We start from the raw sequence: 144,179 nt of genomic DNA, 5'->3' as shown, positions 1-144,179 counted from the left end.
AAGACTCTAATCTAAGACCTAACTTGTAGAAGCACAGGAATTTACCCATGTTTTCAATAGGGCTCCCAGCCTGGCATAGAATTTAGAGCATCCGATACGAACTCCTTATTTGTATAAAGTATTCTTTTTGTGTAGGTACATACAATCCCTGGGTTGATAATACCAGAAGCCCTGGAGCTGCACAATGTCTGGCTTGAAAGCCAGATGCATTGAAAGACAGATTCTGTGGGTCCTTATGTCTTGAAGCACAAAAGAACTCAGGAGGGAGTGGGCCCCAAACTGTACCTGCGCCCCAGGCAGCAGACTGCAGGTGCGTGCCTCTGGGGCCTTGCCTGCAGGAACTTGTTGGAAGTCAATGTAAATGAGAACTGCTTCCTCCGAGCAGAAAGGAACCTTCAGGAACCTGAAAAGCAGACGTGTATTTGAGGACAGCACTTGAGCCGGGTCAGACCACTGTCACTGGATGACACTTCAATCCAGGGACTGGGCCCCTCCACTTCCATTTTTAACTCGTGCGCCACAAGGAGGAGGAGAGAGAAAAACAGCTGCCTACACCTTTGTGTTAGTTTTTATCTTTTTTAGAAAGCCTTTAAAAATTTTAGAATTTAAATTTAAGGAAAAGGGTAGTTTAGCAGCAAACCTTAGATCTCTGCTGTTGATTCGTTTTTTTTTTGATATATACTTTACAGAGGCAAAGTCACTCTCTTTAGTATATAAAACCAAGTCTTAACAAATGTCTAGTCACATAACCACTATCACAGTCAAGGTACTACAGGACATTTCTGTACCCTCCCCCTTCGTCATCCCTCCTCCGCCAGCCCTTAGCAACCACTGATCTGTTTCCTACCCCTACAGTTTTGCTTCTTCCAAATGTTAAATAAGTACAATCGTACAGCATGTAGTCTTTTGAGTCTGGCTTCTCTCACTTAGCACATCATTCTCCTGAGGTTCACCATGTTGTTGTGGGCGTTCTTGCCCTTTTTATTTTTTAAGGGAAATGATGTATCAATATTTTGTTATGTATTTTTTATGGTGATAAGAACAGATAACGTGAGATCTACCATCTTCACAACTTTTTTTTTTTTTTTTATTTAGTCAACATTTAATTTTTTTTTTTTAATATTTATTTATTTTTGGCTGTGTTGGGTCTTCGTTTCTGTGCGAGGGCTTTCTCTAGTTGTGGCAAGCGGGGGCCACTCTTCATCGCGGTGCGCGGGCCTCTCACTATCGCGGCCTCTCTTGTTGCGGAGCACAGGTTCCAGTCGCGCAGGCTCAGTAGTTGTGGCTCACGGGTCCAGTTGCTCCGCGGCATGTAGGATCTTCCCAGACCAGGGCTCGAACCCGTGTCCCCTGCATTGGCAGGCAGATTCTCAACCACTGCGCCACCAGGGAAGCCCCACAATTTTTTAAGTGCCCAGTACAGTTCTGTTAACTGATCTCTGGAACTTACTCATCTCACATAACTAAAAATGTATGCCCCTTGCACAGTGATTCCCAATTTCTTCCTCCCCCCAGCCCTGGCCCCCCTATTCTAATACCTGTCTCTATAATTTTAAGTATCTCATGTAAGTGGAATCACGCAGTCTTTGTTTCTCTGTGACTGCTTATAGCTTCTAGGTTCATCCGCATTGTTGCATATGGCAGGGTAGCCTTCTTGTTTAAGGCTGAAGAATATTTTTTTGTGTATACATCACATTTCCTCTATTCATTCCTCTGGTGATGGACACAGGTTATCTCCACATCTTGGCTACTGTGAATATTGCTGCAGTGTACATGGCAGTGCAGATATCACTTCAAGATCCTAATTTCAATTTTTTCAGATAAGCACCCCAAAGTGGAAGAGAACATAGTAGTTGTATTTTCAATTTTTTGAGGAACCTGCATACTGTTTTCCATAGTGGCTACACCATTCACCTGCCCACCAACAGTGGACAAAGTTCCAATTTCTCCACATTCTCTGCAGTACTTATCTTCTTTTAAATAATAGTCATTCTAACAAGTGTGAAATGATATCTCGTTGTGGTTTTGATTTAGTGATTATGAGCATTTTTTTCCTCTGCATGTTGGGAATTTGTATGTCTTCTTTAGAGAAATGGCTATTCGAATCCTTTGCCCATTTTTTGTCGGTTTTTTTTTTTTTTTTTTGCTATTGAGTTGTAGAAATTCATTACATATTTTGGATATTAACCCTTTATCAGATATATGATTTACAAACATTTCCCCCCATTCATCCACGTTGTTGTATGTGTTACGGTTCCTTCTTTTTTATCACTGAGTAGTATTCCTTTGTATGGCTGCATCATAGTTTGTTCAACTCACTTCAAACTGAAAGACATTTGGGTTGTTTCTAGTTTGGGCTGATTATGAGTAAAGCAGCTATAAATATTTGAGTACTTTTTTTTGTGAGAACATAAATTTTCATTTCTTTTGGGTAAATACCCACCAAAAGAAATGAAGGAGCGGATTGCTGGGTCATTCAGTAAATGTCTATTTAACCTGTTGAGAAACTATACAGTTTACTTCCCAGTCAACACAGACTAAGGATATATTGCCTTTTCTTTAAGAGCAAAGAGTAGAAATTCTACGGCAAAAGTCCCCTTCACAGAAACAGTTCATGGAACAGTAGAGACAAATGAACTGTAATTTTTGTTTTGTCCAATCTCTGCATCTTTTCAGAACAAAGAAACTCTAGCCCAGAGAGATGGGGCAGATCCACGCACATGCGATGAGGAAGGACAGGGGTTGGATGGAGGCTGGACCTCCGTGCCCTGTTCCTGTTTGTCCTCTCCTTGCAGCCTGCTCTATGTAGAGTCTTCTGTGAATTAGAGCATGTGGAGGAACACCTATTCAAGGAAAAGATGCCCTATGCTTTAAGGAATAAATGGGGTGTAGGAGTGCAAGGATGCAGATAAATTATTTACATTCATCAAATTCATTGAGAAATGACTCAACTCTCCATTTCCTTTGGCCCAATTACGTATATACCTAAACTACTATATTTTAGTCCATCTCTCTTTTCTAAAGAACAGCTAATACAAGCATTAATACATTTATGTTTCTCTTATTTTTATGAAATCCCTACATATGAAAGTACGCAATTTATAGCAATCAAAACTCATTGTAGTTGCCCCTGACACAGTGCTGTCACCTTGTTCTTGATTGTGTTATGAGTCCATTCACTTGACTCAAGTTCCTCTGGTTAGCTAAAGTCACAGTTAGCGCAGAGAAATTTTCTAATAAACATCTGAGATCAGAGTACCATTGCTGACAGCAAAATTACAATTTGTAGTCTAAAGATTGCATTCAATTACGATCACTCAGAGAGAGAAAAAATAAGGGGAAAAAACCAAAACACAAAACCACATACACCAAGGAAAAGCAAGGTCTTCCAAAGTAATTCAAATATTAATCCAATAATCTATTTTTTTTAAAGATTCCAATTTTAATAACATTTTAAAGACAAATGTGTAATGACAAGAAAGAAAACATTCCATTTGTCAAGCATTCTTGTTAGCAAAAACTTCTTTATAAAACTTCCTTCAGTGATATCTCTTAAGAATGTTAATGCTGGCTAATACTTTGGAATTTTGTATCAATGATCAAAAAGTACTGATACTTTCCCATCATGCATGCAATAATATACCAATATTTCACAGCCTTATTAAAAAGACCTTCCCTGATGTCTAGACCTACGTATGGCAAATGTGGAGATCAGGCTATGTTCACTTATTTGCTGAGAGCTGTAATAAGATATTTTTACTCTAAATATGCGAGACAAAATTGCTTAGAATCTTAAGGTATCTTTGGTGCAGTGGCCCACAAACGTTCTCCAATACGTAGGGTGACATTAATAACTAACATTGGTACTAATTTTACCAGCACACTCCAGTGCAACTCCATTATCTTCCACCCTTCTCCCCAAACCCGGGGTTGGGAGTGGGGAAGATCTATACAGTTTCATTTGAAAGAAAATTTTACCAAGTGTATAGCAGCAATCAAGCAGCCATCACATATCATACATGTGCATTCTATCTGGATGCTTATTAGGACTGCCAGAACTAGACTTTAAAAATAAGAGAGTCCTGTTTTATTTAAAATGAGAGGATTACCGGATTTGACGGAGTCCCTGTCGATTCACTGCTACTGCTTCTTTCACAACATATCTCCCTTATTACACACAGAGCAAGGCTTTCATCAAAGGAAAGGGAAATATTATCAGATTTGTGGCGCTTTCTTTGTCGTTCACCAGGTAATTCATCTGAATTTTCTTCTGTCTCACTAACTGCTCTCCTTCTAGATGAGGTAGACGGTCTAGAAACCAAATCTGAAGATGAAGGTTTCTCTTCCTGTAGCTCTTGCACAAGGTCCTTTTGAACACTCCCACCTTCAAGGTGACACCTGTTTTCACTCACAGATGTGCCTGAATCTGATGGTTCCTGCTGATTGACTACCACCAAGTTTCTATAAATCATTGTATATATTTTCCTGTGCTCTTTCACAGAGAAGCTTGGCACTCCAAACAAATCCCCTAGAAGATCATTTGAACAATACACAATATGCTGTTGTTTCTCATCATATAATCGTTTAGTCATAATATACTGGCCAAGATAAAATATAACCTCTATCCCAGAAAGATCAGTACACTGTACTCATGTATCTCTACTGCAGAAGTTCTTAACCTGGGATCCATGGATGCCCAATAAGTCCTCTTTCATAGTATAGGTGTCCTTCTGTGCACCAACAGACTTCAACAACTTCAAAAGCAATGGCTTTGGTCTAACCAGGGTCTCTTGTTCCGAAGCTGGAATCTGTGAGGTGCTTACAGCACCATCAGTAGACACAGACATGTTGGTATTGCACATTTGCCTGGATCAGCAGAAAATGCTACAGCTCGGTGACCACAGGCTCTCTCTCTCTCAAACAGCCAGTGAATACAGCTGCTGCTCACTAATTGGGGTTTGCCGCGCCTGGAGTCGGCGGGGTGGGTGAGGGAGCCGTCCCTCGAGGCTTCCTAGTTCCCGTCACGGGGCGCGCGGAAGCCCGACGCCCTGGGCCTCGGCGACCATTCCACTCGCCGGGCCCAGGCCGCCGGGGCGCTCGAACGCACTAGATCCGGAGAAGAAGGAGGTTCCTAGCGGCGAAAGCGGCAGGACCTCGGTCAGAGGGGTAAGAGCTACCCCTCAGGCTAGGCGTCTTGCTCCATTTTCCTTCCAGTCACACCGGGCCGCACAGGCCCCCAAAGGTGCCGAGCTGGCCGAGGTGCGCCGGATGCGCGCCCCCTGCCGTCCGAGCCCAATAATAATCTATTTTTAATTACTCACATTACGGTCGTTTACAGGGTGATCATTTCAGAGTCTCAAATATCCAATCTTTTGGCCCAAAGCCGTGGGGGTAATTGTTTTATAATTGGGTAAGAATATATCATCTATGTCTGGTATACATTCAGCAAGGGTATTTGTAATCAATATGTAAAGCTGCATTTCTGGATGGGATTCAATCTGCCTGAAGACTTTTTACTAATATTGCTTATTTTGTCTAATACCTTCACAAAGTGTTTAAAATATTTTTATGCCTGAACAAGTACTTCTATTTTCTAGCTCTATAATCTGGTCATGTGGTTTTGAGGAAGAATCTAGGAAACAGTCAATGCAAATGTTGCTGTCAATGTCCTAGAAATTCCAAGGGTCAGAGGCTGTATAAAGGACTACTTGCTTTGCTGAATCAACTACGACCCTAACTCCAAGCTGAACCCAGCCCCCCTGATTCTGGTACCCACAGGGTTCTTGGCCTCCTTAATCAATAGAAATTGAGAAGAGGCCAGACAAGAAATTCAGGCAAGGCTTTATCGGGGCCCCTGCTGCAGCACCAGGGAGCGAGAACAAGTAACAGATTCCCTTGCTGGCTCACTCAGGTGGGGCGGAGCTGGTTCCTTGCACGTGGTGAGGGAGGGATGCGTCCAGGGCTCGGGCCAGAGGGCTGGCTTAGGCAGTCTGCCCACCCCTTTGGTTGTTGAGTGCAGGGGGCATGCGCAGTGCCCTGCTTTTGCTCCCAGCTCTTCAGAAGTGGCAGTTGGGCTTTTCTGGTCTTTTTGTATCTTGTTGTCCATAATTTGCCCCAGCTGCCCATGCACGCAGTTACTGTTAGTCCCTTATAGTTTCTTTGTATTTTGTTGCTCAAGGAGATGTTTGTCCAGGTGCAAGCACTGCAGCAAAGGGTCCCAGCCTGTCTCAATTCTACCTTCCTGCATTTCACCTTCATCCTTCCCACTGCTGGCACTCTGTTGGCCTCAGGTGTGTTCCAATTATTCTAGAACATTCTGCCCTAGCAGTCAGAACCCAAAGTTCAAAACCCCTCGGTTGCCCCTGATGCAGAAGAGACAGACTGGGACTTTCACGAAAGCCTTACTCAATAGTAAACAAGAAGAGAGAAGAATGAACCCAATGTCTGCCGAGAGTGGTTGATTTGCAATCCTCCCTTACCCCGCTTTCTTCCCGGGACAACCAGTTTTGTTTCATGTCACGTGGCTTCCTAAAGCTAAAGAGGTTCCACCTAGGTCATCTCTTCCCTTCTGTTCCCCTTTTCTCTCTTGAATCCAAAGACCTTTTCCTTTGTGTTTGCAATGTGAGAAACATACTTCTAACCAGACCCCAGAAACCAGACGCATCCCTTCTGTGCAGGTGAGACTCCGCCCCTTTTCCCTCTCACCCAAGTGGCCATGCTCTGGATGGTTCTCTTTCCAACAGTCCTGAGATGTGCCCTGGGGAAGCCCACGCAAGAGCACGCGGGAGTTCGGAGGACCAGACCCCAGTGGGCCCAGCCGGAGGCGGAGTCAGGTGCATCCATCCCAGAGCAGACCCGAAAGCAGTCAAGCGGTGCCCTTTCTCTCGACCTTTGCAGCGCAGAGTCACCTCCTCCGCGGGGCCGGCCTGCGGGGCGAAGACGCACAGGCGCCTCTCCAGCAGATGCCCCTCGTGGAAGCCGCTCGTGCACATGGCAGCGGGTTGTCAGCTTTTGTTTGTCGTTCAGCCCGCGCCAGCTGGCGTGCTTGCTCCTGCCGCTCGTTCCGGCCTCCGCGGCTCGTGATTCCCAGCTTACATGTTTACGCAAACAGAACACGTCACCCCAGGGAAGCGACCTCTCCATCCAGTGGTTCCCTGTTCTTAGGCACACATTCGGGAGATGTTTGAAGGGGTCCTGGGCCTGGATCTCCTGGGCTGGGACCTTGACGTGAAGCTGCCCAGGGTCAGTGCGCCCCCGTGGGCGCTGCAAGCCTCTCCCTCCACCCTCAGTCCCCACGTTCTCTTTGGTCCCTTCCTTTCTTGATTTATAAAGACATCCAAAGGCAGGCAAGGGTCTCACTCTGATGCCCTTAGAGGTTTCGCGGGGTGGCAGCGCCTGCCAGGACCCAGAGCTGGCAAAGCAAGGACACCATGTTCCCTGTCTCCAAAGTTTGTTCCATCACCAAGATTCAGGAGGAATCCGGGTCAGGGATGGTGTCGGACTGTCCTTATTGCCGGAATTCTGCTATAGGGCAGGGCTCTCTGCGGAGCTACATGGCCGTGCCCTTGGAAATGTTGTCAGCGATGCCAGGTGGCATAACTGAGAATATGCTACAACCACATGTTCTTTCTAAGCATTAGGCGGAGAGTAAGTGGTTCCAAACTCTGGCAGCTATAACATTTGATACCCGTTGCCTCGCATCTGATAATTCAAGCTTGATCACAACGCGTTACTTCCAACGGGAAATAATGGCGCGGAACTCTGAGCCGGGGAACCTTCTCCTCCATATGGCTCACGAGTTCCCTGGGATGTGTAATCCTACTGGGAGCGCCATCTGTGAGACTCCACACAGGCCCGGGCTGGGGGAAGCTCTTCCCTGCTAACTGAGCCGCGGATTTTCTTCTGCTGCAAATACACTCACACAAAAGGAAGACTGTCTTCTGCCCGTCTTCCCAGTCACTCACACGTGTCAGGGGGAGCTTATGTGGGATGTCTCTTTTCTGGGTAACGAGCCAGCCTTGCAAGCCCCAAAAAGGTGACCCGGAGAATTCCCTAACTCAGCAGGAACCCACACAAAGGATCGTCTCTGCAAGCGTGAGTGGTTTCAGGGAGAGAAAAATCATATCGACATCCCACTGAGGGGGAACCGGCCTTATCTCACCTACCGGAGTGTGAAGTCCCTAAGGCCACTGGGAGGGTCTTACTCATCTCTGGGGCCCCCCGGTGTCCAGCGCAGGGAATTAATTAGGATTCTGAGTCACAAGCATGAGATCAACAGAAGCAGAAGAAAACGTATTGAAACGGTGTCAGGCAGCTCCAGGAAACATAGGGGAGGCTGGGGATCAAGGTAGAGGGTACATTGTAAGAAACACTGCCCCAGGGAGCTGCCTGCAGGGTTGGTGAGAAACCACATCTGCTAACACCCAGCCCTCAAGCCGCTGCCTGCACCCAGGTCGCTGCCTTTGGCTGCAGTGGGTCTTTGTGCAGGTGGAAAATTCCCTCACATCCATGGTCCCTCTTGTGCCTCTGGCTTTGAGTGACTGTCGTATGCGAGCGAGTCTGGGGAACATGAGTAACATACCTGAGCCCCTGGTGTAAGGGAAGCTGGGAAAGTCAACACCAGAATTTTCTGCTCCTGAAGAAGAGATTCTCTTTGCATACTATCAAAATTTGTGAAACAGGGTTCAGATGCTGGACAGACAAAAGGAATCATAAATATCCACTACCTATAAGTAAATCTTATATTGCTATTTATATATACAAACTGAATAAACTAATTAATGAGAGAGTAGTTAGGAATGAATGTGCCGCTGTTTAGGCTAGTTTTTTCAAGGCTTCAATTCATTCACATTGTCTCTCCAGATGAAATTCTCTTCCTGGTTAACAATTTGAAGAGTTCTAGAAACACCGATAGACTTTCTAGTCTGCAAGACCCACACCAGGGCTATCACTCCTGACCTGTCAGAAACTGAACAACCTCAGACTTTCTGTGTCCCAGCATAAAGTCTTAGAATTATCATCCTACATGAACCAATAGTTGTCAGGCTGTATGTTCTTCTAGAACTGGTGCATGCTGTACTTTTAACAATATTTAGGGCTTTTCAGTGAGTGTGCTGGAATAATTATCCCAGGAACTAGCAGGTCCATAGAGATCCTAGATACAAGGAAGGAAAAGTTAATTCATTGTACACTTTCTAGTTCTCTGTGTGTGGGGTGTATGCGTGCGTGTGGTTGAATGTGTGTGTGTGTGTGAGTGTGTGTCTATGTGAGTCTCTATGTGTCTGTGAGTGTGTATACATGTGTATGTGAGTGTGTGTGGGTTTATATATGTGCCTGTGTGTGTCTGTGAGTGTATATACATGTGTATGTGAGTGTGTGTGGGTTTATATATGTGCCTGTGTGTGTCTGTGAGTGTATATACATGTGTATGTGAGTGTGTGTGGGTTTGTATATCTGCCTGTGTGTGTCTGTGTGTATACATGTGTATGTTAGTGTGTGTGGGTTTGTATATGTGTCTGTGTCTATGTGAGTCTCTATGTATGTGTGTGTCTGTGAGTGTGTATACATGTGTATGTGAGTTGTGTGTGAGTGTGTATGTGAGAAAGCAGATAACGTGTTTCTGATCTAGAACGAATAACAGTCCAACTGTACCAAGACAAGGCACGTGGAGTTTCTGTTGACTTGAATGTTCTTTCTCTGGATCCAAACTTACCAGATAATTGATACAATCATCCGCTCAGCTTTGACTGCATAGACCAACCCTATAGAAATGCTGACAGAAGCCTGCCTATGTCTTTCTTGCCAGAGCTGAACTGATAATACGTGCATAGTGTTTTTTCTAGTCAAGAAAGCTACACAATTTTAGAGAATTCCATTTTTAAAAACTTAAGAATTTTATAAATGTGTACTATGTGCTCAGAAACATTTTAGAGCCTAGGAAAATGATTAAGACCCAAAATCTACTTTAGAAAAACTCACTACCTAGCAGTGAATAAAAATAGGGAGTGACGGAAAGCTCTGTGCGTGAAGGCTGCTTCAAATACTATCTTCATGATGTCAGAAACCGAGTGGCAGCAGTTTTATAAGCGACCCCCAAAAATGCCCCTGGAATTTATTGTGGATTTTAAAATACAAAAATGTTTAAATAAACACATTAAATAAAGAGAAGGAAATAGACTAGCTACAATGCATAAAAGAAAGACAAAATAACCTAATGATAACAGGGAAGCAAACCAAAGGGTGTTTGTTCACTTTCTTTTCCACTCTCACTTTTACCTGCATTAAGTACCCAACAGCTACCTCATTTCATATAAAATGGTCATAGCAACTGGATGATAATAGCTTAGGTGATAACACTTTTTAGAGTTTGAAATGATTTCAGTTCATCCCTCCATCAGCGATATGAAAGAGAACACAAGAACTCATGTTCCTACTTTAAATGAAGGGTTTTCCAGTAATGTGATCAGCAATACATAATGAAGTGTAATAAAGCAATGGTGGAACTGAACTGGTCATATAATCTCAAATACCATTCTGATTTTGGGACAAGATCCCGTCCTGTGTGGGGTGGGGATCAGGGAGCAGTGGCGGAAAGAAACAAAAGGAAAACAATAAAGTTCAAGTGAGGAGGAGATCTGCAGGGCTCAGTCTATCCAAAAACATTGTATTGTTGTGTTTTAAAGAAATAGAGTAGAAAGTGTTGCAGTTTTCAGCAGCTGGTCTGACTGGTCAACAGAGGTTAGTTTCCAGACTCTTAATTGAATGTCAAGAATTCTTAAATTTGCCCAAGGCTGATCTGAGAAGGAGCTCAGAGCAAAGAGGAATCACAGGGATGTCCTTCTAAAAACAGTATCAGCCAGTCCTTTTCCAGTGGTAGGACGTCTTTTTTTTTTTTTTTTTTTCCCCTGTGCTATACAGTAGGTCCTTGTTGATTATCTACTTTATTTATAGTAGCATGTATATGTTAATCCCAACCTCCCAGTTTATCCCTCTCCTGCACCTTTCCCTTTGGTAACTATAAGCCTGCCTTCCAAGTCTGTGAGTCCGTCTCCACTTCATAAATAAGTTTATCTGTATCATTTTTTTAGATTCCAGGTATAAGCGACATCATATGATATTTATTTTTCTCTGTCTGACTTATTTCACTCAGTATGACAATCTCTAGGTCCATCCACATTGCTGCAGATGGCATTATTTCATTCTTTTTATGAGTAATGTTCCATTGTGTATATATATATATATATATATATATATATATATATATATATATACACATATATATATATACGTACCACATCTTCTTTATCTATTCATCTGTCAATGGACATCTAGGTTGCTTCCATGTCTTGGCTATTGTAAATAGTGCTGCAGTGAACACTGGAGTGCATGTATCTTTTTGAAGTATGGTTTTCTCTGGATATATGCCCAGGAGTGGAATTGCTGGATGATATGGTAGCTCTATTTTTAGTTTTTTAAGGAGGAAGTCTTTTCTGATTAAGGAATTAACATTTCTCTATTCAGAACATTATTTTATGCCTCTTCCTTCCCTTCTTCTCCTGGGTAATTCATATGCATTCTTCAAAATCCAAGTCAGACAGCCTTTTTCACAGAGAGTCTTCTCGGCCCCTGTAGACTAGGTAATAGTTCAGCTCCACCCATCACAGCCCTGGTCGCACGTGACTGTGTCTTCCTCGGACCTGGCTTTTATCTCTGAGTCTCACAGATCACATTCATGTGCATCTAACAACATAGTGTGGTAGTTAAGAAACTGGGTCTGGGGACTTCCTTGGTGGCCCAGTGGTAAAGAGTCCACCTTACAATTCAGGGGACGCAGGTTCGATCCCTGGTTGGGGAACTCAACACCCACATGCCACGGGGCAACTAAGCCCGCATGCCACAACTACTGAGCTTGCACACCTCAACTAGTGAGGCTGCATGCTGCAAACTACAGAGCCCACACACCCTGGAGCCTGTGTGCCACAACTAGAGGAGAGAAAACCCAAACGGCATAACTAGAGAGAAGCCCATGAGCCACAGTGAAGAGCCCGTGTGCCACAACTAAGACCTGATGCAGCCAAAAATAAATTAAATAAATAAATAATAGTAAAAAGAAACTGGGTCTGAAGATATTTACACTGAAGTTCTAATATGTGCTTGTACCACTTAACAGCATTGTGAACTTGGGAAAAATTAACATTTAAAGAAAAATTAAAATTAAAAAAATTATCTCTGAGTCTCCACTACCATGTACAGGGGACGTATCTGAAACATGTTTACTGAATGAATGAATGAATGAACAAATGAACAATGGGTGAAGGTAAAGGACAAGAGTACTGCACACCTGCCTTTTTCTTACCTTCAGAGACCAAGAGGACACAGGGGTATAGCAGGGAAGTGTGTGTTCAACCCTAGAAAAACCTAAGGTGGACGACATCTATCTCTGACTGAATACTGACAAATGCCAGGTACATCTCTACTGTATGTTTTCTCATTTTTCCCTATGAAATAAATACCCAGTGAGATAGATATGATTAGCCCTTTCTTACAGATGAAGAAACCAAAGCTAGTAAGGTCTACCTGAGTTCAGAGTCTTTTCCTGCTATAACGTAGCATCGCTCTAATGAACGGCTTGAATATCCATTCATTTCAAAATGAGGCATTGGGTCAATGCAAAGAGGATAGCTTTTTTACCTCAGTACTTTTGTCAAACCCTCTTAGAATTCAGACTAATCACGTTACTGAATTGACAGTCTAATACAGTGGGACTTTCTCCAAACATAAATCAGAAGCTCAAGAAAACAGGAGCTAAAGAATTAGACCAAACTGATGCTCCAATAAGACCAGAGAGCCTTGAGTATATCTTGTATAATAGCTTTTCCTCAATACCAGGAAATGTGTTAGGTCATGTTTACTTGTAATGTCAGTTCCTATTAAATCTGGATTTTTTAAAATTCCTTTGATTTTTGCTCCAGATATAATTTCTATCATTTAATTTATTGTAGAAAATAGCTCTGTGTAACAACCTAAATGGGAAAAGAATTTGAAAAATAGATACATATATATGTATAACTGAATCACTTTGCTGTACACCTGAAACTAACACAACATTGTTTATCAAATATACTCCAATATAAAATAAAAAGTTTAAAAAAAACTAAAAAAAGGAACTAGCTCTATGTTACACTTTACTAGGAAATTTTTCTCTCTTGAAATTGTTTTCAAATTCATCACCCCTGTCCTGAATGACGGTTAATTCTCTCCTTACACGCATATCTAGATGATTCAACGTAGTCATGCTTACAGATCGTGAAGTCAGACAGATTTGGGTTTTAATTCCTGTTCCACCACTTTAAATTATAGATTGGGGCAGAGAACTTAAACTCTCTAAGCCTCCATTGTTGTTCTTATTAAAAATGGGGATGAGAACACCTACTTTACAAGGTTATTATGAGGTTTAGGGAAATGCTGAACATAAATTGGCACCTACCACAATGCCTAGTACTAGAAAGGACTCAATATAAAGGTAAGTATTAACTCAGTCGCTTCCCATCCTGATTCATTTTTTGTGCAGCTGCCACATTTAAACTTCAGAACTCATAAAACTAATCACGTCATATCTTGGATCAGAAATACTGTTGGCTTCACACGAAATAAAGTTCAAAGACCTTAGTCTAAAATTTAACGCTCAATTCCTTTGACTACCCTTCATATATCCCACATCCTACTTAAAATGAACAAAGTATTAATTCCTGCACATAACTTAATTTTCTACATCTTTGTTCTTATTTCCTTGCTATTCAAACTATTCAAATTTGCATTTTTGGAAATCCAGTTTAAGAATAATTCTTATATTATATCCCCATGTATTCATGTTTTATCTCTCCTTAAGGGGACGAGCCATTTCTTCAAAGACAGAGGAGCATGAAAGATGCTTGAAATTTCACATGATTCACAGTCTTCCATCCCCAGACGGGAGTGAAGAATTGCTCCTTTAAGGAAGAGACACTAGATTCCTTTCCAGATCAACCCATGGGCATCGAACTTCTCTGCTCCTTGGGAAGATTCTGTTAGAAAGGAACTTCTGGACACCCACCATGATTACCATAAAAGGAAACTAAACTCTTAAACCTAAGTCTCTTAATTCGATGACACATTAAAATCATCTGGGAAGTTTTTCAAAATGCGTATGCTTGCCTTCCACAGACACATCAGGTCTGCATGTCTGGGGTTGGGACACTGGCCTGAACAAGCAGGGAATCTCCCTCTATAGATGATTCGAAGCTCCCTCCTCATCCTAGAGCCAAACGATTCTCCCATCATTTGCCAGATTGCATATTATAGCAACTTCCATCTAATTATTTAATTGACACCATATTCTCATATATATTTAGTCCCCATGCTGGACAAATATTAGACAAGTTTCTAGAACAAATAAGACTATCTCACTTTATTTCATCCTACTGTAAAGTCTCTCCCCAGGCTTTGAGTATCAGCGATTTTGGCTTCAGTTAAACTCTACAGATCTTTATAATCACTACGGTTTCTCAACATGCCAGAACATTTACAGCTTGTATGAATGATCCTGCATTTAAACTCATGGAAAGATGTGATATTAAGATTTCTCTACACAAAGCTTATGACTTCAGATTTGGCAAACTGGTAACTTTGCAAATCTCCATTTCTCTCCCATACGGCTTTATTTATCTTTTCTGACTAGTCCTATACATTATTCAAAGGATACATTTCAGTGAATGTATAGAATGCCTATATTGCTATGGGTGTATTGTTTGTCTTTAAAAAAGCTGCTTGGGGATGAGAACGCGTGCATTTAGAAGGAGGAGGGGGCGCTTATAACAATCTTTATCAATTCTTAAATATTTTCTTCCCCAGTTCACTGTGGTCCAAAGAGAGAGCATGCTCAGTGGTACTTTGAGACATTTTGTGCCACCTGGTGGAATTTCCCTGAAAGAGAATTATCAGGGGTCTGAATTACCACTCAGCTGGAACATCACCTGAGGCATTTTCTCAGTGCTTAATATTACTAGTCTAAGTATAGATTCCCTACTGTGTCAGGCAATTTAACTGCACTAGGCCCATAATAAAGATTTTTTTTAATGCGAAAATTAGTCTTTAGTGAAAGAGACCGATTTTGTTAGCTGCTGGGTAAATTCAGGTAACACATCACACTTTGGATCATTCTATTCTCCTCTGGTTAATACACGGAGATTATTGCCAACCTTCAAGCAGGCAGCACACAGATGTTAACGCTACTTTCCATTAGTTAGAGACAAAACTAATTGTAATTAACCTTTTTTCCTTACTCTCACCCCCAGGAAGTCAAAACTATCTGATAATGTCATATTTAGCAATTAGTGATGTAACTGTTTACTCAGGTAGAGATTTTTACCAAACATAAAAGGTATTCTAAAAACACATGTGCTGAAGTGATAACTGATCTGGGGAGCTGAAAGTCTCTTTCCTGAGATGCCCAAACTAGTGCCAGTGAAAGGCAGCTGGGGGTAGACACCACTTCCTCGCAGGAGGCTGTCCTGGAAGCCCTGGTCCAGGTAGCCATCCTGCTCCAATAAGACACTAGCTTTCATCCTTCCATTAACCCAGCCGCCGTATTCTATGATGCAGAGAGATTCAGTACCGACAGAATCCATGGTTCCAGCGCTAGTTTATTCATCCGGTTTCCTTTTATTCCATGAGATCTATGATGAAAAGAGAAAAATTTCTCTTCCAAGCCAAGGACACTCTTCATTTTGCCTGGGGCAAAAAGGTCAAATGAACAAAAGAAGGAGATAATGCATAAAAATCCCCAGACTTCCCAATTCAACAGCAACAGAGGAACAAACAAGAACCCATCTTCTTTGAAAGTAGAACTGGCTGAATAGGCAAAAGGCCATGTCTGGGGAAATATTTATATAGAATTCCAAGGAGCATCGATGTAAGCCCTGCGTCCTCAACCAGACGGTAAATTGGTGGGGATGGGGGCAAAGACTGAGTCTAACAACACTAATTCGAGTGCACTGATGGTATCACTGTCCTTCGTGTTCAGTGAGGATGCCTCTGCGATGCTTTTCTGTTGTTGGTATTGTTCAAGTTTGTCATGATTGGTTTGGTTTAATCCATGTCTGCATATTTGCTGCCAGGCATTCTTTCCACATTGACTCATGTAAAGACTTTTCCTTTGGCCCACAACTCTAGCCACTATGTGCACGGCTTATAACTTTTGACATTTCTATCTCTTAGATTCATGTTTGCTGGCTTCTCCTTCACTAAAAGACCCACCCAGCTCTGATTGCTCTGTGCCAGGCCGGTCCCAGCAGTGCCCAATCACACTGCTTCTGCTGGAAGCCATTCTTCACCAGCCCCAGGAGGAATTCCTTCACCCCACCCTGTTTGGAGATCTCCATTAAAGCTCATCACACAGCAGCTGCTTAGGCGTCCTTTTGTCGTCTAATATCTATTTTCCATGAATGTCCATGGCAGCAGCATTGCTTGAGTATTTGTAGATGGGCTGTACTCCATGGCTCGGTTTTATAGTCGTGGTGAAAAATAAAGGACAGGAACCGAGGATCCTAGCTCAGAATCACTGATCCAACTTAATCCGAAAAGTGAGATATGGTGGTATCACTGATAGGACTGAAAAATTAGGCTATTAGATCAAGAATGTGTAAACAATGGGTCTGGGGGAAAAAGCATGTGGAAGGTGCTATATAAAAATCTGTGTGATTGGAGGCTAGTCCATGAAGTTCTCTGAACATCAATATTCCTATCTGAAAAAAAAACAACAAAAAACAAAAAGCAAACAACAACAAAAAAGCCAAAACTAATTGTACCTACTTTGTAGAATCATTAGAAGAATTGGACACAAGTTATACAGATTCAGTAGTCCAACATCAGATAAGAAACAAAATCTCAAAGCAAATGTAATAGATATTGTTATTATTAAATAATTACCATTAATATTATAAAGCAAAGAAAATCACCACTTTCTTCAAAACCTAAAAATGGAAAGGATTGACTGGACTCGAATAAAAATGGAAAAGAATGAAAGAGTAGGAGCTATAATAGAAGTCAGAATAATAAATTAGTTGGTTCTTAGCCACTCCTAAAAATTGTTACCAAAAGGGATACATAATAGACTGAGTTTACTAAGCTAAGCTAAGAATGCTGAGTCTGTGCTATGTCATTTATAATTCATGTTAACATGTGACGTTCACTGAACTTTTCTAGCACTCCAGTAGGTCACTTATAAAATGCTATAAATTTGATTTTCCCCAGTGTTTTACCATTCTATCAATATATACCTTAATAAGACCAGGAAAGAGTCAAATACCTTCTCTGCTTATTCATGAGCCAGGTCCTGATGGAAGGGAAGTTGAATCCATTAGTTTGAATGGGGTCAGCACACCAGGCCTCTGGACCAAATCCTGCCCACTTCCTGTTTTTGTGAATAAAGTTTTATTGGAACACAGACCCTCATTCACTTACATATTGTCTATGGTTGCTTCACATTACAATCGAGTAGTTGTGACAGAGACCATGAAGGCCACAAAGCCTAAGATATTTACACCTTGAGCTTTACAGACAAAATTTGTTGGTTCCTGTTCTAGAGACAAAATTAAAACAAAAAACAAAAGAGTAAACCACAGCTTGTCAAACAATTTTTTGAAGTTGTTTGGGGAGCAGTTTCTTATTTTAAAAGACAGAGAACTCTTGGGATTTGTCTTTTGTCTATTCCTTTTTTGGGGAAGGGTTAGTTACCTGTATGCAAATCATATTGGAGGTGATCATGAGAAAGTGAATTCATGATTTAAAAGAGAAAAATAGAGAAAAAGAGATACATGTCAGGGAAATAAATTTCAACAAGCTCAGAGGATGGCTAAGAGACATTTATTTGGAATAAAATGAGACAGCAGAGTTGTGGTTGCTCATAACTATCCTTCTACAGATAGAAGAACAAACTTACCTTCAACCTTGGGAATAAACAAGAGTCACATGTTCCCCAAATATTGAAATTTTGAAGAAAATTAAAGCCTGAAATGCCTGCAGGGATTCTCCTCAAGTCACATCCCTACCTTCAGTTCCTAATTACTGGCCATTCAATATTCCTCTTAGCCAGTAACACTAATGACTCAGAAATCAGCATGGCACCAAGGCACTTTTGAGGAACGTTTTCTGCTATTTATCAGGGGATGAATTAATCATCTAACACGCACGTGATCTTCAGCAGTAAACTCTTCCAGGGACCAAGGGTGTGCATGTCATTTTGTAAAGCTCTAGATCACCAAATACAAGTGCCGATGACCCCGATAACAAGAGAGAGGCAAAGTTAGAGTATTCTGGTTTCTCTTCTAATATCGCAGAATCTTAGTGGGATGAATGAAACTAGGGCTATAGTCCCAAATGGTCAGTCATTTCTGAAAAGCCGTTTTGGGTAAATAACAATTTAAAAGATGAATATCTTATAATATATATGCTGATGAATAATTTATTTGGTTGTCACGTTAAGTTATATCCAACACTTTCTTTTTAATTCTTTGGTCAATCATGTCAGCTCTTTACCACCCCAGGCTGTACATTCGCCTGAACCCCTCTCAGCAGCAGCCCAGTTTTCTATGCGCTAGACATACTTTCCTGTCCTGTAAATCTTTCCTAAAAATTTCTTCCAGCAGTACTGTCTTCTCACCTTCTCTGTACCAGCCATATCTGCACAAATGGGATTTTTACTGCTGGCTACTGTCTCCTTTATGTCTGGCTTAGGTTGTAAACTCTTCGGGGCTGGGGCCTTGTCCTTTTATGTTCCACAAAGAAAGTCATGTGGACACCTGCAGCCACCAACAGTGCAGAAGAGGGAGAAAACCTGTGCTCTTTACCCCCCAGCCTGCTTCACCCGGGAGAAGAAACCATCTCAGCCAGGCTCCTACACCCTAAGTCAGAGAAACCATTTGCTGACCAAAGAAGTTCTCCCCTTCCATAGGTTATTTGGAATGGCTGCTCGTGTATGCTTTAAAGCCAAGGAAGTTGAAGTACGTCCAGCCATAAGAAACAAATGACACAACTTCTTGGCATCCCTTGGCTGACAACTCACTGGATGGGAAACAAATTTGGGTGCTACTGACTTGAAAAGGTGAAAGTGTCCCTTAGGATGGAAGGTTTAACTTATGATAGTCAGCCTGGACTGCAACTTTGAAAGGGATAAGTTTGAGAAGAAGAAAATCAACACTCGGCATCAAACGAGTTGAAAACTCCCGAGCGGGGATAAGTGGATCAGTTATTTAAAGGTAGAAAAGTAAATCAAAGAATGGGCTAAACGTGGAGCATGTTTGCTGGTGGTATTCACTGCTGGGTCAGGATCTGGGCTTTGTGGGGAGACTCTCACACCTGAACAATAGTTTAGGGGTTATTCCCTTGGACATCCTTTCCACATTTAGGCTGAGTTCTTGGCTTAGCGTAACTTTGGAGCTTCTGTCCCTTTCCCTCTGGGTGAATTTGGGCAAAGAACCAGCCTCCGGGATTCACTGAGAGGAAGAGAGGAGACAGGAGCTCCACAAGCCCCTGGACCCATGTATGTGCACAGTAAACCATCTCTATTGTTCCACTACCCATACTCCTGGTGAGTGACCTGCTATGTAGAACTGTGCCCTTGCAGTCTCTGCTGCTTACACACACACACACACACACACACACCTTACATTGCGTGCTGTTACCTTTTCACTAATTGCAAACGTGGCTAACCTCCCCGACAACATTTGAAGCTCCTCATGGCTACAGTCTTATAATACCATTGTTGATTGATTTAACATATTTGAAATAGCTTTGTTCCCCTATTCTTTGACTTAATAATAGCGTTCGCTGATGTATAAATTGGGCTGCTATGTATCTGAAAATGATATTCTTTCAGCTTTGTCATTTATGGGAGTTTATTTTGCCATCCATCAAGTATTTTTCCAATATCACCTTTGTGCTATCACCTAGCATGCCACAGAAAAAACAGAAAACAGTGAACAAAACAAGCTGGAAGAGGGAATCCACGGAGACTCTGGAAACCGCTCTACTCATCAGGTACCCCTGGGATCACCCGTGGTCATGGGCCCTTCCTGCTCTTTCCTGCTCCTGGGGCCAGTAGAAGAAGCAAGCAGGGCTTCTTATTTCCCATGTGGAGTTTCATGGGGGGAAGAGACATTCTTGGTAGCCCACGCAGGAAGTCAAATTGAGAAATACAAATATTTCACAAGGTATTTTGTGCGATATCAGGGCTAGAGCCAGGGTCCTGAGCTGTGGCATGCAGAACAGCCCAGGAGGGGCCAGGACACTGAGAGAGGAGGAGAAAGAGCAGAGGCCAAGCATCTCCAGATTCAGGGCAAGAAGCTCAGTAGCCGCAGAGAAGGGCAGGTGAAAGGTGAGATGTCTTCAGCATCAAAGGTCAAAGTCAGGGTATCTGATTAAACAAAGGGAGAGGCAAGATTCACATTTAAGAAATTTGGCCAGAGTCTGCATTTAGTGACCCAGGAGGCAGGGTCAGAGGGTCAGGGCAGAGGCAAAAACAAAATCCAGGTCTCAAGAATCCCAGTGAGGCTGGAGGAGAGGCGGGGTGGAGTCAGCACTGAGCCGGGTGCAGGAGGTGTCCGCATCACATGGCAATTTGACTTCACCTCTTAGTTAATGGACATGATTGAACTTCAGCCTTCCCACCTCTAAAGCTTTGTAATTGTACGACTCAATACCAGACATGAGTTTGTGAATTTATCCTGTGCTAGTGGGCAAAGGAAGAAGAAAAGCCTTATTGCATGCCTGTTGCAGTCAAGACTCAAGCAAAGTAGGAAACAGGAAGGGAAGGAAGTAGATGGGAACCGGGGACCATCCCTGAGACTGTAGACCAGGTGCGGACTTTTGTCCCACTTTCCCATCGCTGCCCTTTACTTGAAAGCAAAGGTCTCAGAGGTGAGGGCCAGGGTTCTGCAGGGCCAGGTCATTGCAGCAAGATTCAATCCCTGGAGGACTCTCTGAACTTGGAATGCCTCATCTCATCCTTCCTTTTTTTTCCAGAAAGGCCCAATGGATGACATTCCCCTCTTGTAGGACATGGACACTTTCAAAACCAATGTCTGAGCTCCAAGTTCACCCAATTCCCATTTAGAGGTGAGCCCTCAAACCCTCAGAGTCCTGAGCCATGAGGAAGGGCACTTAGCTGGAGAACAGAATCAAGGGCCCCACCCAAAATGAGTCACTGGAAAACGGTGGACATCTTGAGGCAACTCAGGAATTGGGGGATGGGTTATAATGAAGGTTCTATAGCACCAGTGGCTACATGTGGCAGCTTGAACCCCAATCTAAGGTGTGTCTCTTTGTTCTTTCTGGAAATGCAGAGGCTTTATACCTCATGGCCCCATGAGTGGTTGGGAGTGTGCCATGCTGATGATTTCCTGTGCCTGTATCACTATTTTGCCTTCTCCAGTTACTGAATCAGGATGGCACGTGGGTCAATGCATTGGTTGGCCAATATGATCCAGTTTACAGCTCATCTAATTAGATGAATGCAGACAATAAGACACCCACAGGGAGTTCACCAAATATGGTGGCAGTGAATCAAGGCATGAAGAATATAGGTGAGTGTGTAAACTCTGGGTTGATCAGAAGAAGAGCCTACCATCTGCTTACTGCTCTCAGGAAGCTCTTGAAAATATAACTCAAAATCTTAATTCTGGGTGTGCAGTCATTTGCTAGGCGGGTTGAATAAAGATGCAGAGTGGATGTGGAGTGAGGGCTTTGGTCAGAAAGCCACTGGGGGAGTCGATGTAACCTGCAGCTGCATCTCAGCAAGAGAGAGGCAGTGCGGGGGCGGTGTCAGAGGGGCACCTGCCCAGGGAAGCCTGTGGATGAATTCAGTGAGACCACCGCTGAGGTCATTCTGTCCATGGAGAGAAGGAGGTGGCGGTGCAGAGAATGAAGTCATGGTCTGCAGGACTGGGCAGGGCGTGGGGATGGTTTCTAGCATGTGGTTCACTTGGTCTGGGGTTGCCCACTTCAGTGTTGATCCTGATGACCAGCTAAGGCTGACCATCTCCAGCATGTTGGTCCTCAAACAGCGGTCCAAGTCCAGCTCCATGGCATCGACACACCTGCAAGCTTGGCAGAAATGCAGACTCTCAGGCCCCACCGTGGATCTGCTACCTCAGAATCTGCATCTTCACAGGATCGTCAGGTGATCCATATGCACACTGAAGCTTGAGGATGATTCTAGTTCTCAAAGCGTGGTCCCCAGACTACCTGCATCGACATCACCCTGGACTTGTTAAATTTTCAGGTCCCATCTCAGACCTACTGAAACAGGAACTCTGGTGGTGGGTCCACCATGCTGAATTTAACAAGTCCCTTGGATGATTCCAATACATGCAAAAGTGTGGGAACCACTGCTCCAGGGTAAACCCAGAGGCAGCTACTGTACATCCTCGCTTAGGTGAAGGTCCCCTGAAATGACAGCATTCCGCTGGGTCAGCATCTCCTAGAAGTCCTAGCACAGGAGCTGCAGGTTCTTATGGAACTTCTCTGGGTTTCACTACGTGCCAGGGCTGCCCTAAGGTTGGGATGAATAAGACGATGATCTTTCCTGAGGATGATCAAGGTAAGTGAGCCTGTTGCATCTGTCTGGGGCTGCAGCACATGCTCTCTCTCCTACTGCAGTCCTGGCATGAAATCTCCTCCTCCCCCTCTTCTCACTGCAGAGCTTTACATCTTTAAGAGACAAGGTAAAACCTCGGGTTGCATCTTAAACTCTAAGGCTCAAAGAAGGCCAGATCACTGCCCACAGGTAATATGATTCCTCAAAGATAGCTTTGATCACTAAATAGTACTGGATCAAATTGTCCTTGTTTTATTAGGAGATGCAAAGGTCATAGCCTGAGGCAAAGAAGGGTAGGTCCCTGTCCAGCTACCTTAGTCACCAGTCAGCTCTTGGGATTGGAGAGGAAGATGGTGGATTCACACTCAAGTGAACATGACCTAGAACTAGTCAGATGGTGGACACTGAAAATGGCAGACATGAGGGAGACTCTCGAAATAGTGTGTACAGGTCATTAATGATGAGGTCCAAGAAGAAGTCAGTGATAGATTATAATTTCCAGCCCTTTGAAGGAGCAACACCACGTGTAAACACCTGTTCCGCATGATTTTAATACTATTCTGCTGTTAACTACGTGAGCGTGCTTGCGTTTTCTTAATGGAAGAAAAATTGTATCAAGTTCATGAGCACTTTAATTATGAAGTACTGATAGTTTGTCCGAGCACCGTGATACCCAAACAGGATCGCCTGAACGTCATACTGCACACAGCACGTTGAGGGCAGTCTTCTATTGTCTGATCATCTGCACATAAGACATGAACGTCTTTTTCGGCTAGAAATTTACACAACCAAAGTTCCCCTGGAGCTGCTTAAAATGATAAGAAATAAAAGTTTCTTGAACAACTACAGTGTGAGAGGCCCAGTGTCACTGCTGTAGGGGACACAAAGATGAAAACAAAATACAGCCCTGGCTATCAGGCACGCAGTGTCTAATGAAGGAGCCCACCATAGAGGGAACTTAAGTCATAGGAGCGGAAAGGAACAGCCCTATGGGGAGGCGCATGGATCGGTCCTGGGGCGAGGGAAACTGCATGGACCAGATGGCTTTGTGGAATGCGTAGGTTTCTTTTTTCTTTCTTTTTTTTTTTTTAATTGGAGTATAGTTGATTTACAATGTTGTGCTACTTTCTGGTGTACAGCAAAGTGATTCAATTATATATATTCTTTTTCATTTGGTTTATTACAGGATATTGAATATAGTTCCCTGTGGGTAGGTTCTTGATGGGTAATGTTAAAGGGAAAGTCAAACCGCACTTTCCTGCATCCCTCCAGAGTGAGGGCTGTTTCCGGCCATGAGTACTGAGAAGGGTGAATGCAGGGAGGATGGAAACTGGAGATCAGTTAGGAGTCTCTAGAAATATTTTAAGTAATGGATTATGAGTGCAAAGGAAGTCAAGAAGATGGTTTAGGAGGTATTTTGGAGACAGAATCAATAAACACTGGCAAATGTGAAGTCCAAAAAAGTCAAAGATGATTCCAAATGTTGTAGCCAAGTGACTGGGAGATGGTTGTTGAGTTACCTCCCTCTTCACTTTGAAAGCTGAATGTTACGTATAAGGCTCAATAAGCATTTGGTGGAAGAGAAATACGTTTTGGAGAAAAGAAATTGAAGTTGGTTTCAGATATGTGTTTGGAAATCAGGATGCTTCCGTGGTGGTCCTGCAGGCAGTAGAAAATGAGATCTGAAGCTTAGGAGGGAGGTGAGGTCCAGGGGGGTAACCTGGAAACCTTGGGTGTAGGGTGGGAGTTGGCCATAGAAGGACAGATGAACTTGCCCAGCAGAGAACACAGAGGGCAAAGGGGAGGCTGGGGTAGAATACTGAGGATGTTTCTACTTAAGCCATAGAAGTTATCAGGGTGGAAAAACCTCTGGGTAAGAGCAGGCAGTGAGGTTTGAAGGGGACCCTGAAATCAGGGTTACAGAGAGTAAGGACGGAACAGTTTCAAAGAGGGAAGGTTACTTATCCATGCCTCAGAGATTGCTGAAGGAAACCAAGCAGTTTACAATTAGAAGGTGACCACCAGAGATGCCAAACAAAGGCCTAAAAAGCCGACATCCTTCTTGGAGCGCAACTTAGCACATATATCAAAAGGTAAGCTCTATAAACTCTTTACCCAAAAATTCCATTCCAGGAATTTACCCTAGGGCACAAATTGTGGAAGAGGATGAACATCCGGGTATCTGGAGGAATAAGACGGCATTGTTAACCATAGTCTTCTTCAACAACCGGGGTTAGTTAAATACATATGATGAAATGTCACAAAACAATGAAAAATTAAATATTATGCTTCCCCTAAATGTGATACTATGATGTGATTGTTATTAAATAAAGCTGTGCATCATATTTTGAACAGTGAAAAAGGCAGATAACAAAATAGTATGTATAATACCCTGCCTTTCTGTGAATATATATGTAGAAAAAAAAATTGAATGGTTTTCTCTGCCCAACAGCAAAAAGTAAACATCAGAAATAAGAAATGCCTGAGTTCGAATCCCAGCTCAACCGCTTCCGAGAAGTTGTGTAACCTCCAGGGAGTTATGTGTCCTCTCTGCCTCACTGTCTCAACCTGTAAAATGGGAGGATAATAATTGTACTACCTCACAGAGTTATGAGGATTAAATGAGCAGATAAATTAAATCACTTACAAGAGTAACTAGCATATAATAAGTACTCTATATGTGTGTGCTATTATTATAACAAATTATACTTTCTAATTTTTTTCTCTTTTTGAATCTCTTATTTTTCTAAGAAGGAAAAAAGATTTATGTTAATTTTTTGAAAAAGCAAAATTACTGATGACATGCAAGAAAATAAGTTTTTGTGTAGGGGCTAGAGAATCTCTTCTTGGGGTCATACCATTCAGAATGGTGTCGTTGGAGGACCTTGGGGGAGTATTAGCATGGCCATTTGAGACCTGATCATTCTTGAGTCACTGATTTGAAAAGGTCTACTTTGAAACAGCACTTGTGGGTTTCTCTGAATCATGCATGATTATTAGCAATTAAAATTTACCATTAAAATAAACCATTCTGTTTCATCTTTACTGAGATATATTTATTCAAAAATATCAACACGGTTTTAAAAATTTTGGAGACATCTGTCATATGGTTTCAAATCAGATTTTAAGAGAGAATATAATCTGGAATGTTTTATTAATTCTGGTTGGTTTTTAAACTATGTCTTAGTTTCACTGAGGATGTTTCATGCAAAGTTTTCCTTTTTTTTCAAATTCAGAATAATCGTTACATTCTGATTCAATGGTATATATACAGGGCCTAGTGAAATTTATACATATGGAAGATTTTTCTTGACTAATAAGTGCACATTTCTAAAATTACCGATGCCATTTGGCATGGAATTGTTGATAAATTTTGTAATCGCATTTTTCTTTCAATCTTCTTTTAAAATCACTGTAAAATATACCTCTTTAGAGATATTATTTAATAGAAATGCACAGAAACAAGAAATTCAAAACTTCAAGAAATGAACATAAATTATAGAAATTAACATGTAACAGATACACCTCAGTAAGGAAAGAATACTATTAACTATGAAAGGATTTGTTTTCAACATAAATCAATATTTTAGTTTTCATTCAAGGAAACAGAAATAGGCTGGTGCCTAGGACTCATGAATTATTTTCAAAGTAGGGTGAACTGCATCCAGTCATATCAGCCAATTGCATTGAGAGATTCCCTGTGTGGTTTGGAGCAGTCCGTGTAGATCTCTAGCCACAAGTTACCTGACGATTTGGACCAGAAGACATGTAAGGTGCTTTTGTGTGGTCATTACTCAAAGTATCTAAAATGAATAGATGTTAACACTGACCTGTTAGGAAGAGAAGAAATGCAGAAGGGACTCTTTCAGAATCTAAAGATGATGTATTCACTTTTTTGGTAAGTGCTTCCAAAGCACCCTATGTCTGGCACCCTCCACATTATAATAAACTTATTTATTGTCTGTCTTCCCTGTTGAACTTGAAGCTAACAGCAAGATCAGAGATTGTGTCTTATCGCGTTACTTGATCCAATGCTGGTTACACTGTTCCACCAACAGCCCTTAGGGCTTACTTAGAATCTGAGGCTGGGATCCACTGCCAAGGAGACAGGAACAAATCTTACCAGAATGCCACGTGCTTCGTATCATTTCACATGGGAACAGAGGTGGCGGAAGTGAAGACAAAAACGCCAGAAAATCACATTTCTTCTCGCATTTTATTTCTAGCATTTCTTGATTGTTGGTATGTCTTTCTGAATCAAAGTGGGAGAAACCAATTAAAATATGGCATTTAGGATTAAATTTCTTCTGGTGGAACACCAAGCTGATCACCAAAGGTCACTATTTCATCTTTTCGTCGGTGCCTTTTTTTTAATCCTCCTGTGCTGACTTTATTTTATCATTTTAAATACCTATTTAAGTAATTCAGACCACTCAATTACTCTTTAACAAATTTTTTATCGATGACCTCTCTCAAGTATGGTATGTGGGTTGCCTGTTATTAGCTTAATGTCGTACAATTAATATCTTCTCGGTACTCCCTCTTTATCCAACAAGTAACACTGGTAAGGGCCAACCTATCTTTTAAAGGTAAACCTTGTCCAGTTCAATAAAAGAATGAAATCGCTCTAGATCTATTATTTCTCGGAACAGAATATTCCCATTTGCATAACATATTCTTCCTTTGACATGTTGCCAGGAAGAAACACCTCATGCCCATTCTTCACAGAGCTCTTTCTATGGCATTAAGAATAGAAGAAATTACCATGGTGGCCTTAACACTATTATTCTCTCCCCTTGCACCTCCTGGCCCCTCCTGATTTACAGTATCATGCTTTTTTGAGAGCTCTGTCACTGAAATGCCCAGATAATGGACAAAGGGGAGCCTCCTACATAATGTAATTTCACACGAAGGAAACTGGTTCATAGGTTGCAATATTAGGGTCAAATGCAGAGCCTATAACCCTTGGGTTGGTTGAGAAATAATGGCTGGAGTCAAAATTTAAATAAAACTTAAATCTGAACATAGTCAAATGATCTATGATCTACTTGTCTAGGGGCAAGTAGAATAGTAGACCAATAACATGCTTAAATACCAAGGGAAAGCAAACAGTTGCTACTCTCAGGGGAGCACTGTGATATTAAAAATTATAGCTTATAGAAAAATGGATGTCTTTCTTTAAAATATAAGTGTGCAAGATAATGCTGATAATGCTTCTAAATAGAAGCGTTCCGGTTCTTGAGGAAATGGGAAAGTGAACCATTTATGAATAAAGACTTCCTCTATCAGTAGGCAAGTGTGATGGTTAATTCTGTGTGCTGACTTGACTGGGCCACAGAAGGCCCAGGTATTTGTTCAAACATTATTCTGACTATGCCTGCGAGGGTGTTTCTGGATGAGATCAACATCTGAATCATAGACGGTGTCAAGCAGATTGCCCTCCATAATGTGGGTAGGCCTCATCCAATCAGCTGAAGGCCTGGATAGAATGAAAGGCTGACCTTTCCCCAAGCAAAGGGAATTTCTCTTGCCTGACTGCCTTCAGACTGGGAATCAGCTTTTTTCTGCATTTGGACTCAAACTGAAACACCAGCTCCCTGGGTCTTGGGCCTTTGGACTGAAACTAACCATCTGCTCCCCTGGGTCTCCAGATGGCTGCCCACAGATGCTGGGACTTGTCACCCTCCATAATCACATGAGTCATTTCCTGATAATAAATCTCTCTATGCGTACATTTATCTATACATCTCTACACTATATATACACTTCTGTATACATATACACAGTTGTGCCTTGGACAACAGGGGGATTGCGCTGTTGACCCTCTGGCAGTCAAAAATCCATGTACAACTTTATAATCTCCCCTCTGAATCTGAGGTTCCAAATCTAAGCTTCCAAATCCATGGCTCTGCATCCTCAGATTCAACCAACCTTGGATCGCTGCAGTACTGCAGTACACATTGATTGAAACAATCCACGTATAAGTGGACCCATGCAGTTCAAACCCATGTTGTCCAAGGCTCAACTGTGTGTGTGTGTGTGTGTGTGTGTGTGTGTGTGTGTGTATCTCCATCCTACTAGTCCTGCTTCTCTGAAGAACCCTGCTCTACAGCAGCAGAGTTGTGGAGAGAGCTCACATCCAAGTGGAGACAAACCATCCCATGCCCCGTTGCGTGAGAGGCGTCACACCCATAGAAGAACCAGGGTCAGAGCATCAGGGCTCTCCGTGGTGTGACCAGTGGTGCTATTTGGCTACTAGCCACGTGACATCCCCAAGGCTTAGACACCCTTTCAATTTTCTGTGCCTTCAAATCGGTTTGGTAATTTTTCCAGTTGCCATTTGAGCGCGTGTTTGGCATGTGCGCTTCTGAAGGAACCAATTGGAGAGCTGACGGAGCAGAGCACCCAGGCTGGAATGCCGTCCGCCTCCTGCAGGTATGTGTTCTCGTCCTCAGCTGGACGCTTTAATTTTGGAGATTAAAATATGGGGTATACTTGCGTCATTGGTTTACTAAAATAAAGCTGTCATTTTCGATTACTCAGTCATGAGGGACAGCTTTTAAAAAAGGGAAATGCAGAATTTCAAGCCCTGATTGGTTGGCTTCTGTTTCCTCATTTGTGGGGCAGGTGGTTCTCAGTTTACAAACGGGACACGGGTTGATGGTGTATCAGCCGGCCGATCTTGATATTCCAGCCCTTGTTTATCCTTCAGGGGCCCTAAACTTGGACAAGTCAGAAAGCTCTGGAAGACAGAGCTTTTTCCCCCTTTCCCCTTTTTATCTGTAAAAGGGGAGTGGGTTATGTTCCTGGAGTTGCTGTAACAAAGTACCACCGTCTGGGTGGCTTAAACAACAGAAATTCATTCCCTTGCTTCTGGAGGCCAAGAAGTCCAAGATCAAGGTGTCGGCAGGGTTGGTGCCTTCTGGAGATTCTGAAGGTGGACCTGTTCCAGCCTCTCCCCAGCGTCTGGTGGTGGCCAGCAATCCTTGGCGTGCCACTGCATCCCTCGAGTCTCTGACTCCATCACCATGGGACGGTCTACCCCCTGGGTCTCTACAGTTTTCTCTTTCCCTCTTTTCTTATAAGGACACCAATCATACTGGATCAGGACCCACGCTAACCCAGTATGACCTCAAATTAACAAATTACATCTGCAGAGACGCTACACCTACACCTGCTCCTCACTATCACACAGGCCATCGCTTTGCAGCCTCTGAACACACTTATGAGGAAGGAGCTATAATGGTCGTTATTTTGTAGGATGTTCATCAAACATACATCCGTCCATTTAGGTCACCTTATCAGAAAGGTGTCTAGTGACAAGATAGCACCGCCCCTTGCCTACGACCCTCTCTCCCCACCCTGTTTTGTATTTTCCTTAGGAGCACCGGCTACCCCCTGGCATGGTGTATACAGTTGGCCCTTGAACAATGTGGGGTTTAGGGAAAGACCACATGTAACTTAGGGTAAGCCCTCTGGTTACACAGTTTTGTATCTGCAGATTCAACCAGCCTCGGATCTTGGACTACTGTCATATTTACTATTGAACAACACAAGTATAAGTGGATCCATGCAGTTCAGACCCGTGTCGTTCAAGGATCAGCTTGTATTTGGTTTGTTTGTGGTTTTTCTCCCCACGAGACCAGGGATTTTTATCTCTTTGGCTCCCTGCTCTATCCCTGGCACCTAAGATAGGATGAACAAATCCTATCTTATAAATAAATGAACAAATTTATTCTATAAATGAATGAACAAATAAATGAAAGAAAGGATAGCTTGGGAAACAGAGAGGTTAAATGAATTGCCTGTCACGGCAGATCTAGGACTCAAATCCAGGTTTTTCTGACCCTGGAGCCCGCGCTCCGTGAGCAGCTCTGTCCTTGCGCGTTGCAGCCCAACCGTCTCTCACGGTAACCCGCCCCCCATCCCTGCCAAGGTCTTAGAGTTCCGGGCAGAACAGAGTTGCTCCAGAAGGGGCAAGGCCTTGGGATTCGGTTTTCTTTTCTCTGTACTCACCTGTGCCCCCAAAGTACTGCTGTGGATAAAACCATTCCCTTTCTGGAACCAATATTTCTAGGGGTTAAAAATAAAAACAGACTTACCTTCTGTGACAGCTGATGTTGTTTGTCCAAATGCTTTGTGAAATGTCAGAAAACATACATAAAATCTAATGTCAGAATCTAAAGATCTAAAGATCTGAGAGATTATTTTAGTCCAAAACCCTCGTCTTAGCTGAGGGTCCTTTGACATGTGGTCCTTCCAGCTAACTGAAACACATATGAATATCTAATGCACACTTTATATTTTTTTTCTCAGATTCATAAGGCTTTTTTTGTTTTCCAAAGGAACTAGGAAACTCCTCTGCATTAGAGATCAGGCTACATTTCTTTGTATTTCCCACATCAGTTATTAAAACAAAATGCTGGATGATTTCTTGGTCATTTACTGTCCAGGAAAACCTATTTCAAGTAGCTTGATTTCTTTTGGGGTTTTTTTAGATTCAGGAAATACAGAACTTTGTTACTCTGTTGACCAAATACAATATTAGGAATAACCCTACATAAACATCTGTCTTTGCTGGACAAAGAGCCTTCTTTAAAGAACTGAGATGGGGAAGCACCGAGCAATTCTGGGGGCAGAGGTTCCAGCCTCGATGTTGGGTAAGGGACAGACTTACAGTTGTTTAGGGGGCCCCAGAAATTGATTGAAATGTCTCCTAAGAAAGAATCTGAATCACTCAGAAATGCAGCCATGTGCCATGGATATGGGGCGGGGGGTCAAGTTCTCCTCTCAAGAGTAGCATCTTGCAATACCCATGCAGCAGAGGGAGGTGGGCACATCCTACGTGAAATATTCCAGCACTCTCTGTGTCCTGTAGAGAAGGATGAAGAACCGCTTACTGACACGCACAAGTGGATGCAAATGCACACCAAGAGTGCCCTTTGGGGGCCTGCCTGGAATCCCACACAATCCCCTCTGCTGCCCAAGGAATCGTGTGAGAAGAGCGACCCTGGGGCCCAGCCGATTGGGAAACACATCACCGCTTCTCCGGGGCCCGGACAGCCTTCAAGAGGGGATGTCGATGACGCTGGATGAGAGCCGGGGTCTCAACACAAGCCTAGGAAGCCCGTGAGGCCACAGGCGTTGCCTGATTTGTTGTTAGAAACAGTTAGATTCTCTATTTTATATCTGGAGCTCACCGTCCCAGCCATCTCACGCGCGTAGGGCCGCAGAGATTCCAACAGACAGGAGGGTGGGTCGGTCCCTTTTAAAAATTTGGCCGGCTTGGCTGTCAATGCCTGGCAAGCCGGAGCCGCTCCTAGGAGCCAGGCCCCCTTCCAACCCGCATCCATCCACACTGCCTTCTGCCAGCCAGTTAGCAGCGTTCGAGGAGCCAGGATTTACGTGCAGTCTGTTTGCCCGCGATGAGTCGTGGACCCCGCGCTGCAGCCCCGCGCCGCTCTCAGAGAATTAAATTACCTGCTAACCACCTAAAGTGGTCCTGGGAGAACGGGGGTCCCTGCTTTCATTTCCACAGGACAGGAGGGGACGGAGGGGACGGGAAAGGGCAGGAGATGGAAATGGAGGGCAGAGGGCTCTTGGAGAGCGGGGTCTGCTTGGCACCGGGCCTGGCCCTGTGGGGCCGGCAGCCAGTGCGCTCCTGGCAAGAGCTCCTGGCGCCCGCGCTGCTCCTTCCAGGGGCAGGCGGAGTCAACCTGTTGTCGCTATGGCAACTAGTCTCCCTGGTTACCTGGAGGGGATGAGTCCCCGGAGAACGGAGCGAGGAGCAGCAGAGGCGAGGTGTGAACGGCCGGCTCTGGGCTTGGAGGGCGGCAAGGCTGGGAGGAGAGGCGCCTCCGACAGAGCGCCCTGGCTGGAAAGCATCGGGCGGCCCGGCGCCCGCCCCACCCAGACGCGCACCGGTGGGAGGGGGCACCTGCAGGCACCGCGCCTGAGATTAGGGGCGTGCTTCCACACGGCAGCAGGCCCGCCCGCAGGTGCCGCTCTGGGGACCAACTCTGATTCCTGAAGCTGGTCTCCAGGGCCGTGGGAGGCTTTACAGGAACGATTCCTTAGGGACAAGTGTGGGTCCGAACATCCCAGGACCGAGGCTCCAACGAAGGTGATTCAGAGAGATCTAGAGAAATGGGCCATTACACAGAGAACAGAGAACCCCTCCCCGGTGAAGCGGTGCAGAATCAGGAAGACCCAGGTGAGAAGGGAAACTTCCCAGGGCCCGGACTGAACCTTCGGAGTCTCAGCTTCCCGTGTGCTTTTCCGCCTCTGGGTCTCTGCTGGCCTCTCTCTGTCTGTCTCTGTCTGTCTGTCTCTCTCTGTCTCTGTACAGAAGTAACTCCAGGCTCACACCTTCCCTCCAGCACAATCTCAGTTTCCTCTTAATGTAAATGCTGAAAGAACCAGGAAGCCAGTACTTGAAGATCTGAGAAGGACCATTTAACTAGCTTCTATCTTTGCCAGTTTATTTCTTGTTGTTAAAAGAAAGGAAAAGAAAAGAAACAAAAAAGCACATGCATGGCCCAGAAACACGGCCTCTGGATGGTTCTCCTGTTGGAGCTGCAGCTCGGCTCCATCAGGTAGGGGACGCTATGGACGCAGTGTCCCAGGAAAACGTGTTTCTAGAGCAGACTGCATAGAAGGTTGTCCAGGGAATTGAACCCCCTGCAGCCTCCTGTTCCCCACCTACATCAGCCACTTTTCTGTAGCAGGGAGCCTTTCGGAACCTATAGTGCCGCTGGGGTTACTACTCGTCTTGTGAGGAAGAGCCTTCCTGCGTCCGGCTCACACAGGGGCAGCTCTGGTAGTCACTTTCCCCTTGACGCTGCTGGGAAGATTATCTGGGACTCTCAGCCCATCCCCATGACCCTCCAAACTGCCAAACTCATCCACAGAACAGCCTGTGGTCTGGACGGCTCCCAAGGTCAGGTGACCCGAGCCTTTGGCAGTCCCTTTGCAGGGACCAGGAGACCACACACGGACTCCACGCCTGCATGTCCCAAGTGAGGCCGGCAGGACAGCAAGGAGCCCGCAGCCCCTGCTGCCACTAGAAAGCGCATCGCTGGCGCCAGGGCCCTGCCGGGGGAGCACTGAGGCCTGAAGGACCCAGGCTTCGTCACAACACTTTTGCTCCAGGTTTCCCTGCAGGAGCAAGTGACACATACACCTCTGGGGAAATTCCGGAAGTGATGACCTAAGTACGCACCTTTTCTTTGTAGCCTCTGACACTTAGGAAGGACCCCGAATGTGCCTTAAGGGCCAAATCCACTGGTTCAGCAAAGTCAAAACAATGGGAATGACCCTGCTTCTATGTATAACTCCGAAACCTCCTATACCTCCCTTTCACAGAAGTGCAAGGGCATTCATCATGAAGGTTTATAAAAAGCTCTGGAGAAAGAAATCATTACTCATCAATGCTAAGTATTATGAAGGATGTGGATAACAGTGTCAAGATAAATATAAAGTTAAAAATGCTGTGCGTTTGCTCCACGTCTTAGTACTAACCTTCCGGGCTGCAGGTCTGCTGGCAGGAAGAAGCACCCACATTATCGAGTGTCCCTTTGGGGTCATTTGAACACCTGACACAACTGAGGTTAGAAAGTCATTCAAGAGGACTTCTTGTCCAGGGATACAGAATTACACAGACTTAGGTGACTCCCAGGAAGTCTGCTTTATTGGTTCCTTTGAGACTGTCTCCTGGGCCATCCAGGGCATTAATAAAATGGAACAGAATTTGTATCCCCTACTCTTAGAGACCCAACAGGGATAAAAGTGAGTGTCTGCTTGGGAACAAATTCCTTGAACGAGTTGCAAAGTAAAAGCACAAAAAAAGAAAAGTGAAGAAAAACGAATTCATCTGCAAACGTTAATGTATGCACAGAGCAGCAATTGCTAGGTCTAACTGAAAAGCTTGCTTTGTTTTCAACCACCCTCAGATGCACAAAATAAAGACCCCCAGCCATACAACACCACCCATCGTGCAAGGAAGATACAGAAGGTAACTGCTCCTATGAAGGCAGAACAAGAGAAAAACACTAGCTCTGGATCCCAGGTGTCCCAGGACGCAGTGTCGTTGGCTGCTTGGCTTGGATTTAGAATCTGGGTACACCCCACGGGCGCATATTGGGGGAGGAAAACCAGCAGAGAGAACACCGATCCTGAGGCTTCTGAATAGACCAGTGGGAAATGGATGTATCCCCTAAGAGCTCATGGGCCTAATTAAGATTTTTTGAACTTGATCAAAACGTTAATTACTTTGCACATACGGAGCAAACATATAGATGTCACATCCTATGAATGTTTCTTTCAATTGCCATCCTGGGAAGATAGATGGAAATGGAAAATAGCACCTCATTAAGTAGACTACACATCTCTACCCCGCCTCTCTGGTTCTCCTGGGTGTTACATCTTTGCTGACCATTTTGTTTTTCTTTATAGTCAACCAGGTAGCATACTATAATACCAGTGACTAATATTTATTGAACACTTACTTCTGGTCAGGCCCTTTACCTTTGCTTATCTATTGGATCTGTCAATAAAATTACAAGATGGACTTTAGTATTTGCATTTTATGGGCATTCGTACTCAGAGAGGCCAAGAATGTGCTCTGAGTGACACAGCTGTAAGTGGTGGGGCTCCAGCCAAACCCAAGTCTGTCCGGCCACACAGGCTCCTGCCCCTGTGCCTCTACCTCATGGAAGAAGGACGGCAAGTGGGCCAATCCTGCTACATCAATACCTGCCCTGGAATATGCTGGCGGCCGGGCTTACTTCACTGTGGAAACAGAGAGAATTCCATGTGTTTCCACCCCACTGCACATTTCTGTCCTCCTCTTAATGTACATTTCTCCCCGTGGGTGTCTGTGGGTGGGATTGCTAATGGGTTACATGCTTTCCCGCCGAACCCTGGAAATTCACAGAAACGTGTTCACAGAAATTGCTCCTGATACGCCTTTAATGGATTTCTAGTGTTAATCAAGGAGATGAATAAACCTAAACCCGGAGTGTCCTTTGCTCCCGTGCACGGCAGTTCCACAGCCTAAAGGCCACGAGGACCTCTGTTTTGTGTACCTATCTGGATGCTTTCCTTTTCTTTTCGGAAATGAAATTCTCTCTCCACCCTAAGGTCCTTTGAAGGGCATTCCCCCCTTTCTTCTCTCCTGCTTTGTGGGCCAATCGCAAACTTTACTGTCATCCAGGACTCGCTCTGGAGCCCAGCTCTCAGCGCCCTGAGGCGTGTCCTATCCTGGAGCAGAGAGAACTGCCAGCCAGAAGTCGGTTCCTCCAGAAACAGGACTGGCAGGTAATGTCACCCGGTCCTCCTTGTATTCGGCAGCTTATACTTCCGATGGATGCACATTGAATTAGTAAATAAGCAAGCATTCCCTAAGTAACTGAAATGCATGTCCCCAGGTCTACTCATCCGCGTTTCGTGCTCTGTGTTCATCCGCCCTCAGCTTCTCCTTCGGGGCCTATTTGCTCTTGTCTTATACACAGTTCTAACAAACTCTGGGATTTGGCTTTCTCATCCCCAGTATCTGAAAAACAACAAGTTGGAAGGGAGGAGGGTGTATTTTCATTGACAAGCATGCAGTCATCAGTGAGAAGGGAACCTGAAAACATGATTACAAGAAGAGGTGGAAATTTTAAAAAGATACAGCCAGCATTACAAAAGCAAGTAGGGGAAAACAACCTGAGTCCCCCCGTGGTCCTGCAGGATCGAGGCATCACGTCATTGAAGCATTAACATCCATGATGAGGGGCTGGAGTCTTAAAGGTTAAAGTTGGTTCCCTAATCTTTCTTTTAGCAGGATGGAAGCGTGTGATAGTTGAGAGAAAATGCTAAAAATTTCAACGTGCTGGCATCCAGAGTGATTCCTCTGTTACGGGAAAGCAACTCACGGGGAATCCCTCATCACCCTACTGCCTTCCTCTCGGAGAGAAGCAGCACGGAGGCTGCTCTGCTTGGATGGGAGGTGGGGCGTGAGATGCTGAACTTGGCCGCCCAGGGCTCCCCTGCTCGCGGCGGCCGCCCCTCCTCGTGGACACTCACTAGGAGACTAAAAACGACCGTCCTTGGGGCCTTCACCTGGATCTGCTCACTGCGGTTTGGTTTTCATTCTGTGCTGCAGGCACTTTCTCTAACCCTCATTTTAAATTATTTATTTGGCAAAGAAAGTATCACTTCCTTCTCATGTGAAAATAATAAAAGGAAGCATACAATTACGCATTTATGTTTGGTAAAGCGTGAATCACTTATGCACAGTTACTCGTCTAATAGTGATGATGGAAATAGTAAGAGTCATAGCACTCATCTGTCTCTCATGGGCTTGACCTTGTGCTAAGCGTGGACATGCATTATCTCAGTTAAAATTCACAACCACTTGAGAAGGGTCAGACTGTTATTATTCCCATTTTGCAGAGGAGGAAACTGAGGCCCAGAGATTCAGGTAACTTACCCAAAGTCTAGTAAGGGGTCCAGCAAAGACAAGTTGAGGGTATTATCCTCTTGGTTCCATAACTGATAACGGTGAGGATTTACCAGGAGGCTTCGTAGGTTTTATCTTATGCGTGTGGCACCAGCCAGAGAGCCCAAAGCCTGAGGGTGTTAACACTGAGGGGATTCATTCCACACCTGGGTGGAAGGGGAGTTCCTCCAATTTTTTTAACTGCTTCTCAGCTTAGATCAGAAAAACCGACATTGTTTTAATTTCCACACTGGAGCAGCGTTTGTTGCATCCCTTTGGTGGCTTTACAGAGAAGAGGTTTCAGAGGGAGAAGTCTGGAGGCAGAGAAACTAGTGGGAGGCTGTTTCGAGAAGACCCAGGAGAGGTAGGTGATCATGGCCTTACAGGAGCCCTTAGATGTGAGAGAGCCTGGGGCGGTGGGTCGCAAAATGGTACACGGCTGTAGAGCGTGTGTGAGCGGGAAGCTGGAGGGAACCGTCAGTGGGAGGAAGAGAAGGTGCCTGGGTTGATGCTGAGTTGTCTTGGTCGAGGACAGGGCAGGTGTTGTTCCCTGACACAGAGAATGTGTAAGGAGAGGCAGGTCTGGAGGAGAAGTTAGTCAAATCCGACCTAGGCGTTGCAGCAGGGAATAAAGTTTCTGCAGCGACTTCAGGGTGTGGAAAATGCTTCTGCAACTTTTAAAGCCTTCATATGCATGAAGAATTCTCTTGGGATATGTCTCCGGTCATAGCCATTTTTATCCCCAGAGAACCTGTGGTTAAAGATTTACCAGCATTCTTGCTTGTAGCCCACAGGGCGTGTATTATTTTCCAGTACATACTTTGGAAAACCTTGTCCTAACTTTCAAAGGAGAGGCATAAAGCAAAGTACAGTAGGATCCTAGTGAACAAGAAGGTTTAATTCCAGGAAGTAGTGTTTGAATTATATGAAAAGGATGCATCAGCTTTCAAAGGGCAGAGATGGCAGGACAGCCGAGCCGGTGTCTCTCCACTTTCATCCTGGGGAACTTTCTTTTTTTTTTTCTTTCGGTAAAACAACTATTGTTTTAGATGTCTTTTTTTTTTTAACATCTTTATTGGAGTATAATTGCTTTACAATGGTGTGTTAGTTTCTGCTTTATAACAAAGTGAATCAGTTATACATATACGTATGTTCCCATATCTCTTCCCTCTTGCATCTCCCTCCCTCCCACCCTCCCTATCCCACCCCTCTAGGTGGTCACAAACCACTGAGCTGATCTCCCTGTGCTATGTGGCTGCTTCCCACTAGCTATCTATTTTAAGTTTGGTAGTGTATATATGTCCATGCCACTCTCTCACTTTGTCACAGCTTACCCTTCCCCCTCCCCATATCCTCAAGTCCATTCTCTAGTAGGTCTGTGTCTTTATTCCCGTCTTACCCCTAGGTTCTTCATGACCTTTTTTTTTTTTTTCCCCTTAGATTCCATATATATGTGTTAGCATACGGTATTTGTTTTTCTCTTTCTGACTTACTTCACTCTGTATGACAGACTCTAGGTCACCTTATCTTTGACAAAGGAGGCAAGCATATACAGTGGAGAAAAGACAGTCTCTTCAATAAGTGGTGCTGGGAAAACTGGACAGCTACATGTAAAGGAATGAAATGAGAACACTCCCTAACACCATACACAAAAGTAAACTCAAAATGGATTAAAGACCTAAATGTAAGGCCAGACACTATCAAACTCTTAGAGGAAAACATAGGCAGAACACTCTATGACATAAATCACAGCAAGATCCTTTTTGACCCACCTCCTAGAGAAATGGAAATAAAAACAAAAATAAACAAATGGGACCTAAAGAAACTTAAAAGCTTTTGCACAGCAAAGGAAACCATAAACAAGACCAAAAGACAACCCTCAGAATGGGAGAAAATATTTGCAAATGAAGCAACTGACAAAGGATTAATCTCCAAGATTTACAAGCAGCTCATGCAGCTCAATAACAAAAAAACAAACAACCCAATCCAAAACTGGGGAACTTTCTACACCGAGCTTCCTTGGGGGCATCTGACATCCTTCTCCTGAGCGGCTCTCCCACACCCCCGACCCCCAGCCAGCCCTTACCTGGATGGGCCCTTGATGGCGCTCTCGTCCTCTCTCATGGAAATCTGTCCTTTCCTTGCACTTGCCCTTATTGGAGTTTGGGGTTGTCACCCATGGGCTTGCTCTTCTCTATCTTTGGTCCCAACCCCTGGTGTGGGGTTCCCAGGGCAGCAAGATGCTGACCGACTTATAGCTTTGCTCCTGGAACAGTCAGCCCCTCAGCAAATGTTTGGTGATTATTTGTTCACTCATTATGTGCAATTAATGATGGATGGAAGGAAGGGTACCAGTAAGCATTACAGATGGGGAAACTGCAGATATGCTGACCAATGGTCTCTTAAGACTAAACTTAGAGGTTATGAGACCGGATGGCAGAAGCTGGCTGGTGTCTGATCTAGGAGAGTCCTGGAACATTATACACGGGACTTGGGCTTCGTCTTTGTGTGACAAATGTATAGCCTTCTGTGGATACAGATCAAGAGAGAGGCTGCCATCATCAAAAAATCTACAAACAATAATTGCTGGAGAGGGTGTGGAGAAAAGGGAACCCTCCTGCACTGTTGGTGGGAATGTAAATTGATACAGCCACTATGGAGAACAGTATGTAGGTTTCTTAAAAAACTAAAAATAGAACTACCCTATGACCCAGCAAGCCCACTACTGGGCATATACCCTGAGGAAACCATAATTCAAAAAGAGTCATGTACCACAATGTTCATTGCAGCTCTATTTACAATAGCCAGGACATGGAAGCAACCTAAGTGTCCATCGACAGATGAATGGATAAAGAAGATGTGGCACATATATACAATGGTATATTACTCAGCCATAAAAGGAAATTAAATTGAGTTATTTGTAGTGAGGTGGATGGACCTAGAGAGTGTCATACAGAGTGAAGTAAGTCAGAAAGAGAAAAACAAATACCGTATGCTAACACATATATATGGAATCTAAAAAAAAATGGTTCTGAAGAACCTAGGGGCAGGACAGGAATAAAGACGCAGACATAGAGAATGGACTTGAGGACATGGGTAGGGGGAAGGGTAAGCTGGGACGAAGTGAGAGAGTGACATGGACATCTATACACTACCAAATGTAAAATAGATAGCTAGTGGGAAGCAGCCGTATAGCACAGGGAGATCAGCTCGGTGCTTTGTGTCCACCTAGACGGGTGGGATAGGGAGGGTGGGAGGGAGACGCAAGAAGGAGGTGATACGGGGATGTATGTATATGTATAGCTGATTCACTTTGTTATACAGCAGAAACTAACACATCATTGTAAAGCAATTATACTCCAGTAAAGATGTTAAAAAAAAAAAAAAAAAGAGAGAGAGGCTGCCTTTCTAGTCCTTGAACTGCTTCCTTGATGTCCTGGAGAATCTCAGGGCCTGTGGATAACTGGTCCTATAATTAACTTGAGGTGAATCTTCTCAAACAAAGCGCAACATGTCATATTAAATCATTTTTGAAAATGATGTTTAACTCAATGTGGAAAATAAAACAAAATATGAAAATAAATGCCCTTTGTCTTAAAAGTAACAACAATTCAGTTTCACTTACAACTTAAAAAAATAGTTCTTAGAATAAAAATAAGAATGATTTTTTTTTTTTTTTGGTAAAAATTTTCAGGCAAAATTTTGTGATAAGATGCTATAGCATTCCTTCTCTTTGTGGTTATTTTTGTTGCATAATCATAAGAATCATCACATCTGCAAGTAAATATTTTAGGTCTTCATCATTTCACCCAAGGATCTCTCTTGGTAATTATTTGATCTCTGTATGATTCTCTTTCGACGAGCCTACTATATCATCATCTTTATGGAATTCTTCTAGGGTGAAGTTAACAATTAACTGTTAACTGCCAGATTCTCTTTGTAAATGTCTTTGTGTGAGATTTAAGCAATTCTCCAATATACCTTCTATTGATTTCTAGAAGTTGTATGCATTTCACAGTTTTTACAAATTTTCTTTACAATTCAGTTGTATTTTCTTTGCATTGTATTGTCTGAATCTCTATTACTGAGTGGGTCACCATCAACTTAATGGAAATTAATAAACCATTGCATTAAACAATGGCAACTAATTTATAAGTGGTCAGCTCATTAATGAAGAGCTTCCTGCTTTGACGACTTCTTCTTCCCTGTGCAACCTTGCACCTCTGAGGACTGGATGACTGAACGTGGACCATGACCTTTCTCTTCTCTGTGCCCCAGTCCAGCAAGATTCTTCATCCTTCTGTACCACGCTCCACGCTTTCCTGTCTTCATCCTTGCTCCGTTTCTCCACCAGGAATGCCCTAACCTATTTCTCATCTGTTATTTTTTCCATAAAGTTTTCCTAATCCATCTAATCAGATTTATAGTCACTTTCTTGCTCACTTACTTTTTCATTCTTGTTTTCCTTTAACCTCTGTAACCTAAAATCAAATATAAGTGCTTTAATGTGGTACAAAAGAAGTTATGTTTGTTCCACGTGGCTGACCTTTTCCATCACTGTCTGATATTTGAGACTCAAATAAAAGCATAAATCTGCTTAAATATACTCCAGCAAGTGCTACGACCTGCCTTTGTGTCTGCATATTTATGACCTAACATAGTGTGTCTATTCAAAGATCGACATAGACACGTAGACACACGCACAGAGACATCAGGCACTACTTTTGCTTGACTAATTCACTTCACTTGATGACTGTTTCTCACACCATCACCTGGCTGGATGCTCTAAACCCCACATTTGTATTACTGTAATTCCTTGTGCCTATCACATTACCACTACATACAGAAATGAATTCTCACGATCTGCTACATGTTGGTCTCTCCACCTAGACTTTAAGTTCCTTGGCGGCAAATACTGGATCATACCTGTCTTTAAATCTCCAACATCTAGTAGAACATGATACATAGCAAGAGCTTTCTAAGATTAGTTTAATTAAGCAATGAATATGTATGAGCTTTTTGTTATAATTATGTTTAGTTGCAAACTCCCAAAAGGCAGAGACTATACTCAACTAAGATATAGCTCAGTGATCAATACCCCCTGGTGGGGAAAGGTCCAAGCAGGTCACCATGCATTCTTCCCCTTAATCTTCATCCTGCCTCTCCTGGTTGTATAACCCTGGGCAGATCACTTAACCATGGAGCATTCCCACCATCTGTAAAGTGAGAGGACTGGGCTAGCTGGTCCACAGGAACTCCTCCAGCTCAATAACTCCATGAATCACTGGACAATATGTGACTTACTGAACAGGAAATTTCCTTTATAACCATTTCCTGATTTTTTACTTATATATACAGTAATATGTTTTTTAAGCCTGTATTTTATATTCAGGAGTAATCTGCAAATATATCAACATCTTTCTAGCCTAATATTTAATCCAGTAATCATTTTACCTCACTGATAAAGTGGATTCACCATCTTGGGATGAAAACTTTGAGATGCTTATAAGGCAATGATTTATTTGGAGCACTGGGTTCCTTTCTTTTCCAATAGAACTTTTAAACTATTTCAGGTGTGACCACAATGTAGAAAGATACCATGGTCCTCACTCTAGAAAGGAAAAATTAAAGAACAACAGTTTCAAAATAGAGGTAACAGACAATAGAACATGCATTCAGAGGCCATCAGGAAAGGCCATTCCTTCTCGTTGCTGAAAGACACTCGGAAGAACAAACTCTTCCTGCATATATGTACCACAGGAAACTATCACAGATGAAACTGCTTTCACTGTTTATCTGGTATAGACACAGCTTTCGAGTATGTTACGAAACTTTTCACCTTGAAGCAACAGTATTTTCAGGAAGGAAAAGTCAGTTTTGTGCTAGCATCTGAGAATACCAGTGCATGGTGTTTTATGTTGTTATATAAGTTCATTAGCATTATTTGGTGCAAAGAATGTAATCTTCAGGAAGTTAAACAAATCTGCAAGTGAGAAATCTGGCATTGTAAAAGAAGCAAAAGCAAGAGCGAGAAACTTTGACTGCCACAGGAGATTTTAGAGCAGGTGAGAAGATGTCTCAGGTGACGTACAGTTACGCGATCATGTAGGGGACGCAAGGAAATGCTGAAAAGGTCAGAGATTTGGCGGATTCAAATACATGATTAACTGTGAGAATGATGGCTGAAGAGTTCAATTTATACCAAGAGACAGATGCTCACATATTCTGAAAGAAAACGTGAACACGAGGAAAGTTTCTGCGGAGCCTGCACCAAGCGCTTTGAGTGACGAACAAAGCAGCAAGGTCTTGATGTCTGTGCTGAGCTTTCAGAGGGACCTGGGTGATACAATGCTTTAGGAAGAAAAGAGTGACCAGGAGTGAACCAAGGAGCAAGAGAACCGAGACTCAAGAGAAAGAGAGCCTTCCACAGACACATCACATCCCCAATGCTCCCCACCAAAAAATCCTGTATTAAATCATCGTTTAGTCAATACACAGTGGTGAGCACACACTAGGTATACAGAATTATGTTGAGCATAGCAAGAGCTGTAAATATGAGAAGACCTCATGCCTGCCTTCCAGCTCTTCATAATATAATGAAGGAAAGTAAGACAAGCATAAGAATCATGATAAATATCATGATATGTGGCAGGAAATGGTGAGTGGTGAGAGGCAGCGCAGCCTAGCACTTTTATGAGGCACCTACAGCTCTTTTCAGAATGAATACCAATGTGTTTCTTTTCTATCAGCAGTATACTCAACGTATCTTTCAAAGTAAAAGAGTATACTGATGTATTTGGAAGGAATTCTGGGGTGAACTTTGGTATTATGCAAAAGGGGGAAATTAGGATGAGTATCTTCACTATCCAGATGGCTTCAGAGTGCACTTTGCTCTAAATTGGTTTTGATCTGTTTTGTCGTGTTGATATGGTGGATCGCACAGAGGTAAAACAAAAATTTAAATAGACTTTAGAGGAATAGGTTTCCCACTTCTGAGAAAAGTTAAGAAGATGTGATGTAAGTTTTGAAGGGATTCTCCAAAATGAGTCCATCTATGGCTTCTCCAAAGGATGTCTCTAAGTAGGATGATGTCCATTTCATCATTGGAAAATTTGGCATGTTTATTGTAAAAATCATCGCTTAAGATCATATATTTTATAAGTTTATTCATTCAAAAGAAAACCATGCACTGAGTTCTTATGGTGTGCCTGGCATCTGGTAGAGCTAGATTTATGCATCCATCTCATCTAAAGTTTATAGACTGCTTAATTTTCATCAACAATCAGCAAATTAGTGGATTCCATGTTGACTTACATTTGAACCTAAAGGCTTATTTATTTTACCATCCACATTAAGGCAACATTATAGAGAGCTTTTAAAAGAAAAACAAATAGCTTTGGGGTCACAGGAGTAGAAAGAATCCCAATCTATCATTCAGCCAGGTTCAGCAAACATTGCATTATGAACCAGTAGCCCCTAATGAGGACAGCTCCAATACACTAAACAAATACGCCATTATACTTAATTGACTTAGATAGAAATCTTCTAATTTCCTGATTGTTTATGGACTTGAGCCCATCGTGGATGACAAAGTGGAGTATATGTGTGTTTGTGACAAGCATGAAGGGATATCTTAGGTATTAATGATAAAATGAATACATTTTACCATGTGCACCCAAGAGGAGACAAATAAGCATTGGACACTGCTTTGCACTCATTCTAATTCAGACCAGAGCATCATTAAGAATGATACTCTTACGTATCTGCAGCCTGTATGAATTTAGGGGTTTTTATAAATGTAGAATGCACCAAGAATGTAGTAATATGAGTAAAATATTACTAGACGTAGCCAAGAGGAAAGCAGAAGTGAGGAAATAGAGGAGCAACCATATAATGTACTGAGCTAGATACTTTCAAATAAACCAGTGTTAAAGCAACCATAGTAGTGATGAGAATCAAAATCAAGCACCTGATTTATGATTTGTGAATGATATCCTCATTATCTTCTGTTCCAGTGACTACTTGAGGGGCAAATGACTTCGGAAGAAGAAAAGGCACTTACATTTTAAAATCCCAGAAAACCAATAACCTTATTTGGCATTCTGGATAAATGCTTTCTTTTCTATTGGGCATTACCATGAGTTATGACACCAATGACCAGTGATATTAAAAGGTCTCTGTTGTTTTTGTCTTTAAGAATCTAGCCATGGACGTTTTCACATAATGAAAATAACAGTCTTGTTTTGGAATGTGTTACAATATAGCTTAAACATACAAATAAAAAAATTTATAAAGTCTAGACCCTAAGGCTGCCTCTGGGGTTCACTTTTGTTAATTATTGTGTGTCCCAGGTTGTCTTAGACATTTGAGCTTAGTTTTTCTTAAGGTAAAATGAAGAAAATTTGACTTACAGAGAGATGAGAACTATCCTCCATAAAAATGGCTCTGAAGATCCTAAAAGGCTGAACTTCAGCAAAATGATTCGTAGCAGCTATTCATCAAGCATTTATTTTGGTTAAGGTTGTAATGAAGACTTTTTTTTCCTTTTGCTGGGAACCACTATTTCATGGTTGCCATGAGTTATTCGAACAAAACTGCCAACCAAAATTCCCATAGTTCAGTCATGGAAGATTGTGAGGTATTTTAAGTGAGTAGCAACCTTGGTGAATCCAAATGGAAAAGAATCTATTGTAAATAAAGTGTTTGATGTAGTCAGTGCCAACATTTCTCCCCCAAATTATTTGTTGGTGGTATTTATGGGGTGGGTGAGTGGGAGGTGGGTTATGACTGTAGTTGAATTATTTTAACCCATCCATTTCAGGTGGTTGGGAAAAATGATAAATAGAGGGGAGAAATGTGTAAAAGGAGGAATAAGGAGAAAAATTTTGTAACAATGTTAGCTTAATTTAAGGAGGTACATGTAATTTAAATTAAATTCACTTACTCCATCTTGGAGGCTATGCCACCCAAATTTACATAATATATAGATCTAGGTGAAAACTAATATGTCCTCAGACCAATGAAAGGAAATATTCTTGGTCTAAAAAAAAAGCTAGCATTGCAAAAAACTCCCTGTAAAATTTCACCACTGAGATCTTTCACACGCCTTTAGAAAGTAGAGGGTTCATAGATTTTGCCCTGAAAATTCCAACAATCATTGTCGTACTGGGAGGGATCTGACAAATTCTTATTGTACCATCTGTTCGGATTTCTAGAAGCTTAATTCTACCCTTCTGTTTACAGGAAATATGTGTTTATAACATGGAGAGGGGGGGAAAAAACACCCCTTTTTAGGCTCCTACAAGGTAGGCTGTTTGGAAAAAACGAATAAGTCTAGCCAGTACAACAAGCTATAGAAGTCCTCTCAACGGACTCTGGAGAACAAAACTGACAATTTATTCTGCAAAACATGTTCACTTTTTATTCATTGTTATTCTTTACTCCATCTAAATAAGCTCCTTGTTGTAATAGGTGATAAATGTGTTTGTCGTTCTTGTATATTTCAGGATAACAGGATATGAGGTAAGGATTCTATACAGTAATATATGGAATTTTATCTTGTTTGCTCAATAAACACATCCGTTGACAGCACCTACGTACTTTGACCCACATTTACCCATTTTGAATACAGCTGTCTTCATTTAAGAAGACAGCTTCTCTTGCAATGTGCCGAGTATCTGCTGTATCTGAGGCTCTGCAGAATGCATTTCCTCAGTGCTCTGAAGCTGGCAACTTCGTGCCAGCCACCTGTGCAGTTTCCATTGGTACAAACACACAATGAGGCTCAGAATAAGTTACATCAGGCTGCATAGCAGTAATTCATGTGCAGATATAAGATTAAACGATATAAATAAAAAGCCAGAAACTGTGATTAGCGTTCAGAAGCAGGATCAGCAAATTTCAGATGAGATAAACCAATGTAGGTAATTTAACGACTGCTTAAAATACATTAGAAATATCTAGTTCCATCTCAGCGTAATTTGTTGGACATTTGATATTTGAGTCTCTTGGAGGAAATCTAAATTACTATAAAATAGGATCAACAGGAATCCACAGTGACATATTCATAGCAAGCCCAAGTGAATGCATGCTTTTAAAATACCTTCAAGTTCACTGAAAAAACAAGTTTTTTATTTTAATACGTATGTTGATTTGGGAAGGGCTATAAAAAAATGAATAGTCTGCCTCATTTTTCTAAATCACGTTAACATTAACTTGCATACATATAACAAAAAGACCTATGTCTCCTTGTGAATTAATCATTTCCATTAATAAGAAAATCTTTTAAAAGTAAGTTCACTCTTCCACAGTGGCTTTCACAAAATCCTATCTTTCCATCTGGGAATATTCTGTGGTTCTGGAGGATTGTTATGCCTTGGCTCTTCCTTTTCTATAAACGGAGGCATCGGAGGATGGCACAGAACCAGGAAATCTGAGCAGTTGCCTATGTGTGTCACATCCTGGACTCTACTCCTTAGAAGAGAAATTAATTTTTTCTTTCTTTTTTTTTTTTTTGAGTAACTGTAGGATTCCAAGAATGAAAACAATCCTGAGAAATAGTGAATCCCTATCTAAAGGTATAGTTGGGAGGAGATTATACCCCTGTATTTAGGGACGTACAGTGTGTTTAGACAACTTTCTACCATTACTAAATCAGAATACCTTTGGGCGGGTACTTTTTTGCACTATTGCCATTATAGAAAATCTTGATATTTGTAAGGGGCTTAGAGTTTCTGGAAGCACAGAATTCCCTTGGAGATTTTGTTTTTGTTTTTGGTGGGAGAGGTGAGGGGACAGATGTGGTAAATATGCAACTCTTCAACAAAATGGCGATGGCCCATAACTAGGTAAGCATATTTTTATTGGTAAAGGGAAAGTTTTTAAGTGTTTTTATGTCCTGGGTATGTTTTATTGCTTTTTTTGTTTACAATAAGACAAAAATCAATGAATGCTGTTTGAGTTTTATGAACCCTCGTAAAGGCAAGAATGTATGCATACACAAATATTTAGACATTCAGTTTACATGCATTATGTTTATGGAATCTCTCCATAACAGTAACAAATGTCACATTTTCATTGTACCCACCTCTGAGGACTTCTGATTTTCACAGGCACCATTTCATTAATGTTCACAATGTTCTAGAAACACCGAATGAGGATGATTAGTTTTCCTGTTGGTGCTGCAGCCTGAGAACCAGGGCCTAGAGAGATTGAGCAACCTGCTCGAGGTCACACAGAAGATCCTAGGAGCCCACAGGGGGTCATAGCAGGACGCTTTCCATAGATCATCATATCCTTAAAAAAAAGAAGAAAGTAAAGCACTGAATTCCAAAAGGCCAGAAAACTTGATGTAAATCCTTGGGACCTCAGTTGTTTTGCATATGCATATTGATTACAATTTGAAAGAAATATTTCCTTATGTTGTAAACTACATAGCTACCTAGCCATCTCATTTGCATCACAAAAATGAAAATACACACACACCAAAGATTTCTGATTGTCTCATGCAAGACTTTTAACATCCCATAAATAATTGGGAGGCTCCGAGTTTGTGTTCTTGATCTTCTTTTCTTCATTTGTCAATTTTTCATAAAATCAGAAATGAATAGGACCACCATCCACACATGCACCCTAATAACAGACCAAGGAGAAAAGAGGCCCCCAGTGTGAGCAACTGGCTGAGGTCATGTGTGCCAGGTTTCTCTTCCCGCCCTTTGCACACTGTGTTTTTGGAAAGAAGTCACAATGCACAGCCCACACTTACGATTTGGAAAATTATGGTCGACCTCCTTCAGGGAGCAGTAGACTGATATTTTTATTTACGAGATTTAATGCGTAACTCTTGAGATCAAACAGCAAAGTAAAAAGTGCACGTGTTTGATGCTCAGTGTTTACAATGGCTGTTTCCCATTCCCTGTTGCATGAACATAGGACTGGGATACACTTCCCACCTACAGAGCCCAGAGGTAGTCGCAATACCTGGTGACGTTAGTGAGGGACTTGAGGGACCACAGACACTGGGAGTTGGAAGCCCCTAGAGGTCATCAGTTCACCCCCCTCTGACCACAGGTGGACAGAGCATCCTTAGCAGCTCAGGGCCAGCAAGGCTTCACCGGGCAGCTGGGAAGTCGTGCTACGTACGATGCCACAGGATGAGGGCAAGTGTGAAACGTAGTAAATGAGGTTAAACAACATGCCAATAAGAAAACTAGAAAATAGAATTTTAGGCTTATGTTCGGTATAATTAAACTAACGTATATTTCTGTTCATGTAAGTTTGTCCACAGAAAAATATTAAAAGGAAATATAACGTAATAAAATTCTACATTCAGAGGGCTCAAATCTTTGTGTTATTTAACTTTTGGAAGTTCTTATATTTAATCTACATTCTTCCACTCTGTTCTGGAAAATTTTACATTATTCTATTAAGAAAAAAATAAGAAAACACCAAATGAGGATTTATCCTATGATCTTGCGAACTACAGTTTTCCTGCTTGAAATACCACACGAGGTTCAGCTGGTCACAAGCCTTTCTTCTTTCTACTCTCAAGTCCATGTAAACAAGAGCAGAAAGACACATTTGCACACAGATTCACGCCTTGGTCAGTCTCGGGGGGGCCCAGGTCCAAGAGCTTCAGACCCCCAGTCTGCCTTCATATGGGGCTTATTCAGAGGAAATGTGCCCCAGTCACTGTGGGCTTGCATATTCTCCTGGTCCACGGTGGCTGCCCGATGGTGAGTCTGCGCGTCACGTGGCAGGAATAACCACAGCCCAAGTCAGTAGCGCGAGGCGAACAAATGAGCCCCGAGATGCCTGGAGTTCTCTGATGCTCCTGTCAGCTCCTGCCTCTCCTAGGGATGGGTACTTTGTTCGGAAGCCATCAGTCACAGTGACTCTGACCTTTGGGTATATGCTAGACTGTTTCCATCACGAGATGTGCGTTTGCTTCCAAAGAAATGATCAGTGTCTCTGTAACTGATGACTTTATGAGACACAAATAAAAGAAAAATGGTCTTTAAAAAAACACAGCATGTCTAGAGGTGGGCTTGGGGAGACCTCCTTCCTGAGTTCTCCCCCAGTGGGGCGGGGGAGGGGGTCCCAGCGGACGGTCTCCATCTCTCACGGGGGAAACACTGGACGCTGTATGAAACTCACACATTCTGAATTTCTAAAATGTTAACTCCTTTTCCACTGAAATGTAAACTACAACTGGGAGATAAGATTGCTTACATTGGGCTATGGAAGTATTGATGACAGAATAATAATATAAAAGCACCTCTGCTCTCAAATTGCCAAAAAAACGAAGCCCAAACAAAATATACTAAACAAACAAAATATACTACAATTTAGTATATTTACATGAGAATTGCCTATCATAGAGAAAATTCAACGGTAAATGGCGCAGTAATTGGCTGTTGTCTTACAGAGGTCAAAGTTCAAAGTAGAGGCTATCTGGAGAGTGGGCTGTGATTCGAGGTGGGTTTTTAAATGGGTTTGATAAAGTCTTGTAAAAAAGCCAAAAGAGATGCTCCAATTTTAATGTTAAGTGGCTCTGCATTGGAAAAATGCCCAAGGGCTGTGTCTAGCATAGTTGCTTACTAATGAGTGACCGGGAGATCAATGGGGAAGGAATGCACAGGCTTTGTCACCGGGACACTCACTCGGCTGGCTGGTGTGTGATCGGCCTTAAGCAGCCGAGGCCGGTGTCCTGCCCTCCGGAGGCCGCCCCCAAACCCCCCGAGGGACCAGTGCCGGGGAGGCGCAGGGCCTGAGGGGGCCACCACCAGCTCCTCGGAGACAGGCAGAGGTCCCCTTCCAGAGCTGGAGGGGAGGAAGCAGGTTAGAGAGGAGGTTTCATGGGTCTTCATTTCAACACTGCACTGAGGTCGTTGCCAAATGAATCAAATACTCCTGAGCCCCAGGGCGCACCAGGCGCGGAAAGCCTGGGAGCGCGCGGGGACCAGCGGGCGCTCCGGGTCGGGGAGATGCTCCTGGCTCTTCCTCAGCTCGGCCCGGGGGCACCTTGTTCCTCCTTCCCACCCAGCCTCTTGCCACGGGGTCAGTCTAAATCCTCCACCTCAAGCAGACATACCCTAAGGCCTTTTGCTGGTCCCCATAAATTCATCATCTTTCTAGCGGGGTGGGTCCATCCCCCAAAACAGCTGCCTGGGGAGCGTCTGGCCAGTGCGGACACTGACGGCTAGAGGAGAGCAATCTAACTAAGCCTCTCTTGCGACAGTAAATGAACGGGGTAACGCAGAACGACGCCAGGGCCCTGTTGTTAGGGTCAGTTTCTTACATCAGGCCCAGTAACACAGAAAGAACAAGTACAACCTCGGGGGAGAAATGGGTCTGGTTTTCTCGACTCAAAAGTCATAAACATTTTTTAAAAGGGAGAAAGAAAGAAAGAGAGAGAGAGGAAGGAAGGGAGAAAGAAAGGGAGAGAGAAAGAAAAGGAGAGAGAAAGGGAGAGGAGAAACCACACAGGCAGTTCTTCTGAGCTCAGGGTAGGGATGGGAGCTGAGGCATGTAGGCAGCCTGTGCCCCAAGGCAGAGCCGAGATGGGCAGTGGGGACACTGGCTCCAGGACACCGAATCTGTGCCCGCGCCCCTCCCCTCCTCAGGCTCTGTGTTCAGAGCTGCGATTAGTATTGGGAAGAAGCCGTTGTTAATAGATCAGCTAATGTTTATAAAGTGCTTGAAAGACCAGAGAACTATAAACAAGTTTACTAATATCCGTTACTGTTATTAATAGGTGAATAGGCTCTTTGAATGTTCGCTTAAGTGCGCTGTGGCTCTTTCTTCCTAATGGTTCCAGTGAAGCTTCTCCAGCGATTGGATTCTTGCTTCCTGATCGCCTTCCTCCTCTGCTCGCCCAGGGACCAGTGACCTTGGGTGTAGGGCTCAGGCCTCCTCATGCCCCCGGGGTGATGCCACAGCCTGGTAGAGCCAAGCTCTACAACTTGTTTGTATATTTGTTTCTGATTCATCGTTTTAATTGTCAAAAAGTTTCTTCTGATGAAATCTTCCTCATCCTTAACCACTGCTTGCCCCCAAGACCTTTTTATTCCATTGGAAAGAAGATATTTTCAACACTTTCCAGTATCCTCTGAACACGATGACTGGCTGCCCCTGCATCATATACTCAGTCAGCACCTCGAGGTGCTGTGCACCTCGTGTGTGCACCAAAATTCCAGGCAGTTTGGTGGCCTCATTGCCTGACATTGGAATCCAGGTTTGAGCTGACAGCATCAGCAATTGCCACATCTCCAAATTTTATATTTTTCAAGTTCCTTTCATGCCCTCCTCCATCAGACCTTCCCAGATCTTTCTAGCTAGAAATGGTCTCATCTTTCTATGGCCTCTTGCAGACGTTTCTGTAAACTATTTTTATGTCACTTATACATTCAACTTCCTTGTTATCCATGTTGGTGATTTATCTCCTTAAGGCAAAGACTATGTCTTGGTCATTGGTTTATCATAAAATACCTTACACACAGTACGTTCTCAATGAATATTTAATGACTAACTTCAGAAGTTCTGACTGCATTTACCCTGAAGAACTACTAGAAAGATTTTTGAATCGTAAACGTAATTACTAGCAGATCTGTAACATCCCAAAGTAAGATTAATATCCTGGATCAAAATTTCCCCATCCTTGATTCTGCACAATAAAGATGACATATCAACATAGGAAATATTGTATTGACAAAAGGATTAAAGGAGATTTCTAGTGAAGTGGCAGACTGACTCCAAACACATAAAAATGCTGGGTGAAATACAGAAAAATTTTAAAAATCATACCACATTTGGAAGAAAGGGAAATCTGCATTGAAAGGGAAATCCAGAAATAGAGAAGTCCAGGACAGGGTGAAAAGCAGAGAAGACTTCCAAATATCCCCCAGGGGTGCTGTTCCATGGGGTCTCTGAGCCCCTCTAGCCAGGATGCATTGTTTTCCGCCCAGTGGGTGAGCTGGGACCAGTAAAACTTTACCAGCTGGTGCTGGGAAGCAGCAAGGAAGCTTGCCACCTGGCCAGGACCTTGAAGGGAAGGGGAAAAGCATCTGGGAGAAATCAAAACCCTCAGAGTGGTGTTTGGCTTTGGTGTGCCAAGCAGAAACTCTGAACTAAGAAATTGCCATAAATGTTGGACCAGGACCATTGAAATCATTAGGGGCCCAACAGGAGCAGAAAATCAAAACAAAGCAAAACCTGGAGGTAAACAGGACGATGGCAAAACGAACCACCCCCTCAGAAGATAAACTCACAATGAAGTATTTCAATCCACATGATGGAATGAAGCAAGAGTCAGAAGATTCCATTACAAGAAGAATTAGGGCCCTTCAAGAACCAGAAATGATGCAACCATATGAACAAATATGAAATAATGCAGCCATATGAGCAAATATGAAATAACATTGAGGTTGAAGATGTTTATAGACATTTTAAAAGTAGAAACATAATAAAAATAGGACGATATTTTTAAAATAGGCATAAGCTTAATTGCCTCTCCCACAACTTCATCCATGAGCCAGGCTGCACTTTGTGACTTGCTCCCCAAAAGTCATACGAGACATGAGGAAGCCAATGCACAGAGGAGAAAATCTGGCCGGTACCACCATGGCCAGGTGGTCAAGGTTCACCTCATCAATAACAAGTGATATTGACAGGATGCATCCTTGGTCCAGTGGGATGGAAAGGGTACTTTCCCTCTGCAAAACACATAACCTCAGTCTAATCATGAGAAAAAACATCAGCCAAATCCCAACTGAGGGACATTCTACAAAATACCTCACCAGTCTTCCTCAAAACTGCCACGGTCTTCAAAAACAAACAAACAAAAAGTATGAGAAACCCTCACAGCCAAGAGGAGCCTAAGGACACAGGATGATTCAGTGCAATGTGGTGTCCTGGATGGAATCCTGGAACATAAAAAGGGAATTAGGAAAAACTAGTGAAATCCAAATAAGTGTGGAGTTTAGTTGGTACATTTAGTAAAGTACCAACACTGGTTTCTGGCTGTGACAAATGTACTATGGAATGGAACATATATAACAACAGGGAAAACGGGACTCTACACTATCTTTGGAAATTTTCTGAATCTGTTCTAAAAAAGGTGATTAAAAAAAAAAGAATAGGCAACTCTGACAGCTTTCAAATAGACTTCTGCAAAGATTACCAGTGAAACAAATACAGTGGCTGCGAGAAAATTTCTTAACAACACAATAGCTGCCAGAACAATTGAATAATACATTTGAAGCACTAAGGGAAAATAAAAATGCAAAAATCTATATTCTTCCAAATAATCTTGTGAATTTGAGCAAAAATAAGGTCATTTGCAGACAGCCACACAGAGACTTGGCCGTTTACAGACATTCATGAGAAGTGCTAGTCCTGAAAGACATACCCAAGAAAAAGGGAAGTGGATTCAGAGGAAGGTGTTGGGTAGCGGAAGTAGTGATGATTAAGGAAGTTAGCACATCTAAATAAGCTTTTATTGTAAATAATAATAATGAATTCGGAAGGCAGTAGTTAAGAAGGTATAACAAAATTAGTTAACATTAGACAACAATAACATAGAATAAAGAAGAGGAGATCAGTGAAAGAAAGCTTTTTATAATCCTTGGATTTTGGGGGAAGAACACATGAACGTTGACTAAGTTTGAACTTCATTCAGTCAAGACTGCTTGTAAATATATGGTGCCTGACACTAAGAGTTAGGAATGCAATACTTAACCTGAGAATCAGCATGAGGCTGTTGAGAATATGGCCTCTCAACCAGTCTTTACTACCAATACAACATTAGCCAAGTTACTTAATTCTTCCGCACCACAGTTTTCTCATTTCTAAGTGGAAAAACTAACCACAGATATCTCATAGTGCTGTGGGAAATGTTGCACAAATTACCAAGTCCTTAGAACACAATAAGCTCTTACCCATCAGTACCTGCTGCTACTGCAAACCCAAACCACTAAAGGAAAAATGAGATAGAAAGAAGGTATGATGAATCCAGTAGAACATGGGAAAAGAGGGAAAAGGAAGGCAAGAAAGAGTCTGTTAAATGGAAAATATAAAATATGATGACAAGTTCATCCAAATGTGTGTCCGTTTAACAATAAATGTAAGTGGATTATACTCATACCTTAAAAGATTCAGATTTTCAGATTGAATAATAAACAAAATCAAGCCATAAGAGCTTTATAGCAACACCCTTTAATATGATGCACAAAGACTGACTGTAAAGAATGGAAAAGGTACCAAGGTCAAGCTGGGGCAGCACCATCAATAGTAAGTAAAACTGACATTAGGGCAAAAGTCATTATTAGGAATAAAGAGGGTACTACATAATAATTGTACTGGTCAGGGTTCTCCAGAGACACAGAATGTGTATACACATAGAGAAAAAAAAGAGATTTATTTTAAGAAATTGACTCACAAGATCATGGAGGTTGGCACATCCATGATTTTCAGAGCTGATGTCTCAGTTCAAGTCCAAAGTCTGGCGGCCTGCTGTAGATCCAGGAAGAGCTGACATCCCAATTCCAAGGTAGTCAGGCAGGAGAATTCTAACTCAGGAATGGGTCAGCCTTTTATTCTATTCAGGTCTTCAGCTAATTGGATGAGGCCCACCCACAGTTGGGAGGACAATCTGCTTTACTTAGTGTACTGATCTGAGTGTTACCCTCATCCAAAAACACCTTCAAAGTAACCCAGCATAATGTTTGACCAAATTTCTGGGTACCCAGCAATCTAGTCAAGTTGAAACATAAAATTAACCACCGCAGAGTTCAAAGGCTGTCTTCTGGCAGAATTCCTTCTTGCTCAGGGGACTTTAGACTTTATTCTATTAAGACCTTCAAGACCCACCCACATCATGGAGGGCAATCTGTTTTACTCAAAGTTCACTGATTTATTTTTTATCAACTTTTTAAATTGAAGTATAGTTTATTTACAATGTCATGTTAATTTAGGCTGTACAGCAAAGTGATTCAGTTATACAATTATATACATTCTTTTTTTATATTCTTTTCCATTATGGTTTATCATAGTTTATTGAATATAGTTCTCTGTGCTATACAGTATGACCTTGTTGTTTATCCATCCTATATATAAAAGCTTACATCTGCTAACCCCAACCTCCCACTCCATCCTTCCCCAATTCCTCCCCCCCAACCCTGCCGCCGGCAACCACCAGTCTGTTCTCTATATCCGTGATTCTGTTTCTGTTTCATAGGTAGGTTCATTTGTGTCATATTTTAGATTCTACACATAGTGATATCATATGGTATTTATCTTTCTCTTTCTGACTTACTTCACTTAGTATGATAATCTCTAGTTGCATCCATGTTGCTGCAAATGGCATTATTTCATTCTTTTTTATGGCTGAGTAATATTCCATTGTATATAAATACCACATCTTCTTTATCCATTCATTTGTCGATGGACATTTAAGTTGTTTCCATGTCTTGGCTATTGTGAAAACTTCACTGACTTAAATGTTAATCTCATTCAAAAATATACCTTCACAGAAACATCCAGAATAATACTTGATCAAATATCTGGGTAGAGGGGCCCGGCCAAATTGATGCATAAAATTAACAATCATAATAGTAAAAGAAGCGACACACCAGAAAGATGAAAAGAGTCCTAAATGTGTGTTCTCTTAGCAAAGGAACCATAAAATCTATGAAGAAAAATCAAGAGCACCGCAGGAGAAGTTACAGTGAAAAAAACCCACAGACATTGTGGGAGATTGTAACGCACAATTTTTAACAAACAGCTATATCAAATGTTGGTGAGAACTTGGTATATTTGAATATCATTTTGAGCACAATTAATGTAACAGAAATATATAGAGTTCTACATACAACATGTAGAGAATACAAATCCTTTTCACGTGCACCTGAAGCTTTAAAAATTTTAAAAACCTTAAAAATTGAGTACATACTTTGCTAGAAGAGAATTTTCCTCTTAAACATTATACAGACATATTATTTGACCCTAAAACAGTACAATTAGAGATTATTTACACCTAGACAGAGAATCACTACCCTCTCCCACTCCCCTGTATTTTTGAAAACTAATAAACACACATCTTAAAATAAAGTAAAAATGATTATCCACTATTTTCTTTGTAAATCTATGGAACACAGACCCAGTAAATTCATGGTATTATAGCTACATATTTATGTAGATTTATGTTCAACTTATGGAATATTAAGTCTGGCCTAAAATGTTACCAATTTACACAGGTTTTAAGCTGTCAAAACCTAGGATTTTTGACAACTGTTCCATATGTGTAGGTAATAAATTTTCACTGTCTATTGTTCTGCCATAGTTGAGAATGCTTATTGAAGAGTGTCAAGCAAATTTTAAATCTCATTCTTAAACAAGTTAAAGTCAGTATTAACCACTCAACACACAATCACTGAGAATCTTTATGAAAAACAGAGACTGAGGAATGATCGTAGATTGGAGTAGAATCAGGGCACAAGACAACAAATGAAATGCAGAATATTGGATTGGAAATTGGACCAGTAAAAAGACATTAATGCATAAACTGGCAAAATTTCATGAGTATTTAGATTAGTTCAGGACATTGCATTAAAGCTAATTATCCAAGATTTTTTGATAACTGTATTAGGCTTTGTAAGCTGTTAACATTAGGGCAAGTTAGGTGAGAGGTATGTGGGAACTAGGTGTATTGTGTTTTGCAACTTTTCTCTAAGTCTAAAAGTATATTAAACTAAAAAGTTTTAATCTTTACTATTCAAACTTCTCTCTTCCCAAGTCCTCCACCATATAAATAAAACTTTTTTTTGCGTAATATTGGGGAAATGTCACCCAATTCAAAATGGAGAGAGACAGCTGCTTACTTTACCTTACTCATGACGGTATTTAAATACATTACACATGAAGGTATTTCTACCTTCATGGCTACAAAGCCACAAGGACATGGTCATCAGATTCAGCAGAGCAGAATTAACCAATTCTGAAAATGAGGGAGTTATTTTGCCAGGTATCTGGAATTTTTATTTACCCTTTATCTACCGCTGACCCGTGGTCTACAAATCAATTTGAATAGCACACCGTTAAAATCAAATGTATAAACCAGATCAAAGCACAGAGGTTCTTATCAAAGATGGGATGGGATGGGGGCCTTAGACTCTTCCATGTAACTTTCCCACATGCCACTTCCCACCCACACCCCAGACCCCTAAGGTGTGCTCCAGAACATGCTGGAAGAGTTTGAAAACTACTGCCACAGAATAGGAGAGATTGAACTAACACCATACTGATGATGAGTGCAGTCGAACCCCAATAACGATGTTAAATCTACTACTTAATGGATTCCCTAGGAGCACTGTTTCCAGTTAAGGGACCAAATTTTTCTCTCTTGTACCTCCAAAGCAACAAGTTCTAGAAGGACCCTTCTGGGTGACAAATGCAGCAGTCAATCCTACACCCCCTCCTTGGCCATCTCTGTGTCTTCCAGGTATTAGATAGCAATGATGCATATGTAAGTCTGTGTGTGTGTGTGTGCTTTCAGTCATATAAACTAAATATAAGAAGCACATTGTGTGAGGTTTTTTTTTTTTTTATGAAAAAGGAGGGAGAGTCACGCAGCCTGGGATAAATACTAGAGAAAGAAAGGCTCTGTAGAAATCAGTCTCCCGCTTTTATAGACTCCCAAATTATACTCCTCAAGAGGCAGCCCCCAGCAGTACTGTCAGTCATGATGAAGCGATCAGTCTGAGATTTATTATGAGTTTTCTTTTCATGTATTCAATGGAAAACATCCCACAGGTGTGTTTATATTACTAGAGATAGATGAAGATTAATTGTGTGCCCAGATGCTGAAACGCATTGACATATTTTCTAAGATTTAAGTCTTGTTAAGTCTTAAAAAAAAAAAAAAAAAAAAAGGCTGTCCAGAATTCTCACATAGTGAAGGAATACAATATCCTCAAGGACTAAAAGAAAAAGCAAACCAACCATCATTTATTCAGGAAATAGAAATTCAACTTCCACCTTGAGGCCTAAGATTTTATTTTTATTTTATGTGGAGGGTCCAAAGGGAAGTCCTTTGAGGTCGAGAAGATACCCCCATGACCTCATCACCTTAGCCTCCCCACCCAACATAATATACCTATTCCTGAAGTTTTCCTTCACTCACAGCCTAAGATCCAAGGAAAAGGGTCAGTTAACATTTAAATACTAGTGACTTCAACCAGAAAGAAAGTTAAGTTAAAGTCCTTGGATCTTTCATCTTCCTGCATTTGCTTACTTTGTCCAGAATACCAGAGCTCCATCTTATACATCTTCCCTTTACAGATGTCTAAGGATTACACGTGTCAATGACAACATTATCTTACATTGTGCGAGACTTAACGTCCTCTGGTAGTAAAAAATAAAAAAGATTTGCAGAGAAGTGAGTCCCTTTCTGTTTTCATTGTTTGGGGCAGGAGTTTAGGTGATGGTGTCAGCAGATGCCTGTGTGTTGTGGGAAGGGCTCTGTGGAGCTCCAGCGGTCAGCCCACTCATGGTCAACAGAAAGAAGACATTTTTGAGGTTTTCTTTAGTGAAATAGTGAAATTAGCTATTCGGCCGAGGAGGCCCCCCCAACGAGATGCCTATTGCCAGGGGCTGCAAAAAACACACCTTGGAAGAGCAGTGCTGTCGATATGTTTCTGTCAAAAAGAAAGGAGATAAGCATCCCTAGAATTCACTGTGCAGTGACACAGGCTGCTCCCACCCAGTGGTCCTGTGACACACGTAGCACACAGCTGTCCTAAGGGCAGACTGGACTTGGGCCGGCAGAGGCTCCAAGTCTTGTCAAATGGAATCCACATGACATGCTCTAGTATTTGCCGGCTAACCTTCACAAAATGGAAAAGTGGCTTGAAAGTTTCAAGAAAGAGAACTTCAGCTTTGAGATGATACAACTGGACAGGCAGATGAAACATGAAGAAATAGCAGAGGTGAATTTTCTCCTACCGCTTTTGTGAGTTTGTCTCAGCCACATTAAAAAGGAAAGATTTAATTTCCACAATAATAGGAAGATAATAAAGAAGAGAGATCCTTTTTTTCTCCCTTAACCTTATCCTGTCTGCTCCGGAGGCTCCCATGACTGCGTACAGGACGACTGGAGCAACAGCAGTTATTTTGTAACCATGAGGTGTCAGCATGAGGAGAAGAATAAGCATTCTAAGAATGGCAGAAAAGAAAGAAAGAAAGAGCCTGGGTCCTTGACAGCATCACAGAGCTCCTATTCCATCCTGTAAGAACTTCTTATTACATAGTTTGTTTAATACCTTCCTGGCTTTAACCACTAAGTCAAGTTTTCTGTCATTTGCAGCCAAATGCATACTAACTATAGAGTTTTATATCAACAGAATGATAGAAAGCATTGCTTACTGAAAGAAACAGATGACTGTGTTTCCTTCATCTGCAATTTGTGGTTTAAAATTATGTAAATGCATTGTCCCTAAAAAAAAAAAAACCCACAGCTGCAAACTTTAGAAACTTAGAAACAGAATCCTCTGATGTGCTTAAAAAAAATTTTTCCCCCCAAAACAGCTAAGAATAAAAATAAAAGACACATCTTCCTATTAGCTTGCTGGTGCAATTGATTGATAAAGGAAGATGGACCTTTAATAGCAAGAGTTCAACAAAACCTTTACATAAAAGTTCAAAAATCAAATACAGTAGGTGTGAAAAACAAATATAATTTAATTAAATAAAGCTCTTGGTGTGTTTCTCCCACTGGGAATTATGTATCTTTGTGAAGGGTTTTTTATTTCTCAGTTATGACACCTATTGACAGCAAGTAGTAAAATAAACTGAACTTATGAATAGACATTTAAATTACTGTATTATAAAACTGAAACCAAAGTTTTCAGAAATAATAAAGCATTATTGCTCTCACTATATTATTATTAATTTTCTACTATTAGCACATAGTAAAAATATTACTTAAAATATTGTTTTTAAATTTATCTAATATTTGAAATTCCTGTTTAGTGAATTTTTTATGATAACACATGATTCATAATTGATTTATATATTGAATAGATCCTTAACATTTTATACTGGTAAAGATCACATAACAAATTTTGAAAATTATTGTTTCCTTTATCAATAGATTTATCATTTTGGCACTTGGCTGCCTGCTCCCACCCCCTAACCCTCCCTTGGCCTGGCAGAGAGGTGGATACACAAGAAGGCTTGCATTTTTCTCACGTGTTCTAACGTTGGAGTTTTGGGGGGTTTGCTAATTGCTTTACTTTCTTGTTAGCATCCCAGGATCATCACTTTAGGGACAAGAAAGAAACTTTAAGAATGCATTTTCCATACACACACTACTACATATAAAATAGATAACCAACAAGGACTTACTGTATAGCACAGGGAATCTACTCAATATTCTGTAATAAGCTATATGGGTAAAGAATCTGAAAAAGAATGAACATATGTATATGTATAACTGAATCACTTTGTTGTAAACCTGAAACTAACACAACATTGTAAATCAACTATACTCCAATAAAATTTTTTTAAAAAAGAACGCATTTTCCTTTTTCTCATCTATTGCCTTTAAAAGGAATAACAATATAAGAAACAACAGTAGAAGACTATAGCAAGCATATTTACCAAACCCTTGGATGAGGCCAGGACAAAGGTTATCTCACCTCACGTTTAGCCAAATTCTCACGTATAAAAACAGAGGACCAGGTTTTGCAGGAGATAAAGATGAAACAAAAACTTCCAGTTTTCAAAAACTGATGATTCCCAACTAGTAAATGGAAAGGCATATAGTTGATGCAAGGAATCCATTGAGTTCTGAAAAAAGCCACAAGAAGCTACGTGACTGAGAAATGACTCAGATGAACATTCTTTTTGAAAAGATGAAACATTAAAAATGGAGTCTTGTGTTTTCCTGGCATGAGGAAAGGTATTAACAGAGAAAACCGAAGCCAAGATGGCTTTTCAAGTCACAGAAGGCAGCCTTGAGCAAACACACCAGCTCTGAGAAAGTCTCTGCCCAAAGAGATTAACTCATACCCCAAATGTGCTTCCAGTGAGGGGATAGGGCTGGTGGGGTGCGTATGAATGAATAATAATACCTCACCTCTCTTCTGCTTAAACATACTTCTTGATGGGAGCAGATTGTCAAAAAAAGGCCCCATGAAAATGACTAGAAGTGCTCCTGGCAAACTAGTCCAATTTTCCATTAACTCAATTATTAAAGAGGAAGTAGGTCACTCTCTTCCTCAAATTGATCTTTCTACCAGGAACTCGGTTTAGTTTTCTAATTGTTTTTAAATTACTATAATTTTTTAAATGAGCCATGGTTTCCTTATAAAAAGCTCTAAGACAGGCGAAAGCAAAAAGTCAAGTTCAAATATTTACTGTTTTGTCATTGAGCAGTTAAAAACCTACTTCAATTAATTCTTATCTACTCTATTTTAATCTATTATTGAGCAGCTGAGTTCTGTAGTCTGCAGGAAACATGAGAAATCAAACTCCAAGTTCAAGTATAATTTGAATGTCTGGGTTCTTGGGCAAGCCACTTAATCTCTGGGTCTGTAAAAAGAAAGGGGAATGCCGACCTACCTCCCAGGGCTAGTGGGAAGATTAACTAATTAATAATCGTTGAGTACTTTGAAAGTATAAGGTGCTATGCAAATGCTAAGTAGTATTATTATTAATGTTTCACTTAAAATCAGAGCTTGCAGGGATAATCATTTTTGATGTAAGAACATAGTGAATATTCCAGAATGAATTCTTTAATATCATTTAAATCATAAAGGGAAATATGCAACTGAATATTTTGATGCTATTATGAAATAAATATAATAATAACTTGCCATTTTATTTAAGGGAGGACTAGCTAACATATAAACTTCTAGAAAAGAAGAGAAAGGATATGTTTTAAGGGCTTTTTCAAATCCAGAAAGCCTTGGGCACAACTCAGTTCTAAACCATATAATTTTATTTGGATGGGTCAAATTCTAGGCAAAAACAAACAAACAAACAAACTTCTAAAGACTTCCTTAAATGTACGATCTGACCCTAAAACTAGGAGAAAACAGGGAAAATGTACCTTGACATTGGTCTTGGCAATGATTTGTTGGATGTGACACCAAAAACACAAGCAACACAGCAGAAATCAACATGTTGGATTACATTAAACTTCTGCACAGCAAAGAAAATAATCAACAAAATGAAAAGGTAAACTATGGAATGGGAGAAAATATTTGCAAGTCATGTATCTGATAAGGGGTTAATGTCCAAAATAAATAAGGAACTCATACAACTCAACAACAAAAAATCATCACCATAAAATTAAAAATGGGCAAAGCACCTGAATAGACACCTTTCCAAAGACATACAAATAGCCAAGTACACGAAAAGGTGCTTGATATCACTAATCATCAGGTAAATGCAAATCAATACCACAGTGAGCCATCACTGGCTATTATCAGAAAGACAAGAAAAAGCAAATGTTGGTCAGTCTGTGGAGAAAACAGAACCCTTGTGCGCTGCTGTGGGAAAGGTACATTAGTGCAGACACTGTGGCAGACAGTATGGAGTTTCCTCAAAAAATTAAAAATAGAGCTACCATGTGATCCAACAATTCCACTTCTGGGTATATATAATCGAAGGAAAAAAAATCGCTATATCAAAGAGATATCTGCACCCCTATGGTCACTGCTGCATTATTTATGATAGCCAAGACATGGGAGCAACTAAGTGTCCATTGATGGAATGAATGGTAAGGAAAATGTAAAATATCTATCTATCTATATAATTCAACTATGAGAAAGAAGGAAATCCTGCCATTTGCAACAATATAGACGGACCTTGAGGGCATTATGCTAAGTGCAAAAAGTCAGAGAAAGACAGATACTTTATGATCTTACTTATATGTTGAATCTAAAAGAGCTGAACTCATAGAAATGGAGTATAAAATGGGGATTGCCAGGGGTTCAGAGAAATGGGGAGATTTGGTCAAAGGGTACAAACTTTCGTTATAAAATGAATAAGTTCCAGGAATCTAATGTACAGCCTGGTGACTGTAGTTAACAATACTGTATTGTACACATAAAAGGAGCCATGAGAGTAGGTCCTAAATGTTCTCAACATAAAAACAACAACAACCGAATGGCAATTATGTAAAGTAAAGAATATGTCAGCTAACTTTATTGTGGTAAACACTTCATAATATATATGTGTAACAAATCGTCACGTACACCTTAAACTTACCAATGTCATACCTCAATTATATCTCGATAAAACTGGAAAGAAAGTAATGAAACTAAAAAGAAACTTCCTATATGGTAACCATTGCTTTTATTGCCTGAGCATTCCAATAATATTCTATGAATATTACCTTTATATTATATTCTGTGAATATATTATGCTTGAATAATATTCTATTATTTTATATATCATTCACTTATAAATTGTACTGTACTTCAAAAATATTTTTCAGAGCTTACACTCTTAACACTTGTAAAATTAATATTCAAAATTTAAAAGATACAAACATAGGAAAAGATAAATTTGACAACAAAAGGTCTGTTTATTAATGCAGCAAACGTCATAGCGTTTGTATATCAATTTATATTTTACAAAGCACATTTCAAAAAAAGCTCATTTAATCACAGATTGTATTCATCTGTGAGCCTCTTAGCAACCAGAGTGAAAAAAATAATATAGTCTTAACTAAAAAAAGGAAGCTTATGAATTTTCTTGGCCTATTTCCTGAAAGAATGTGTTACTTGGACCTTACGTTAATGACTTGGGAAACAGCTAGTGTTCATCTTTATTAATATTTCGTAAAATAACAGAAATTGTCTTCCTATGGAGTTTTGCCGATTCATTTCTCTACGTTTGCAGAGCTTCCAGCTCGAAACCCTAATTCAGTGCTGACAAGTCTTCAAGAGCATAAGCTAATATGGTCCAGATAAATAAAGGGCACACCTCAAACTTTCTCATTGTGTTGAATGCTAATGCTGAAAGTTAATGAAATAGAATACGCTATAGAATAGATAATAGATATAGATAATAGATAATAGATAATAGAATATGAGTGTGTGTGCGTGTGCGCGTGCACGCTCTAATCAATTAAACAGGGAGCTTTCTAATTAGAAACGTTACAATTCAGGCCCTGAACGTGAAAGTAAATGGCAACTATTACAAACATTTAAAAACCACAGGAAAACAGGAGTGCAGTTTTTATTCATCTTTATGTGCGATGTGAAGTACAAGAGAAAGGAAATTAATGTTTGTGAGATGTAACAGTGGACCAGGTGCTTGACAGATATTTTCTCATTGATCTTCCCAACAACAGTCTGATGAAAAGATTTTACCACTTTACGAAAGAGGAAACCAAGGTTTGGGAAGGTTAAACATCCCAGTATCTGAATGTGGACCCTTCACTGCACTGCCAGCCACATTCCATGCTTCCACCCACACACAAAAGCTATTTTTTTATTTTGTTTAAAATCAAACTACAGTCATTAGACCCAAAGATCAATATTGTCTCAAGTGTGGATCTCAGTCTATGACTTTAATTTTTTCAAACAAAAGTCTTAGTTCCACTTCTGATGTATCCTTACATTATTGGTACCTGTTCCTTTTTGCTAACAGGAAAAAAAAAAAGAATCCTGATATTCTCTTATGGCTTCACAGACAGGCAAATAGTCTTAACTTCAATTACATTTACTACATCAGAAAACAGAATATGCTTGATTTTGTCCTTAAGACATAACCTAATGACAGACCAATATTGAAAGTAAGCAATTGCCTGAAGTCCATTTCAATTCACAGCATCCAATATGTCTAGTATAAAATAATAAAGTGTTCCTAGAAATATTAGAAGAAACACCATTATTTAATTACCATAAGGCCTTCCGGAACAGAAATAAAACATGATTTACGTGGATGAGCAAGGGGTGCGGGGAAGACTGAAAAGATATTATACAGATGAAGCATGAAATGCTAGTAGAAAAGAAAGCAAATTGTGGACCAGTCAGCAAAATGATAGATGAAATGTTAAAATAAAATAAAATAATAAAGAGGGAGAAATAGATTCTACAATGATATTTTGTATTATTGAGGATGAAACAAACAGTTGAAGCGTAAAGGGGAAACAACACTTCTGAGATTCAGTAATGTTTTTTCAAAGCCGACAGGAAAAGAAGTCATGGAATAAACTTTTAAGTTTTTATTTCTCATAAGATGGTATATTCCTTGTAGAGAATCAGATCAGGTAAGCAACTGGTTTGGTCGTAAAAGCCACTGGGTCTATAAATGGAGGACCTAGATGGCTAGAAACAAAATAACAGGTATATAAAGAAGATCTATTCAATGAGAGATTAAGAAAAAAAATTAATTAGGAAATATGCATAACAGCCTTAGTAATCAAGTAATCAAAATTTTCCAGGAAAACTTACTATAAAACATCAGATATTTTACTATATAGTTTTGAGATTTACTCTTCAGAAATATAGATAGGAGATGCCAGATCAGTCGCAAAAGTTTGGATATGTATCAATAGATGAAGCAAGTCAGCATGCAAATTCACTTTATAAAGTGCTTCAAAACACCATGAAATAGTTTATGATCACTTCCTCTCTCTGTGAAGATGTGAGTTACTTTCTTTGTGATAGCCCGAGTCTCAACACCCCCATCGTTTCAAGGGATTCCTAAATGCATTACAAAGTGTAGGTTTTGGACATGCTAGGATCTTAGTTATTTCCCTTGGTCAAAAAATAATAAGGCTTATTTCATTTGAATTAATATAAGAAATTAAAATAAATAAATTTAAAATAATATATAATATATATTTAATTATATATAATTATATTTTAAATATATATAAAGGATCTTGTAAATATTGATTTATAATTTTTAAAAACTATAAATCATGTAAAATGGCAACATCTTGATCAGAGGATGCTGCGTTGTCTTGAGAACTTAGAAGGACTGGGTTTATTTCTTGCTCTTATTATGTGTCCTTTGGGGGCCAACTGGGGGCTTTGCTCTGCATTGTCTCACTCTGGGACCTGGATGACAACAGCACCTGTTGGGACACTGCGTGGATACTGGCAGAGGAAAGAGACCACACCGTGGAACTTGAATTGTCTGCCCATAAATGACACAGTCCAACCACAGGCGGCAGAGATGGTGATCTGACCAGGAGCCTGGAAGGCAAGGACCAAGGCACACCTGGGATGCTCCGGCAGCTGTTGGTCCCATCGTGTAGAGACTAGTGGGGCAATGCAGTCCCAGCAGGCAGTGGATCTACTCAGCAGCTTATTAATAACTGAGATGAAGTCAGCAATGCCTTCACCCTCTGGCCGATCCCATCAGTGTGAAGCTAGCACTGTCCTCCAAAGGTCAAAGAACCTACTGCAACAGGAACTCAGGAGCTACCAATGCGTATGGAGAAAAATACTGAAGCTTAGAGTTTTTCAAATTTTCCCACATGGTGAGACATTCCCAGAGACATTTTAGCGGGTGCGAACATCCCTGCAAAGTAGGGAGTATCAGAAAAATAAATAAGGAGTGTGATATTAGTTCCACTGGGACACAAATAAAATGGAAACATCTCACTCCCAGTTAATAGGATAGAGAACGTTCTGTGATGGCCAAGAGGGGAAAATAAGGACTTTACATAAATGCACACTACCTCTTACACGCCAGTTATTCTCTAAGTATCTAAACCCAAGCTGCCGCTGTGTGTGGGAACGTTCATTTTACGTTTGGATATAACTAAGTGCACATCCCTTAGCCATGCAGCCAAGCCCTCCAGATGCTGCATCCCTCTGGCTCACCCACACCTCGGGCACTGGGTCTCTGTATCCAGTTGTGGCCTCGTTACAACCCAGGATGGCAGCTCTCTCACCCAGGGGCATTGATTTGTGTGCCTTTATTTGGGTTCTGTTTTCCAATTAAGCTGTGAGCTTTTTTTTGTAGTCTTAAATTTTAGCTAAGTGTCTCACTTCTTGAAAGTTATTGACCAAAATGAAATTGAAAAAACATTAGCCAGGTCAACAACAACAAAAAAGACAGCCCAGAAACAAAACCTGATACGTATGAGAAATTTATATTTGACCAAAATGGCAACGCAAAACAATGAGAAAAAAGGATTATTTGTTAAATGATTAGCCAGTTGAGGGAAAAGTACAGAAGTAGCTTGCCCTCACAACGTACAACAGAATAAATTCCGAGCAGATGAAATTATTAAGGAAAACAACGTTAATAATAATAATAATAGAAGAAAATACATACAAAAATATCTACATGATCTCTGGTTAGAAAATAAATTTCCACACATAAAATTAATAAAAGAAATCACAAAGAAAAGCATAACTAAATTTGATTATATTAAAAATATAAAACTTCTGTATATCCATAAATGTCATAAATAAAATTTAATTTTGCCTTCTCTGACAAATAAGAGGTGAGGAAAACATTTTCAACAAACTGATAGACAATGATACATAAAGAATTCAAAGAACAGGTTTAAGAAAGAGATTCCAAAGGATAAATGTTCAGTAACAGAGAATCTTGCTGTGTAAAAGATGACATATAAATATTTAATAACTATATCAAAAATGCTGAATCTTACTAAAAATCAAAATTTGCAAATTGAAAAGCAAAATAAGTAATTCAGTCTTTCCTATCCATGACGTTAGTCATTTGAAAATAGAAGTGAAGTTATATAATTTATATCCTTTGAGCCCAACAATTCCATTCTAGAAATGTTCCTCAGGAAATAAAAAGAGACGCTGTTAAACACCTGTTTTCAAAGATGTTTGTTACAATGTCCTTTTTTACAATTGTGGGAAATTGGAAGCATCCTCCATGCTCAGGCAGAAGAATGACTAATTACAGGTTCGACAATGCCATAGCGGCCATTAGATGATGTGGGTACATACTATTTAATGATGTGGGGAAATGCTCACATGCAATGTTTAGTGAATACAAGCAGCATGAAAATTCATATGTAAAGTAAGTCTCCAGAGAAGAGGGCAGGAAGGTGATTCAGCAAAAGTGTTCACAGTATTTATCCTTGGGTCCAGTGACAGCAACAATTTCTATTTTTTTCTTTATAGTCAGTGGTATTTTCCAAATTTTCTGTGATGAAGATGTGTTCATTTTAGAGTTAGAATAGAATGATGAATAACTTACAATTATAATACTTAAGGCTAGTATGGGTGCAGTGAGCCGTGAAAGCTTGGACTCTGTGGGTGGGAGGAGGAATTGGTAAAACCACTCCAAACAACAAAATATTGCAACAGTCTTAAAAGGCATTCATGCCCATGGGATCTCTGATTCGATCTTTAGAAAGATAGCCAAAGCATATAACAAGTGTTATTTATTCGAAAATAAATTTCTATGCCTAAAATTAAAGAAAATATGACTAAACCTGATTACACAAAAATATGACTCTTCTTTATATCCATAAATTCATAAATAAAATTTCATGTCTGCCTACTTAGGCAAATAACAGGTGGGAAAATTATTTGATAGATACCTTATTTTTTTAGAAATACATATCCATGTATTTATATTTCACAAGCAAATATTTATATATTAATATGAATGTATGTAATATACAAATGATATGTATGTCTTGTGGTTATATTTTATCATGACAAAAATTCAAAAATAACCCATATGTCCATGAATAGACATGGGTTACATAAGCTTTGACCATCGACGTAATAGAACATGCTTATGATATATTAACTTGGATATAAAGTTTCCTAGAGAAGACAACAATCAGTTAAGTAAAAAAGTTTGAAATGGAGAAAAGACTCAAGGAAATACTCAGGAATACGTTAGGTGCATATTATGGAAACTTTTCGTTTATATCTGTATTGGGGGTATTTACGGTTTTTCCTCAAAGTATACTTTTATAAAGAAGAAAATCTATTTAACTTTTTCAAAGTCAAAAGAAATATTGGTTGGAGTTGAAAGAGAACTATTAAAGAATTTTAACATTGAATCTTAAAATTCCAATACATCCCAAGTAGCAACACAGTCTTTTTGACCATTAATCTTTTCAGGAGGAATATTTTAACATTTTTTTCTTGTCTCATTCTTTAATTGGTATGACATTGATACACCAATTCAGACATCTAGCTCAAAGAAAACCAGTGAAGATATTTTTCATTACACATTTTGTGATGAGAGGGGAAATTTGCCTTGACAAGCTTGCAAAATTTCCTCGGAATAAGGAAATTGTTTTAGGTGACTCATCTACACCAATGTGCCCGTTTGTTGTGGGTAATCCCTCTAAAAAGCTTTTTGAATGAAAGAACTGTTTATGACATCAAGTCGCTAAATTATACTCCTGCCTACAAACTGGTAGAAAGGAAATAAAAGTAACCCGCTTCAATCTAGCCGAAGAGAGATTTGGAGAGATGAGCGATGCTGGCCAATCAAATCCATCAAGGAGACACACTGTGATTGAAATGAATGGTACCCACAGGCTCACAAAATCCAGCCACAGCCAAAATTATTCATATGTTCTTTAAGATCTCAGCAAGGTAAGGAAGAAAGAGCATCCGTAATCATTGTCTTATTCAACTAAAATATCGACAAATGACATTTTCTTCAGGTCATGGTTCTGGAATTAGGGACAAAATTACTGTAGAATCACAGATGTTAATGAGAATACTGAATCACTTGAAAATGCACCACCTAAATCTATAAGGATGGATAATTGTGTTTGTATTGAATTATGAGGAATATTAAAACAAAAAACAAAAAAAACTACTGTGGAGTCTGGCGACCTGATTTGTAGTTCTAAGCTCTGTGATTGACCAAAAGACTTTGGTCAAGTCATCAAATTTCTTTTTTTTTCCTCATCTGTAAAATGGGTATAAAAAATAACCATCTCAAAATGCGGTTTTTGAAGCTCAAACACAGAAAGAAAAATAAATAAGCCCTGTGTAAACGGAAGAAATCCCTGTAAACAATAAAGTGTTTTACAAAGGAAGCGACATTATACTAATTCATTGAACATGGAGCTTTGTAACCTGCCAAGCATTGTGCACTGGGGATACAAAATGAAGGTTTCAAAATCTCAGCCATGCCTTGAATTCATCTCGAAATTACAGTCAGAAGACTGATTGCATCACCTGGAGCAGTCCAACATAAACAAGCCTTCCCTGCATCATCTCATCGTCCATAAAGACACCTGCCATCTGCAGGACCAGCCCCTGACCTCCTGCTCTCCCAAGGTCCAGTCAATACCGGAAAGAGATATGTAATGCCCACATCCTAATGATTCTGCAGCCAGCTCAGTCTTGACCCAGAGAATCTAATCTGAAATTAGTAAGCGTCTAAGTGCTTTTTAATTTAAAGCCATTAGAAAGAAGGGTGTCACTAAACACCATTTGTGAAGAAAGTATCACGATGAGAATGACTGAAGAAATGTAGGTTGGGCATCTGTGAATTGCAAATGTACTTCTGTGCGAAACTAGCCCTAAACTGCCTGAAAATCAATGAGTTGGAAAGGAAAGTTTTTATATCTGCCCACAGTAGCATGTGGCCATAATTGTAATTGTTTCATTTTAGAATATGAATCCTTTGGGTTTTCTCTTTAGTAACTTACCCTGTAACTTCATCACAACCCTTAGAGTTGCACTGAAATTCAGAAGACGAAGCCATCCACTGGGTCTTGAAACCAGGAGGAGGAGCTATGTGTCGATCAGCAAGTGAAGAAAACCAGAAATGATGCCATTTTTCTTCCCACACTCCTCCCTCCCTCCCTCCCTCCCTCCCTCCCCTTCCTTCCTTCCTTTTTCCTCTTTTCCTCTTTCCTTCCTTTATTTCTTCCTTTCTTCTCACATTCAATAAATACTTACTCACTACTTCCATGCCATGCTTATGGGAATATAAAAATGAAACGGAACTACCATATTTCTAAGTATAACACAAAACCGTAAGAAAGGAGAAGCACCGAATTTATTATGTGTTTTTCAGAAGATTTCAGCAATTCTTTCTATGATATATATCAAGGAAAATATACAAGAGTGCAGGGAATAGTGGAATTTGGGGCTTTTCCTAAACTGGCAAAGAGAGTGACTTAATTCAGGGCCAGTATATATTTAAATTCTACAATTTGAAAAACATCTGTTCCCTGGATAATAGCAAACAAAATGAAAAAATGATGGCCAGGTTCAGGGGTTGGTGTACGGGAGACGGGGGTAAATATGCTTAAAAGAGTACAAGGTCGCATACTATCTGTAAATTTCAGTGTGGTAACTATTTTAAATAGACATATATGCGATAGGACTGGGTTTGAATTTGATTTCTTTTTCTCACAAATGAAAAGCTTTCTACCAGTAGGTCCCAAACACTGTGCTAGACCCACTAGGAGCTACAAGGATGAGCAAGAAAGGGTCCCCAACTTCAAGAGTCATAGAGCCTGGAGAGGGAGAGAGAGAAAGAGAATTTATCTTCTCATGCCAAAAACTTGATGAACACGGGAAGCAGTGCAAGCAAAGAGGGACCCAGAGCACAGAAATACAAGGCTGGAAGAAGATGAAAACTGCCTCCTGGCTTCTGGGATGAACCTGGGAAGATAAATTGGGATTTTAAAAGGGTGGGGAAGGGAAGCAAGAGAACCAAGTGTTTCAAGGAAGAGCAGAAGCAAAGATTAGCGATGATAGATCTGCCCACATGTGTGGTGCTGGGATGGAGACGGCAGAGGCCAGTTCGGAATTGGAGACTCACTGGGTGGTGGCGGGGGACTTGGTGGGTGAAGAATTACTCACAGAAGGAATCACGGCCGATGCCGCCAGCCGCAGTGGTCCTCTGTCTATTGCTGGCTAAGTGTGTTTGTCCTCTGGTCCATACAACTGCGAATGTCAGTGCCCTAACGGACCCTTTTTCCCTGGGATCCCTGCGGTGGGCAGTCCTTGGCTTTGTGTGCAGCGTCTGAGGTCATCCTGGAAGGTCACGTGTACGGGGGTGATATGGCAAAGTCACATTGTGAAGGGCATCCTGGTACCCTGGGGCCCATCACTAGGGGGATGTATCAGGTGTACCGCTCATTAAAACACGTGCACTCCTTAACTTGTGTTTTCCTTGTCTCCTAACACTCCTGGGATGACATGATTCTGGGAGACTGCTAGATTTACAGCTGTGAGGCAGCCAGTCACTGACAGCAAAAGCATTGCCAAAGCCTTGCTTATTTTGAACTTGGCGAGGCTCCTCTTCTGCCAATGGCAAAGCTGTGCCCCCCGACCAGCCTGTCTCCTTCGGGCACCCCTCAGTCCCTATCTTCTGGAAACGTGCATGCTGCACGTTCATTTTAATAGCGAACAATGAAGAAATTACAATTGTTTCCATGCACGGGTATTCTAATGAGGATCGCGTGATAATAGCGGCAGTTGTATGAAAAGCTGAAACTTTTCAGTTACAGGAAAAGCTCCTACATGTGGGTAATTATGTCCGATTCGAGGCTTTCCAGAAGAATGAAACAATATATACATAGTTTTATTTTGTTTCGTTTTGTTTTCTCCCAGACTAATGGAGAAAAGGCGGGGAAATAATATCCTGGCTAGGTATGAAAAACTAACTGATTGTGACGGTAATAGATGATTACGTCATGCATCACCATAGCAACTCAACTTATAAAACAACAATTATGTTAGCAGAGTTATTTGAAATAGCTTTCTTGATAGCTGATATACAACCCCAGTGAAAAGATGAGACAGATAAATAGAAAGATTTGTTCTTTCAATTGAGGTTTGATTCACTATTTGTCTCTGTTCTTGATTTTTCCCTATTATACTCTGAACTTCTTTAGAGGAAAGAAATATCCTTTTGTCTCTTTGATGGAATAAAAGCAATGCTTAAACCTTCCTCTCTACCATTTTCGGGTTTGGAAGAGGGCTACCATTATTTACTTTACTCAAAAGGGAGCAAAGCCCACATTCAACAAGTACAACACATGTAACAATAAGAAAACTATCACGGGGAAGTATTTCCCCAGAACAAAAAACAGAATGAAAATAAAGCGTCAATGAAACCAGCTACAAAGTTCACTTCCATTTTGAAGGCACAAAATGGAAGGGGTCTGAATGTGTTCCTTGTGTAAGTTAGATTTTATTTTTGGTTTAAATCCACAGTATGAAAGAAACATAATTGGCTAGATTTATCTTGTAGAATTGGAATTTGTATTCAAATCTACTTTGCACCTACCTTGCTACAAACTCCTTTTAATGTTTAAAAAGCTGTTTGATGTCTACAGAATTAAAGTGTTCCTAATAATTTAGGCACCTAATAGACTTACTTTACAGCCAATGTTTTCTTTCTTTCTCTTTTTTCTTTTCTTCTTGCTTTTTTTCTCTCTTTTTTCAAGAAATGTGGAAAACATTAGCTAAAATTGTGTTGGTCTGTACAATTTTATTCTGTTAAAGACAGGTTTTATGATACATTTAGCCCTTTAAATGACACTAATAGTCTCTGGAGACACATGGGTTTTCCTCTCGTGTAACAATTAAGTCCATTTCAATGCTATTTGGAAAAGCTGAAACAATTCAGTTACTATATGTCTCCTCCTAGGTCTGTACTGTAAGCCCAGAGGAAAGCACCAAAAGTTACTGAAATAATAAAGTCTTAGCCAACTTCAGACGTGGACCAAAGTATTCGCTTTTTTCATATTTCACTCCTTATTTCACTTTTCTCATTTCTTACAGAAGGGGGATAATGAGACCTTCTGAGGTGTGTGGTGGTCGGAGGAGAGACTCAGTAATGAGCGCTCTGAATCACACTGGGTGCTTTTCTGCCCTCCCTGGAGTTTGAAATGTGTTTCCCACCAGAAGTAAGGGTAGTTTATTGGACTTACTTATTTTATTTTTTTAATCAAGTAAGTTAGGATAAATATGTGTGCAAATTAAACACATGCGTTCTGCTTTTCAGAGGAAAGCACACTTGTATAAGTAGAAATCTGTTCAGAATATATATGTGTATGTTGCCCAATTATGAAGCTCAATTATAATCAAATTATTGCTGCCTGAGAAATAAGGAAGTCAGAGGAAGTAATTTAGTGGATTCCATATCTACACATTTGGCCCAGCTCATACTTCTCAGTTTAATCATTGGGAGGAAAGTAGAAGGCCAGGAATGCATCCACTTCAGCAAAAAGTCCCCAGGTAATATTATTGACTTCTCTCAGACATCTGATCTGTTTAAATTACCTTATTAGAAAAATTGCTGGCAAAAGTGTTTGGTTTTGCTTTGTTTTGTTTTTTTTTAACATGGGCACATGTTCTTTTGTCATTCTTTGGGAAAAGAAATGGAGATTCTTAATAAAGCTGGAAAAATGATTTCAAGATTTTGAAGACTTGAAGGAATTATTGATGAGTTTCCATCTTCCTGGTATCTAGTCTCTGAAACCAGAAGCTTCAAGAAGCAGCAAAAGAAAACAACCACCAAAACAAACAAATCAGCCAAACACAGGACCCTCCATAGAAACCTGGTTTTAACTGCTAATCAAATTGAGATCATGGTAAACATATTTTCTCAGGTGCTGCTTTTTTTCCACAATTACCTCTTAAATTTATTAATATAATAATAGGAAATAGAGAATCTTGTCACTGGTCCTTGTGAGATATCTAGGATGAGCCAGAAACATGGATTTTCTTCATTGTTTGTCGCCAGACAGTAAGAATGCCAACGTAAAGTAAATCTCTCTCCAACCCATAGCAATCTGTGTTCTTCCAGGATCAGTTCCCCTGCTCCTCCTGCAACAATCAAACAAGCAATAGCCCAGGGCATTGCAAATTCCTCTCCACGTGGTTATGCAACACTCCACCATGGTTTTGTCCTGGGCATCTATATGTCCTGTCTCCCCAGGGACATGATAACATCCTTAAGTGGTAAAGCCAAAGGTTGGCACTTGTTGATACCAATGACCCTACCATGGTGTTTAAAAATTTTGTGAGCTAAAGTCAGGCCCTCCCAGGATTTGTGGGTTAAGAGTCACATTAAAGTTACCCTACACCACTGAAACATACTCATGAAAAGCAAGGAAGGAAGGAAGGAAGGAAAGAAGGAAAGGAGGGAGGGAAGGAGGGAGGGAGACAGGGAGGAAGGAAGAAAGAAAGGACCAAGGAAACCAAGGTAGTAAGCGTCTCACCATGGAAGCATGAAAAAGGAAATTATTTTTGCAAATCCAAAAGAGAAATAAAGTAAATATGGATTTATTATCATATACATATATATTTATAGTAGTGAATGAGGAATTTCTTCAGTATTTGGATTAAGCAAGTTGAAGATGTATGTATCTTTATATAGTTAATGTTGAATAAAGTTATTTTTTCAGCAAGTTTTCTCGTTCAAAACTATATAATAAACCATTTTATTGTTTCAAACAAGAGAGCTGTAAGATAAATGAAAATGTCTGAAAGGAACTTTAAAGTAGTCAGAGGAGGCAATAGATTTTTAAATGCAATGCATTTTTAAGTAATTAATTTTTGTAAAATCCTTTCAAATTGTCCACAGGAACGCAATTTCTATGGTAAATGTAAAGTGGTAGGTTTGAAGCTTATACTAGAACTTCAATATTGAAATACTAAATGTACAATTTCTATTTCTTTCTCTGTGTAATTGGACAAAGAGAAAGTTAGTTTAGTGGCCAGACTAACATATTATAAGAGGAGAAAGGGATCAATACAATTTTCAAACTAAATAAGTTCTCACTGCTTTTTTTATTTCTCTTGTCATTTATGAAACAAAATGCCATCAGTGTTTCTGTCCACATTTTTAATACAGCAAAAAATCTCTAAGCCAGACAACGTTGTTAACATAATGATAATGGTTACCTAAATTTCTCCTGGGTATTAGAATATTAAAATATCATTTAATACTGTTAATTTTCCATCATAACCAGGTGTCTCATCCTATTTATCTTAAAATTAACAGGATTGTTATCAAATTCATCCAATATTTGAATACATATAAGTTGGGAACCATGTAAAATGCTTATAATTAAAAATAAATGCCCAGTTTCTAAGATTTAGGAGCCATAGAATTTGGTTGAGTTCAATTTATGTATGATTTCTAACCAAGAACACATTGACCCGATTTGAAAAACTTTATAATTCCATTAAAAAAAAGTTTTTATTGTTTGTAATTTTATTTTCTTATTTATTATTTATCTCAAATGTTAAGTTTAACGACAAAGCAGGATTAAAGCTAATTCAAAATTCAGAGGAATGCTGTCAGACCAAAGTCCTTCAAACAGTAGAGATAAGTGAGTCATGTCAAGAATAACTTTTTTTTTTCAATTCTTACCAATTGAAGATAATATTTTCTCATTCTAGTCAGACGAACATAGACTTTGGAATAAACACAATCTGGGTTCAAATCCCAACTGTCTTTCTTACGCGCTCAGGTAAATTACCTTCCCTGTCGGAAGAACCATTTTCTCGATGTTAAAAATGCAGTCAAAATACCTCCCTGCTAGGTCCTCTGAATGACCCAGGAATGCAGGGCTTATAGAGTCCTGGGACGAATGAGCAATCATTTCGTGGTAACTCAAGTTCATTAACCAGAAGAAACGTAGCCTACCTTTGAAATTACAAAAATGTGATCGTTATCAATAAAAAATATGGGTATGTGTGGAGATTTAAAATTTAAAATGTTTGCAGGACAAACCTATACTTTATGCTTCTGGTGGAAGGTCAGATCACCCTTAAGCATTTATTTCCAAATTTAAACAATTGTAGGAAATTTATGGATTTCCATTTATGGATTCTATTTATTTCAAATAAATAGGCCAAGTTTGTTTTGCAGTAGATCATGAAAGGATGTGCTTGTTACAGCAATGGCAACAGGAGACCAGTTGGGTAGATTTCACAACTGTGGAATCTGGCATTTTAGACTCTAGCTCCAGCCCCTCGGGTCCCGGCTGTGTTACTTTGGATAAATTACTTAATCTCTCTGAGCCTCAGCATACTCACTTAAAAACGGGATGTTAATCGGATTATTACTATAATTTCATAAGATAATGCTTGCAAAGTGCTTGGCACAGTACTTGGCACAGATAAATGGCCCACAAATGTCAGCTGTTACAATATTGATGCTGCTGCTTATAATATTGATGATGAAGATTGTGATGATGTTGCCAAGCAGACTTCCCAGGGACACAACAAGTAAGTAAACATCTTACTTCTTTTAAATTATGGAAGCACTGCTCTTAAAGGATTTGGTTGGACCACAACTTTCGTATCTCAAGAGCTGAGGTTTCCCAGCTCTATGGGGCGTTAAAATGGATGCAACATTGAGGAAGCCCAAGACTGGAAACACTTATTTCCATGATTATAACCTGGAGTTCCATGAAGGAGAGCCATGGCCTGGTAGACATTTCAGCTTTAATATTCGGAACAGGCCACACTTGAAGGAGAAGAAATCGTGTTTGGTGCTTGGCTCTCAATTCATGAAGACATGAGATTTTAGATATCTTCCCAGGGTCAAAATAAGCCAAGCAAAATACTCTTATCATTGAGATGCTAACAAGATGAACTTCAAATCATCTTTAATTTATGTTTATAAGTTTGGTGGGGAAAGCAGCAAGAAAGCATTCTCAGATTACACAGATTACACATATACACGTATTTCACGGCCAGGATCAATTTTGATATTTAGTGGAACTATTTAAAAACACAACTATACAGAATCAGGAAGCCACAGGTCCCATCACTTTCCCACTTTCCCAGGCACAGAAGTAAAAACGTGTGCATAATTCCATGCTAGTTCTGTACCCTGATGCGAATAGTACATGAGCCACGGGATCAAGTTCCCCAGGATGTAACCCCAATCTCATGCCTGACTTGAATATCACCACCACCACTTTCCACAACTCGACTGTGCCTGATGGTTGGTGAAAATGCTGATTTCCAGCAGACCAGCACACGAAGGCATCACGCAGTGAGACGCTGTCCAGCTGCCCATCATCCCGTAGCAGGCTTGCTGCCCTGGACACGGTGAGGAGGGCACCTGGCCCCCGCTCACTCCCAAACAAGGCGACTCTGCATGGTTCCCAATGACAATCTCGTGTCTCCCGAATTATCAAGCCTCACAGTCTCCCCACGGCCTTCAAGAGAAGCCAAAGGACTCAGGAGTTCGTGGAAAGAACAGTGGACACCAGAGGGGCTTAGCAAAGGAGCCTCAGTAAGAGAAGGAAACGTGCATTAGACCTGTCACGCGGAAAGTTACTGTTACCTTCTTTTAAAGATGTTAGGGAAAGAAAATAACATTTTCAATCATGCTGCTGAGTTTGAGGAATCTATATTAAATACTTCCTAGGTGTCAACCACTGAGCTAGTGTAGGGGATGCGTGGTCATGGTGACCGGCAGAGGGTCTGCCCTCAGGGACATTAAGTTCTAGAGAGAAAGGCAGTGAGTTGGGGTGAAGAACAGCCGCCACTGCCCTGCACCCCACGCCCCAACAAAAAAAAATCCACATCCTAATTCCTGGAACCTGTGAATACTTCCCTAAAAAGCAGAAAGGGACTTTGCAGCTGGATTAAGTGAAGGATTCTGCAGGGGAGATTATCTTGGTTATCCACATGCCCCTTAGTGCATCCCAGTGTCCTTAAAACTGAGAGTCCGAGGGATGCTGAGCTCCAGAAGGGGAGGCACCCTGGGACCCCAGGGACAGAGATGGAGTGATGCTGCCCCAGCGCCTGGGACCACCACAAGCCTGAGGACACGAGAACGGCTTCTCCCCCTTGATTTCAGGCATTGCTACTTATTCCAGACTTCCAGCCTCCAGAACTGAGAGAGAATAAATTCCTGTAGTTTTAAGCCATGAGGTTTGATGTCATTTGCCACAGAAGCCATAGGAAAATACTATAGACACTGAAAAAGTAAGAAATAGGTAAATTAAGTGATCACAGATGGTTTTCGGAGCCTCAGAGGAAACAAACAGAGCGTGGTAAGAGGATAATTTGGGAGGCAGCTCACCCCCCAGGAGGACCGCTGGGCCTTGCTGCTCGGGGGTATAGACCCTCGCCCTCACCCACGCCATCTCCAGGGACCACTTTCAGCTCTGAGACTTCCCTTTTCCAGCCATCCTGTCTCGGTCTGGGGAGCCTGAATTGGGAGCCTGAGACGGATGGTGACGGTGACTCTGCTTTCTCCCTTCACCCCCATCGGTCACTATGTCCACTCACCTCTCACGCATCTCCTGACTCTGTGCCTCCCCTTCACCTTCTCGGACGTATCCCTACTCATGACTCACCTGGATTACCTGAGCCTCCTATTTGGTACCTCAGCCTGCAGCTTACCTGCCATCAGCCCATGCAGCCATCTTCCAAAAACCCTAATGCGGTTTTCCTGCTCTGAGCATCCTTCCTGGCTTCATGCTGCTGGGAAGACCGAGCCCAGCTGTTTGGACAAGGTCTATGGGCCCTTCCTCATCTCCTTCTCAGGCTCTGAGGCTGAGTACTGAACCCCTGTGCGTGCCTCCCCCATGCTGTGCTCCTTTGCCCTTGGGCCTCCGCGTGTTTTATTTCTTCTACTGGAAGCACTTCTTCTGTTCTCCAAGTTAGGCTTCAAGGCTCCATTGATGTGTTACTTCTCAAAAGACATGTCCCTGTTATGTTGGGCTCTAGTGGTCTCTCCCCTCCTCCCCCACTGCTCTCCTCAGATCATATCTTCATTCTTTTGTTTAATGACTGCCTCACACTGTAATCTCCAGTAGGGCAGGAAGTTTCCAATTCATTATGATTTCTTGAGTAGGATTAGAAAAGGACGGAGGGGCTTCCCTGGTGGTGCAGTGGTTGAGAGTCTGCCTGACAATGCAGGGGACACGGGTTCTAGCCCTGGTCTGGGAAGATCCCACATGCCGCGGAGCAACTAGGCCCATGAGCCACAACTACTGAGCCTGCGCGTCTGGAGCCTGTGCTCCGCAACAAGAGAGGCCGCGACAGTGAGAGGCCCGCGCACCGTGATGAAGAGTGGCCCCCGCTTGCCGCAACTGGAGAAAGCCCTCGCACAGAAATGAAGACCCAACACAGCCATAAATAAATAAATAAAATTAAATTAAAAAAAAAAAAAAGAAGAAAAGGATGGAGATCCACCCCATGAACCAGATCTTCCTTGGGAGTGTGTCGGGGTATATATTTTTCATCAATATAGCATTGCGGTGAACAAAAATAGACCCAGAACATCTTGTTTAGTGGTACCAGGAAAGAGGCAAATAACAGAGACAGGTCCAAATATGTCATGTCGCGGAAGATATGCTGCCCGGGGGGCTCTTGCTGAAGCCAGCACCTGAAAAGCAGCTCTTTAGCAGTGATCATGCACGACATTCCAGGTGAGAGAGTGTCACGAGAAATTTCATCACAATAAAGCAACGGAGTTTACAACTGACTCTTCAAAAGCATAATAAACTAGAAAAGATTTAAGGTCATCCCTAGAGTGAGAGGGCTCTCATACCCTTGCATTCCGATGGGCTTAATTGAGAGTGATGGGGAGGTTAGGGTAATAGAATTCAGCCTCATTGCTATACACTCAGCCTGTAATAAGCACCATCATTGACACACCATCGATATCCCTGGCAATTATAAATATTGCAGTGTTTCACTTTTGGGCAAACTCAGGGCCTGGGGGAGGGACTGGGTTCCAACACATCATAAATATCATCCTTCACGTGTGTTCCTAGAAAAAACGCTGGAATCACTGCTCTAGATCAGAGGTAAGCAAACATTTTCTAGAAGGGCCATACAATAAATATTTTAGATTTTGTGAGCCCTATGGTCTCCGTGGTAACTAACAAACTCTGCTACTGCTAAAGCAGCCTTCGACAATACGTAAATGAGTGGGCATGGCTGCGTGCCAATAAAACTTTATTTGTGGAAAATGAATCACAAAATATGATTCATCTTCCGATTTTTAAAAAATCATATAAAAATGTAAAACCATTCTTAGCTCAGGACCATACACAACCAGGTGGCAGCTGGATTTGGCCCATAGGCCAGAGGGTGAGAATCCTTGCTCTGGATCATTAAGAAAACCAAAAAAGACCAATAGTGAGTCATTCATGATAGATTAGAATGTGTAATAAACACAAAAATGATTAAACATATACAAATATCCAAAAACCTTTTTTCAAATATTAAGGATAAAAAAACTGCAATAGAAAACATGTTTTAAAACACAGGATATAAACAGGTTAATAAAACTGGAAATGCAGCAGAAAGTTTAAAAAATAATAAATTCCTTATATTGCATAAAGGGAGAAAATTTCTACCATTTAAAATCTTAATTAGACTAATGCAATATTTATTTTTAAAGTTTTAGCTAACTACTGGTAAAATTTAAAACATGGCATTCACTTTCTAAACCACAAGAGAACAAAAAAAGAAAGAATAAAGTGAAGAAAATGAAGTCTATATTGCCAAAGTCAGGAAACAAATAATCAAGAAAATAATTCTTTAAAATTACAACGTTAGAAGAGAGGACTAAGACCCCACATTCTCATGTATTCATTAAACAAGAGATGACCTTCGGAGTCACAACGACAATTCATTTAGAAAACATAATAAAACAGGTGACGAATAACAAAAATTTAAGGAAAAACTTCTTATACACTTAAAAACACTCTTGCAAATTACTACATGGTCAAAGAGGAAATTAAAAGTGCAATAACAGAAACAATAAAACATGAATATTACAGATTAAAATCTATGTAACTGAAGCTGTGCCCACAAGTACTTGCATTCTTTCTATATAGAATACAAGTACTCCCTCAACTGCATTCTATATGGAAAGAAAACTGATGAAGTGTTCAAATCATGTATTTGTAAAATAATTTCAAGCCTTCCTAATTGAAAGAAAGCAGAGAGGAAAACATAATAAAGAAAAAGGCGGAAAACAGTAAATCAGAAGGACAAACTCTAGAGTGGGTGAATGGATCTGCAGACAGGAGATTGGGAGGAGGGGAAAGGAGAGGCACCGGAGAGCGCTGGGCAGGTCTGGGTGGCCCATCAGTGGTCACCAGCCTACCGCTGGGCTGTTCCTCTCTGGAGCCCAGTGGGTGGCTCCTGCAGGACCAGGAGGGGGACTGGCTTTCCTTCACTTGTCCCCAGCTGGTTTGCTGGTTCCTCTGGGCCAGTGCTCTCCAGTGGTCGTATGCAGGATGCAAAGCAATACACAGCGTGTACTCATCCCCCCAAGTCTGCACACATGCCCCTCCCCCAGACCTCCTGCAATTCTGCTCCTTCCAGCCAAGCTCTCGGCTGCTGCCCAGATATCCATTTACTACTTACCTCTTATCTCTGCCATTCCATTCAGAACTCACTTTGAAGTGGACTCAGGTCAGGGCTCTGCATTATAAGTGATCTCCCTATGCCCCCATTTTAATGGGGAGGAAGGCAGGTTAGTGTTTGGGGTCCCTGGTATCAGTGTTGGCTCAAGCTCTGTATGCAGTATCTTGATGGACCTGGGTGTTTTCCTTCCCCACCATGTTCAGTTACTCTAGTGAATGGCCATAGTCCCCCTGGAGAAAGAGTGGAACCAGTTATTGCACATAATTAGCATAACACGGCCAGATCCTTTCTCAAGGGGACCTGTCTTCTCTTCTACTGATGGACTTCCACCTGGAAACTGGGCAAGGGATCCAGATTTTACCCTAACTGACATACGACTTTTTTAGATCATTTTGGTGATATAAGTCAGGCAATACCTTCATCGGCCCTCTAACTGTTTCACCCTTAGGAACACCATGGTCTAGTTTCCAGGACCACAGATTCTGCAGGTCCAGGTGCCCCGTTAACATTGGGTCCTTACTGCTATTTACAGTGATTACATGCATTTTATCTCTAACCCTAGATGCCGGGCCTCCGACGCTCTGGAATGTTATCATCCTTACTGATGCCAGGAGGCCAGGTGCAGACTAGCATTTCTCAAGTCAGCGCTCTCTGACTGGAAACGGCCCACAGCTGGGCTTCTCACAGTTGACGCTCCTCGCTGGAGCATTTCTCTTTGTGCTAATGACAGGAGTGTCCTCCACATCCCCCAGGGAACACAGTCGGCCAATGGACTCTCTGCTCTCGTATAATAAATGCATTTTAAAATGACTCTCTAAAGACAGCCCACGGGTGAGATATGCAGTAGGACGCTGTGTGCACACACAGGAACACAGAGTGCAGAGGCCATTAAGGCATCTGCTACAGGAGAAACGGAGAAACCTCCCACACTGGTCCCCAGTTAACACTGCATATCCTAACTGTGGCGAAGAGCTGTGGGTTTTTCTTCCTCCCTTCCTCTGTCAACCTTGTTTTGACATCCTTTTAGGCTATAACTTCTTTGCCATGTGCGCAATCTGGTGGGTCTCACTACTAGGGTTCCTGCCCATCCCTTGCCCAAGAGGGAGCACGTGACCCAAGCCTGCCTAATTGGACTCTCTGTCCTAGAATACTGAACCTTGAACAGAATGTGCAAGGATAAAAAAAATAGTTGGATCTCATTAATTTCAGTCGTGGTTCCTTGACATAATCTTGCTACTCAGAACCCAGAAGATGTCCTGATTCCTGTTCTTTATGAGAATGTTTCTCCAGTGTTCTCCTTATTTCTATGAGCTATATGATATCCTTTCAGTAAAACCATTTTGTGCTTACATTGGTTATAATGAATTTCTGTTGCTTGCAATCCAAGAACCCTAACTGATATGGGTGGATGTTAGTGCTCCAACTTTACAGATGAGAAAACTGGCTCTCAGGGTATAGAGTGAACTGCATAAAGTAACTCAACTAGTAAGAGACACAACCAGCACTCAAAACCTTTGATTCCAAGTGTGGTGCTCTTTTTATTATGACACAATGCCTCCCTCCTAGGTATTTTTATTCTGGAAGCAACCCCTAAAAATTTCTCTCAGCTCTAGACAATAGAGTTATAAACATTTGATGTAGATCGATCTGAATTGCTTAAGGAGATCAAAAGCTATTTCAAAGCATGAGCCCTGTTTTTCTAGTTCTTTATATTCCCATCCCTTATTTTCAAGTACATTGTCTTACATATGGCGTCTTGTATATTTTTAGATATATCTGCTGATCGGTTATCCAAAGGAGATGTAAACATTCAAGAATTGTTTAGCTAACCATCTCTTGGAATGCATCTTTCACCAATTTTTAGATTTTGGGGGGGTGTGTCTGAACCAGTTTTTTGCCCTTACCACTCGTGCCCATTCATACATCTTTGATAAAAAGCACCCTGCTGTGTTCTAGATCCTTATCCCCCTGAACTTCCTCACTGTACTCTGCTATTCTGAGTGTAGCTCCATGTCTAGACCCAGGAACTTGGGATTAGATGCTTCCCTTGAAGAATCTTTGGTTCCCTGTGGTCGGCCCTCCCGCTTCCACTCTGAGTGGTCATCCCTCCTAATCCTCTGCCATCATCAGTGAGATCCCAGGTCTTCCTTTCTGCTTCCAAGGGAATTCACACAGTGAAGAAGGTTTCTAAACTCTCTCATACAAAGCTTTTGGCATTCTATTGTTCAAATAAACCAGCAACATTTTTTCCTGATATCGATGCATGTTGCTTTTATCGCCTTCTTTAGAAATTTGTCCCACTAATCCATCTTTTTTAAATATCAACTTTTTATTCATTCTTTTGAGGTATATTTTTATACTTTTAGTCTCCCCTCTTAGCATTTTTGGTATCCTCTTCTATAGACATATTTTTTTCCCAAAGCATTGTACTGTTAAACTAAATCATGAACTCCTCAGAGGTGACATTTATTCACCTTTGGCTCCCTGGAGTTCAGGGAGGCACCTATTACCTGGTGAGCATTTTGTGTTTGTTGATTGAGTAATGAGTCACTATATCCACAATAACTAGTACACATGTATACTGCATTTCTATGTAAATGTATCCCTTATTCTCCATAAAATATTCATGCCAACAGTTATCCCCACTCTATTGCAAGCCAAGTATGACCTTTTGTTTAAATTCTATTAATATGATGGTGAGCATTCAGTCTGACGAGACAGTGGCAATTTCAATTAAAGTAATTACAGCTGCCAGTTGAGCCCAGATGTGGTGGGGAACAGGGTGGAGAAGGCTGCGTATGGAAATCTGTGGTCTTCGAGGGATTGTAATGTGACTCCTTCCGTTCCAATCATCTGTTCTCCTTAGGCCAGTTGTCATCTGCTGGCCACAAAGAGGATTCTAAATTTTCTATTCCTTGCGTTGGCACATGACATACTGTATTTAATTCCTGTAAGAGGACATCCCTATCTGGGTTGAAATGAAGGAAAGGGTTGAATTCAAAGGTCACATGTTTTTCTTTGTAAAGATCACTAAATAGTAGGATATGAACACGCTGTATGTTTGAAGTACAATACAGAGAAGTAGAAAGATGAAATTTATTTCCTTTTCAAGCTCGGTTTCTGTTTGATTTAACTGAAATAATTGCCATTGAATATCTTCCCACAGGTCAACTCCATCCTCTCGGGAATGGACCACTGAGGGGAAAGAACTTAATGCAGCATTCAGGTTGAATTCGAGGGAGGCCAAATCAAAATGTGCAGTAACATTTATCTCCTCTTTCGAAGCTCCTTTGTCCTGTTTTTTCTCCCTCAAACCCACTCTACATTAATTCATTGTTATTAGCCGTTTCTTCTGGAACTTGTCTGTCACACAGTGGCTGTGATAATATACCGTTTAGCATCTTCTACAGAAGGCAATACAGGCCTTGAGTGACAATGCCGGTCATTTCTTTGTATGAAAAGCCCTATGATAATCTTCGGGATCATGAATATTTAAGTGGGGATATCTGTTTGTGAATGTGTGTGTATCTGCGTGCGTATGTGTTTGCCAGGCTATGCTATCCACAGTGAAATGATCCCTAACCAAGAGTGTGCGAATAAACAACTCATGTAAATTCCAAACACCACAGGACATCCAGCATCAGTGCTCTGGGATATGATTAGCTTCTGAGTCCTGGGACTCTGTGAAGCCAAGATAGATAGATCTCGGTGGAACTTAGCATAAAATGGGAGAAAATCAGAAACGGAAAGGGAAGAATAGAGTCAGAATGAAACAATGGACAAATAAATATGAGCTGAAAATCATTAGTGTCAATTACCCTGGTTCAGCTCATATGTGACCAAATATAAAAATGGTTTTGGGGATTGAGTTGCTGAAAAATTCAACAGATAGAGGGAATTGGGGCATGTTAATATCCTTCTGGAAGGCTTAATTTGGGGTGTGGGGGGATACAGTCTTACGTTTTATATTTTTAGTCCCTCTGATGGGCAGCACTTTCTAGTGAGAGAGTGAAAGTGACAACGAATGGGTTCTGGGGGGAAGGGGACAATAAAAGGATACTCTCTCTAAAAGGCATCTTTTCTATGTAAAAGCAGGAAAATAGTTGCCCTTATAATATCATATTAAAAGGACAGTGTAAATACTTGGTAAACAGGAAGGAAAAAAGCTGTTGTTTTCATTAGGGCTACTAAGGGGGGCTGCACATCTTTTAAGACATGCACCGCATTTTGGTAGATGTGGAGAGAGGGTGGAGAGGTTTACATGAGCACCAGCCCTGTGCCCAGTGGCATCCGTTTCCCGAGTATCATGGCTCCCCCAACACACATAAACAGGAATAAGGACCAGGAGACATGTATCCATGCAACAAATTATTAAACGTATAATTATACGAGGGGGTCAAACAAGAGTACAGACCAGGGAGTTTATAACTGCCGTGCTAGGGAATTAGAAAGCTGGTGAGGATTTCATGGAAACTGATGGAGAATCAAGAGATGCATCATCCAGTCCTGGTGACAAAATCCCTGGAGAAGCTGTCACGCGTATCTTTTGGGCTTGATTTCTTCACCATTAAAGTAAAAGTACGGAACTTAATGATCATAAGGACATTTGTGGTTTCATATTAAAGGAAAACAAGAAGTCAGTAAAATCTGATATATGTACATGTTTAGCACAGATATGTTTAGACTGAACACACATTTACTATGTTGAGTTTTCCAATTCATGAACTTTCCATTGGTTTAGATCTTTTATTTCTTTTATCAACATTCCCTAGTTTTCAGCATACAAGTTCTATCTATTATTAGATTTATATCTAAGCATTTGGGCAGTTGTTTTTTTTGGAGCAATTACAAACAGTATTGTACTTGCAATTTTGGTTTCCACATCTCCACAGCTTGCATATAGAAATTTTTGTGTACTGATTTTTTGTTCTGTGAACTTGCTGATCTCACTTATTAGTTCTACCAGGGTACAGTGGGATGTTTTGGTTTGTTTGTTTCTAAATTCCTTGAGATTTTCTACCTAGACCATCATGTTATCTGCAAATAGGGACAGATTTATTTCTTCTTTTCTTATATGTATGAATTTTATTTCCTTTTGTTTCTTTATTGTAATGGCTAGAACTTCCAGTACTATGTTGAATAATAATGATGAGATTGAACATCCTTGCTTAATTCTCAAGTTTAAATTAACATATTTTGGGCTTCCCTGGTGGCGCAGTGGTTAAGAATCTGCCTGCCAATGCAGGGGACACAGGTTAGAGCCCTGGTCTGGCAAGATTCCACATGCCGCAGAACAACTAAGCCCATGCGCCACAACTACTGAGCCTGCGCTCTAGAGCCCGCGAGCCACAACTACTGAAGCCCGTGTGCCTAGAGCCCGTGCTCCACAACAAGAGAAGCCACCACAATGAGAAGCCCTTGCACCGCAACGAAGAATAGCCCCCGCTCGCCGCAACTAGAGAAAGCCCGCGTGAAGCAACAAAGACCCAATGCAGCCAAAAATAAATTAATTAATTAAAAATAAATAAATTAATATATCTTTTGACCCCCTTCACCCACTTTTGAGGTCTAAAGGTATAAATTTCCAGTTACAACATAAATAAGTCATGGGTATGCAATGTACAGCATGATGAATATAGTTAGTAATACTGTATTGTATATTTGAAAGTTCCAAAGAGAGTAGATCTTAAAAGTTATCATCGCAAGAAAAAGAAAAAAATTGTAACTATGTATGGTGACAGACGTTAACTAGACTTATTGTGCTGATCATTTTGCAATATATACAAATATTGAATCATTATGTTGTACACCTGAAATGAATATAATGTTATATGTCACTGATACCTTAATAAAAAATTAATATAATGCATCAGTCAACATACTGAAAAGAAAAATCACATGATCATAAAAAAAGGATTTAAAGATTTTAGAGATTTTTTTTTAACTTTCAGTAAACTAGGAATAGAAAGGAATGTTCTCAACTTGTTAAAGACTATCTACAAAAAAAAAAAAAAACACTACAGCTAATATCATACTTGATGGTAAGAAACTCAAAGCTTTTCCACTAAGATCAGGTACACGACAGGGAGATCCCCTCTCAGCACTCCTTTTCAACATTGCACTGGAAGTTCTAGCTAATGTTATAACTAAAAGAAACAAAAGGTATACAAATAAGGAAGGAAGAAATAAAACTGTCTTTGCAGATGATAAGATTGTCCACGTAGAAAATCTGAAATAATCAACAAAAAGAAACTCTTGGAACTAATAGAGCAAGGTTTCAGGATACAACGTTAATATACAAAAGTCAATTCTATATACTAACAATAAACAAGTGGAATTTGAAATTAAAAACATTTACATTAACACCCAAAACATGAAATACTCAGGTATAAATCTAATGAAATAGATAGAAGATCTGTACATGAAAAACTACAAAAGTCTAATGAAAATTACCAAAGAAAAACTAAATAAATGGAGAGATATCCCATGGTCATGGATAGGAAGTCTCAATTTTGTCAAGATGTCAGTACTTCCCAGTTTGACCTATCGATTCGAATGCAATCCCAATCAAAAATCCCAGGAAGTTATTTTATGAATCTTGGCAAACTGATCCTATGATTTATGTGCAAAAAACCCAGAGTAGCCAACACAATATTGACGGAGAAGAACAAAGTTGGAGGACCAACATTACCCAAATTCAAGACTTGCTATAAAGCTACAGTAATCAAGACAGTGTGGCATTAGCAAAACAGTAGACAAGATCAGTGTAACAGAATAGAAAGCCCAGAAATAGACCCACAAGGAGCAGAGGTAACACAATTCAACAAAGATAGTCTCTTTAACAAACGGTGCTAGAATATCCACATGTAAAATCATGAATCTAGATACGGACCTTCATAAAATTAACTCAAAAACACAATTCAACAAAGATAGTCTCTTCAACAAATGGTGCTAGAATATCCACAGGTAAAATCATGAATCTAGATACGGACCTTCATAAAATTAACTCAAAATTGATCATAGACCTAAATGTAAGACAAAAACAATAAAACTCCTAGAAGACAACATAGGAGAAAACCTAGATGACCTTGGGTATGACTATGACTTTTTTGATAAAACACAAAAGGCATGATCCATGAAATAAATAATTGGTAAGTTGGACTTCATTAAAATTAACAACTTCTGCTCTGAGAAAGACAATGTCAAGAGAATGAGAAGACAAGCCACAGATGGGAGTAAATATTCACAAAAGACACATCTGATAAAGGACTGTTATCCAAATATACAAAGAACTCTTAAAACTCAACAATAAGGAAAAACAACAACCTGATCAAAAACTGAGTCAAAGATGTTAACAGACACCTCACCAAGGAAGATGTACAGATGGCAAATAAGCATATGAAAAGATGTTCCACACCATATATCATCAGGGAAATACAAATTAAATCAACAATGAGATGCCATCACTCACCTATTAGAATGGCGAAAATCTGGAGCTCTGACAACACCAAATACTGTCAATGAAGTGGAACAATAGGAACTCTCATTCATCACTGGTGGGAATGCAAAGTGGTACAGCCAAATGTGGAAGACAGTTTGTCTTCCTTGGTGGCTTCTTACAAAACTAAACATACTCTTAACATATGATCCAGCAGTCACACTCCTTAGCAATTACCCAAAAGGGTTAAAAACTTATGACCACACAAAACCCTGCCCACGGATGTTTACAGCAGCTTTATTCATAATTGCAAAAATTTGGAAGCAACCAGGATGTTCTTCAGCAGGTGAATGGATAAATAAACTGTGGTCCATCCAGACAATGGAATATTACTCAGCCCTAAAAAGAAAGGAGCTATCAAACCATGAAAAAACATAGAGGAACCTTGAATACACATTACTGAGTGAAAGGAGTCAATCTGAAAAGGCCACACACTGTATGATTCCAAATATGTGACATTCTGCAAAAGGCAAAAATATGGAAGCAAGATCAGTCATTTCCAGGGGTGGAGGGAAGGCAGGATGGTTAAAAGAAGCACAGAGGATCTTTAGGGCAGTGAAAATACTCTGCATGACATTATAATGGTGAATACATATCATTAGTCATTTGTCCAAACCCATGGAACATGTAACACCAAGAGTGAACCCTAATGTAATCTACGAACTTTGGTGATCATGGTGTGTCAATGTAGGTCCATCAGTTATGACATGTACTTCTCTGGTGGAGGAGGTTGATAGTGGAGGGGCAAGAGGTACAAGGGAAATCTCTGTTACTTCACTTCGATTTTGCTGTGAATTTAAAATTGCTCTAAAAAAAGTCTTAGTTTTAAAAAATTGATATAAATGACAAATACAAAAATGTTGCAAAGCTTTTGACAAATTATCTTTTTATATGTTAAATATCTGACAAATCAAAGGGCCCGGGAAATTAAAAATATAAAAATTGAAAAAATAATGATTACCAAATTGAATATTTTCTCAAACTGGCATTTTTAAAACAAATCCTGTGTTGAAAATTTTCAAAGGATAGCTTTCGTTCAAAATGAAATAAGTGCGTGTACACATATACACATATGCACACATATTATACAAAGTTTTCATCTTAAATATAACAGGGGACAAAAGAATTTCACTAGTAGACAAGGGTAAGAATTACTGTAATTGATAAAGAAAAGTCCCAACATGATGAACTTCAAAGAGCAAATGTCCTGAGTGTGCCTTGAATATTGCTGTCACCTTTGGAAATAGCTGTGGGTCAGAGGGGCTGTACTTTCTCGTACTGACTAATTGTGCTGGAAGAGACTCTGACCTTCCTGGGTGCCCACCCAGGAGACACAGCGGAAGCAGGACTTGGAGAGAGTGACCTCGTGGAGCTGTGAGGTCACCAGGTACAGGCAGTGGCAACAAGAAGCCACAATGAACTGTTGGGAAGTGAAATGCTCATTTTCTCCACACAACACCAGTGGCACGTCCACCCATCCGGTCCCACCCTGCCTGCCGTCCTGGGTCCCGGGAGGACACAGCTCTCACACCCTCATCACCCCTTCATACCAGACGCCCCCAGATTCCCCCGATGCTCTGTGTCACCTGGGTTCTCCATCCTCCCCGTGTGCACTGGACATTTAAACATCATCTTTGTCAGGTGTGGAACCAGTTATTTTGATCGATTTTATTAATAAAAAGGCTGTGTGTTTTCAAACATTTTCATTTCATAAATATAGGCTGAACAATATCTTCCTTCCTTTAAGCATCCCATATTTATTGCAAGGTTTTATTAAAAATAGGAAATAAAGGGAAATAGAGAAACAGTAATTAATTCTCCCATAGAGACCAATGTCTTCCATGTTTTTTTAATAGAGCTTTTTTTTTAATTGGAATATAATTGCTTTACAATATTGTGTTAGTTTCTGCCCCACAGCGAAGTGAATCAGCCACACATGTACACACATCCCCTCCCTCCCGCCCCATCCCACCCAACTAGCCCATCACAGAGCACCGAGCTGAGCTCCCTGTGCTATACAGCAGGTTCCCAACAGCTCTCTATTTTACACATGGTAGTGTATTTATGTCCAACCTAATCTCCCAATTCATCCCTGTATCTTCTATGTTTTATTTTAAAATTGTGAGAACAAAACAAACAGAATTTGCTGATCCCGGTAATTGTATTTTTTCAGACTAACCTTGCTGAGTGCCAGGTCTTTGCTCCCTAGGGTCCTTTCTCTGTGTGCCTTATCCTTTCCTTCCTGTTCCTTTCCTTCACCCTCTGTGCCCTTTAGAAATGACGCAGGTGATGTTTGGCAGCCCTGCATCTTCGGAGCTATCACACAGGTACCAGCAGAGAACCTCCCTGGTGTCTGAAAGGTAACATAAACAAGGGAGCACAGGTGATGGGAAAGAGTCCTCGTCAGTTTGTACCTGACTTCACATCATCATCTAATCCAGATTTTAGAAATAACTCTTGGTGGGCCCAGCTGTCTACAATGCTGCCCCCTTTCCTGGTGTTATTGGAGGCTCAGCTCTCAGAAAAGGCCTGCTCCCTGCTCCTTCTAGAAAGGCTGCCTGGTCACCTGTCAGCCGTGAGACTTACAGGTGCACCAGGCATCAGCATCCCCCCAAATCAGGCGCGAGGCCTCTGACGTGTCATGAGGGGAAAGTTACATCCACCGAGATCTGCAGGCTGGGGGTTGTTGACACATGACACGCAGTTGCAGGCGGGCCTGTCACAGTCATAAAATGCTTCATTTTCCCTCTGGCTCCTCCCTCTCCCCTCTTGCTGCTTGCCAGGCTGGCCCGCAGCTGACACCCCATGTGTGCGTGGGACAAAACTCAGCTGCCAGCTCAGTGGTACAGAAACGTACTGGCCAAAAAGAAAAAAAAGGAACTGTAAACTTTTAGCAGGGTATGAAATGCTAGTTTCTTGGTGAAAAATTGGTGGCCCAGACACATACAAGAATTTATTTTTTTTGCAAGTAAATTCATCCATGAAATCTGCTCTCCCCTGCCACCTTCCTTCCCCACCTGCACAAGGTTTCACCTAAGGACACACCTCTGAGCCGTCACAGGAGATAACGAGCATCTGCAGATACCTAATCAATCAGCTCCGGGTACCAAACTCCAGCGGGGCACTGACAAAGTTAACCAAGGCCACCCTGGTTCCTATAATAGTCGCTGCGCTGAACAACTTAACTAGCAGGTCTAGGCAGACCCCATCAATCTGACCCTCTGGTGCAAGACAGGGCTTCCTCAGAAGAAAAGAGCTGCAGAAACCAGAAATCATTATGGGAATGCTTTTTAGGTTTTCCAGTGAGGATGGAGAACAGGGACAGAGCAACAGGAAAAAAAATGGAAAAGAAGAAAAGGGAGGCAAATTACTGAAATCTAGCAGAGACAAGTACAAATCAATTACCTAAAAAGCAGATGTAAAATGAAGGCGCATAAATATCCAAGGCACTTACATGGTATTCAAATAATGCTGAAATTACAGAGCTGTCACCGCAGACCTGCGGAGTGGCCACTCCCTGTGCCCTGTGGTTTAGTGCCTTCCTGAGAAGGATGGAGCGAGGCTGACCTGAGAGGCCCTGGGCAGAGGTGGTCAGGAAACTGTGCAGGGCTGTTGTGCTTTCCTCTGCATGCACCCTATGCGCTAGGAAACCAGCCTCCTTGGGGAGAGCAAGCCTCCTTTCCCACCCCAGCCAAAAAAAAAAATAAACCCATCCCTGGACCTTGGAGTATAAGAAGGTAACACTGTAGATGGGCCGTTTCTTTATGGGAATAAAAGGGTTACTTTGTAAAGGACAGCAATGGGTTTTCTTTCTCAGGCAGTAAGTGCAAGCGACAGGAACTAAAAAGGGCTTAAGGGTATAAAGCAAAGATGCCTAAGTTCCCTTCTTAACTACCAAAAGCAGGAGTAAACATTTTAGACTGCTCAGAGATGAGTTTTCTACAGTTTCATTTTTCAAATGTCACACTTCTTAACCTTTAAAACACTAGTAGATCATCTTTTAAGCAAAATACGTTATATATTTTTTCACCGCTGGAAAAGAAAACATAACCCTTGGACTGCTCCAATATATAATTTTTAGTTTAAAAAAAAATTAAAAATTGAGACGAAAGAAAATGATGCTTCTCCCATTAAGGAATTGCCTCACATTATCCTCAGGTAGCCCAGGCAATCCCTGGATTGGACCGCAGGGAATGATATAATAATTCCACAGCCAAGGAAAGCTCTGTCTACCCAGAGATGCCCGTCCGGCTTTGTGCTGCTCTGTCTCCTGATGGGCTGAGGCATTATTGTTCGATTGAGAGCTGGTTTACAGATAAAGGTGTTCCTGTCAGAAGTTCTGAATAGCTCAAAGCTAATTGCTGACCCTAACAGGCCCAATTAGCTGTTACAGGCTCAGTAAGGCAGCCCCTGGGACCCATCCTTTCTTGCTCACATGTTGTGAAACTCTCCCTGCGCCGCTACCTTGGCTCTGGGCTTTGTAGTCACCATTCAACAGATCAAAGGTTTATTAGAAAGAATGGCTGCCATATCGGCCTCCGCAGGCAGACACGGGCATCCCACATGGCTACGCACACGACAGAAAACCCCAAAGCGCCCGTGTGGATGAGCAGGGACCCAGTGTGCTATTTTTAGTGCAGGTCTCAAACGATGCCTTGATGGCTGTAATTTGATGAAATAATCCCAAGCATTTAGTTCCAATAAACTCACTAATCATCAACACTGGTTATAGCACAGCCCCTGGCTGGACCCCTGAAAGTGGGGATGCACACAAGCCCTTACAGCAGGCACACGTCTCCCACCTCCAGACCTGCCTGACCTCAAGAACACCCGCCAACACACACACACACACCCCCCCATGCAGGGCATTCCCTTGCTTTTACCTAAAATTTAACCATGTTCTTCTTGTTCTAGAATTCACATGTGATTATTGTAGAAAATAAGGAAAAACAGGCAAGGAGAAAAAGAAAGGGAAGAGCACCCATCATCCGCCTACACAACATTTAGACTTTGGGTTACAGGAATGTTATCATTTTATTTAAGATGCCTCATAAGTATCATGAGTAGTGACAGCATAATATTCCATCCTGTGCTGTGGTTGGCTTCCTATTCTCCAATACTTTTAGCCACTTAAATAGTTTTCAATGTTTTTGTTATTATGAGCATTCTACATAACACTTTTTCTATATTTTGGGGTGATTGACTTAGGATTTATTTCCAAAGTAAAAATATTCAGTCAAAGGATACCAATCTACATCACCAAATTGTCATCAAACAGAACCAAAACACCTTTTTCTCTGCTCAGAAATGTTTGCCAATGGTTTATGAGATATTCACCAGCGTTGTGTCATTATTTTTGGAAATATTTATCAAATTTTATGTTAGATTATTATTGTAATTGAACTTTTTCCATATGTTTGTTTGAAGTTTGTGGAAAATATTTGTGTCTTTTATCCACTTATCTACTAGGTTTTTAATGGTTTTTCTAATTGATTACATGATTTTTTTACATAGCATAAATATTTCTCCTTCACTGTTCTTAAATATTCTGAGTTGTTTCATTCAATGTTAGATTTTTAAGTACAGACATATGTTTTCTACATCTTTACCTAGTCAAATCTGTAAGTTTTCCTGTTAATTCTATTGCTTTAGGCTTAGAAAACTTTTGCAAGAAATCGGATACATATTAAATTATACAACACACTCCTGAACAACCAATGGTTGAAAGAAAAACTGCAAAGAAGTCCAAAAATATCTTGAAACAAATGGAAATGGAAAACCAACATACCAAAACTTATAGGGTACAGCAAAAGCAGTTGTAAGAGGGAATTTTATAGTGAAAAACACTCCCATTAAGAAAAGAGAAAGATCTCAAACAACCTAACTTTATACCTCAAGGAACTAGAAAAAGAAGAATAGAGTCAGCTCAAAACTGGCCGAAGGAAGGAAATAACAAATATCAGAGCAGGAATAAATGAAATAGAGACCATAAAAACAATAGGAAAGGTTAATGTAACTAAGAGCTAGTTTTTTGAAAAGATAAATAAAATTGACAAACCTTTAGTTAGACTAAGGAAAAAAATAGAGAAGACTCAAAATCAGAAATTTAAAAGGAGACACTACAACTGATACCACAGAAATACGAAAGATCGTATGAGTATACTATGAGCAATTATACACCAACAAATTGGGTAACCAAGAAGAAAAAGATAAATTCCTAGGAATAAACAATATACCAAGACTAAGTCATGAAGAAATAGTAAACTGAACAAACCAGTGATGATTAGGGAGACTGAATCTGTAATCAGAAATCTCTCGACAAACAAAAAGCCCAGGACAAGACGGTTTCACTGGTGAATTCTGCTACATATTTTAAAAGATTTAATACCAGTCCTTCTCAAAGCCACCTATATTTCTGTTAGCCCTATCAAAATTCCAATAGTATTTTTTTACAGAAATAGAAAAAACATATATTTACAGAAATACCAAAATAGACACATAGACCAATGGAACAGTATTGAGAGCCCAGAAATGAACCCTTGCGTATAGAGTCAACAAATACTTGACAAGGGAGTCAAGAATACACAATGGGGAAAGGATATTCTCCTTAATAAATAGTGTTGGGAAAACTGGATACTCACGTGCAGAAGAATGAAGTTGGATGCTTATCTTAACATCACTCACAAAAATTAACTCGGAATGAAGATTTGAATATAAGACCTGAAACAATGAAACTCCAAAAAAAAAAAAAAAAAAATAGGGAAAAAGCTCCTTGATATTGGTCCTGGCAATTATTTTTTGAATCTGACACTAAAATCACAAGTAACATAAGCAAAAATAAATAATGGGACTACTTCAAACTAAAAAGCTTCTGCACGGCAAAAGAAACAATCAACAAAATGAAAAGGCAACCTATACAATGAGAGAAAATATCTGATAAGGGGTTAATACCCAAAATATATAAGAAAAAAATGAAACTCAATAAAAACAAACTACCTGATTAAAAAATAAACAGAAGAACTGAGTATACATATCTTTTCAAAGACATACAGATGGTCAACAGATACATGAAAAGATGTTCCACACCACTAATCATCAAGGAAATGCAAATGAAAATCACAATGAGATATCATCTCACACAAGTTAGAATGGCTATTATCAAAAAGATAAGCCATACCAAGTGTTGGCGAGGATGTGAAGAAAAGGGAACCCTTGTGCACTGTTGATGGGAATGTAAATTGGTGCAGCCACTATGGAAAACAGTATGGAGTTTCCTCAAAAAATTAAAAATAGAACTACCATATGATCCAACAATTTCACTTGTGGATGTATACCGAAAGAAAATAAAATCACTATCACAAAGACATATCTTCATCCCTAGGTTTATTGCAGCATTACTAATGATAGCCAAGACAATCTAAATGCCCATCAAAGGGTGAATGGATAAACATGTGTTTTTATATATATGTAATAGAATATTATTTAGCACTGAGAAAGAAGGAAATCCTGCCATTTGCAACAAATGGATGGAACTTGAGGGCATTATGCTAAGTGGAATAAGTCAGACAGAGAAAGACAAATACTGCATAATCTCACTTATACACTAAACCAATACTTGGCTAATTACAGGAGTCAATAAAAGGCAAACATGCCATAATAAAACAATATTTGTATTCATTTTAGTAAAATGAGTTAGGCGCTTTTACTTTTTCCCCTCCTCCTTTGTTAATTTTAGCTGGTTTCTAAATCTTACCTCTTTCCTTTTTTAGAAAACAATATAGGTAATAACTTTCAATAAAAGAGTGGCAAATATAATCAATATTAACCATATTTAATTATTTTGAAATTTAAAATTTTTTAATTTGTATTAGTGCTCATAATAAGTCCTCTCCATAGGGTTTTTATATTTTTAGTTATTGCAATTTTTCTGAAATGTTTCATTGAATAATTCATATAGTAACACCACTTGGCTAAATATAAAATTATAGAATTTTCTCCAATTTTTTTCATACCTTTGTAGAAGTTGCTCTACTGTTTCTTGTGTTTCTGTTGTTGATATTTTTCTTGCAAAACAGAAAACTGTTGTTTATTATTCGTAGAAAAATTGGCTTTTTCTCTCCAGACCCTTACGTGATATTTTACTATGAAGATTAAAAATCCCAGAAAGGTTATATCTATCTGTGGCGATCATTTTATCAGCTTCCCACTGAAAACAATAAGTTCTCTCAATTTTTATTGGAGGTCTACTTTTTTAATAGGAAAGGTTTCTTTTTCCTTATGGTTTTGATTATCACTTCTATGCTCTCTTTCATATTATGTCACACACACGTGCCTATCATGACATATTATCCCCATCTTTTTATCCCATTTTTCAGTGTTTTCATAGAGTTTTTATACTTTTATTACTTCACTATTTTGATGTCTTAATGCTGCCAACTTGTTATTTGAGACACCCATTGTGACTTCTGTACGACAAACATCTTCTTTGTTTCTATTATACCTTTGTTTATCTTGGTTAATCCTTTTTTAATTGACTTTTTTTTCAGATAATTGGGGATTCACTTGCAATTTTAAGAAATAATACAAAGAGATCCTTTGTATACTTTGTCCATTTTCTCCCAGTGATAACATTTTGCAAAACCATAGCATAATATCATAACCAGGATACTGACCCTGATAATCCACTGATTTTTTTCAACTTTCCCAGTTTTACTTGTGCCCACGTGTGCGTGCATATGCAGTTGTGTATTTCATCTACCTGCCATCCCAGTCAAGATACTGAACAATTCCGACATCCTCTTCTTGCCCGTTCATAACCACGTCCAGCTAACTTCTTCCCACCCTCAACTTCCTATCCCTAAATCTTGGCATCTTGTCCTCCACTTCTAAAACTTTATTGTAACAAAAATGTTATGTAAATAGAATTACACAGTATCTAACCTTCAGGGTTGACTTCTTTTTCACTCTGGAGATTCATCCAAGTCTCTGCCTGTATTAACAGTTGGTTCCTCTCATTGAGAGCAGAATCCCATGGTATTGATGTAAATGGTTTGTTTAATCACTCACCTGTTGAAGAATGCCAGAGCTGCTTCCAGTTTTGGGCTAGTACAAATAAAGCTACTATGAACTTTCCTTATGTGAACATAAGCTTGTACTTTTGTGGGATAAACGCTAAAGAGTACAACAGCTGGATCATATGCTGGTTGCATGGTCAGTTTTATAAGAAACTGCCAAACTATATTCGAGAATGGCTGTACCATTTAACGTTCCCACAGGCAATTTATAAGCGATTCTGGTTTTCTGCATCTTCAGCCATCCCTTGTTGGTGTTATCATTATTGTTTATATTAGCCATTTTGGTAGGTATATTTTGATACCTGTATGAACTGTGGTTTTAACCTGTGTTTCCCTGCTGGCTAAAGACATAGAACATCTTTGCATGTGCTTATTTGAATCTGTACATCCTATTCCTTGAAAACTCTCTTCAGGTCTTTTGCTTATTTCTAAATGATTTAGTTTTTAGTTTAATATCCAATGGTCTTTGATGATTTATAGAAATGCAATTGATTGCTGTATATTGGTTTTTTTATTTCACAACCTTGCTAAACTCATTACTTTTATTAGTGTTTTGGTAGATTCCCTAGGGCTTTCTACAAACACAGTCACTTAATTCTTCTCTTTGGGATTTTAGCTCTCAAGAACTGATAAGCCAATGTCCTCCAATTTTCTTAAAACTCCACTGGCTTTTGTGCCTGTTAGCATTCTCATTTTGGCACCCCAGAATCTTCCTTAGCACCATGGCTGGGCAGATCCGGGGGAGGGGGGAGGCGGCACGTAGAAAGTAAAGTTCATGCGATGTCTTTCCCTTCTATTCAGGGTCTGGTCCCATCATTTCTAACAGCCCTGGAGCCCTCCAATGACTGCAGACAGATGTTCTTCATGTTTTGTTTTATTTGAATTTTTTTTCTGGAGTTTCCAGTTGTTTTCAGTGGGATAGTCTGCCACAAGTTACTTTGAGCTATAGAGCTCAAAGGAGAGGCACAATTGTGTGTGTGTGTGTGAGTGCCTGTGTGTGTGTGTTGGCTCAAAAGTGCTACTTCAAGGTTTTACCTTATTAAATAATGTGCTCTTCAGTGGAGTCCGTTTATTTTAAATGATATAATATACATACAAGCACTTCCTGTGATTAAAATATTTCACAGATGTTAGTAGCTATTATTTCAAAATCAAATGGTGTAGCTTTTTTAAGTAATTAGTAACGAGCCAAGGATTTTCTGTGGTCACTGTCTATGATATAGAATGAATTGAGCAGTAGCCAATGAGACCACCCAAGTTACGCTGATTAGTAATATTTTCCATACAGGTCAATTCAACAAATGTTTACTGACTACTTAGTATATGACATTATTCCCAGGACTACTTATAAACCAACCATGAAATCAGAACCATCCACTGAGTTCATCTTACAACACAGGAATGCCATGGACAGATTCCCTTCTCCTCTGTGAGCCCCGGCTCCTCCTCTTGCCCTAGACATCTACCTTTGACCGTCTCAGCTGAGGTCAAAACTGCATTTCCATAGCATTACTGATTCTGCAACCAAGGAAACATGTTACATATGACAACTCACATAAACAGAAAGCAGTTTTAAAACAGACAGAAAAGGACTTTTCAACTTTTATATTACTGAGTTCCCATTTTTAGGATTTAGAAAGCAACAAAGATTCAATTTCTCTTTGCGTCACTAATTCTCATTGGTTTGGGTTTCTCAATGTTGGACGATATGAATGTAACCAATGTGGCACTTTTCCTTTACACCTTTTGTGCCTGGATATCTGAGAGAAAGCAAAGCCATCACTGCAGGCGAGCAATTATTACACAGAGTGGGAAAAATCTATAGCAATGAAACTCAAGTCCTCCTCCCCAAAAGATACCCCTTGACTAAAGGGAAGACTTTAGATTAACATGTCAAACACATCAGATTCAACTGACACTTCTGAAATAACAGACTTTGGGCAAATGTATCTTCAGCTGAGTCTTTGTCCATCTGTACAATGGGAACAGCAACAGCTACCTCATGGCAACCTTAGTAGCTTCTCCATTACCACCAATAATCAACAAAATCAACTTTGGCTGAATTTTTTAAATAATGAAGAAAGTCAATGTTCTATTAGACTTACTTTCAACTGCTTTGGAGAGCTGCCAGATTTATCAGTGATTACATAAAAGAAGAAACGCCATACAAATCTTTGTGCAAATCATATTTTGCCCAGCTACAAGAAATTTCTCTGTTGCACATCAACTTTCTTTCAGGGAAAGACTAAATCGACTCATTGGTCAACCATCACAATCCCCATGGCTATATTCTGAGGTTTCCTACTTCTAAATGCTGGGTTCAAGACAAAGGCTCAGTAACTTGAAATATTTGTTGCCTTTATAATAAAGTCTCTATTTATTGAATACAAGTGTATGTACAGAAATAATCAATATTAGAGAGAGAGAATTTCTCTAACAGGCTTCTGCAGAGAGAAAGCATTCTTCAAGATTGTAGTTAAACAAATAAGATTATTATACCTCAAAAGCCTGACAGTTAAATAACATATTTCCACCTGAAATCATAGATAAGCAATATTTTTTCCATCTGTAATCTGAGCAGTTCTATCTAAGCTATGTGGATAAGTCATTGTGTTTTACTAAAACGTAAAGGACCAAACTAATTGCTTTCTGTATTATGTTACTATGTTTTGATACATGTGTTTCAAATTTACATAAAAAATTAAAAACATAATTTAATAATGTATTTTCTGAATCAGAGTAAGGGTTATATGGTAATCTCTCTGCCAACAATTCTGTGCTAAGCTTTGGTCTCTGGCAATACTGGCAGACCTCGTTTTTATAGTGCTCTGCTTTATTGCACTTTGAAGACACTGCATTTTTCACAAGTTAAAGGTTTATGGCAACCCTGCATCGAGCAAGTCTACTGATGTCATTTTTCCAACATTTACTCACTTCCTGTCTCTGTGTCACATTTTGGTAATTCTTCCAGTATTTCAAACTTTTTCATTATTATTATGTGTGTTACAGTGATCTGTGATTAGTGACCTTTGATATCACTATTGCAAAATGATTACAACTTGCTGAAGGCTCAGATGATGGTTAGCACTTTTTAGCAGTAAAGTATTTTTTAATTAAGGTATGTACTTTGTTTTATCAGACATAATGCTATTGCACACTTAATAGACTACAGTATAGTGTAAACATTTATATACACTGGGAAACTAAAAAATTTGTATGACTCACTTTATTGCAATATTCACTTTATTTTGGGGGTCTGGAACTGAACCCAAAATATCTCTGAGGTTTGCCTGTATATCTTGCACTCTTAAAACTGTACAAACAAGAATTTAACTTGGTGGCTTCAATATAAGAATATTTTAATCCAAAGCCCCCCTCCTAGGTGAACAAATGTTTACCTCCCCGATTTCTAACAATTCCCAAAGAACACAAAATTTGGCATAATTTTTCTCCCCAAAGGAGGAGTCTATTTTCACTAGCTCTGCTTCTGTAAGAATACCTTGAAATCTGACTTTTAATTCACCCTCTCCTGAAACTAGTCTCTCCATAGTCCCTAGATTCTTTAACCTCTCAAATCTAATATCTTTTTCCTGGAGTTCATTCTCCTTGACCTCTTTGGTGAATTCAAGATGCTCTCCTCTCATTCGGAAGTTGGGTCGATTTCTTTCCCTTGAATCCGGGCTCCCTTGTTTATGCTTTGACAGAGGAGTCGGAAGTGATGCCCGTTCTGGACCTGCCCTGAAAAGTATGGCAGCTCCAGCCTTGGGAGGCTGGGGTCCTGAGCGACAATGGGAGAAATCGGACCACCTTGTGGGAGAGACCAGGTGGAGAGGCCCCGGGAGGGCATGACGAGGGACCCAGAGCCCAGCCTCCCAGCCGACTTCACCAAGCTGCCTACCCCGGAGCACAGCTGTCTTGGACCCTCTGGACTATCCCAGCCACCAGCTAAATGCCACGATGCCCTCAGCCATGAGATGTAATAACACGGTGGTTGTTTTAAACCACTAAGTTTGGAGTCGTTTCTTAGGCAGCAAAAGAACATTTCTGTGCAGCTTATTATCCTATTGGGCCGAGACTGGTTTAAGCTTTTCCTTGACATTTGCCTGATTGGGGTAATAACTTCAAGTGTTACTTGCTCCTTCCTGCCCTGCTCTTGGTGATTAGACATAAATTCGAACTTGCCCATCCCAGTCTCTGATGGAATCATCACCCCCAAACCTCAGCACCAAGGGAGGCTCCTGCTGGTTCCTCAGCTGAAGAATGGCAGATGCCCACCTGTGAAGCCTTGCAGCCCACGCTCCTAGAACAACAATATACCAAGGGCCTTTGTTTGTGTTGGGTATTCCGTATTCTCACCTTTCCTGCAATGTAAAGCCCAGTGCACATTGAAAAACATCTCATTGATCGTTCTAGGTGGGATTCTTCTATTAATGAAGACTAAATACTATTTTTTCCCCTGATAGCCACATTTAACTTGTGATTGGTACTGAGGATTTGTGTTGCTGCTGTTGAAACGTCTGCTGTCAAAAAGCATTTCTTCCTTCTCTGCTTCTGAGGTACCTTATTAGCATCTGCAAGCAGGACTCTATGTTACTGTTAAAGTGAATAAATCTAATTACACTTACTGCTCCAAACTGTTAAACTGTTTTTGTATTCTAATTCTGTGATCCATTGTGCCTTGCTTTAGTGATGCAACTTCTACGACAAGTCATTAAAAAAGGTAGGAACAAGGCAAGGCCTTCTGGTCTCATATCAATACCAGATAGCTCTCCGAAGGTAAATATCAATATATTTTGCATACATATTCATTTAATACATTTGTATTACTTTGCTTATTTATAATAAGCCTGATTTCTGACAGTTTCTAAGGCACACGATTTAGAGAGGGTATAAGCTAAGCTGTTTTAACAATGTGGCTTTTCTCTTTTTAGAGGAAGAGCTCAGAGATGAAGCAGGTAATCCCAGTGGCAGGGGCAGCTCTGCTCTGTGAGAGCATCCAGAGACCAGACACCTGCTTCTGGTTGTTCACCTGTGAATGTGGTACAGCAGCGGGAAGAGGGACTTAGGAGGTTCACGCAAACACTCTGCTTTCCAAGGGCGTCACATTATCTCCGTTTGCATCCTGTTAACCGTAACTTTGTCACATGGCCTCCCCACTGGACAGAGGCTGGGCCACACCTTCTCCAGGTGTGTGAGACAATGTAGAGGGTGATCCGTTCAAGGAAGAGGAGGAAACCAGGAACTGAAGACACTCACTCATCACTGTCACAGATTCTGTCGTTCAACAAGCCCCTGATGGAGTGACCTTCCCCAGGAGACGCTGTGATCGCTCTCTCCATTTGACTCCCAGACGTCACAAATTCCTCGTAAATGGTTTCCTGACATGGATTCCATATGCGCTCCTGAATCCCCTTGATCTTTCAGTTTAATGATCCCCTTAACAAAGAACTGAACTTAACCTGACATCATTTGTTCTTCGTGAACTTCCTATGGCTCCCCACAATGAAATCTTCTGTGTATTTACAGACCCTTCAAAAATGCATCATAGAATTTGCTCGGGATTGAAATCAAGTTTACCAACCTTTGTTTAATACATTCTGCCTACATCCTTACTCTCTTTGAAAGCTAGAATATTTGCCCATCCTCTGGTTTCCAGCCCCCTTCACTTTCCGGGTCTCCTCAAGGGCAGGACCAGATACCGTGCATCTCTTCCCATTAAGCCCTCCTGACAACCAGTGATATACAAACCAGAAGTCAAAACTCTTCAGAGTTGCCAGGTGCTCTGTATCAATCCTTTTACCAGGCTTGGTTCCTGCTACCTTGAAGCAACATTTATTTTTACCCTTTTCAGTTTGAGAATTATTCTCCTTGACAGAGAAGACAGGGGCAAAATAGATACAGAGACGTTCTGCTTTCTCTGTGTCACTGGCTTCAAGCTACAGACCTACTTGTAAGTGAATCTCTTTTCCCTGAACATATTGAAAGTTCCTGGCATTATTCATATAGTACCATGTCAATCTTATCTAATTTTCTTTTGTCCAACTGTCCATTACCTTCCTTTTTTCTGTCTCTCCTTTGTTCTATTATCAATTCATTTTCCATTGAAAATTGAAAAAAGTAATCCTGTACACCAGCCTCAGATTTAAATTCTCCCAATGGTTTCCCATTGCTCCTAGAATTCAGTGCTAGTTCCTTAAAATTGCCTGAAGACCCTCTCCACCTCCATCTCAGAGTATGTTTTCATGCTTTCGGCTCCCCACCCAGAGTGGCCTTCTTTTAGCTTTCCTGGTCTCCATGCTTCTGTCTCCCGGAGTCTTTGCACATCCTGTTCTTCCCAGGTGAAGTGCTCCCTCCTTTCTCCTCACCAGTTCAGACCCCCTGAAGAAGCTCCCAGAGCCCCCCACTCTGCTTCCTCTTGACCTCATCACTGTTGCTATGTCACCTTTGTTTATGTCATTATTGGATTATTTCTGTCTCTCTAGCTACACCATAAACTTCACAAGGGCAGTGACTGGAGCAAATAGCACACTGTAAACACTAAATAAACCTTTTTTTGAACACGTAAATAATCAGAAACACATTTCTGAGAGCTTTCTAATTATCCTGATATATAGAACTTCAAAGAACCTTCGATAAAGTAATGGACATGAGAAACTCTAAGAAGAGACCATAGAATATAAAGAGTCTCACATAAATTTGACCATTGAGTCATTTATTTTATGTGTAAATTATTGCAGAGAAATAATATTTGAAGGAAAATATATTGGAAAATGTAACTTTCTACTTTATGGAAGCATAGATTTAGAAAAACGGGGGGAGACGTTCAAGATAGCGGAGGAGTAAGATGTGGAGATCACCTTCCTCCCCACAAATACATCAGAAATACATCTACATGTGGAACAACTCCTAGAGAACACCTACTGAACGCTGGCAGAAGACCTCAGACTTCCAAAAAGGCAAGAAACCCCCCCACATACCTGGCCTTGTGGCTGATGGGGTCTCGGTGCTTCTGAGCCGTGTGGGTGTCACTGTGCTTCTGAGGTGGGAGAGCCGAGTTCAGGACACTGGTCCACAAGAGACCTCCCAGCTCCACATAATATCAAATGGCAAAAGCTCTCCCAGAGATCTCCAACTCAATGCTAAGACCCAGCTCCACTCAACAACCAACAAGCTCCAGTGCTAGACACCCTATGCCAAACAACTAGCAAGACAGGAACACAACCCCACCCATTAGCAGAGAGGCTGCCTAAAATCATAATAAGGTCACAGACACCCCAAAACACACCACCAGACGTGGACCTGCCCACCAGAAAGACAAGATCCAGCCTCATCCACCAGAACACTAGTCCCCTCCACGAGGAAGCCTACACAACCCACTGAACCAACCTTACCAACTGAGGGCAGGCACCAAAAACAACGGTAACTACGAACCTGCAGCCTGTGAAAAGAAGATCCCACACAGTAAGTTAAGCAAAAGGAGAAGACAGAAAAACACACAGCAGATGAAGGAGCAAGGCAAAAACCCACCAGACCAAACAAATGAAGAGGAAATAGGCAGTCTACCTGAAAAAGAATTCAGAGCAAGGATAGTAAAGATGATCCAAACTCTTGGAAAGAGAATGGAGAAAATACAAGAAACGTTTAACAAAGACCTAAAAGAACTAAAGAGCAAACAAACAATGATGAACAACACAATAAATGAAATTAAAAATTCTCTAGAAGGAATCAATAGCAGAATAACTGAGGCAGAGGAACGGATAAGTGACCTGGAAGATAAAATAGTGGAAATAACTACCACAGAGCTGAATAAAGAAAAAAGAATGAAAAGAATTGAAGACAGTCTCAGAGACCTCTGGGACAACATTAAATGCACCAACACTCGAATTATAGGGGTCCCAGAAGATGACGAGAAAAAGAAAGGGACTGAGAAAATATTGGAAGAGATTATAGTTGAAAACTTCCCTAATATGGGAAAGGAAATAGTCAATCAAGTCCAGGAAGCGCAGAGAGTGCCATACAGGATAAATCCAAGGAGAAACACACCAAGACACATATTAATCAAACTATCAAAAATTAAACACAAAGAAAAAATATTAAAAGCAGCAAGGGCAAAGCAATAAATAACATACAAGGGAATCCCCATAAGGTTAACAGCTGATCTTTCAGCAGAAACTCTGCAAGCCAGAAGGGAGGGGCAAGACATATTTAAAGTGATGAAAGGGAAAAACCTACAACCAAGATTACTCTACCCAGCAAGGATCTCATTCAGATTCGACGGAGAAATTAAAACCTTTACAGACAAGCAAAAGCTAAGAGAATTCAGCACCACCAAAAACAGCTTTACAGTAAATGCTAAAGGAACTTCTCTAGGCAGGAAACACAAGGGAAGGAAAAGACCTACAATAACAAACACAAAACAGTTAAGAAATGGTAACAGGAACATACATATCAATAATTACCTTAAATGTAAATGGATTAAATGCTCCCACCAAAAGACATAGACTGCCTGAATGGATACAAAAACAAAACCCATATATATGCTCTCTACAAGAGACCCACTTCAGGCCTAGGGACACATACAGACTGAAAGTGAGGGGACAGAAAAAGATATTCATGCAAATGGAAATCAAAAGAAAGCTGGAGTAGCAACTCTCATATCAGACAAAATAGACTTTAAAATAAAGACTATCACAAGAGACAAAGAAGGACACTACATAATGATCAAGGGATCAATCCAAGAAGAAGATATAACAATTGTAAATATTTATGCACCCAACATAGGAGCAACTCAGTACATAAGGCAAATGCTAACAGCCATAAAAGGGGAAATTGACAGTAACAGAATCATAGTAGGCAACTTTAACACCCCACTTCCACCAATGGACAGATCATCCAAAATGAAAATAAATAAGGAAACACAGCTTTAAATGATACATTAAACAAGGTGGACTTAATTGATATTTATAGGACACTCCATCCAAAAACAAAAGAATACACTTTCTTCTCAAGTGCTCATGCAACATTCTCCAGGATAGTTCATATCTTGGGTCACAAATGAAGCCTTGGTAAATTTAAGAAAATTGAAATCATATCAAGTATATTTTCAAACCACAATGCTCTAAGACTAGATATCAATTCCAAAAATATCTGTAAATAATACAAACACATGGAGGCTAAACAGTACACGACTTAATAACCAAGAGATTACTGAAGAAATCAAAGAGGAAATCAAAAAATACCTAAAAACAAATGACAATGAAAACATGATGACCCAAAACCTATAGGATACAGCAAAAGCAGTTCTAAGAGGGAAGTTTATAGCAATACAATCCTACCTCAAGAAACAAGAAACATCTGAAATAAACAACCTAACCTTACACCTAAAGCAATTAGAGAAAGAAGAACAAAAAACCCAAAGTTAGCAGAAGAGAAATCATAAAGATCAGAGCAGAGATAAATGAAAAAGAAATGAAGGAAACAATAGCAAAGATCAATAAAACTAAAAGCTGGTTGTTTGAGAAGATAAAAAAAAATTGATAAACCACTAGCCAGACTCATCAAGAAAAAAAGGGAGAAGACGCAAATCAATAGAATTAGAAATGAAAAAGGAGAAGTAACAACTGACACTGCAGAAATACAAACGATGAGAGATTACTACAAGCAACTATATGCCAATAAAATGGACAAACCAGAAGAAATGGACAAATTCTTAGAAAAGCACAACCTTCCGAGACTGAACCAGGAAGAAATAAAAAATGTAAACAGACCAATCACAAGCACTGAAATTGATTTAAAAAAGCAAAAGCCCAGGACTAGATGGCTTCACAGGCGAATTCTATCAAACATTTAGAGAAGAGCTAACACCCATCCTTCTCAAACTCTTCCAAAATATAGCAGAGGGAGGAACACTCCCAAACTCATTCTATGAGGCCACCATCACCCTGATACCAAAACCAGACAAAGATGTCACAAAGAAAAAAACTACAGGCCAATATCACTGATGAACATAGATCCAAAAATCCTCAACAAAATACTAGCAAATAGAATCCAACAGCACATTAAAAGGATCATACACCATGATCAAGTGGGGTTTATCCCAGGAATGCAAGGTCCCTTCAATATACACAAATCAATTAGTGTGATAAAGCATATTAACAAATTGAAGGAGAAAAAACCACATGATCATCTCAATAGATGCAGAACAAGCTTTCAACAAAATTCAACACCCATTTATGATAAAAACGCTCCAGAAAGTAGGCATAGAGGGAACTTACCTCAACATAATAAAGGCCATATATGACAAACCCACAGCCAACATCGTTCTCAGTGGTGACAAACTGAAACCATTTCCTCTAAGATTAGGAAGAAGACAAGGTTGTCCACTCTCACCACTATTATTCAACATAGTTTTGGAAGTTTTAGCCATAGTAATCAGAGAAGAAAAAGAAATAAAAGGAATCCAGATCAGAAAAGAAGAAGTAAAGCTGTCACTGTTTGCAGATGACATGATACTATACATAGAGAATCCTAAAGATGCTACCAGAAAACTATTAGAGCTAATCAATGAATTTGGTAAAGTAGCAGAATACAAAATTAATGCACAGATATCTCTTGCATCCTATACACTAATGATGAAAAAGCTGAAAGAGAAATTAAGGAAGCACTCCCATTTACCATTACAACAAAAAGAATAAAATACCTAGGAATAAACTTACCCAAGGAGACAAAAGACCTGTAGGCAGAAAACTATATGACACTGATGAAAGAAATTATAGATGATACAAACAGATGGAGAGATATACCATGTTCTCGGATTGGAAGAATCAACATTGTGAAAATGACTATACTACCCAAAGCAATCTACAGATTCAATGCAATCCCTATCAAACTACCAATGGCATTTTTCACAGAACTGGAACAAAAAATTTCACAATTTGTATGGAAACACAGAAGACCCTGAATAGCAAAAGCAATCATGAGAAAGAAAAACGGAGCTGGAGGAATCAGGCTCCCTGACTTCAGACTATACTACAAAGCTACAGTAATCAAGACAATATGGTACTAGCACAAAAACAGAAATATAGACCAATGGAACAGAATAGAAAGCCCAGAGATAAATGCACGCACATATGGTCATCTTATTTTTGATAAGGGAGGCAAGAATATACAATGGAGAAAAGATAGTCTCTTCAATAAGTGGTTCTGGGAAAACTGGACAGCTACATGTAAAAGAATGAAATTAGAACACTACCTAACACCATACACAAAAATAAACTCAAAATGGATTAAAGACCTAAATGTAAGGCCAGACACTATAAACCTTTTAGAGGAAAACATAGGCAGAACACTTTATGACATATATCACAGCAAGATCCTTTTTGACCCACCTCCTAGAGAAATGGAAATAAAAACAGAAATAAACAAATGGGACCTAAGGAAACTTAAAAGCTTTTGCACAGTAAAGGAAACCATAAACAAGACAAAAAGACAACCCTCAGAATGGGAGAATATATTTGCAAATGAAGCAACTGACAAAGGATTAATCTCCAAAATATACAAGCAGCTCATGCAGCTCAATATCAAAAAAACCCCAAAAAACCCAATCCACAAATGGGCAGAAGACCTAAATAGACATTTCTCCACAGAAGATACACAGATTGTCAACAAACGCATGAAAGGATGCTCAACATCATTAATCATTAGAGAAATGCAAATCAAAACTACAATGAGGTATCACCTCACACCAGTCAGAATGGCCTTCATCAAAAAATCTGCAAACAATAAATGCTGGAGAGGGTGTGGAGAAAAGGGAACCCTCTTGCACTGTTGAGGGGAATGTAAATTGATACAGCCACTATGGAGAACAGTATGGAGGTTCCTTAAGAAACTAAAAATAGAACTACCATACGACCCAGCAATCCCACTACTGGGCCTATACCCTGAGAAAGCCATAATTCAAAAAGGGTCATGTACCACAATGTTCATTGCAGCTCTATTTACTATAGCCACGATATGGAAGCAACCTAAGTGTCCATCGACAGATGAATGGATAAAGAAGATGTGGCACATATATGCAATGGAATATTACTCAGCCATAAAAAGAAATGAAATTGAGTTATTTGTAGTGAGGTGGATGGACCTAGAGACTATCATACAGAGTGAAGTAAGTCAGAAAGAGAAAAATAAATACCGTATGCTAACACATATATATGGAATCTAAAAAAAAAAGGTTCTGAAGAACCTAGGGGCAGGACAGGAATAAAGATGCAGACGTAGAGAGTGGACTTGAGGACATGGAGAGAGAGGAAGGGTAAGCTGGGATGAAGTGAGAGAGCTGCATGGACTTATATATACTACCAAATATAAAATGGATAGCTAGTGGGAAGCAGCCACACAGCACAGGGAGATCAGCTTGGTGCTTTTTGACCACCTAGCGGGGCGGGATAGGGAGGGTGGGAGGGAGACGCAAGAGGGAGGAGATATGGGGATATATGTATATGTATAGCTGATTACTTTGTTATACAGCAGAAACTAACACACCATTGTAAAGCAATTATACTCCAATAAAGATGTTAAAAAAAAAAAAAAGAAAGAAAGAAAAACAGTTAGTGTAATCATAAGAGATGAACTTGATTTTCTGGGATATTCTAGATGAACATCATATCAAAGAATAGGGCACTTTTCTTCCCCTTTCTGCTGGGTACTCTGCTTATTTTTCTTATTATAATAGATAGACGTTTCAAGACAATATCAACTAGTAGTAATAATAAAAATCCTCTTATTAGTTTTCTTGGGCATTCTCCTAATGCTTGGCTTTTTAGTCAAGTACATTGCACATTGAGTACAATGATTTTTGTTGTTGTTGTTTGAAACAGATATGCTTCTCCCAGTATCTCTCTAGTCTTAGGTTACATAGAGGATTTTTATTTTAATTTGCAAATTTATTACATTTTAATAAATATCTTTTGGACATTTGTCAAAGAAATTATGTTTCTCCTCCTTCAGCATAATAATTGTAGCCAATATTTGTTTATCACTGGCAGACCAACTGCTAAATGCTTTAGGCGTATGTCATGTAATTTCTGAAGAGTAATATGAGTCGAATACAGTTTTTTATGTTCCTTTTCCAAACGAGGAAACTTGTTTAAATGGATTCAGTATCTCGTGCATGGTAAAGCCCGAGTATAACATTATGTCTGAGCCCAGGACAGATGTGGCTTCCATAGGAATGTGAGCAATTATAGTATTTATTTTATAGTATTAACGCTATCTCTATTCTTTGTGTGTTTAACTTGCTAGTGTTTCATTCAGGATTTCTATATTTATATTCTTAGAATTTGTTCCTATTTTTGCCTTTTCTTATTCTTGCTATAATTAACAAGTTGGTATCAAATTATAAAATCTTTATAAAATACATTGGAAACATTCCCATCACTGGGATGCTTTTTGACAGTTTATGTAATTTATGGGACCTTCCTCTTTTTGGGGTGAAACAAACAAGTGTGGATGGTCATTCCTTCCCAGATTTTGTCAAGGTTTTTCATAGTTATGTACCTGCTTATGCTTCCTCCCTTTTCCTGAGCTAACTTTAGAATTTATATTTTCCTTGTAACTGTTAATTTTCCATGAGAATGTTTGTTCTTTACAAAGTTTTATGTTGCACTCCATTTTTCAACTTTTATACTAAAATTTTTAAAAACATAAAAATTGAAAGAATAGTAAGATAAACACATATATACTCACCAACTCAATTCACAAATGAATATTTTGCATTTTTTGTAACGATATATTTGTATTTTTAAATAATTTATAGACATCCTGTGACTTAATCAAGAAATACTTTAGCATGTATCCCCTAAAAAATGAGGATATATTCCAATGTACGAATTGTTCATACCTAATAAATTAACAGTAGTGCCTAATATCATGTAATACATAGTTTATGTTCAAATTCTCTCTTATGAACTAATGATGTATTATACGATTTTTTAAAAATTGAATTGTGTTCCAACCAATGTTCTGTGTTACATGCAATAAGATATGTATCTTTATCTCTTTTAATCCAGACAGGTTCTCTCAACTCCCTCTTTATTTTCCTTCATAACATGTTTTTTTGAAGAAATAAGTCTTACAGAATGTTCCATGTTCTGGATTTTTCTATAAATGTTCTTTAACTTGTTTTTCCAGTCCCTGTATTTTCTGTACACTGCAAATTAGATCTAAAAGCTGGTTTACATTCAGGATCGTAGGTAATCTGTGGAGTTAGCATCTAGTTATAATCTTTGTCTGAATCGGTTATTTCCATATAGTGGTCTTTAACGTAGATCTTTCTGTAACTCCCTCATTAGTACATGAGCACTTCCTTGCTTTCTGGCACAAAAGATGCCCAGGCATTTTCCACAGTCCCCACCCTAGACCCTGGGTTAACGATTTTTTTCAATAGAGACTGGTATTAGTAACCATAATCTGATTACAAGAGATGCTCACCGTTACTGGAGTGTCAGTGCCCACAGGTATAATCCGTGTGAAGGTACAGGGAAGTGACAGATAGGTTGATACACAACAGATAGATATATAGATAGAGACATAGATGCACATAGATACCTTTGGCGCACATATATTATTCATTACTATGTTGGCGTTATTATTTAATACTTGTAAGTTAGTTTAAAATTCATTACCCCAACATTGCTACTAATGATCGAGTTATGGAGTCAAGATTAAGACGGCTTGACAGTTGTTTCATTTTAAAAATATTTTCCAATAAGACTGTTCAGTAGAGTTTTTTTTTTTTCACATCTTTATTGGAGTATAAATGCTTTACAATGTTGTGTTAGTTTCTGCTGTAAAACTAAGTGAATCAGCTATATGTATACATATATCCCCATATCCCCTCCCTCTTGAGCCTCCCACCCACCGTCCCCATCCCACCCCTCTAGATCATCATGAAGCATCGAGTTGATCTCCTTGTGCTATGCAGCAGCTTCCCACTAGCCATCCATTTTACATTTGGTAGTGTATATATGTCCATGCTACTCTCCCACTTCATCCCAGCTTCCCCTTCCTCCCCGTGCCCTCAAGTCCGTTCTCTACGTCTGCATCTTTATTCCTGCCCTGCCACTAGGTTCATCAGTACCGCTTTTTTAGATTTCATATGCATGTGTTAGCATACGGTATTTGTTTTTCTCTTTCTGACTTACTTCACTCTGTATGACACTCTCTAGGTCCATCCACCTCACTACAAATAACTCAATTTCGTTTCTTTTTATGGCTGAGTAATATTCCATTGTATATATGTGCCACATCTTCTTTATCCATTCATCTGTCGATGGACATTTAAGTTGCTTCCATGTCCTGGCTATTGTAAATACAGCTGCAATGAACACTATGGTACATGTATCTTTTTGAATTATGGTTTTCTCAGGGTATAGGCCCAGTAGTGGGATTTCTGGGTCATATTGTAGTTTTATTTTTAGTTTTTTAAGGAACCTCCATACTGTTCTCCATAGTGGCTGTATCAATTTACATTCCCACCAACAGTGCAGGAGGGTTCCCTTTTCTCCACACCCTCTCCAGCATTTATTGTTTGCAGATTTTTTGATGATGGCCATTCTGACTGGTGTGAGGTGATACCTCATTGTGGTTTTGATTTGCATTTCTCTAATGATTAGTGATGTTGAGCATCTTTTCATGTTTTTGTTGGCCATTGTCCAGTAGAGTTTTTTGTTCAAAAGTCCATTGAAATAATGCTACTGAAAATGCAGTTGTTTGTTAGAATTCTTTGTTTAATTTTGCTTTGTTTCCCTTTTAATTTATATTCTAAACATTTACATAATTCATAGAAAAGTTTTCATCTGTATCCCCACCTTACTTTCACCCCTTTCTTACACAAAACACAGCAGAATTATGTGCTCACTGTTTCCCCACGTCTTTCCCACTGCACGTCTGCATCCAGATATGAGGACAGACACCTTCCTCATTCCTTCTCAGGCTAGCTAATCCTCCCTTGTGGGGTAAGTCATAATTTATTGATGCAGGCATCTATTTCTGGGAATTGTGGTTTCTTCTGATATTTTGTATTTACAAAATTGTATGACCTTGCATTCAAGCTCATTCATACTTATAGATGTGTATCTTCCTGGTAGATTCTTAGAGATGGTTTTGCTGGGTCAATGGTACAGGTATATGTAATTTTGTTAGATAGTGACAGATTATCTCTATAAATTCCATGTATATGAAAATGCATTTTTCCACAACCTCCTCACCAGTATGTTCTCAAACTTTGGGTTATTTTGCCAGACAGCAGAGAAATAAAGCTCTGTGTAGTTTTAATTTGCATTTCTTATCCAATGGGTAAAGTCACTCATTTTTTTGTTTCACACAATGAAGGGAATTGAGGATTCTTTTGCTCTTTAAACATTCTATTAATTTTCGTTAGTATTTAATACAGCAAATGTTTGTGCACATTTACCAATATGTCTTCCATTTTCATTTTTTGCAATTTATTGAGATTGTGTTTGTGATCTGTAACTTGACAATTTTGGTAAATGTTCCACGGGCCGTGGAAAAGAAAGTGCATTCTATCTTGAGGTAACAGAAGTCAAAGCATCACTTAGCCCAGTGATGTGCGTTGCTGGATAGAATGTGGCAGAAGAGATGTGCCCTTTTTGAGCTCAAGAGCCCTGCAGTTCCCCCATCCTCACCACCTCGCCCTGTGGTCCCAAGATCGAGCCTGGGCCAGCCCACTGGGGGTGAGAGATCTGTCACTCAGTGGTCTCATCACCCCAGTTAAAACTCAGCTAACCACGACATGTGTGAGAGAAATCCTCTCCACCGTCGCAGTCTCCACCTGATCTACCCACCAACTTACTGCATGCGCTCGCGAGCCATCCTGAGTGGGCTGAGAATAGCTGGACTCGGATTCGCTGAGCAAGTGGTCCTCGTCAGCCACCAGGTGGCGGGTAACCACCAGCAGTAGACACCTGATACACCACTGTGGACCCTCTGTTCATCCAGCCCTGGGAGAGCCGAGCCCCTCAAATTCCCACGAACGTCATCCATCAGCAAAGAAAAACGAGACTTCAAATGAAGTATTTTCTCTCTCGGTTTTATAGCCTAAACTCTTCCATCCTTTTCCTAGGTGGATTGTGCAGTTCCTCGCTTCCATTAACTTCCTTTGAGGCTGTTTCCTTCCTTCGGGACCTGGTTTTCAAGGCTGTGCTGGATATCATTTTCATCTGCTCCCATCTGCGTTATATCTGCAGGAATTGTTACACTTCAATATCTGCTTCACTCTTTTCTTACAGCTTCTGTCGCCAGTGATGCCCGTCACCCCCAACACCCACATGCTTACACAACGACTAGGTCATTTTATAGTAATAAGGCATTAAGACAACTTGATTTTTTTCAAGTCACAGTATTCCTAAAAACAATAAAGTAACTTCCTCCGACCAACTTCCACTCACCTCCGCCACCGTAAACCATTCTTAAAACACTTTAAGTTTTCAGGTTATGTCACTTCTTCCATACTGGTTTATTTTCTGGTGGAATTCACTTAAAGAAAAGTTGAGGAGTGTCTCAGTGTTCTGATATTCTGGATTTTAAGAACAGATTTTGTTTTGTTTTGAGGCTACATAGCTTTGTGTTTAAGAGCTCAGATTATTTCATCTTTGAAGTCAGACTGGGTTCTAATTGCTGTTCTGTGGCTTCAGCCTAGACATTGGCAAGTTATTTAAAAAGTCTGTGCCTCAGTTTCCTGATCTTCAAAATGAGGACGATATTAGTACCCATACCATGGGGTTAAGGAAGACTTAAATGATTAATATTTACTACGTAGCATATTGTAATTCATATTAGCAATTATTTTCATGTTTGTAAAATTCTAACTTTGATATTTGTAAATATTTAATTTTGATAAATTTGAAACACCATCAACCATTTTTTCCAATAAGGGTCTTAATTGTTGACTGTTTAGTTTAAAATATCTAAATATTTTAGGTTTTCCCAGCTAATCAAAACATAGTAATATAATGCATATATGCATATATATATATACATACATATATATGTATATAGAGAGAGAATATACGAAATCTTTTGTTTCCTAGCTGTCACATGAATGCTCTACCTTCCATCAACAATAAAACGAGATTATCCTAACAGATGCTGCAAGCTCAACAGAGACCAGCAAAAAAAGTATGGGGGATGGAGTGGGGATGAAAAACTGAATTTTCTCCTCTGGACATATCTGTCCTTGCAAATTTCTGAAATCTTTTGCTATAACAATAAGTACATTTTCTTTGTTGCTCATCTTCCCATCCCTCCTAGTCATCCAATATCCTATTTCACTAAGCTGTTGAAATGAATTCTACCCTGCTCTAATACCCAAAGTCCTTGAGGTGCTAAAGAAAATACTGCATATAAAATGCATGGGCAGGCAGAATAGGTTTACATAATGTTAATGTAGACAAATGGCAAGTACAAAATTATATCTAGCTGCAATTTAATTAGATTAATGAGATCAAAATAATTAGTAGGGCTATATTACCCTAGTTAGACTTCAGCACTCTCCGCCCCCCTCCCCGCACCCCCCCCCACCAGCTCAAAATGGTTTACAGCCCTCAAACATTATAATAGCACATGGAGTACCGACGCAGTAACATATCAATTTCCCCATGAATACACCATTAAGAGAAGGAGTTTGTAGGACACTCAAGAGACACATAAAATGGTACCCTACCAGGGAAAAATTTGATAATATAGACTGAAAAATATCCCTACTGTCAAAAAACAATATTTACTTCACGTTAATCCCAAGTTTAAGTCTGGTCATGATTATACAAAAATGAATTTAACAAACAGGTTCTGGAGTGGACCTAATGAATAAAACAGACTTATTGTGACTTTAGTTACAAACCCTGCAGAACTTAAGCTTCAAACACCCACTAAATCACAGGCGTGACTGAACCGCTGAGCCATCCATTGACCACGTGGCAGATGGCAAGCTCCATAAACGTCCCTTAACCTCTAGGAACTATGGGTGAATTAGGTCTCAATCAACAAGAAGACGAATAACCAGGCTAATTGGTGTTCTCGGTCTGGGGAAAGACTGTTCGGCTCAGCCTCTGTGATTTGTTCTTTTCAATGATACCATCAAATCTCCTTAATTATGACAAACTAAGACTTCTCTTTACGGTGAAACTGATGAAGATGATCGTTCACTAGAGCAGCCTTGTTCACATGATGTTCACAGCTGCTAATTTGCTAATCCTCTACCCTATGGTCAAATAATTATGTTTACAGCCCTACTGGCTGCCTTTTAGTTTGGTCTTTGTGTGGAAACCATGGTGGTTAAAAAATTCCAAAATTGTAGCACTGAAATTGACAGAAACTATGGGAAGATAACCAAATGTTCATCAATTCAAAGATTTGCCTAGTTTTAGAATTGTAATCAAAAACTACAGGACTTAAAAAGAAGAAAGCAAGGAAAGGAAAGAGAGGAAGAGAGATAAAAAGTCTTGCAATTGATTTGGACAGGCTAGAGTTGAACTTAAACCAAGCCTGAACGTGGCCCCTGCAAAGATCTCATAGGAGAAGGATGTCCCCACTCTCTGTAGTCACCCTTCCCTGACTTCTTGGATTCCCATTGCCCTGAAGGCAAAATCTCTTCATCTTTGTGGCCTAATTTGTACTTTAGCAAATATTGACATCTATTTCAAAGAGAATGCAAAGAAATCTGGTGTTCATCTGATTTTTGTTTTCATCTTTCTGTTCTCAAGCATAAATTAAGATATTCTGCTAAATGTTAGCTTCTGTAGCCTAATTACACTGAATATACTGTAGTTGATAGTGTTTACATACTGCAAACTACTTAGCATTTTATATATAGTAGGAAAGATGTGTTTAAATATGTTTGCATGGCTTGTACTTGTATATCTCTAAAATAGACTTGAGTAATTATCAAGCACTGCCATCACCATGCTTTTTTGAGTTATAATTAAAATGTATCTTTTTTATTATACTTTCAATTTTTGCTCTAGAAAAATGTTGAATTGTAACTGCACGTTCAAGATTAAATTAATGTGCTCCTTCAAAAAGCAATCTGAGCCATCTTTTACCTATAAATATCATAATTTGGTAGTGGTATGTGTGGAAGAGAATTTGTATAAATATTTAAATAAGTGCCTTGAAAATGTTAAACACTCCTCCTAAATTTAAGATTTGAATGGCACATATTCCTTCAGGAATGGTGACAAACATATCAATGTACATTTATCCTTGGCTGGCAATCCTAAATTTGAGTGGCCAGATTCTCCTCTTAACCCCTTTCTACACTTGGAAGTGAAACTACATCCTTGCAAAATTACATTTCTGTTAACTTCTTTTTCAGGAATTTCATTTAAAATTTCATTTGGTTTCTTAGACTGACCCACAAGATTTTGTTATTGCAGGACTGTATCTCGAAGGTGTTCAGAAAGAGGTATGACTGAGCTAGAATATGGTTCCTAGTTACCAACTGGAAAGAACATAATAAATATAGGATTTATTGATCATTTTACTCTTGGGAACCAAAAAAATTGATGTCAGATAGAACTTTGTTCCTCAGACCCATGATTCCCTAAACTGGGAATAAGGTTTAGACAAAATATCATCAGAACATGCAAAAATAGTGATTTGGACCCAAGATAGGGCACTTGGACATGTAATACACTGCATTGGAAGGGAATGCACTGGGGGACCAAGAACATAAGCTTAGTGTTGAACACAAGCTCTGGTCAAATTGGTGACTCTGGAAACTCCTTAATCTCCCCATGCACAATTTCCTCACCTGCATATGGAGATTAATGTTGGTCTCCAAATATCAGCAAGAGGATCAAATGTGTTGTTGAAGAAATTAAATCATCTTATGTGTAAAATACAGTCACAGCATGGTGTCTTGTTCATAATAGATGGTCAATAAATATTAGCTATAATGATTACACTTGGTTTGCTTTCGTTTTCACAATGACACTTACCTAGTGGAACTAGAAGAGAGAAAAAGGGCTATTGTTTACTAATCCCCGGAGAGGAACATCACAGTTCAATCCTTAATGCTCTCAGATCAAGGTGGAAAAGAGGCCAACTGCCATCATTGAGGAAAAATAGCAAAGACTCTTCTGGCTCCTGAAAGAAAAAGCCCATTGAGATAAGACCAGGAGAATCCCAGCTCTGGGATTTCCAGTCAGATTCCTGAGACTGAAACCAACGTGCTAGTGAGGCTCGGCACGAGTGTACTTGTTTGTCAAGGGACAACTCTTCGATAAGTGAGTGCCCCTCACATGCCTGGACCCAGGGGTCAGCAGTCAACGAGCAGACAAAAAGCCCTGCTCTCATTGAACTTACACTCTGATTAATGAACCTCCCTCTCAAATGGGAACAGTAATATTTCCTTCCTCATCTGATTGTTATAATAGTTCAACAAGGCAATGCCTACAAAACACTTCATACTGTGCCTCTCTTTTTTAAGTCACGTAAGAATAATCAGCAGTTACTTTTAAAGTGATCATTTTTATCATGATTATTCTTACCGTTGAGCAATAGCTCGGGAACCCACAGTAACTTACCCGCTGTCTCCTTCCCTGGCCCTACGGCATTGAGCTTTGCATTATATTCCTTCAGCAGTACAAGAAAGTAAGATTAAATAGGTCCCTAGTAGGAACAATGAGATACACAAATAGCCCAGTATTGACCTAGATTCTGTCGTATTTATCTGCACACTGAGATGACTCCTCTCACATTCCAAGATAAAGATAAACATGTAACTGGAAACTCTTCAAGATACAAATGTGGGCCATATACCAGAAATGACATCAACTCCCAAATTAATGTGTGTGGGCTTGATGTGAAATTATAATTAACAATGTTTATAGCTCTAATTTCGACATAATGATGTGAAATTAGAATATTATGATCTGAAGTTAGGAACCAAGAAATTTTTAGTGTCTGTTTTTTGATGACTCTATTTAAGGTATCTTAGATTTTTTTAAGCACATACTACTGAATACCTTTCCACAGAAATAGATTTCATTTTATTTCCTTTCTATCATTTTTATATGGATTTTTAAAATATTGTTAACAAGTGATGTTCAAGATGGTCTCTTCTTTAAGTTAAATGAATTTCAGATTTTCAAGGCACATACTGAGGTTTTGAATTGAGAATGAGCCTGACTGAAAAAGCAGTCCCCATTTTAATTTATTCAAACAGTATTGCTAAACCTTTAATAAACCACATAGGAATTAGTCCGGCCACTTCAAAGATGGCAACAAATATCATTAACAAATGTAAAACAGCCAACCATCTAAAAAATAACTGCATGGGAATTCAATTACAGGAAAAAGTGGGTCAGGGGAATAGCCACATTTCCGACTTTGTGTTCTCATGACCAGGCCAACTGGAGACAGTGAAGAAATTGTTCTTTTTTTGCTCAAGATATTAACTGGGAGGAAAATTTATCTGAAGTCCTAGGGTTCTGATCATGCAGAAGATTCTAGGGTCCTCAAAAATCTCACTAGGAATTGGTCGCGCTGAGACAGTAGCTTTCACACTAGAATACGATGGGATGAAGGATGATTCGGACAGAGAGCTCCGGTCCCACAGAGACTTGCCCTCATTGCTGGTGACCCAGCAGGCAGGTTTGACTTATGGGAACAAATGTTTCCAGCCATGAAAACCCAGGAGTTGAATATTCTTCATCACAAGTGTTTAAAGCACTGGTTTACAATTACAGAATTTTAAATAAGCTTCTCAAAACTCCTTCCTTGGGGAAATTCCCATTTAAAAATACCTACAACTACAGAAAGGTGAACATAATCGTGAAATGTAGTATTTTAGACATCTGCTCACCATCAATGATGTGACTGTCAGACAAAGGGTGGGGCTCCAAAGCCAGGCCAGTCCCTTGCTCCTGCCCTCAAGGACAGTCTCACAAGCGGTCCCACAGAGCCTTTGAGAAACCAGCCAAAGGTTGGGGTGTTTCAGACGAGGGGGAGCCCAGTGCAGACAGGGACGATGCCTAAAGTAACTGCCCTTTGTAAACTCTGCCTGGAAAGCTTTTTCTCAAAGAAAAATCACAGACAAGCCCATTTTCAGGAGCATCACATTTGACTTGCAATTTGTTACTGAACTTTTGAAGAGACAGGAATCGGCTGATGGCTGGACCCTGGGTGCAATCAGTGAATGCCTCCTTTAGCAGTGGTACGATTCTAACAGGAGGAGAACTGTTTCCACACTACCTTCCTGCTGGCTCTGAGTCTGTGTGGGAGATAAGGAGGGTGGAAGTCCCAAAAGAAAGAATGGGGCCGGAGCAGAGGGGGTCTGGCAGCCTTGGCTCTGCCCCCTGGAAGTACCTGCTGACTTTGATGTCAAGAGAACTCCCATTTTGCCATTTGCCAGCCCTCATATGGCCAAGCGTCCCACCTGAAATGACCTTCCTAGCCCTATCCCATTCTCTGTCCCTGCTTAACCATGTGTCTATGTGTCCTGGCCATTTAGGAATCTTTGTGTTGATTCTGGGCAGTTGGTAGGCGCTGAGGAGCCTCACAGATAGACAGGAGGGTGTTCATTGCTGGAGCCTATTTTCCATTTTGTAGGAGGCATTCTTGCTCCAAAATGGATGAAAAAGTCCTTGCTGGTGGGGACATTACGAGTAGCATCTTGATAAGAGATGCTACTCTAACATACCAGGTTCAAGAAAATCCACATGGCATTAAAATTCTTGCTGCTCTGTGAAAATTGAAAAATATTTGTAAATAATCTTCATTTCACGATACTTCAGCATCACCTTTCTTTCAAATTACTAAATATGTTAAAATGTCTCCCTTCTCTTATCTCAACGCTAATTCCCCACATTACGATCCATTTGCTTTATTCAAGGACATCTGCCTTGTTTATATTCCTCTTTATCTGTCTTTATAAAATCTTTCATCAGCTCTGGATCATCTTGCCTTCCCAGACATCTATTTCCTGATTCTTCTCCTAAAAATCTGCTGTTCATAAACACTCTTCCTGGAAGACAGCAAGGTTCTCCAACTTGAGGGTGGTTAAGAATGATCCAGAGACCACATAAAAATGCATAGGTCTGGGATCTGGGGTGAGGTATAGAAATTCACATTTTACCCAGGTGACACGTGTGATTCTGAGGTGGCAGTCCACCAACTATGGAAAGATGACTCCCAGAAGTGATCATGTTTGCCCTCCGTGATCTGTCAAGCTCAATGTCTAGTAGTTGACTCATTGAAGAAACGGTCAGTTCAACCTGAACCTCCAAGTTGGTGACTTCCCGTGACTTCTCTGAAATTTTGAGACATTCTATTTCTTGTGCCCTCGGTCATCAGTAAGCCTTACATTCCTGAGGCATCTATGACAAGGCATGACCTTGAAATGCTCCTTAACAGTTCTGGGTCATTCACATCCCAGGGTGTGAATGACCCAGGATCTGAATTCTCAGATAACCAGTTACCTGGGCACAAACCCTGTGGTCTACACACATTTGACAGAGGTAGAGATGCACAGCGTTAGATAAAATTTCATGCACAAACATAAGGTAATAAGCCTCATTTCATTCATACTGGCAACTTAAAATGTGATATGCTTTTTTATGGATGTGAAGGAAACCTAACTTTTGACAAAAGTGAGAGTCTTTCTGTTGTTACTTTACTCTACTTTGGACTATATTATCCCCAAAGGAAAGTCAGTAGATGTAAGGAAAATGTCAGCAGAAAGATGGAATTCTATTTTTTTACACATATATAAATGAAGTTTTCTTACAGAATGTGCCTCCCCTTGTTTCATAGGTATTGAAGACTCACTAGCACAGCTAATTCATGGTAAAAATAAGTCACATTAACAGTGCTCAGTTAAAAGCCAGGCACCAGGAGAGTGCCTGAAACCACTGCACATTAACATCCACTGCTTTGCATTGCTATGAAGAGCCCTATTCAACATATTTTTGGATGATATTTTAGATAGAATGAAATCAACAAGCTGCAGACCTCAGGGTACAAATCAGAAGTATCTCCTCCTCTAGGGGCAATTGCACTGACCCACTCACTCACCTGGCGTTGTCCACTTGAGCCGAGGTTAAACAAATAGACAGGGGTTCTACCCAAGGGTGCACACAAACAGGAGAAAGAATTGGGAACAGAGATTTCAAATGCATTCAGGTAAGCAGGTTCCTTTTCACCTCGGAGAGTTTCAGCATCCTCTCAAAAACTACTGTAAGGGGGTGGGGGAAGATTGCGTTTTGTAACACTGCAGTTTCCAGAAAACATTAACTTCATAAAGCACAGATTCCAGCTTTTGGATGTTTTGACAATCTCAAGAGAGGTAAAGATCAAGGATTTCCCTACTGGCAATTTGCAAGTGAGGCTCTAAGCTTTTTCTTTCAGAAGAGATGAGGGAAACGGCACAGTAAAATTCCTTCCAAAAGAAAACAAGAGGTAACTGTACTGAAAACAGGGCTCATTTGAGCCTCTGAGAATTAGTGAACTATTTTTCTAGGTATTATTTCTGAAATATTCTTTCTCTCCCCTCCCCCATCTCATGCATGTATCTTTTTCTCTCGATCTTTTTGGTTCTGTTTATACTGCAGCTTCACATGTAAAGCCGAGTCTTGTTTATTTCCTGCAATGCACCTATCCCAAAATCGTCAGCCTATTTGGAGGGTTTTTTTGTTTTTGTTTTTTGTTTATTTTTAATTTGGAAAGCATCCTGTTCTGTAGTATTTCAAATTTAGAATTCCATTTAGCTGCAACATGAAAACAAAGAGATAAAGTGCAGTCTTGTGTGTTTCAAGTTCGGATGAATCTCAGCCACATTCCACAGATTATTTTGATTTAGTTTTAACAAAATACCACATTAAATCACTCTAATGAGCTGTTTCTCTTCCCCTCTCAGTACAAGGTCATTAGGTACAAGACAGCATCTTTCTGCACCGTCTTCACTGTTTCATGTGCTACCATGTCAAAAAAGGCTTTGATGGTCTTCCATAGCGGAGACTAGGACACAACTGTTCCTCAAGGAAGGGGGTTGTACCATAGCAGGGAAGCGATTTGTCATGCTTCCCCAGGACTGGTCCCGGGCCCTTCACGCACATGTCGGGTCTTGGGAGGAAGGCTCACCAACCCTTCTCCTTCACTTGCTCAGAAATCAGCTGTCTCATAGATTTCACTACAACACCATCTCTTTTCCGGGTTATGCTTTCTTGGGATGAAAAGCCTGAAATTAGCGTACGCCTTTAAAATATCTGTCACTAAATGAATTGTGCTTTTTTTTTAGGGTAACAGCTGTCTTTTTAATTAATGAGAGTCGCAGATACATGAGGCTCACAAAATATTGCACCGCACATTCTCTTCAGCCCTGGCAGGCCCGGCATTCCCTTCCATTTTTCGACGGAATAGACAGCAAGGTGAGAGCAAGCAGGTAGCTGAACGTGACTGGCTTAAAGCTGCGTGTGAGATGCTAATTATAGAGGAACAGATCCTGTTCCGGCTTCCAATTAGGGGTCTGAACAACCTCGTCAGTACTTTCCGCGGTTGTTAGCGTGTCTAATTATTTATCTCCCGGTGGAATTTTTGTGAAAGCTGGTATTCAGGTGACCAGTGTAGTGGGTGGGTTCCCATCCAACGCTAGATGGAGTGAAACAGGCCTGATGGTGATGCTCTGGACAATGTGGCGTCTGGGTTGATGGTCAGCAAAGTTTTCCCAGATGGTGGGGCAAGCCCCACAGAGGCCACCCTTGGTGGAAGGAGGGCCAGGTCTCCCATCCAACAATCGCGCAAGCCCTGGCTCTCCTCCAGCCCCTTTCCTAAAAGGGGAGGAATTAACCACCACTCCCTCAAGAGTACCAGAAAAGAATGTTTGCCCTCACTGCAGGCGTGGTTTTAGGAGAAATGTGCACATTGGGCGTAAGCCTACTAACCAAACCTAAGCAAACGTAGCCGCTGCTTTTCTGGTCATCTGTCATCTTCTATCTATTTTCTCATCAAAGTCTAAAGACCTAAACCATGAATTATTGAGAATAAAGCTGGCAGTGATTCACATTATTAAACAATGTTTTTTTGCTGGTTGGTAAGTCTTTACAAAGTCATATCAGTATAATTCTTACTTAAGAAATATATACTGTAAGTATATATTACATACTGTGTATATATGGTATATTTATGCATAGTATGAAATATATTTATGTATATTTTTTTAATTTTGTGGCTACTCTTTCTTAACCAACTAACATTTGTGTACACTGGGGTGTTGGTGAATGGAAGATATATGTGCCACCCTTGATTAAATCTTGGAGGCATTTCTACCAAAATCAAAGATAGGCTTCTGCCCAGCGAGACTGTGTAGGGAGATTCACTAACACACAAGGTGCTAACTCTGTGGAGATGGGTTTGTGGGGGAACTTGTTTTAGCGTGACTTCCCACGTCCACCTGAGGTTCGACAGAGACCTTCGAGATCAAGACAATCAACCTGAGCACAGCAGCAGAAAACGTCAGCATCCTTTCTGTCTGCACAGCTTCCACAATGCTTTGCTGTGTTTGCCATCTGATCCTTAGGACGAGCCTGGGAGAAGGGCAGGAAAGTTGCTGCCTCTCTGATGACACAGATGAGGGGAAGTTGGCACAGAAAACGTTTGAGGTTGAACAAAGCCTGTGGTCATAAAGGAATAAGGAATGGAAAGGACCCAACACAGATCCCCGGGGTGGGGGGGGGGGTTTGTTTTGGTATAATACACGGAGTCTGCACAGGGCTGCCCTTCAAGAACCTTGGCCTCAGCTTTCTCTCTGAGAATTCAACATGCAATCAACACAGCACAATCACAGCCTAACAAAACAAAACCCCATCAGTGAGATAGATCTCTCTCATGTCTGGCAAGAATTAATAGCACCCTTATAAACACACTGCTGCGGTGGAGGGAGAGAAACCTAGGTATAAGAAGTAGGTCCAAACTGGAAGCACGGTGAGGAGAGTTATATAGGCAGAGTTTTGCACAACTCAGCTAAGTACTGATCTGGGAAGTGGGCCCCTGTCTTTTGGACTCAGTGTCCACTCTGATTAAGGGGTGCACGGTATTATGTAGCTGGGCATTGGAATAATCAAACTCGGTGCTCTTGCTCTGATGGCCCATTCCCCAGGCACCCTTCTGATTGTTTGACTTCCCAAGTAGCCTGCCTACAGGGAGAGAATGTGTCGGTCAGGATGAAGCGAACATCTGGTCTACCTGACAGTTCTATTACTCACTGTAAATTAATGCACTGGCTGGCTGGTCTCCTCCGTCCGTCTCCTGTGAGATGTGTTCACCTGTGTCAGCGTCCTTGAACTCTGGGACCCTGAAAAATCTGAGCCTGCACATTGGAGGTCCTGACCCGAGCCAGGTTGGAGGACCACTCTGTAAAGTTTCTGAAGGTCTCAGTTAAATTAAAATATCCTCCTTGAGGATCAACACCTAAACAATTATTTCTTCGATCAAAAATTGACCCTAAAGTTTTGACGCAGTGTGATGTAATCCAGAGACACCAGGTCAGCCTCGAGCTAAGTTAGAGACCTGTCAGGAATTAATAGTTGATACCCTGGACAAGATGATAGGGCAGGACTAGGTGACCACCGAGCCCTGGGGCCTTAAGCTGCCACGTCCAGGCAGGAAGTGGTCTGGGGCATTTTTAATAATGAGAAATGATCTTATAAGTGTTGAGGGATTAAGAATCAATGTAAGGGAGACCCCTTGAAAGAACTTTGAAAAAGCTACAGAGCTTTTTCCCAATTGACATTTTCTCATACAATACGGTGACAATATGACAATAACGAACTTGTCATAAAAGAGCAGCACAGACCTTAGACTGTTTCTCTCTGATGAAGCCACCGTTTATATAAGAAGAGAAGAGCAGGATTACCTGTGGTCCCAGGTAGCAGCCCTTGTAGGTCACTCGGTGTCTCAGTGTCGTATTACAAACCACAGCCCAAGATGTGGGTGCAGTGGACACACAACACCAATCACATGAAAAGTGCATATTGAAAGTCTAACGGGAGAAGGTTTTTGCAGGTCTCTAACGACTTTGATTCAGAGTGGATTTGCAGCAGGGCCACTCGGATGTGGCAGTGCCAGGCCAGCACCCCAGGGGGCACAGTTCAAGGGCACCCTGATGCAAAAGGCAGCCCTTGGAAATGTGCAAAATGGTGGCCCTGGGCTGAAGGATGTTCAGCATACACCTTCCCCATGAACATCTTCTTGAATTACAGAGTAAAAGCCACAGGCATGGAAGCAAAGGCAATAATGCAGCCTTCCATTCTCGCGGCTCCATTTCCCATTTTCACATCCATCACCTCCCCTGGATGGAGTCATCCCTATTCTGACAAATCTCAGAAAAATTGCAAACGTGGTTCTCTCTGGCTGCTGGGTGGCTAGTTCCCTGTGCTATTTAGTTTACCGCAACTGGGTTACACATTCCGAATTGCATACATTTTCTTCATCAGGAGTAACTCGGGTGAATGATGGCTGCCCATCCGTTTCAGAGACGTGAGGACCGGTAGGGTGCTGGCCGCATCTCTGCATCGTTCAGACAGTTGTCTGTTTGGGAGAGCTGAAGTAAATCACAGCCGAAGATAATAGCACTGCAGGGACAGTGCCTGGGGGAGGAGAAAAGAATAATACCTGGGCCATTTCATGTGCTATTTTCAGGAATAGAATATTTGGAAATTTCAAAGACATTTGATAATTCTAAACACCTCGTTAAATTACCCTGCTCACTCCGAAAGAGAAAAGCTTCCAAATCTGCATTCACATTGCTGAGGGGGAAAAAGCATTAGGAATAACTCCTGCGAAGATTTTTGGCAAGCATCAGGGCCCTTTTTTTCTAAAGACATTCTCTCTATTGCCTGCTGCTTGCTGCTTCATAACACTTGACAAATTCACAGTTCTTAAAAGCCCCCATAAATGTTTTGTAAATTGCTCCATTTTATCAGGGAGTTCTCAGAGCCTGGTCCCTGATATTCACCCTGTTTTCATTCCCCATTCCTTGTTTATCTTTATTTTGATGCCTTTTCCAACATCAAAAGGCTGTCATTATTCGTATCAGCGATCTCATTATTATTATCATGACGTTAGCCGCGGAAAAGATCTGCCATCTGCAAAGCTGGAAATTCCCACAGTCTTTAAGAGCCTCCTCTCCTCCTGACAAGCTCATAAAAATAAATAAATAAAGCCATCCCAAGAAACATCTGAAGACATCTTAAGTTCTTACGTGGCTTCAGGAAAGATACACATGCCCAGCTCCACTTCGCCTAAGAATGTTAAACTAAACAGGAGCCAGAACGTGACTCCACCAGCAATACTGAGAAATCCTTGCTAGCATTCCATTTAGACAGGAGGAGTAATTGAAGGGCGTGTGGCTGGGCGAGGGTGGAAGAGGGAAACAGGAGAGCGTGTGATGGAATATGGCTGAGAGGGGACCAGGGGATGGGGTGGAGGGGGAAGTTAGCAAAATTGCACTGGAGACCTAAATTATAGACCTGTTTGGAATATGAATCCCCGCAGCTGCAAGAAGGAGGCCAGCCGATTGAAACTTGTTTGGAATACTTTCCTGGACAAGTTCTATTAAAAATGAGATAGCGTACCCTAAACATCGGATCATGTGTTCAAGCATTTTGTCAGTCCTCCAGCTCCTGACTCATTCCCAAAAGCACAATCTACTGGACATTATACCGGGGCTGTAAGAAGCAGCCAGCACATGTTTCCATCACTCAGAATTGCTACCTTTTTAAACACCAGCATGTAAATGAAATATTTTCCCCAGGCAAGCCCGCCCTGGGCAGGTACCAAGCACACGTTGACATGATGCAGTGGGGGTTCACGTTAACGGTGTTCATCCATTCCCCGTCCCACCACCCCGCAAGGCAGTCACATGAGAGAGAACTCAATACCAAGGAGAAGCTGGGTCGGTCCCAACAGCATCCATATTAAAAGAAAAAGAAATCCAACCAGGAGTCAATTGTTCTTGAACAGCTGTTTGTCGCTGTTTAATTTCTACCCTGCAAGTCCACTTTTCAGAGATTATCTCATAATTGCAACCGTGCGTGGGCTCTGCAGAAATACATAAATAACATTCCTTCTTCTCCAATCCTGCAGCCAGTAGTCACGGTGATCACTGAGATATTTCACAGTACTTCTGAGAGGGCCTAGACTTTTGGGGGGCTCACGGGGAGTGTCAGGAGATATTCTTCCCCAAATGACACAGAGCGGGGCCCTCGGCTTCTAGCCAATCCACTCATCTTGGTGCCGCCCAGGGAAATCTTGGAGCTGTTCTCCGAATTCCTCATTCATTTCCGGGATGGCCCCATCTGACGCGGGTGGCATTAGCATTAAATCACAGCCGGGAGGCTAAATCACACCCTGAGAGGGAGCGAAACCGCCTGGCTGGGACAGAGTGGCCTCCTGAGCTCCGAGGTGAGGAAGACTGGGATGTGGAGAGCGGTAGGACAGGGCGGGAGGTAGTTACTAAGGAAAACAGGTGCCTGCTGGCTACGGGGGCTCCCCAGCCAGCATGGCAGGGGCTCTGTTGACATTGAAGGGCAGCTGAAATATACTTGTGGCCAAAGTCATTTCCTCCCTGACCCCCTCCATCTTTAATTAATTTCAGGACATCTTCGGACTTGGAAGGATATGTGGGTGGAGACAACACGACACCGAGGGCTGCTTTGTCTGATCTACCATCCCCCCTCTTCCGGTCAAATCGAAGGGACCCTGGAGAAGGGGATGTAGGAGAAGGGATTTTAACAAGAAAGAATAAGGGGGAGCATTCAGAGTTGGAGGGTTGATGACACCAGGTTCTAGAAAATGGGATGTAGCCAAAGAAAATAAAAGCTCATCAGGAAAGTGGGATGGAAGGTGATTAGATGCACACCTAACCTATTTTGCAGGTGGCCTTAGAATTGACCTCTGGTCCACCTACACAGAACACACACATAGACACGCGCGAGTGTAGGTGTGTGCATGGAGGTGAGCCCCTTGTCCGGAGGCTTTACTTTTTAAGGCCATCTCTCCCGGAAGTTGTCCCTCCTCCCCCCCACCCCCTCCCGCCAGGACCCTTGCCCTCTGGCTGTCAGAGAGCTCTCACGAGGGAGGCAGCATCATGGCAGGGCCCAGAGCGATGATCACAAAGCTTCTTGCTGTCACTGGACCTGGTTCATATCCTGTGCAGGTCCCTGAGACACTCCACAGAGTTATTACTCAGTTGTAAATCCAGGAGTTTAACATTTATAAAGCACAGGGAACTGCTAAAACCAAATGCGGTTTCGGAAACTGACACTGACGAAACTGTTTGGAAACGGCCTCATTTCCCGATAAGTCATCTGAGGGTGGGTTTCCAACAGCCTGAAAGGGCCAGCTTCCTCTCTGCAGGGCTGTTGGCCTCTGTAGCCCAGCAAGTCCCAGATGGAAGGACGGCCAGGAGCCCACTGAGCATTGTTTGAAACTCAATTACCACCTGCAGTGGCTTGAATGGCGGCCCCCAAAGAGATACGTCCACGTCCTCACCCCCAGACAGATAAATGTGGAAAAGAGCCCTCATTTGGAAAAAGGAGTTATTCCCCAACTCCTCCTCTCCCAAGCCCCCCAAAACCATTAATCTCCTTTCTGTCTCTATGAATTTACCCGTTCTGGGTATTTCATATAAATAGAATCATACGTGACTTTTTATGTCTGGCTTCTTTCACTTAGAATTATGTTCTCAAGGTTCATCCGCGCTGCAGCTTGTCTCAGCGGTTCCGTTCTTCCTATGGCTGAATAATATTCCACTGTATGGGGAAAGCACATTTTGTTCAGCTGTCCTCTGTTGTTGACGGATATTTAGGTTATCCACTTGTTGACTATCATGCCACTATTTGGCTAGTTGGAACAGTGCTGCTGTGACCACGCACATGTGTTTGTCTGTTTGAGTCCCTGTGTTCAATCCTTAGAATATATACCTAGGAGTGGAATTGCTGGTCATATGGTACTTCCATGCTTAACTTGTTGAGGACTCATCAAATGGATTTCCACAGTGGCTGCACCATCTTTCATTCCCACCAGCAAAGCATAAGGATTCCAAATTTTCCACATCCTGGCCAATACTTGTTATTTCTGTTTATTATTGTTGTTGTCACCCTAGTGAATATGACATAGAATTTCATTGTGGCTGTGATTTGCATTTCTCTAATGACTAATAATGTTGATCATCTATACATGTCCTTGCTGACAACCTGTATTTCTTCTTTGGAGGAATGATATCTGGAGCCCTTTTGGTTTTGCGTTTTTTTTTTTTTTTTTTTTTGTAGCTTGTCTTTTTTCTGCCCCTCATATGTAGGGTTCTTTCCTAAACCAACTTCTTTCTCTGATTTTGCAGTTAGATTCAAATTTTATCTTCTAACTCTGAACTTTCACTCCATATTTGACTTATTATTTTCAAATAATTATTACATATTTCCCCAGGAGATCCTAAAGCAGCATAAACTCACAGGCCTTAGAGCACATTCACCACATGCCCTGCAAACCTGTCGTTCTGATTTCCCTGTTTCTTATAACACCACCAAACCCTCCCAGACTCCAAAATTTAATGCAGGAGAATCATCTCTGACTGTAGGCTTTGTCCCCTACAAGGAGTCAGGATTCAAATTCTCTGCCCTAACTTGAGTTCATTCCTTTCTCTCCCATTATTTCTTTTGCAGACATCTCAACTCAAATCCTCACTATTACTGGAAAATTACAGAGCCTTCCTCTTGGCTGTGGCGGGTTGTTGTAATTACAGCCTCAGTGACACCTCTCTCCCCGTGTCTGTCCACAGATTTTGCCATGTAGTTGGCGTTGTTCTCAGCAAGATTTGGGGTCTACCTCCCTGCCCCGTAGGTTAGAGGCTGGCTCTCTGACTTGGTCTGATGAATACTGTGAGCAGCAGTGATGTTTTCAGAGCTGAGTTCAGAACAATTTCCACTCTCACCATTGAAAACACACCCCAGAGACTCCATGCAAAGCAGGCCGTCTGGTTACTGGAGGATGAGACACCACATGTAGGAGAAGAGAGGCACCAGCTGGGACCCACCTCTAACCATGGAGTGGGGCATCCTGTACCCTCCAGCCCAAGTTGCCAGGAGAAGGTTGCAGTCACGACCCCTCACAGCATGCAGCTCACACCTCCAAAGCCAGCAGGAAAATCTCTCTGTCCCACCTGCTCAGATAGAGACTGGTACGACGGAATCTAGTCAAGGGAATGACATCCCATCAGCTCAGCCATACTGTCTTGGCTGGAACCAAGTCACAGCTATCGCCACACTCCAGATTGGCGTTGTACAAGAGCATGCCGCCTTGGGCATCACCTCAGGGTGAGCCCGCCACAGGCAGGAATGGACTAAATAGTAATAATGATTGCTGCAGTGATAATAAAATTGATAAGTATTTGGGGTGAGTATCAAGAAAACATAAATCATGAGAATGAACTTCAGTTTACAAAATCATAGATCATTCAACCATGTCAAACTCCATTCCAAATCACTAATCCTCCAAATGATGGTCCAGAGCTACGACAGTATGCACACTCTGACCTGGTAATCCCACTCTGAGACATTTACTAAGTTAACAATTCAACAGAAGAACTGCTTCCCTAAATGAAAAGCTTTCAGCCTACTGAGCGGGTCCAGATGCACCCTTCTTTCCATGACCCCAGCAAGGATTGGCCATCCTGCTTGCAGGGTGTTGCCTCAGAGCCTGTGGCAATATCAGGCCTGCTTCAGGGAGGAGCTGGGACCTAGGTTAGCCTTGAAAATGGGAAAATTGTGTAGAGAGGAGAGGAAAAGTCGTCCAGGTCAGAAAATCTAACATCTTTTAGGCGTGTTCGAAAATAAGGGCATAGATACTCTGGCTACAGTAGAGGGTGCATGGGAGCAAAAATTAGCTAGGTTATGTAATCTGTGCATCCCAGACTCCTGCACATCCGGGTTTTATATTTCCTTTTACTTTATAAATAACAATGATTAAATCACCATACCTGATACCAAGGTAAGGCAGACTTTCTAGGCTTGTTCTTCTGGTGCCTCTGGGAATCCACTGCAGTGTTTCTGTATTCTGTGAATCGTGCTCACAGGCTACACTGTCCATCCCTCTAGACCTCTGCGATTCTTCTGGACTTTGGAAGAACTGGTGCAGCCTCTAGGATAAGAACCAGCAGAAACACAACTCCATCCATCATAAAAACAACATAATACGATATCATATCAAGCAGTATAATTCCTTGATTTTTTTCAAACTCCTTTACTTAAAAAGCAGAAACTTTATGTAACCAAAAGACTCCCTAAAATATTTTCACCAAAACAAAGATGTAGAAACAGAAATGCTATCAGCAGCATTTACTTAGCCAGCTTTTTTTTTTTAACTATTACATATCAGGGCTTAAAAAATATTAGAGCTCACTGTCAATTCAGGTAATATTGGGCTGAAGTCAGGGCAAAACGTAACCCTTGAATTCAAAGCAAAGAGCTTTGAACGTTATCTCACAAGCAAGAGAAAGCCTTTGAAAACTTAATAAGGGGGTGATATGATGAAGGCATTAAATGAGGATTAATCTGGCCACGGTATGTGGAATGCATTGAGAACCTGTAACTATGGGCCTGATTGCAGATAGTGGTGGTGGATTTAATGTTTGAGACACTGATAAAGAAGAATTAGTGTGAATTGAAGTTATTTGCCTGTTGGGAGAAAGAGGGAAGGAGATGCTAAGATTAATTCAAGGTGTTGAACAAGGGCGATGGGTAAAGAAGGATGCATCCAACACATTTGAGGTCTGGGCAAGTCATTAAGGCCCAGCCATGAGGAAGGAAGAAACAAGGAGTCAGCCTTTCCATGGGTTGAATTTTTGGGTGACTCAGATCTCTGTGAAAATGTCCAGTGTGTGGTTATAGGGGGTGGTCAACACATGGGCTTCCATATAATTCGGGATGTGGTGACACACTCTAAGCCTTGCTTGCCGTAGGCGCTCAATACATGTTTTGGGGTGAAAGACTGAGATGAATTATCTCTGGTGGAAAGACATGAAGATAAATACATTAAACATCACATGTGGCGAGGCAATGTCCACTGTTCTTCAAAAGGCCTCATATCCACTCAGTCTGTAATGCACCCCCAAAAACCTCAAAAGCTCTGCTCAAGAACATCAGTGGTACACAAACTGGGAAAGAGGAAATAATGACCCTCCTTCCTTCGGTACCCAGTTAGAAATGTGTCATTAAAGGGCACAAATAAACAAAGATTCAGGGAAAAAAATGTCCTGGTAAAAGGACTTAAAATAGGAAAGCTAAATTCAGACAAGTCCCCACAAGATTGATTCTCAATAGTCGCTTATGTGATAGTCTGAAGGCTTAAATATCTGCGTTCTCAATTTCTCTTCTGATCCCACCGGCTGGGCTGGGAGCATTTTCAAATACTACATGAGTAGAAACATCCTTGAGTAAGAATTAATTTAGACTTGAATTAATAGGTAGGTGAAGATTCAAAATAATGTTGATTTGTGGGCAGAATCTCAAGATGTTAAAATGTATTAAACGCTCACGTGGCCATTTGAAATCAACCTTCAGTCACAAAGGGCTCCAGAAAACCTTCTCATGCAGGCTTTTATCCCAGCCTGCACTCTTATTTTTCTCATATAAGTATTTATTCATCCATCTCTTCTTCCATGCAATTAGTAAGCAAATCTTAAACAACTATGTTAGGAAAAGTCCTGAGATGCTAACAGGGAAAGAAAAAGACGGCCTGGCGTGCGGTCTCAGTGGACCACCTAGAAGACCTAGCACAGTCCTACATGGCTAAGTCCACTCCCTTTCTTCATGGAAATAGAAGCAGATGATAATCTCCTAAAATTATTTCATCAAAATGCAGTTCCTAACAGAGTTGGATTAAACTGTTGGGAAATGTTCTATCGAAGTACAGTCCAATCTTCTTGTGCCATAAATTGATGCAAAGGATGTTTAATTATCTATTTATTATACTCAGCTCCCGAAAGAGAGAGAGAATGAAAGTGCGGGAGTGTCTTAGAGAAACATATACAGATCAACAATATTCTAGAGGTGATGTGTTTAAAGAGCTGTTAGGTCTGTATTTTAAAAAAAGAAAGAAAAATAAATCGATCCCTGCAACAACCCCAGGCTGCCCAGTTTCTACACCAGAAGGGCCCTGACGTGCTCCTCAAGCTGTGTGCTGGGGAAACGGGCAGAAGCTCAGTTGCCCTGAGGCCAATGGCTCCTTGGAGAGAAAATTCTGTCCATTTCATCTGTTCACTTTGGATGTCAGTGAGTCGTGATGATATATACATAACCACGTGCTGTCCTTAACCAGGCATCATTCTACCCCTATTGCTCAAATAAATCTAAATGGTGCCTTAAAGGCAGGGCGACACGGCTGCAGTAACACTGACCGGGGACCCGGCTATCAAGCTGTCCAAGACTCTAGAATCTGTGAAAAGTTTGACAGCACAGGGACAAACACGTATTAGCAACACTGCTTAATCCACGTTTCAAGGGAAGAATTTGAAACGACACTTTCACAACAGGCAGGCTGGGTTCACTGGAAGGATACTGTCCTACAGAACTACCAAGCCCATACCCCGAGGCGTACCCCTGCCCTTTGTCGGTTCACAAAGCTCCCTCAGGCAAAGCGTATCTTGTAAGACAGAAGGTACACAGCTCTGAGATGAAGAAAAGAAAAAGTAAAAAAAATAATAAAGCACTCTTTCAAAGGAGTGATCAGATTAAGCCCCTTGCTCTTCATTCCTGTGAAGCTCCATTTCCTGGGAAAACTCGTTGATCTCAGACTATGGAAATGTCTGCTTATGCCTGAAGGTCCAAGGCAGTCAGAAGGCAGGGTCTGCACCCCGGCACGTCTGTGACCTATGCACACGCACTCTCACCTCTGTTCACACACAGGCTGTGCTGCTCCTGCACCAAAAGTACAAAGAAAGAAAGATGCAAGATGTAGTCTTTGTGCAGCCTAAACTCGAAGGACATGATGAGTCTTGGTAAAGGGGTAAAGCGTCAAGTCATCAATAGCGTATGATATCTTCCTTTAACTTACTTCTTTTTGCCTCCAAGCCAACATTTTATAGCCCTGGCTTTTTTCAAGTTTCTCTTTGGCACAAAGTTTGGCATAACCTATTCCTAATGGGCGTTTCCAAAAGGACGGGCAGGGTCTCTCCAGTTGGTAACACAGACTATATTTCTCCGTTTCCTGGATGCAGTTCTGCCCCCAGATTTGGGCAAACCATCTTGAAGGTGATGCTTCAGTGGAGTTTTTAAATGTTTCCATGTAGAACGAGAGCAGAGGAAACCCAGCCCAATGAGCTGCTCTCTTGGGAGACCGGGTACCGCCACACAGATCTGTATTTCTGTTTCAGTGCATCAGTTAGAAATTTCACTTTCTCATCCCTTAATCTTTTGGCAAACAGGCAGGCTGACACATTGGTAATGAACTGTTGTTCAAAGTCAGAGTTCAAAGGGGTATTGAGAAGATTCTGTCTGCAAAGCGAGATGGGAAATGTTGACAAGCGTCTTACCACGCAGATGTCAGGCTAAGGAACTGGAGCTTTGACAGAGTCATGTATCGGGGATGAGATCTGGTCTGCAATGTGTCTGCATATTTGCTTAGGGTTTAAATATTCCCCCATACCTGCAATTTCAGTTCACTTTGGTTGCAAAATCATCCATTGAGCGCCTCCTAGATACCGGGCATGGAAGCCCTGAACCAGAGGACATAGAAAGAAGAGTGAGACACAGCTGCTTCCCAGGCAGAGGGGTGATAGACACAGGCAAGGGTTTTTGAGGTGGTAAGAGATCAAGATGACCTGCCGAGAGAACTCGCTGGTTGAGTCCAACATCTCGACTCACAGCCACCTGAGATGTGGCGGAGGCAGGGGCCCCGTTCATACTGAAGGTCCAGCCTCCAGCAGCTGGAGATGTGGAAGCGGAAGGAGGGTGCCCCCAGCTCTTCCTTGTCATCCCGCTGCTGTTAGAGTGATGCCTACAGGGAAATTCTTTCACAAAATTTGTCCCCAGAGCATGTGGTTCTGGGTCTTTAGGCACACAAAATTTCCTTGGTCAAAATGACTTAGCAGCATTAGAAAAGTGAGAATCTAATAATAAATTAGAAACGTGTTTTTTCTTTTTCTTCCTCCCCTCCCCATCTTCTTCCCTTCTCCCTCCTCCTTCTCTCCCTCCCCCATCCATCACCCCCCAGCCTGCTGCTGATCTACAGGTGGGCTGAGAATTTCACAGGGAAACCAGTGGGCGCCCATCTTGGCTCTGGGTGCCGCCAGCCATCCTAAGTTGCCCGGCTGCCAAGCGCACCCGCGTCCCTCTAGCCCCTGGCACCTGGGACCAAGCAGCTCTGAGAGCCTGGTTCCCAGCAGCGGGCTGCCCGTGGCTGATAGTGGTGAGCGATGATGGCAGAGCACCCGAGCCGGCTGCAGCCAAGGCCAGTGGCCAGGCCGGGCCATCATGCTGCCATGCAGGAAACCACGCTGACAGGTGACTGACGGCTTCTGGTCCTGCAGCCAGCAGCTGGACCCAGGCAGCAAGATGCAGGATGCAGGATGGGCCTGCTACGGGCCTCTCCATCCTGCCTGCTCTGCTGACAGCTGGCAAGGCTTCCCCTGGCAGCCAGCACCGTTGCAGAAACAGCGAGAGAAAATGAGGATGAGGACTCCTACAGCATCCCGGGCTGCGGTGGGGAGAGGCCTGCACAAGCGGACTTGGGGCAGGTCTCATAAAGCTCTTTCCCCTCCCCATAACTCAGTCATCTTCAGGAAGATTCAGTGAAGAAGAAGCTATTGATCTGTGAGACGTAACCTGCTTTCACAAGGAAAGCTCTCCGGATGCCGTATCCACTTGGGGGTCCCACGGCAAACTTTGGTCAGCATCGCCGCTGCTTTTCCAGCACCTCGGCCGGCCATCTTCACAACACTCCCAGAGTCTAGGGGTAGATGTGCTCCCCCAGGAACAGAGAAAGGACACAAAGGGACAAGGGACACAGACCTGGGAACAATGGGGTCTTTGGGATGCGTCACCAAGGAGCAGTTGCAGCTGCCCCGTGGAGCCTCCCATCAGCATCATCCTTTCCCTCGGCTGTGTTTGAAGCTATTTAGGGGGTCCGTGGAGTGATAGCGTCAGCCCTGGAGGAGGGCTCAGCACGTGCATCTCATGCCACTTTCACAGTTGTTTCTCTGGTCTTGTCGCGCGCACGCTGGCCGCCACACCTTTGCCTCTGGACTAACCACACTCCTCTCTTCGTGACCAAGGCAAGGCGTGGCCAAGGAGCAGCAACAGCAAATGAGGCCTCACCAAAGGTCGTCAAGAAGAGCAGGTGAATTGCAGGTACCTGGGGGTGCGCCGAGCGGTCACCCACCTGCTGGTGAGGGCCCGGGTCTCCCGTGCAGGTTGCACAACATGGAATAAAAGGTGTTAGAACACTGGGGACAGAAGTGACTCCTGAACGTTGCCGTGATTTCTGACACATATTAAGGAGGAAAGGCTGCCCTTGGCCCTAGCTTCCTCCCCCGCTATTTGCAGGTACACTTGAGAGAAACTCTCGCAGAAACTCTTACCTTTGGGAAGGTAGGACCAAGTCTGCTCGGAAGCCAAGAGATGAAGAAAATGACCTCTACAGGTCCTTCCGGTGTATGTTTCTAGGAAACGAACAGAATTTCTTGTTAAGTATTTGTTAAAGATTGCAGACAAGTATCACTTGAGATACAATTCAATTAGTACAAACTAAGCTGACTGCACTTCATTTCCAAAGATCCTCGATTTCATAAAGATCGTTTAAACCCTAGAAATTGAAAGGCTCTATTCAGGAGGCCCCTATCTTGATGTCAAGAAGCTAAAACCTAGAAAGACCCTGTATCAATAATCAAAATGTCACCATTTCCTAAAAAGGTGACCAGTGGCTCCTCTGACCTGGGATTAGCACTGAAATCTCTGTTCGTGAGCAGGACGTTTTCATGACTCTGCATAGACTCATCGGTGCTTTGTAGCTCTTAGGTGTGCCTAAAGGGCTCTTTTATTTCTTATCTAGATTCAAAATAAGGAATTGCTTAAACAAACAAAAAACTCAAACAAAAACAAGGAATCGGTGTGTTTTGTTAGAGATGGTTAAAAAAAAAGTTCCCTGAACTTTGTGAGAGCCTTTGAACACACACAGAACAGAGCCAGGAAGCGAACTCGAGTTGGCCTATGCAGGTCTCTGCTGGCATCAGGTCTAGAGTCTGCGGTCAGCTTGTTAACGAAAATCTGTTTTTCCAGCAGACTGGACAAGATTTTCTCCAGCACATTCCTCTCCATAGAATATCATGGTGGGCCCCATTTTTGTTATGCAGGTGAAACACATATACTATTTTTAGAAATTGCAAATTAAGTAAAATCATATTTCCATCATAACTCTGCTAACTCCATTATTGATGAACAGGTTACAAATGTTTTATCATCAACTCAGTAGTTCTTGTCAAGAGCAATAGTATCCTTTGGTCAGCTCACAGCTAGCCTATAGTCAAGTGCTTGACTCACTAGAAGAATAATGCATCCAGCCGTCATTTACGTTACTATTTTTCCCATCAGTACTCTGGTGAGCTTGGCTTGCTAATAAGCCACCCAAGAAGTAGGAGAGAAGAGAGGAAACTGGGGTTAAGGGGTGTTGAATAAGAAAGGAGTCATATTATTCTTTCCTCCATGGGTTTAATTATGTTAACTAACACAGAAAACCTGGTGAATCCACAGAGGCTTTATTTTCCTTCACGGCAAGACCGTCAATATTTCCATGAGGTCTTAACTCTACAGTTTTCACCATTTTTCATAACCCAACCATCAATATACTTGTAACTGAGAAAACAAAATCCAATCGTACACTGGCTTCTGTTGGTCCAAATGACATCTCAAGTTTATCTAATTCTCTGCATCTCTGTGACTGCAGCCCTGATGGCCTCTGAGCTGGAATCTTCCTCTCCTGTTCCCTCCAATCCGTCCTACACACAAGCTGAAACAGCCTAACGCAAGTTACAGACATCAGTTTCAGGCGGGCATGAAATATCAGATATTAATTTTGTTTCTATCTCAGTTCAGTTTCTTTTCTTCCATAAGACCCCATCATCTTGGTCACCTCACTCTATTGTAATTCTCTGAATAATACTGATTCATTGTCTGTGTTCCCAAACTGAATAAATTTTAAGAAGTTTTCTTCTGAACACCTCACAAGTTAGTGAAGGATGAAGACACATAAATAAAAGTTCAGCCAAGGTAGACTTTGATAAGGGATACTATGGAAGGAAAAACTAAATCCTATGAAATATATTCAAGAAGGAGAGAACAAGTTGGACAGGAATTTGTCATCTAATTTGTCATCACTATTTAACTTCTGACTCTGGGTCAACCTGCAAATTTAATAAATATGAATGCATGTCCCATTCAGGTCAGTGGCAAAACACTAAGAGGACAGAGAGAGGAGCAAACATGTTCACGAGAAGAACTCATTAATCAACCCTCGTTAAGTAAAATAATTTAATTATTTATGTTTTTTAAAAATATTAGAAAGTGCTAATGATAGTTTAGGGCAATATCCAGGAGTTTTATGTGGGTTTTCTCAAGTATCCTGACAACAACCTTATGAGTTAGGTGCAATCAGACTTCATTTGCATGCAAAGAAGCAGGCTCAAGTAGTTAAATACCATATAAGTGTTGGTGTCAGAATGTGAACTTGAGAATTCTAACTCTAGTGCTCACATCTTCAACCAATGTGCTCTGGAAGTTTACTGTGAGATTTAAATTGGGAAGGATGCAGAAGAATGGAAATCCAAGGTATATGATATGAGAATATAAAACCACCCATTCACTTAACGAGATGCCCCTCCCATACCTTATGAGGTTTTCCCCACCTTGATCCCAAAGATCTAAAACCCGAAGCTTTGCTAAATTTAAGTAAAAAGCCATACCTACATCATAACTAGAAGACAGATAATGCACAAATGTCAAACTACACAAAGGTAGAAAAATACCCCCGCCCAGTGCACTATCTCACACTCCACTGCATGTTTTTGTGGCAAACAAGGGAAGTACAAGAAAAACGTCATGGGAGAGAAAAGAGGGCAGCTAGCTGCGGGCCAGAGATGGTCCCCAAATACCACAAGACAGAGAAAATCCATTACATGAGCAAGATAAAAGGGGTCCTGAAAGATCAGAAGCTACAAAAAGGGACCGATGAAAGCAATCCATTAGAGGCGGTGGTCTTTGGAAGACATTGCTTCTGTGGAAAGAAAGGAATGGGGGGCACTCTGTGAATAGTGGGTGTAAAAGGGAAAGTGAACAAAATGGGTAAATTATAGCCCTGTGACAATATCTCCACTGATGAAAATTCTCCTAAAGAAACAACCACAGTGCAAAAGAAAACTATAGCACAACACTCCAAACTGACTAATATCCTTGCAAGCATTTGGGGAAATGAAAGACCATCTTGCGTCAGAATATCACCATTTGACAACCATCATAGTAATGATTCCACCACCAGTGATGTGTACCCAATGGATGCTAAAACCTGGGGGTGAAAGTTTAATGAGGAACAGGATAATTACACGGTCACAAAATATCTCCCTATAAGCACTGACTAATTATAAAAGGTACCTTGAAATAAGTTTTGCTGTAGAAAACAGTGACCTCACGGTGGAGAAACTGCAGAGACCACATTAACCGGATAATCAAATGGCCCTTTCAACATCATAGTCTTCGGATATCACACATTGTGAAAAACACATCATTCTTGTGATAGTGAAAAAAATACAGAGTCAGAATCTAATGATAAGAACCATCAGACAAATCCAAATCAAGGTTCATTCTATAAATAAATGACTTGTGCACAGTAAAAATATCAAGATCATGAAAGACAAGGAAAAACTAATGGACACTCCAGATTAGAAGACGCTAAGAGCCATGATAAGGGAATACAACTTTTGGTCCCAGATTTTTTTTCTGATAAAGGACATTATCAGGAAAATTGGTGTTTTGAATAAGAGCTGTAGATTAGCTAATAGTACAATACCATTATTAAATTTCTTAATTTTTATATTTGTACCAAAAGAGAATGTCTTTGCTTTTAG

General features: G+C 40.9%; 1 protein-coding gene and 2 long non-coding RNA genes across 3 annotated transcripts; all 3 read right to left on the bottom strand.

The window, feature by feature from the left end:
• Nucleotides 1-4,090: 4,090 nt before the first annotated feature.
• Nucleotides 4,091-5,284, bottom strand: LOC133075236 (E3 ubiquitin-protein ligase Mdm2-like). The gene is made up of 2 exons (XM_061169357.1): nt 4,680-5,284; nt 4,091-4,619 (listed from the first exon to the last, which is right to left on the bottom strand). The coding sequence occupies exons 1-2, from the start codon at nt 4,860-4,862 to the stop codon at nt 4,092-4,094; spliced, it is 711 nt and encodes a 236-aa protein (XP_061025340.1). The 5' UTR covers nt 4,863-5,284; the 3' UTR covers nt 4,091.
• Nucleotides 5,285-48,228: 42,944 nt separating this feature from the next.
• On the bottom strand, nt 48,229-140,722 carry LOC133075717 (uncharacterized). Its single transcript, XR_009697395.1, has 3 exons — nt 140,646-140,722; nt 135,048-135,208; nt 48,229-48,407 (listed from the first exon to the last, which is right to left on the bottom strand). It is a non-coding gene; the product is annotated as an uncharacterized LOC133075717 (long non-coding RNA).
• On the bottom strand, nt 116,532-121,698 carry LOC133075715 (uncharacterized). Its single transcript, XR_009697393.1, has 3 exons — nt 121,603-121,698; nt 121,015-121,162; nt 116,532-117,258 (listed from the first exon to the last, which is right to left on the bottom strand). It is a non-coding gene; the product is annotated as an uncharacterized LOC133075715 (long non-coding RNA).
• Nucleotides 140,723-144,179: the final 3,457 nt, after the last annotated feature.

This window comes from Eubalaena glacialis, chromosome 15 (genome assembly GCF_028564815.1).
Source record: "Eubalaena glacialis isolate mEubGla1 chromosome 15, mEubGla1.1.hap2.+ XY, whole genome shotgun sequence".
Lineage (NCBI taxonomy): Eukaryota > Metazoa > Chordata > Mammalia > Artiodactyla > Balaenidae > Eubalaena > Eubalaena glacialis.
Note: the sequence above shows the minus strand (reverse complement) of the source record. Positions and strands in the feature narration are given on the sequence as shown.

Bases quoted from the DNA above. Each gene is read 5' to 3' on its own strand.
- LOC133075236 (XM_061169357.1), bottom strand. From the start codon at position 4,862: ATGTGCAATACCAACATGTCTGTGTCTACTGATGGTGCTGTAAGCACC. The intron at 4,620-4,679 runs GTTAAGAACTTC...TCTGGGATAGAG, and splicing joins TGGGCATCCATGGATCCCAG to GTTATATTTTATCTTGGCCA.